Source organism: Carcharhinus amblyrhynchos, chromosome 1 (assembly GCF_965287045.1).
Source record: "Carcharhinus amblyrhynchos chromosome 1, sCarAmb.v2.hapA, whole genome shotgun sequence".
Classification (NCBI taxonomy): domain Eukaryota; kingdom Metazoa; phylum Chordata; class Chondrichthyes; order Carcharhiniformes; family Carcharhinidae; genus Carcharhinus; species Carcharhinus amblyrhynchos.
This window is the reverse complement of record NC_137324.1, coordinates 123,955,177-124,077,072: the sequence shown is the minus strand read 5'-3', so window position 1 is coordinate 124,077,072 and position 121,896 is coordinate 123,955,177. Positions and strand designations below refer to the sequence as shown.

The window sequence follows — 121,896 nt, the reverse complement described above, 5'->3', positions numbered from 1 at the left end:
ACGCACAAGTTGTTGTTACACTATATTGTAAACCATTTGAGGGTTTTAATGTGTTGAGATCATATACAGCAATTCCATCCCTTAGTATTTCAGGCGATTGGTTTATAGGGTCTTCATTTTTCTATGCAGAATTTTTACTGGTATTCAGGTAACTGAATCATGAATAGTCTTGCTAATCTATCATTGTTGTGGTTTCTTCTGACTATTCCACTTTACATATTGATTTCCTCTAGATTTTACATCCTCTGTGTTCTCAAGACTCCGATTTTAAGTCCCTTTCACAAGGTCTCAAAAATGTGGCATGCTGGCCCCAATCAACCTCTTTTAAACCATTGTTTTCCTCATTGATTCTGCATCTAATTCCCGTCATTGTTAATTGTTGTTTGAACTATTAATCTTCACCTGTTTATTTTTTTCCCCAAAATATAGGCCTATACATTTATATTGAGCCATTATTTTGATCATCCAGTATCACAGTAAGATTAAAATATTAAGTGAAAATGGCACAATGATAAAAGACGAAATGCATTTCCCATCTGCAATACAATCTCCATGGTACACTTATCACAAATTCCCCAAAAGAGAACCACTAAATCCAACCAACCAGCTGATATTCTGCTTCCAGGTCACTGCACGGGCAAACTGATAGCCCAACAGTGTGAAAGTTGTACACATCAATGCTCAGTGCTTGTCTTTTAAGCTTCATAGAATAAATGGGGGAGGCGATAGCCAAGAAACCCAGAAACTCAGCTGATGTTCTGGGGACCTGGGTTTGAATCCCTTCATGCAGATGGTGAAATTTGAATTTGATGTAAAATATTTGGAATTAAGAATCTACTGCTGACTATGAAACCAGTCGATGGTCAGAAAAACCTATATGGTTCACTAATGTCCTATAGGGAAGGAAATCTGTCCTTACCTGGTATGGATACATGTGACTCCAGATCCACAGCAATGTGGTTGACTCTCAACTGCCCTCTGAAATGGCCTGGCCAACTATTCAGTTTGAGGGCAATTAGCAATGGGCGATAAATGCTGTGCAGCCAGTGACATCCATGTCCCCCGAATGAAAAAAATGCAAACAGTAAAAATACTCTAATTCAGAAATATATTGCTCAAGAGCACCAGTTACCTGGAAATTCTTTTTGAGCAGGATCACCTGTTCCCTCAACATGGTCAGCCTCACTTCGGAAGCAGAAACGTGGAAGATACAGCATTTGGATAAGCAAAACGTATTTTTTGCTTCTTTGTTTCATCACTTTTCAATGTATCACATGCATATTTTTATCTATGGGGTTTTACGGTTCACATTCTTGGGATGGTCAAACATTCTAATGTCATTCTAGGAAACAAAAAATTCCAAAATGCAGAAAGATTTGGTCTCAAGCATCCCAGACTGGCGAGGTTGCAGACTACACGCATTCACATCTATTATTGATTCCACAGCTTGGAAAATTTAAATTATTTCTCCAGTTTTCCATATCGATTTCTTACTTTCACTTCAACACTTGACAACTCTTTTTTCCACTTCAGAGAATATGTGTCATTCCATAAATGCAAATTGTGTTCATGGAATAAATCAAAAAATAGCATTGTTCCACTTTTTTTTGTAACTAAATGTGAATATAACTGAAATGTTTCACATACAATCTCAGCACATAACACGATGTGGATATGTACAGCTATTTTGACACCTTGGTATCAGCACCATTTTTTACTCTTTCGTGGAATGTGAGCATCACATTTGTTGTCTGTGAGATGGTGGGGGTGGTGAAGAGTGGTCTTCTGGTGTAGGTACACTTTCAGTGCTGTTAGCAAGGGAGTTTCAGGTTTTTGACTTCTGCTACTGGTGACATACATTCTCAGGGTTTTGGTCAGCTATTCCAATCAGCCTTTTTGCCCCCATACAAGAACAGCAATTAGATCTCTTGCGCATATCGCAGGCTAGTGAACATAAACTGGGCTAAACTGAAATGGGATCATCATAAATCCAGTCAGCACCACCCATACTGTAATATCGAATGGTATCAGGTTAAACTCATATTGGAGTCAGGGGACAATTAGTGGGTGCATCTCATTTATTAGCAACTTTTAATAAGTTTGTTTGCAATAAGCAGACAAAAGAGTTACAATTAAGCAAATATATCAAGACTTTTTAAAACATCTTTATTTGAGCAAAATATTGTTTAAAAAAAGATGCTTTGTTTTTTTTAAAAAGCTAAAGATCTTTTGCAATTCTCCATCCTTACCATTTAAATCACTTTAAAATATTAAAAACAAATATCAGAAACTTAAAATGATAACAAGGTGTAAAATCCCTTAAAAGAATGGTTTTGACATTTTTTTGTTCTCCTAATGGAAGCAGCCGCCAACTCCACCTAATGTTTCTGCCCATAAAGAACACAAATGTAAGATCTGATTATTTGAGACTTGACAGGTTTCAGCCACTGTTGCTCTCGTTCCAGCTATTAGGAGGTATGTTGAGAGTAGTTAAAATCCATTTGCTTTCAGGTTTTTAAAAAATGTCTGTGTTGGGAAGGACTTTCAAGCACTAATCCATCACCCACATCATGGAAACTGTAGAATTCCAAGTGTAGAGAATTACAAGGATAAAACACAATTGTGCGTGTCAGTATACAAGACTGCCTTATTACATACCGAGATTTGATGAAGAGGAAACACGCTTGTTGTTACTGAAACTGATCAATGGAAGATGGTCCAAGGATCTCCAATCATCCTTCCCTGTGAGAACTGATTGGTTTATGTTCAGGTCAGGAATTCTACATGTGGGAAACCTTGGGTGCAAGCTCAAGTCACATCACATTGTGGCAGAGTATACTGGCACTTCCATGTGATACCAAGCAGTGCCCAAATTTCCTAGACGTTTCAGCTGGCAACATGATTGGTACCTCCTGTAAAGCAGCACTGCTTTAACCAAACAACTCGTTAGAGAATGGTCGTAAATGTTATAATTAATTCCACTGCAGAGGTTGCATGAAGTTCTGCATTAAAAGTTTTCCCTATAATGTTGGCCATACTTAATAGTTTGTACATAGTGCAATTAAAGTTCAACACAATACATTAAATAATCTACTTTAAATTTTATTTTTGACATCATGGGGCTATACGTTTTCTAAAATTTTCATATGCCCTTCACAACTTGTTTTTGTCATGTATTTACTCTCCTACATTCAGGAGCAAGAATCCACAAAACATTTGTGGATGACAGTTTATTTTAATTGCATTGATATTAACTTTTAATCTTTTCGAATTTTTGATAAAATGTATCTCTCAGTTGTTCGAAAGCCAAAACAACGACATCTTCCTTGTTGTCACAGAGTTCTTTGAGAGAGGTGCTAGGAAAAGAAAGGAAAAAGTAATTTGAAAACAGCAGTGTAGCTAATGTTATATATTATTCTGTTTTCTCAAGAATCCAAAACAATGGGAGTGGACAGATGATGAAAATTAAGAGTTTTATATTTTACATGAACCTTAGTAAATGGAATTTAAACAGAGTTACACACAGCTTCTACATAAAATCAAAATGTTTGTACCAAGCTCCATTGCTGTTGATTTTGAAAGAATTTATTTCAACAAACTTACAAGAACGATGATTATATTGATGCCCTCTCTTGCCCTGAACTGGAACATTAATTCAATTTTGCTTCTAATTTCTACACTTCCCTGACCTTCACATCGTTCACCTCTGATAGTTCTTTCCCCTTCCTCAACTTCTCTGCTGGCATTCACTCCAAGCCCACTGATTCTTGCAGTTTATGTTTCTTTACACCCTCCTTCCTTTAAGGACTCTATTGCAATTTTCAGGTTTACCATTGCACATTGCATCTGTCCTGATAATACAATCTTCTACAACAGCACTCATGATTTGTCCTTCTTTTGCTTCAGTTAAGGATTCCCCCTTTCAGTGGTCAACAGAATCCTCAATTTTACCCTTAGTATTTACACATCTACTCTCACCCCTTACCTACTCCCTCCCAGAACCATGATAGGTTCCCATTGTTCTCACCTTCCACCCCATCAGTCTCTATATTCAACAGACCATCCATCATAAATTCTGCCATATCCACCCACTCCTTTAAGCATTCCAAAGGGACAGTTCCCTTCTTGTCTCTCCCAAAAACCCCATTCCCATCTCATGACATCTTTCCATTCAAACGCAGGAAATGCAACACCTGTCCATTTACCTCCTCATTGTCCAATGCGCCAAATACTTCTTCCAGGTGAAAGTGGTTTGCAATGTATTTCTTTTAACATAACATATTCACAGTTCCCAATGTGCTCGCTCTGCTTTACAATTGGGAGACAAAACAGATTTGCTAATTGCACTGCAGAACAGTCTGTAAGCATGACCCTGGGCTTCATTTTAATTTCTCATCTTGTGGTCATGCTGACCTTTGTATCTTCAGCCTCCTTCAGTGTTCCAATGAAGCTCGACGCAAGCTTGACCAACATCACTTTGTCTCTCAATTAGGCACTTTACTCAACACCGAGTTCAACAATTTCAGAATGTAATCACTGCCCCCTTTTGTTCCTTTTTTTGATTTCAAGCTTTGGTTTTACTCATTCTTCTCTCATTTCAAACAACAGTTATTCATCACACTGCCTTGCGGACCTCCTCATATTTTACTTCCTGTACCATGAGCATTCCCTTTGGCCCTGCCCTCACCAATTCTTGTCATTTAATCTCTTCTGTCTACTGTCCTTTCACAAACCTTCGCTTTTGTTCTTTTTGTATCCTACGCCCTTTTGCCTGCTTAAAATCTACTGGGCACAATTTTACCGGCTGCTCACACCCTGCTTCTGCTGCAAGTGAGGGCAGTGAATTTGGCACTCGGCTAAATCTCCGTTCACGGCAGCAGGACCAGAAAATCCTGATGGTGTGAATGGCCAGAAGATTCCGCCCATTACATTTTTAACATTTCCAGTTCTGATGGCAGTCATAAAAAGATAGGAAACAGGAATAAGCCATTCTCCCTTCAAGCCTGCTCCACCATTCAACATTATCATGATGGATCGTCTAGCTCAACACCTTATTTCCATGCTCCCCCATACCCCTTGTCGTCTTTAGAGTCCAGAAATCTATTTTTTTCTTAAATATGTTCAACGACTCGGCCTCCACAGACATCTGTGGTAGACAATTCTGCAGGTTCACCACACTGAGTGAAGACTTTTCTCCCCATCTCAGTTCTAAAGGACCTACCCATATCCTCAGACTGTGATGCCTTGTTCGAGAACACAAGAAACATCCCTGCATCCAGTCACTCCAGCCATCTCTGAATTTTATACATTGCAATTAGATTCCCCCTCATTCTTCTAAATTCCAGTGAATTAACTCTATCTCTCCGCATATGACAGTTCTGCCACCCCAGGAATCAGTCAGGTAAACAGTCACTGCACTTCTACAGCAAGCATATCCTTTCTTAAACGAAAGGAGACCAAACCTGCACACAATTCTCCAGCTGTGGTCTCACCAAGGCTGTGTGCAGCTGCAGTAAGCCATCCTTGCTCCTTTATTTAAGGGGTGGCACAGTAGCACAGTGGTTAGCACTGCTGCTTCACAGCTCCAGGGACTCAGGTTCAATTTCCAGCTTGGGTCACCATCTGTGTGGAGTTTACACATTCTCCCCGTGTCTGCGTGGGTTTCCCCCAGATGCTCCGGTTTCCTCCCACAGTCCAAAGATGTGCGGGTTAGGTTGATTTGCTATGCTAAATTGCCGCTCAGTATCCTGAGATGCACAGAGGGATTAGTGGATAAATATGTAGGGATACAGGGTAGGGCTTGGGTGGGATTGTGGTCGGTGCAGATTTGATGGGCCGAATGGCCTCCTTCTGCACTGTAGGGATTCAATGATTCTATGAAGGCCACTTGCAATGCAGTCCAACGTACTGTTTGGCTTCCTAATTGCTGTAATACCTGCATATTTGCTTTCAACAACTAGTGTATTAGGACCCCAGGTCCCTTCATATGTCAACATTTCCCAATCTATCACCATTAAAATAATGATCTGCCATTCAATATCCCCTTTTCAAAGTGCATAATTTCATATTTAACTATATTATGCATCTGCCATGTTTTTTCCACTCACTCAATTTGTCTAAATCACCTTGAAACCTTTTAAGATCCTCCTCACAAGTCACATTCACAACAAGTTTTGTGTCATCAGCACATCTGGAGATATTACTTTTGGTTCCCTCATTGATTTATGAGGGAATCAGTAAATCCCAAATCACTGATTTATGTTGTGAATGCCTGCAGGTGAGACACTGATCCAAGCTGGACCCCCACTAGTTACTTTAAAAAAGACCCATTTATTCCTACTCTTGTTTTCTATCTGCTAATCAATTCTCAATCAATGCCAAGACATTATCCCTAAATCTCTTACGCATTTTAATTTTGCATAATAACCTCTTACATGGGACTTTATCAGAAGTCTGAAAATCCACTAGCCCTTATCTATTCTACTAGTTACATCCTCAAAAAAAACTGTCAAACATGATTTTCCTTTTATAAATCCACATTTGCTTGGTCAAATCCCATGAATATTTTCTAAGTGTCCTGCTTTTGCATCCTTTATGTGAGGCTCTAGCATTTTCCCTACTACTGACATTATGCTAACTGGTGAAATTCTTGACCAGAACCAAACAAACATTCTTCACTGCCTCGTCCTTAATAATAAGGAAAATAAGTTGTTTATCACAAAAAATTATTCTGAAGCCAAAAAAATGCTTTTTGATTGCATCACATTTCTTCTCCAAGATAAATATAACAAAACATGTACAAGTTCCAAAAAGCCTGGAAATCGTGCAATAAGAGGATTCACAAGAAAGTCTATCCAATGTGTTATTTTACAGAATTTCCAGCTATGAACAGTCAGAAAACTGGAAGCACCATTAATCAAGGGAATGAACATGTTCCTTAGTCATATCAAACAAAGTTTCCAGGATTGTTTTATATACAAGAATCATTTTCTAAGATGCCCAATGGCCCATCTCAAAATTAATTCTGGATTATTGTGCAGAGCAGCAGTTCAATCTCTTAAAACATTAAAATTATTCATTAGAAATCAACATACAATGTGACTGCACGAATTGCCAATCTGGCAACATGGACTTAATACTGTCCTGGTAATCTATCAAAACATCATACAAGAAATTAAGTGTAGATTTTCCTTCATACCTGATTGAACTAAGAGTTATTTGGAACTCATTAAGGACGTTATAAGCTTCTCCCAAGTGCAACCTAAGCAGAGAAAAATTAAGAATGAAACATTCAGTTGCTTCAATTATTTTTTCCATGTTGGTATCACATGTTTCCAGTTGTACTGCAGCTCAACTTACATGTTGTCATTTAACAAAGCCTTCAAAGAACCATGTCTGTAGAAGTCCAACGCATAAGCATTCAGCGGCATTCTCCTGCCTTGCTGGTCATACTTTATCAAATTTAATACAGGAATGTTGCTTGAGCTAAGTTCAAGAGTGCGTAAAGCAATCTGCAATGATAAATTTCAACAGATTATGAGATATTAGTTGCTTTCTAAATGATAACTGGATATTTGGGCTCAATTTTTTCAAAAGTAGAACTGAAAGACAGAATATTCACAAAAGACAAAAATGTTTTCCAGCACAAATATCCTCTCCAAGCCCATGAAACAAAAATGCTAAATAACAGTTACGCGTCTGATCAATTCTCTTTTAGTATTTTATTAATCTGATTCTGGATTTTTAAAATTTGTCAACATTTCAACCTCAATTCTCAGTTTCCAGACTGTAGCTTTTCCCACAAATTACTGAAATTGACATTTCCTTTAAATTTGCGCTGTCTTCAGTAGTTGTCCACAACACATGGAAATCATTGACAATAATGCAAAATTGGATCAATAAGTCCATGTGTTATTATCCCAACCAAATCAAGTATGGTATCGATGTGCATACGATTTACTGCTCACATTTGAGCCCTCCTGGGGATCTGCTGGAAAGTTCCTTTGAACCAGTGCAAAAATTCCCGAACTAAGAGTTGTTTTAGCGAATCAGGTACATTCATTTTCACCAGCACCTAGACGCTCGTGTTCAAAATTTTTGCAGCGCAGGAACCTTTATCTGAACGGTAGAAGTGTGCACTAAACTGGACAATGCCAACTATAAAAGGGAAGCTGTTATTTACTCAGAACCCTGCAGCCAGCAAACATTCCAGAGCTGAAAACAACGTGCTCTCCAATCCATACTTAAAGAATCTTTAATAAATCAACTCAATGACAATAAATAATGCATATCAACAGCTCAATAAACAAGCTCACCCTATCTTTGCCCCAGCAGGAACAAACATTCTGTTCCTCAACTGCCCATCATACACAAATTTGAGCTCATCCAAAACTACTGCTCATAGCCTAATCTGCATCATATTTCCAACAGTTGGTACTGTTTGTTGTCCAATACTCCCGGGGAACGGAGAAACTACAGCATCTTCTTTGGAGCCTTCAACATGTCATCAATGAAGACAAACATTTTGCCAAGGCCATCCCCACACCCCCACAACTTGCCTTCAAACAACCACGCAACCTCAAACAGACTATTGCTCGCAGCAAACTACCCAGCTTTCAGGAGAACAGCGACCACAATACCTTACAACCCTGCCACGGCAACCTCTGCAAGATGTGCCGGATCATCACACGCGAGAACACCACGCACCAGGTACACGAGACAAACTCATGCGACTCGGCCAATGCTGACTACCTCATACGCTGCATGGTACGTCAACGAGACCATGCAGACGCTACAACAATGGACAAATGGATACCGCATGACAATCTCCAGACAGGAGTTTCTCCCTTGCAGTCGGAGAATACTTCAGCAGTAAAGGGCATTCAGCCTCCAATCGTCATGTAAGTGTTCTCCAAGACACACAACAATGCAGAATCAGCGAGCAGAAAGTGATAGCCAAGATCCACATGCATGAGGATGGCCTGAATTAGAATCTTGGGTTCATGTCACACTTTGTGTAACCCCACCATTTGACCTGGGCTTACACAGTTACTAACTGCCCTGGCTTGAGACAATTCACACCTCTATAACCTGTGATTATTCCTCTCTACAATTGCACTCTGTACTCGTGAAGATTTGATTACCTGTGAATATTCGGATTCTAACCATTATCTTGCAATTGTGTCTTTGTCTATGTATGCCCTGTTTGTGCTTCAATATAAATCGAGTATTGAGAGACTTCTTACTGTGCAAATTTATTTCACCCAAAGCTGCCCTATGCTGCCGGACGACACAAGCTACCAATCTCATAACATCTCCAATTTAGAATTCTTTCTCTCACATTTAAAACCCTCCACAGCCTATCCTTATCTACATCTGTAATGCCTTTCGGTCCTAAACCCCTCAGAATTACGTGCTGAACTTTTTATAGTCCGGGAACACAAGTCCTGTTACGTAATCTCTTCATACTTTAGCCATTGGAACCCTGGTAACTTTCTGGTGAAACTGTGCTGCATTCACTCCAAGGCCAATATATCCCATGGTGATGCAAACAGAACTGTGTATACACTATTCCAAATAGAGTCCAACTAGGATTTTATCTAGCTGTAACAAAACTTCCTCAACTTATTTTCCAACCATTCAGATATAAAGACTAACATGGAAGTTTCACAGAATCATTAAAGCACAGGAGATGGCCATTCAGCCCACTGTGTCCGTGCAAGCTTTCTAGAACAATCCAGTCGTTTCCATTCCCCCACTCAATGTCCATAGCCCTGCAAGTTTACTTCCCTCAAACCTCATGCATTGTCTGTTTGCAATTGTTGACCATTTTCACTTCCATCACTTTCGCTGAGAGTGAATTCAACCTCATTACCACTTATTGCATAAAAAAGGCTTCTCCAATGCACTTCTACTCTGGCAAACTTGGTGCAGCTTTTGCCGCAGTCTACTGACCCCTAGTGGAAACTTACTTATTCAATAGCAAATATACTTTTAAACTTATGAGAAAAAAACAAGTGATAGCTGGTTTTCTTGCTGTAAGGCTTCACCCACTATGGGAAATTGCTTCACTGTAGTCACTGTAGAAATCACAGCAATTTGAAGTGTCAGCCTGTCTCACTTCCACAGCATGTTTTTGTTTCAACATTTCACTCAACTTTTTGTAGTTGACTAAGTTTTGCTCATATGTGCCCGGATCCCTAATTCCATTTGTGCCTGTGCCTTTGAGTATTTCACCATTTAATTGATCATTTCTCACCTGGATGAAAATGGATAACCTCATACTAATCAACACTGAAATTCTTTTGCTAGTTTATCTTTTCAACCTATCAATATCTCAGTAATTTTATTTTTCCATCTAGACTACTTATCCTTCAACCAATACTCGTCATCAGTAAACTTGATAATGGTTCTCCATTATTAACCAAGTCATTAATAAATATAGTAATTAGTTGAAGACACAGTACAGATCCTTGTGAGACACAGCTAGTCACCTCCTTTCAGCTCTGACGAAGGGTCACTCTGACTCAAAACGTTGGCTTTGTTCTCTCTCCTAGTGACAGATGCTGTCAGACTAGCTGCGTTTTTTTCAGCGTTTTCTGTTTTTGGTTCAGATTCCTTTATCCTTTCAATTAGTCTCAGTCTTATTCAAACTTTGGGAATATTTCCACAAACTCTCCACTTCTCTATTGTTCTTTAAGTCCCTCCTTAAACTTCTCCTCTTTGATTAAGTTTCTTTGGCTCAGTGTCAATGAACTTTTGGAGTAATTTTACTACGTACAACATAAAACCAAGTTAGTGCAATTGTTCCATATGTAACAAAGGGAGAACTTACATTGTCCACATTATATGTCTTGAACAGATCCAGATTGGTAATTCCAGATAAGCATGTAAATGGAGATACGGCTGTTGTTGGATGATTTTCAGTTGCAGTCAATTCAGTTACAAATTTAGTACAAGTTTGAAGAGGTTGAGCACTTTCAAAAGCTGTGGAGGAGGAAAGCCAAAGATTATTAGTACTGCTCAAGGGTTACATTTTCATGTTGTTTATAAATTGCACAATATTAATTTTGGAAGTTAAATAATTGAGTTTAGAGCCCTAGTATGCTGTATTTACAACCAGCGTCTATTTTTCAAACAATCAGACTAAGAAGTGTTTATGAAGTTTTGTTTGAAAAGACGAGTGTAGAAAGTAAATTTTAAAAATATAATTCCACCTAACTCCTCTAAAATGAATCACAAATACATTCATTGGATGTATTTTTGAAGAATGAAAAGTGACAATATAAACTCACATAAAAATCTTTGAAGTTGATAAGGCTGTTAAGAAAAATATATAGAATTTTGGCTATCTCAACAGAAGATGTCAAAAAGGAAATTATTCTAAACTGTTATAAATTACTAGTCAGGCCCCAGCTGGAGGACTGCATCCAATTCTGAATATTACAGTTCATGAAAGATGGCAAGAAAGGGAGAGACGGTGCAGAAGATATTTGCCAAAATGGCAGCAGGGATGAGGAATTTCTGTTACACTGAAGACTGAAGAAACTGGGATTATTCTCTCCTTAGTGCAGGTAGTAAATAGAAAATTTAGCAGGAGTTTTCAAAGTTATGAAAGGTTTCATAGTGGCAAAATAGTCAAGTAACCAAAAGAGACTGATTTAAGCTAATGAGGAAAGGAACTAAGCTGAGGATTTTTCTTCAACTCAGCTAGTTATAATTGGGAATGTAATGCCTGAAAGGATGCTGAAAGCAGAGTCAATGTTAATTTTGAAAAGGAAAATGGGTATATAATTGAAAAGGAAACATCTGTAGGAAAGAGCAGGAGAGTAGAGTTCAAGTATCTCTTTCAAACAGCTGGCTCAGACAGTGAAGCAAATGGCTTCTTTCTGTACTGTATAATTGTGAAGGCAAATCTACTGTTGACACCCAGTCAGATAAATTTGAGTTTAACCATTAACTAATTCAGCCACCTATTTTAATACTCATCCAATTTTTAAAAAAGTTTCAGGAGAGATAAGCTACTGAATTGATAACGCCAGCATTACTATCAACCTAAAGTCAAAATTATCCTCACTTATTATCCACACAAATTTAAGATAGTTTTTCTTCCTTTCAAAACCATGCTTCAGCCAAGAGGCTAACAGAGCTTCTTGCTCCCAGATATTTGCTGCTGTTTATCCTTGATCCATTTATTCAATTGTGGGGAGAAGGAGTTGAGAAGTACTCAAGTGGTTTCACATGAGTTTTTTTTTTAAAAATTATCCTTGGAATGGGGACAATGGTGACATTTATTGTTCATCATTAGAACTAAACAAAGCGTTTGCTAGGTTACTTGAAAGTGCATAAAGACTGAACCTCATAGTATCATGTGCAAGCCAGACAAGTGAAGGAGAGAAAGTTCCAGTCCTCGAAGCACTGGAGACCCTACTCAAATTTTTTGTGGTTTTGGTTACTATCTTTCCTGGCATTGTCCCATAATTTATCAAACTTCTGATGGCATTTAAACTTCCAAACTCTAGATTGCTAATCCAGTACACTATAGCCACTAGACTAAATTCAACTGTAGTTAATCCTAATTTCTTTTATAACATATATAAAAAAAAGCTAAATTGTTTCTTTACATATTCTTGAAAGAGGAAGATGGCATTCTTCCACCATATCAGCTTGATTTGAAGCAGAAATAAGAAAGCATCCGAAGATCTCTTGAATAGTTCTGTTATATTCATTGACTGCGTCTGCAAATTCTCCTGGAAGTTCCTCCAAGAACACCTACAATATAAAAAGTTTGCTGTTACATGTTTTCAATAATAATCAAAGCTGCTTTTGCATTTGGTGTTTCTGTACCGTGGCAGATCTGTGTACATTGTTGATATTCAATGCAATGGGGGTCTGCAAAGCAAAAGGGTTGAAACAGGTTGTTGGATCAAGTTCCAAGAGTTTTAATTTTTTACTTATCGAATCCTTTGTTCAGAGAAATAAGCTTTATCAAATGTATTTTCCAGAACACAATTATCTTGCCTATTTGCATTTAGTTGACACCAGTTTGCAAATAGAGTTCATTAATGCCAGATGGAAAAGTTGTAAGGCAACTTCAAAACATCTAATATGCAAAGGGAATCTTAAACTTTCATTTACCATATGCTTCCTTTTACGCAACTGATTTTTTTTTTGCATTTAGAATTATGTAAGCAGAATCTGTGGCACTGTAATAAAGAGCATTGTTGCAAAAATGTTATCACAGTCTGCAATTTGTTTTTAAAAGTGACAATGGTGCACTTGCCATTTTGACCTACCAGACACTATCAAGTACTCTGAAATCAAGAACAGTGCAGTTAAATGTTGTGCAAGGATTCCCCATTCTCACTGACCAATAACATCCCTTTATCCAAATTCAGCAGAATACACCTTTGAGTGCCAGTCCCATATCAATGTCACATTAAGTCGGAAAACCTGCCATCTGATGAATTGCCATTTGAACAGCAAATCAGAGCAGCCTAGCATTTTCATATTATGTCTACTAGGAGCTGAATTTAATCAGGGCAGAATGCGCCCCAAGGCTGGGGCAAACCAGCCTTGGCCTTCTGCAGGATCCCCAAGCCACTTTTTTATCCCATGTTGCCAGCAGGACTCCAATCCCTTTAAAAGATGGGAGCTCGCAGCCAGGTAGTAGCCACTGCTGGGGCTGCACACAACCGCGGTCATGTAAGGATGGACAGTGCATCTTGTCAACAAGGTGAGTGGGATCGGGGATTATCAGGGCCAGGCAGGCAGGTCTCATTACGGGGGCTGGATATTTGCCGCTCTTTGCATCACTGATGCCTCATTATTAGGACCTACCACATCCCAACCCAGAGCACACAGGAAAAGCACTGGGGCTGACAAGGTGAGCTCATCAAAAGGAGAACGACCCATTCACCGTTTATAAATATCCGAGCCAATAGATAAGCATAGGCACTTCAACCTCCCACCCTCCAAATTTCTCCCCTCCCCCAACCACACTCCCTCCACACCCCTCTAACTGCTCCTCTGCTCATGCCCTCCTCCCTTACCCCTCTACCACCTTTCCTCCCATCCCTTTCCTCTCTACCTCCTCCACCACTTCCCCCCTCCTTCTCCCCCCATTCTCCTTCCCTTTCCCTCCATCCATCTTCCCCCATTCCACCACCACCCCACCTCCAAATGTGCCTAAGTGCCATCTACTAACAAATGCTGGGACAGCCAATGGGAATACACAGAATTTTGGAAAAGGATGGCCACAGATACCAGACTGAAAGATTTGTGAAAATGCAAACCATTTCATTCCATTCATAAATTGAGTCTTGTGTCTTTCGTATTTAGTTTTAAAATCATAATCCCATAAAACCCAAACTATTTCACTTTTGCATACCTTTGACTGGTGGAGTGTAGCCCAGTCTTTTTCAGTGGAACATGCTGGAAGATACATTCTTCCAAAGAGGTTTGATAACACCAGAAGTAAAGACTCCATAGTTTCATCAGAAAAGCGATCTGAACCTGTAGTAATATTAAACGTATACACATAAATTATTGATAGTCTGACAGGTTAACACCCGTTAGTCTCTCCTGATACCATGCATTACCAAATCCTGCTAAACTAACCATAAACATTTAGACATTAATAATACACAAGCCAATATAGCAACAATTATTTCTAATAACTCTGTGAAATAGCAAACCCCACTGTCACTACTGTCCTCTCAGGACATGACCAATTTTGCACAAAAGGAGTGATGAGGGACCCATTCCCAGGTTGTTCGCAATGGTGGTCTGCACTGACCAGCTGGAAGCATGCAACTCAACTTCTAATTTTCGCTTCATCTCATTGTAAGGTGCTTCACAGCATAACACTCTTATGAAAGACTGCCCACGTATTCCTATTGCTCCAGTGCAGTACATTGTTGATAATATTTTCTCTATCACTAAATTTCAAAACTTAAATCATTGCAAAAGCATTGCTCAAAAAAGCAGAATGAGATAAGGAATCTTCTTAAATTTGAGGTTATCCAGCATAAGACATGATCAAATTTATTAGTATTGCAATCACATGTTTCATTCTCTGCTGTCTTAAAGCTAAGATTTTACCTTTTCCTGCCGGTTTCTCAAACTGAGAGCAAATCTTGTGGAATAGACCTTTCATCAGGAAACTGACAAAGACAAAATTGGCCGGTTCGTGATAATGCAACTGGGCCACCAGCTCTGCAAATCCTTGTGGTGTGCCATCTACATCCACAAAACCCTGCAAAAATCAATTAATTGTGCATTTTAATTACAATTATGCATTCAACTTAAATTACTCTCAAGTATAACATAATAATTGATAAAGAGTAATAATAGTCTCATCTGGAATCAATGGAAAAATTGGATGGCCTTCTAATATATTTCAGATTCTTCATTTTAGATATGAGGTCAATTTTAAAAGTTGCAGCTTTTAGAATTATTCATTAGCTTTTAATGACTTTAATCAGAACTAACATGCATACAACTCTGACATTCTGCTGCTTTAAGTCTCAGAAGACTTGATCAATATGGCAACATGAAGATGGAGTCCAGCATGGTCTGCAGTCTTTTTCCTAGCTGCCTTTGCATTAAACAACAAAACTTGACACCGGCCATAAGATTCTATTTCAGCAGATGTTCAAAGGTTTGGTCAGAGATGGGCTTTAAGAAACATCTTAAAGAGAGAGAAATTAAAGGTTTAAGGAAGGAATTTCAGACTTTAGGGTCTAAGCAGCTGAAGACATGGTGATCAGGTTATTTCAGATATTTCACAGGATATAGACATCACTGGCTAAAGCCAGGCATGTAGACCCACTCTCAGCTACCGTAGAGAAGGTGGTGGCGAACTGCCTTCTTGAACTGCTGCAGTCCTTGAGGTTTAGGTATACCCACAGTGCTGTTGGGATTTTGGGGGCTGGAGAGGATTGCTGAAGTAGGGAAGATTAAGGTCATGTAGGGACTTAAAAACAAAAAAAAAGTGCATTTCACGATCTCTTGAACAAGGTAATTTCCTTTACAGTTAGTGAAGTATTTTTGAACTGTAGTCTCTGTTGCAAGGATGAGAATTTTAAAAGTGAAGTGTTGCTTAACTGGGACGTGTGGTGATCCCGATACAAGGACATGGGCAGCAGAACTTTAGAAGTGGTAAGTTTACGGAAGATGGAATTTGGCAGAGGCCAGGAGTGCACAGGAAGAGTCAAGTCTAGAGGTAACAAAGACATGGATGAGGGTTTCAGCAATATCCGATTTGAGGCATTGGCAAGCCAAGCGATGATTCAAAGGTGGGAAAGGTGATTTTAATGATGGTATGGATATGTGGCATAAACTCAGCTTGGGATCAAATCTGACATCAAGGTCATGATCAACTTGGTTCATCTCTAGTTGCCAAGGAGGGGAACTGAGTCAATTGTGAAGCAACCAAGTTTGTAATGGATTTGGAGAAAATTAGTACTGGATGTGGGACAAGCAATCTGATAATCTAACAATAGAGAAGTTAAATAAGATTGTGGAGAGATTGTGGGTATTGTTATAAACTGTTTAAATGTCAAAATAATTTCTACAGCTTAGGCAAGAACAAGAAAACAGAACTGAGCCTAAAACAATGTTGAATAACGGCTACAAACTTGTAATGATAAACCTTCCTCTTTTTTAAGAGTGTAAGGCATGTACCTGAGGTTTTTAAAGAATGCAGAATGATTAACAAATTAGATGCTGGTTCATACAATTAGACATGCTTTCAGTGAAAGGAGGAATCAAAGGATATGGTGAAAAGGCCACTACTGTAGTCTTCTCCTACAATTAAATTTTATTTTCTGAAAAAATTTAACTAGTTATACAAATTGACCAAGAGTTTTTAAATATTTTTATCTCAGTAATTTCACCTCCCGCTTTCATCCGAACCGATCACAGATAAAGGATGTTTGATATTCTCCTCCTCATTCTGACCGTTGCTTTTACCATTGCTCCAATGAAGTTCCATGTGAGCTTAAGGAAAAGCAGCTCAACTTGGCACTTAAAAGCCTTCCCAGTCTCAATATGGAGTTCAGCAATTTTAGATGCTAATTTCTGCCACAATGTTTTTTTATGACAGTTGCTGAAGATGATTCTGCTATTTCCCATTTATGCCTTCTTTAGATTTTTCTTCAATTTACTTATCTGCTTTTTACTATCAAATTTTACTTCCATCATTACTTTTGTCTTTAAATTTCTCATACCCTCCACCCTTTTACAAACTTTCCCAGTTGTTCTTTCACCTGTGTACTTTCCTTACCTCTGCACTTGCTTAAAACCTTTTACATGTCTAACTTTGCCCATTTCTGACAAAAGTTCTTAATCTGGAGCATTAATCCTGTTTCTCTCTACACAAGTGTTGCCCGACCTGCTGAGTATTTCCAGCTTTTCTGTGAACCAGGATGTCATGGACAGAATGGTTCCTTTAGAATACTGAACGGGGAGAGGAAGTGGTGTCCAGTGATGACAAGTGTTGGAGGTAGCAGGAAACATGTAAGATAATCAGTTGATGGTGGAGGCTGTTGGTGTCAAAGGCAAGGGTAAATTTACTCAAATGTTAAGCTTTCTGGCATGATTGGCTTTACAACAGATGGAAGCATTTTATCATTGCATTACTGGTGCGACTGGGAAATTCACAGGCCATTAACCCAGGTTTTTTTAAAATACACACAAGGTTTTTTTTATTTATAAATGTTCTGAAAACACTTAATTCATTTCTTACTTTAAAGTTAAAATTTGGTGAAAAATTTAGGAGTGATTAGAAAGATACCTCAACAATGAGTTCCTCTAAAATGAGATGATAAGCCAGATAAACAAGGTTTTTGCTTCAATCTTTGGCCTCTTGTGGGTTTGGTTAATGTCAAATGCAGAAATCTCATCTATAAACATTTTTGACAAGACAGTTATAAATCTCACCCCCTTGAGAAGAAACTGCAAACAGGACAGGAAGTACAGCTTCAATACCAATTGCTTCTTCTTGTTATCATAACACAACATAGAATGCTGCAGCAACGACAAAGCCTAAGGGAAGAAATACATTTTTCAGTTGTCAAAGTATATTCACTACAAATTTAACAAATATATTTAACAGGTTTAGATGAGCTAAAAGCTGTTCTGTGCCATTCTACTGCAAGTGCATTGCAGACATGGCAAAATACTTTTGAATAAAAGTTTTATTTTAGCAGCTCTGCTGATAAATAGTCCAAGACTCATTTAAATTAGTAACTGAATGCCAAAATTACAGGGAAGGGGAGAATCAAGGAACTGCACAAATAGTGCAGATAAAGTTTTCCTTCTAATGAAATTTAATAGAACACTGCAGTAGTTTCTGTCACTTTGAATGTGACAGCAGCAGGAGCAGCAACATGCTGAATTTTAGTTACTTAATCATTTTTATCTTGCTTTATTCCCCTTTAAGTCTGTAACAAGTCATGCCCACAAGGGAAAACATTCCTTCTGCATCCACTCTTAAAACCATTCATAATTTTAAAGCTTTGGTTTTTCTTTAAGGCCTTGCTAACCTTTGGTACAAGTTATAGTAATTGACGTATTTGTACCAAGATTCCTTCGTTCCTCTATCCCACCTAGACTTGCACCTTCCAAGTAAAAGGTGATCATCCTAGACTTCCTGCCTGAACGTACTATCGCACAATTATCTCTATTGAAACCCATTTGCTAGTATTTGCTCATTCTGCAAGTTTACTTAATATCCCTCCTCTAATTTGTTGCAGTTCTCATTATGTGATTCCCCACCCACCCACTCTTCCCAATTTCGTGGGATCCACAAAGTTTAAAATTGGAATCAAAAATACAATTTCTAACAGCATATATCTAAAACGAGTAAACAAAAGAAAAGTTAAAATAGAATTTCATATTTTCAAATAATAACGCTGTAACAAAGTTTCCCCAATAATTAAATACCTTGGCTTTGGCATCCATTGTGTCCTCAGCTTTCGCAACCAGCAGCAGAAGACGAAGCACAAGAGAGACAGATAGAGGAAACTGGCCACTAAGTAGGGGAACACTTGCTTTGAGAAGTCTCTGTACTTTGGGCATTGGGACACTGTAAAAGACCACATTACCAATCAAATCGAAACCTCGTCTTCCAGCTCGTCCAGACATCTGGAGAGAGAATTTAGGCAAGATTAGCTGCTACAAGTTTAGATTCTTTTCATACGGCTATCATACTGTAACAATAATTTGTGGAAAATTTATACTTTGTTACATAGATTGTTTCAACAGACTAAACGCAGGAGGTTTCTGGTTTAGTCTTTTTAATGTGATCAGGAATAGGAACTTAACTAGTTTGGGTGGAGGCTGAGGACTCCATTTCCCAGCAGTCCGGAGATCTCAGGGCACGCTTGGAGAACAACAGGGTGATGGGTTGTGCATGTTTGGTTTTAGATTGTTTAAATTAACTTGGCCATGCAGAAAATCTGGAGTGCACCTGTGTGGTGTGGAAAACAAGGATCGCAAGACCCAGGTTTGTCGCCACATCTAGGACCAAGAGAGAGAATTCAGAGGGAGAACACGCAGAGAGGGGTCCCAGAGAGAAAGAGCACCCAGGGAGACAGATGACTGGTAGGCACCAGCACAAAGGTGAATCCATAGAGTAATTGTCTTTGGAGGAAGAAGAAAAGGCACCAGGCTGCAAAACTGCTGCTGTTGGCATGCTCCAAGTAGTATGGGCTCAGAGAAGCCTTGAAGAGCTGGGAAAACAGGGAAAGATCAGTGACACGCTGCTTCATGAAAAAGTACTCTTTTGGAGCAGTGGTGTTCAGCTCAGCAAGTTCGAAGAACTGGAGTTGTGCTAATGAGTAGGTGCTCGAGTGCAGCCTCAGTAAGCTAGTGGAATCTTGTCTCAGGAGATATACTTCATGTTAATTCTGAACGTTAGAGTATAAAATAGATACTGTAAATTGTTTTACTTCAATTGTTCAACACTTATTTTAGTTTGCTTAAACCTATGGAACCTTGTGGCTTTATTCTCTAAGTATCTTGGATCCCAACTTGTCTACTTTAAGCAGAATGTTATCAGTTCCTAACTAGATAGTACAAAACACTGGGCATCTGGAAATGGCTAATAAAAAGTGATACAGTTCTGAATTTACTGATCTTTCCCCTCTTTCTTGAGATTATTTCCAACCTCTCTTGTAATAATCCTACAACATGACCATGAATAATACTTGGTCCAAATGAAGGATAAACAGCTAACTTCAAAGCCTCTGACAAATTCACTCCCATATCTAGGCTTCAAGAACTGCCTCAGAATGAACAAGATTGAATTTATTTCTGGCTTTCCATCTCTTCATGAAAGATAGACCCATGGCATCAGTAGCACCTCTAATCCAGATCGATCACAAAGTCAGTTAGCACTCCTCACAAGCAAAAAATATTCAGGTTTTCCTGATACATAGAGTCATAGAGGTTTACAGCATGGAAACAGGCCCTTCAGCCCAACTTGTCCATGCCACCCTTCTTTTAAATCACTAAGCCAATCTCAATTGCCCGCAATTGGCCCAGACCCCATCTTATTCATGTAATATCAAAATGCTTTTTAAAAGACTAAATTGTACCTGACTCTACCGCCACCTCTGGCAGCCTGATCCAGACACTCGCCACACTCTGAAAAAACTTCCCCTCTGGACATGTTTGTCTCTCTCCCCTCCCACCTTAAACCTATGCTCTCTAGTTTTAGACTCCCCTAACTTTGGGAAAAGATATCGACTATCTACCTTATCAATGCCCCTCACTATTTCACAGACCTCTACCAGGTCACCCCTCAGCCTCCTACGTTCCAGAGAAAAAAGTCTCAGTCTTTTCAGCCTAGCCTTATAACTCAAACCATCAAGTCCCAGTAGCATCCTAGGAAATATTTTCTGCACTCTTTCTAGTTTAATAATATTCTTTCCATATTAGGGTGACCAGAACTGCACACAGTATTCCAAGTGTGACTTTACCAACGTCTTGTACAACTTCAACAAGATGTCCCAACTCCTGTATTTAGTATTCTGATCGATGAAACCAAGCACACTGAATGCCTTCTTCACCAGTCTGTCCACCTGTGACTCCACTTTCAAGGAGCTATAAACATGAACCCTTAGATCTCTTATCTGTAACTCATGAGATACTTCAAATGTGGCATTTACAGGGGAGTCCGCTTCAATTATTTAATAAGTAAACACCTTGTATGAGTGATAAATCTTTTCCTAAAAAAGTGAAAGGTCAAAACTAAATCTATTTGCCTCAAAAATTTTTTTTTTTTAAGAGATTTAAGAAAGGAAATTTACCAAGACCCATACAAACATACCAAATAGGAGAATAAGATAATGGCGAAACTGAATGCAACCTCCCACCTAACCACACACACACACTCACCCACCCACCCCCAAGGCACCTTTCACCTCTTGTTTACCAAAAATCTATCTACCTCTGCCCTGAAAACAAAGACTGTGCTTCAACTGTGTCGAGAGGAAGAAGTTCCAAACGTTCTCACCCTCGGACAAAAACTCTTCTCACCTCTCTCTTCAGTGGATGACATTTTTAAAATAATGATTTCTATATTCTCCCACAAGTGGAAACATCTTCTCTGGATTTATCTTCTCATCACCTCTCCAGACCTCATGTTTCAATCAAGTTACCTCTTCTCCAGCAGACACAAGATCCATCTAAACTTCTCTCATAAAATAATCTACCCATTCCTGGCATTAATTTAGTAAATCTTCAAATGCATTTATACCCTTCCTTAAACAAGATGACCAATAATGTACCTTCCACAGTCCTAAAGACATGCTGGTTAGATGCACTGGCCATACTAAATTCTCCCTCGGTATATCCAAACAGGTGCCAATGTTTGGTGACTAGGGGATTTTCACAGTGACTTCATTGCAGTGTTAATGTAAGCCTACTTGTGACACTAATAAACAAACTTAAACGGTACTCCAAATGTGGTCTCACCAGTGTTCTGTACAACTGAAACATCGCCTCCCTGCTTTTGTATTCAATCTTCCTTGCGGAAAAAAAATCCTAATAGATTTCCTACTTACTTGATGTACCCTCATACTCGCCTATTGTGATTCATGCACTAGGACACCCGGATCCCTCTGAACCTCAGAGCTCTGCAATCTTTCACCATTTAATGCACATGGCTCCTGTCATAATCCACAGATTACCATCTTTGAGGTTCTGCCTTTTAATTTAGTGTCTAGCTATTCAAACTGACACTAGAGAACTACTTCCCTACTTCAACCAATGTAGTTGGCACCTACATGGACTATGACACGTGGATCCTCCCACCTCCCGATGCAAGTTTGAGCAAAGTCCTGAACCCCAGCAACAGACAGGTAACACAGCCTTCCAGACTCTCACTTCACTGCAATGACAATCCCCCTTAGTATACTGTTCCCTATTGCAGCTACATTCATTTTTTCTCCCCTACTTCAACGCTACAGTGCCATGGTCAGTTTACTCTTCCATCCTGCAATCCCCACTCTCATGAAAACAAGTGGTTATAATCTTAAACATGCTGGCCATATAAACTGGGGAGAGCAAGTCTGGCAAGGCAGACTGCATAAATAAGGGAAACCCCCAGACAGATGATGATTGTAGTTCAGAGCAGTCATACTTTCCCAAGTAAAAAGCATCCAGCAAAGGCTTGAGTTCCTTCAATGAGCAAAAAAAATTAAAGGAGTCTTTAAAAAAAATGACAAATCCAGAGCTAATAATACAAAAGAAAATATTTTCCCAAATAAAGAGTAAATTTAAAAGAAATAGGTGAAAGGGGAAAATGGAATGGATTTTAAAACAAAAGTAAAACAAAAGTTGACTGAGGGGATGGATTAATGATGAAAATGGAAGAATTACAGATATTATTTGAGTATTTAACTTGGTTTGACAGAAGACTTAAGGGCAAACTTAACTGGACAGACAAGTAGTTAGTGTTTAAAAAAACCCATGCAACTCAATGAAAAATGCACTGGGTACTGATTGGCATTCTAAGATCAATGTAAAGGAAATTCACAAAGCAAACAGGACAGAGTCTGACTACAATCTTTCAAATACCCTTGGATTTGAAAATTGTACCAAAGCACTGAAGGGCTGACAACATAACACCACTGTTCAAGGAAGAAGAGTGTTAAATCAGGTAGGCTAACATTAATAATAATCCAGTTCCTAGATATAATAACATGGAATAAAATTAAATCTATCTAGAAAGATAAGGGTTAAAGGACAGCCAACATGTATCAATACTTTGTTGGTCAGTCAAAAAAAGGCAAAATGTTGCCTATGCTGGAAATCTGAAATAAAAGCAGAAAATGTTAGACACACCCAGCAGGCATCTGTGGAGAAAAGATGAAATGTTAACTTGCATTCTCCACAGATGTTGTCAGGCCTGAGTGTGATCATCATTTTCAATCTTTATTATGGATTTGTAAACGCCCAGACACGCAAGATAAATTTAGTTAGACTCCAAGAAAATAATTGGCTATACTGGTAAAGGTAAAGTGTGTGGATATTCAAAATATATCTGACAAATAGACTGTCAAATAGAGTACCTGACAACTGAAAATTTCAAGACCAATATCAGTGGATTTTTGTCAGGCAAGAATATTAAGGGATGCGGACCAAAACTGTGTAAATATATTTGATGTTTAGCCAATCTAATTCAATGGCAGAGATTGATCAAAAGATTGAATTGTTCTTCTTTTAAAAGACTAAAAATTGCTGCATTAGATTTTGAATAATCTGACCTTGTTCACAGTTGAAATTACTTTTATTAGGAAATGCGAAGTTAGTTTAGAAAGAAAAGCCCAAAAACATAAACATGCTTTATTTACAAATGATGGCAAACTCCACAACATTGTTAAAAATAGGATCCCAATAAAGAGTGGAATGTTGGTACCTGTCGGTATTGTAAGGCATCCAAAAATACTGAATCATCAAGAAAGACAACAGTTTTGCATGGCATGTTAATTCCCAAAGCGAGGGTTCCAGTAGCAGTCACAACCTACAGAAAGACAACAACATTCTTAAATTAAATATAATATCAAAAACAAAATTCAATTTGAAGTTGAACTTCAAATACATATACTGGAATATGTATCTGCGAGCTTCATTCAACTGATGAATTTTTGGACTAAAATCAATCAATTCCATGAACAGGCACTCCCAATATTAACTTTTTTTTAAACAATTTATTTACTTCAACTTTTCATAGCAGAACATAGGTATTAGCTGTAAAATGAGGAAGGAGTATTCATTCCAAGTGTTCCTCAAAAATAATTCTCACTTATAATTTTTCATCACAGACGAATTAGTCAGCACAAGGATAAAAACAGAAAACAAGTTTTTCTAATTGATTATTTTCCTCTAATACCAAACTTTCATTAAAGAACCTGAAAGATGCATGAGATTTGTGTTACAAAAGAAAATGGGATCATCTGTGAGAATAAAGGTCTACTGATCAGCTCAATATTGGTAACCTAATGAAAATTGTCACCAAGTAGGTTCATAAAAGAGAAAGCAGCAACTTTAACCACAATTCTAAATGTCTATGACTGCCAACCAACTGTAAATGGAAAATGCAGAATGTCCACGTTGATAAGAATGCAGCTGAGATACCAATGTCAAAACGCCTTGCATGATCTGCTGGTTCTGATCCCAGTCAATAGTCAGGGACTAGAATACAATATTTCAGCAGACCTCAAATAGAAATCATGGATTTTCACCTTCATTAGCAGCAATATCAGTACTCTTAGGAAGCACATAGGTTCCCATCTTGGTTTCTAAACCAGGCTGCTGATCTAGGCCTTCCCTGCATGCTCTGAGGTCTATAGCACATGCACAAGGGTTGCAAATTAAGCCAAGATCCATATATGACAAGTCCCATCCTTACGATGGGGCTTAGATACAGCTTCATAATGGACAGTCTCTACTTGCTCCAAACAGGTTAGTGGAAAATAAGTAGCAGAAGCCGGGTTCCTAAATCCCCACTTGTTTTCATATTCCCCTGGTGAACTACCCCTTCATTAGGCTACTCATCTATAAACATTAACACTTACCCTAGCAAATCCAAGTCTGAACAGCATCTCCACAGCTTGTCTTCCTTTACTGTTCAGTGAAGCATGATGAAATCCAATGCCTCTTTCCAAATATAAGCGCAGTTGATTTGCAGTTTTCACTGCTTGCAATCGCTGAAAGATTGTATCCAGAATCTAGTGAAATTTAAAGAGCTGGTTAAGCATCATTAAGGAATATGAATTCTTTACCCTAGCACACAATGATTTTTATTCCAATTTAAAATAAAGTTATTAAGCTTGGTGTTTGTTTAACCAAGTTTTAGTGAAGAGGGTTTATGCATCTCCCCGCTCTCCCCCACATGGCATTCAGTGCTTGAAACCCACATTCTTGGATTTGTTTCTTGCAGCTTATTATTCTATGTTAAAAATCCTATTATTTTAAACTGGAAATGCTATTTTCAAGCTGATCCAAACATCTACAATTTCTCTTTAGACTCTAAAATACGAAGTAAAGAATATGACTCAAATACATTTGCCTTCTACATCGACACTACTGTAAACAGAGCGCTGATGGTAAGAGAAACATGTTGCTGAAGCTTTTCCCCAAGGCAAATGCAAGAACTCTAAATTTTAAATGGCTACATCAATTTATACTAAATGAGAAAAAGGTACACATAGGTTGGCAAGTTGACATTGATGACTGAGATATTGCCATGGAGGAAGCATTTGGCTCCCCAAGCTCCAAACTAATTCGAAACCAGCACAAGATTTAAATACATTTCATTTGTTTGCAGAGAATAGGCTTCTCTGTATCATGTATGTAGATCTAGCAAGTGTAAATGAGCCACATTACAAGCGTGACTAATTGATTGTTATTGTAACTCGCAGTACATGCTTCCCAATCTCAGAATCACACTGAACAGCAAAAGTTTTGTTTTAGGTTTTGCAAACTGATGTTGAGTCGACTGGAAATCACTTGGCCAATCAGTGCCAATTTAGCAATCAATAAGCTACTTTTTCTCTTGTACTGTAAATTGCGATCATTTTGGTGAGAGTAAGGCTGAAAGCTTTGGCAACCTGTTTCTTTTCCCAGCAATATTCAAGTTCTGTACTACAAAGATACAGATCAATCACATAACATATTCCTTTTCCATCCAACTTTCAAACATTTGTACATTGTAACGTACAATCACAGAAACAGTTAACCCATCACTTAATATTTATCTTGCTACTCTTTAGAGAATCCTGCTGTATGCAAATTATGTCTTGTTTGTCAATATTACAGATTTACACAAAAGCAATTTTGCTTTGGGACATATCTGAGGGCGGCATGGTGGCTCAATGGTCAGCACTGCTGCCTCATAGTTCCAGGGACCCAGGTTCAATTCCAGCCTTAGGTGACTATGTGGAGTTTGCATTCTCCGTGTCTGTGTTTTCCCCTTCCGGGTGCTCCTGTTTTTTCCCACAGTTCAAAGTTGTGCAGGATAGGTGGATTGGCCATGCTAAATTGCCCCTTCATGTCCCAAAATGTGCAAGTTAGCTGAATGAGTCATGGGTTATGATGATGGGCCCTCAGTGAGATGTTCTGTCAGAGTCAGTGCAGATCCGATGGATCAAATGACCTCTTCTGTACTGTAGAGATTCTATGATTCTATATATTGAAATGCTACAAATTTTTCTTTGAAGCCACCATCAATAACAATATAGTGAGGAAGCAAATTAAGAGTGACTGAACCATAACCAATATTTAGTTAATACAAAAATACAACAACCTGTAGACAATTACATCAAATTAAATATCAGTTGCCATCACAAAAGAAACCTTGCTCTGTACCTTACGATCTGCAGCAGTTTCCACTGCATAGGTGCAATCCGGAGGAATCTTTCTCATTTCCTGAAGTTTCTGGTATAGCATTTCCTGCTCAGTTTCTTTCATTACCATGTTGTCAGACACATGAGACTCCTTCGGATCACTGCAACCAGGAAAAATATTTTTTGCAACAACAATGCCATGATTGAAACATAAGCCAGTGACTGAAAAGTACTTTGGAAAACTATATGAACAGAATAGTGGAGGCAAAAAAATTGAATCATTTATTAGGCAAATAGATGCTGTTAAGAATAGGTACATTAAGAATACAGTTTGGAAATGAGCCAAGATGAGCAAAATAACCTGTTTCTATAACTGTCTTCTGATCTAAACAAATAGAATGGTGAATACACTTTGATTAGTTTATTGCAGATAGCTAGGGAAGGGCAAGTAAGTCAAAGGTTTTGCTCATGGTATATTTTTAGTTACCCTTGCTGGAAACTGATTGGATATCTTCTCTTTTAATTCTTGGGATATGGGTGTCAATAGCAAGGTAGCATTTTCTTACCATTCCTAATTGTGCAAACTACAACTCTCTCCAATTTTTACAGATGCATCCACAGAAAGCATTCTATCTGGTTGTATCACAGCTTGATATGGCTCCTGCTCTGACCTCAAGACCGCAAAAAAACTACAAAAGGTTTTGAACGTGGCCCAGTCCATCACACAATCCAGCCTCCCATGCACTGACTCCGTCTACGCTTCCCGTTGTCTCGGAAAAGCAGCCAGCATAATCAAGGACCCCGTGTACCCCGTACATACTGCCTTCCATCGGGAAAAAAATACAAAAAGTCTTGGATCATGTATCAACCAACTCAAGAACAGCTTCTTCCCTACTACCATCAGATGTTTGAATGGATCTACTTTGTATTAAGTTGATCGTTCTCAACACTCTAGCTATGACTTTAACACATTCTGCACCCTCTTCTTTCCTGCTCCCCCATGTACTATATGAATTGCATAGCTCAAGAAACAATACTTTTCACTGTATACCAGCACATGTGACAATAATGAATAAAATCCAACATCTTGGGGCCACTCAAAATTGAATATTATCTCCTGTGAGTTGCCTGAGAATCAACAGCAGGCATCTGCTGCTCACCAGTCTCACGTAAGTTGCCAGCCCAAATATTCCCCCCATACTTTATGGCACAAGGATCATTTCTCACACTAAGTTCCCATCAACGTGCCAGTTTTCACATCCTACATAATTTACTCTGCCTGGAGTTCAAAGTTATACAAGACACTAAACCAAACACTGTATCAATAAGTTACTCCTCAGAATGTTCTTTACTAATTCAGCAGACTCAAGTGCTGAGTTTCTGCAGTACAGCATCTCTCATTCTCATTTGTACTGAGATGTCTCCTCCAAATTAATAAGATTAAATTTACCAGATTAAATTGGAAAATACTAATACAAAGTGAGCAATGATACTTACGACGGTTGCTTTTTTCCAGCACGCTTTGATAATTTTCGAAGCTTGTTTTCGAATTCAATTCTTTTCTTTGCATCATCTGATCCTCTTTTCATTTGTTCCTTGTTGGTGATATGTACAAAGGTCTCTTTGGCTAACCGTTCTACTACAGAAACACTAAATCTATAATTGAAAGGAAGTACAACTATATCAAATGAAACAAGATGCAGGTTTTTCATTTGTGTGGCCTTAAACAGGGAAAATGCAATAATTGTCTCACAATGAATGACAAGTGGTTAGCACTGTTGCCTCATCACACCAGGGACCCGGGTTCAATTCTGGCCTCGGGTCACTGAGTGGAGTTTGCACATTCTTCCTGTATCTGCAGGGGTTTCCTCCAAGTGCTCCAGTTTCCTCCCACAGTTGAAAGATTTGCAGATTAGGTGGATTGACCATGCTAAACTGCGCCTTATGTTCAAAGGTGTGCAGGTTGAGTGGATTAGCCACAGGAAACATGCAGTGTTTGCTGATTTTTTTTGACGGCGGCAGCGGTGGAGGAGGAGGAGATAGTACAGGGCTAAGGTGCTCTTTTGAACAACCTGTGCAGACCTTGTGGGCTGAATAGCCTCCTTCTGCCCTGTAGGGATTCTATGGAATACTGGCACATAACAATTTTTGGGCAGCGGGCCGCAATTAAATTTGCCTTTTCACTTCAGCCAGCACATTTATTCTACCAAAATTTTTTGCACTTGAAATTCTCACTCCAAAATTGAGCCTCGATTCTCAACATTCTCGATTCTTTAACCAGGGCATCATCTCCATTCCCACTGCAGTAAAAAACACTGCCTTTCCCCCAAACCATCTGCGTCAATCCCATCTTTCACTGTTTGCCTATTCTTGGTATGAAAATCACCCAGCTGTTACCCATTTCCTCTAATGCACTGAGTTTCCTAGCCTTCCACTTAAAATTCCCTGGAAAAACATCAGCTATCGATCTGCTCAGCATCAATTTGTAAAATGTGAAATCACATATGAAGTTTCCCTCCACTACAGCTTCACCACAGATGATAAAGGCTTGGCTCACAGATAGTGACTCATCCCCTCACCTGGGCTGCATCATAATATATACTTCCCATTATCTGAACTCCTGTGCCATACCCTAATGTTGCTCGCTTTACAGATCAGAGTGTAATCACTTTTCTTAAGATTGCTGCAGGTTCCTTACTTCTTTTAGCATTTTTTTTAAAGGCATAATGTTTTAGGCCTTTGCCCCTCTGCCTGAAATCTTGCTTCTGAAACCATATTCTCTTCTCACTATTCTATTTGCCTTCAAAGAATAGAAATTTACTTTTGCTAAAAACTGTTTTGTCATCCAAATTCCTTTATATGCTACTCATGGCCATCTTTTACCCCTTTAAAACATGCAGGCAAAGTGATATATATGAAAGTTTATTCATTAATGATCATCAAACAGCAGTCACTTATTGCTGTTCCCATGAAGCTATTTGCAGGGTTAAGAATTCAATCACTTAAGGCCTCGTGATTAGCCAACAAGCCTGCTTAACGTAGAGTACAATTAGTGTTGTTAGTTTTACTTTATATTGGTTTGAAAAAAAATGCATGGATTATATTAGTGTAAAGTTTAACTGAATTATAAACATCTAATTATGAATGTAGCAATAATGCACACAACAGATCATGTTCATGTACAAGTGAATCCGTCATCAAGGAGGAAATAGCGAGGCATCTTGAGGGGAATTGCTTGATAGAGCAGACGCAGCACGGTTTCGTTAAGGGGAAGTCGTGTCTGACAAATTTATTGGAGTTCTATGAGCATGTGTCTAGGGTGGTGGATAGAGGAGAGCTGGTGGATGTGGTCTTGATTTTCAGAAGGCGTTTGACAAGGTACCTCACAAGAGGTTATTGCAGAAGGTAAGGGGGCATGGAGTTGGGGGGTAGGGTGTTAGCGTGGATAGAGGATTGGTTGTCAAATAGGAGGCAGAGAGTGGGGGTTAATGGGTGCTATTCGGATTGGCGGTTGGTGAGTAGTGGAGTGCCCCAGGGGTCGGTGCTGGGGCCTCAGCTATTTACCATTTATATAGATGATCTGGAGGAGGGAACCGAGTGTATGGTGTCGAAATTTGCTGATGACACCAAGATTGGTGGAACGGCAAATTGCGCGGAGGGTGTAGAGAGTCTGCAGAAGGATCTAGATAGGCTGGGCAAATGGGCCAGGAAATGGCAAATGGAATTTAATGTTGGCAAGTGCGAGGTGGTCCACTTTGGCAGGAATAATGGTAGGAAGGATTATTACTTACGGAGCGAAAAACTGCAGCAGGCGACAGTGCAGAGGGACTTCGGGGTCCTTGTGCATGAGTCGCAAAAACCCAGCCTGCAGGTGCAGCAGGTGGTCAGGAAGGCGAATGGGATGCTGGCCTTCATAGCGAAGGGGATTGAATATAAAAGTAGGGAGGTCTTGCTGCAGCTGTATAGGGCATTGGTGAGGCCGCAGCTGGAGTACTGCGTGCAGTTTTGGTCGCCGTACTTACGCAAGGATATTTTGGCCTTGGAGGGAGTGCAAGGAGGTTTACTAAGCTGATACCGGAGTTGCGGGGGTTGAGCTATGAGGAGAGGCTGAATAAACTAGGCTTGTACTCTTTAGAGTTTAGAAGAATGAGGGGAGATCTCATTGAGACGTATAAGATGATGAATGGGAAGGATAGGATAGAGGTGGAGAGGCTCTTCCCGCTCAGAAAGGACAGTAGGACTAGAGGGCACAGCCTCAAGATAAAGGGGGGGCGCGGTTTAGAACGGAGTTGAGGAGGAACTTCTTCACTCAAAGGGTGGTGAATCTCTGGAATTCTCTGCCTGTTGAGGTGGTGGAGGCTGCCTCGCTAAATATTTTTAAGACGCGGGTTGATGGGTTTTTGATAAGCGAGGGGATTAAGGGTTATGGGGAGAGGGCGGGAATGTGGAACTGAGACACGACAGATCAGCCATGATCTTATTGAATGGCGGGGCAGGCTCGAAGGACTGGATGGCCTACTCCTGCTCCTATTTCTTATGTTCTTATGAATTACATACAATGGATAATGTTCACACAACATTGAGTGAACTACAGTTAGTGCTTATGCTCAGTTATAACTGTGTTACACATGTGAGCAATGTCCAAATTTGTGTGCAGATTACATAAATGGATATAATGAAGGTTCTGAAGAAGCCATTTTCAACTCGAAACATAGACTGTTTCTTTCTTCACAGGTGCTACCAGACCTGAGGGGCGCAGATCAGCTAGATAGTCAATATCTTTTCCCAAAGGTAGTGGAGTCTAAAACTAGAGAGCATAGGTTTAAGGTGAGAGGGGAGAGATAGAAAAGTATCCACAGGAGCAATTTTTTCCATAGAGGGTGGTGAGTGTCTGGAATAAGCTGCCAAAGGTAGTAGTAGAGATGGGTACAATTTTGTCTTTTAAAAAGCATTTAGATAGTTACATGGGTACGATGGATATAGAGGGATAGGGGCCAAATGCGGGCAATTGGGATTAGCTTAGGGGTTTTAAAAAAGAGCGGCATGGACAAGTTGGGCCAAAGGGCCTGTTTCCACGCTGCAAACCTCTCTGACTATGCTCAGTATTTCCAGCACATTGTTATCATTTTTTATAAATAGATATAGTCCATGTGCAGATGTGACAGATTAAACAATATGGACAATGTCTATATATCAATGTGTAGTTACAGGTAAGAAAGTTTACTGTACACAACGAATGATGACTATGTATACAATTCACTCAAATCATACAGCAGAAGACTCAATTGTAATCAATGGAACAGCTCAGAATGAGAACCAATGACATGCTCCATTTTTATATTTGCCAATTATAAAGGGTCTTTTCATACATTTCTGGTTACACAACCAACTCACTTTTTAAAAAAAATCCATTACATCAACTTGATGTAGAAACAAACAGCCTGGCCTTTCCAAAATGATTTCTACCCAGATAATAGCAGAAGAGGGGTGTAATGTAATCACAGAATCCCTACAGTGCAAATGGAGGCCATTTGGCCTGCACCAACAATCCACCTAGGTCCTATTCCTGTAATCCCACATATTTACCCTTGCACCCACGCAAACACAGGGAGAACATGCAAACTCCACACAGTCATCTGAGACTGGGACGGAACACAGGTCCCTGGCACTGTCCCAGTGCTAACCACTGTGTCACTGCTGGAAATGTTTCTGAAGATCAAGAAAGTTTAAACATAACTGAATTGTGCCTATAATGAATTTGCAATCTTTTACCCCGATTTAGAAGGCAGCACAGTGGCACCGTGGTTAGCACTGCTGCCTTACAGCACGAGACACCCGGGTTCAATTCCCGATTTGGGCCACTGTCTGAGAGGAGTTTGCGTATTTCTCCCCACGTCTGTGTAGGTTTGCTCCGGTTTCCTCTCAAAGGTGTGCAGGTCAAGTGGATTGGTTATGCTAAATTGCCCCTTAGTGTCAGGGGGACTAGTTATGGTAAATGCATCGGGTTAGTGGTGGGATTGTTGTGGGTGCAGACTCGATGGGCCGAATGGCTTCCTTCTGCACTGTAGGATTCTATGATGATCTACGATGACCATTGCTCCAAAACAATCCTGCTTATAAAGCTGACCACACCTAAGACTAAATGGCAATTTTCTGCCCATGGGGATTACATTTTCAGCCTTTTGACACCATGGCACCATATTCACATGAACTCCGGGTAAATAAGCTGACTTGCAGTGCTGAGCAATCAATTAAAGCTCGACCAAAGCATGTTTCATCTACTGCAATCAATTTAAATTCAGTTAATTGATCTGCAAATGATCAGCATTCACAGAGGTATGTTCTGCTATGCTGCAAAATTTCTGGCATCTTAGATGATGTTGCAGGGTGTCTTGCTTCTATCACAAATTGATTAGACTGCTGACTGCACTGAAGCTTATGTTTATGAGTAATTTGGAAGTTTCAGTGTAATGTTACAGTGGCAAAAACCCACGTAGCATTCAGCACATTCTAACTCCCAATGAAATCTCCACACCTCAGAAGTTTTATAAAAGCACAGAGTAGGATAAGTTTCTCATTCAATAACAAGTTTTGAAAAAACTTACGAGAAAAACAAAGCCGGCAGCTGGTTTTCTTTCTGTAAGGCTTCAACCAGCATGGGAAATTGCTTCACCATGGTTGCTGTAGAATTCACAACACTTGTTGGTTTCAGTTTCTCCAACACTTCCATAGCCTTAAGGTGGTGTTGACAAATTATTAAAATGAGATATATATTGTATAGGCACAAATACATCATAAATAGCACTCAAGTAAGTCACATTTTTATTTAATTATTTTGTAAAAATAAATTTGAGTGAATTGAACATTAACTGACATGATTAAAATGATAGTTTTATATCCAGGCAGTAATGGGGAGGGAGTTGGAACTAATCTGTTCAAATGATTTCATTAATCTTATGATGGCAGAAGCACCCCTAAAGAACTCTGTGTGGGGCAAATGTTTGTAGAGGAATTAATAAAATTGCTTTAACAGGAGTCAGGACTCTAACTAGGCCTCCAGGAATTAAGAAATTAACAGCTCTAAAGAACCACAAAAATTGGCAAGACCAGGTGAGAACATAAGACATCGGAACAGAATTAGGCCACTCGGTCCATCGAGTCTGCTCCGCCATTCAATCATAACTGATATTTTTCGCATCCCACTCTCCTGCCTTTTCCCCATAATCCCTGATCCCCTTATTAATTAAGAACCTATTTATCTCAACAGATGATTTCCATTTGAGGATTTTAAATGTAGATGAGAACATTGCAGTTGGTATAGTTCTAATGGTCACAGGTTTGGAAGATGTGGTTAAAAAAAATGGTTTTGTTGAGTTGTTGCAATGCACCTCAAAAATGGTACACAATTCAGCCACAGCACAATGGTGCTGGAGAGGATGCCAATGAACAAGGCATTTTCCTGGATGGAATCTTCTAATATTGTTGGAGCTGTGCTCATCTGCAGGCAAGAAAATAGTACTCCATCATGCTCCTGATCTCTGTCTTGTAGAATATGGGGAGTTATGAGGTGAATCAATTCAACACAGAAGCCCTCTACTGATTCCTATTATCATTATGATATGTAAAATCAAACTTCCAAGGGCACTTTATATTTTATTCAACCGAATTATAATTTGGTCAAGACACCCTGAACATTTAATCAATTTTATCACTATTATACAAGAATTTTTTTATTTTTCTCTCACTCTTCAATACTAATTAAACACAACTGTGTTACTGACTTAATACCTGCTCCTTATGTCCTGAAGTTATCCATTTTTCCAATTCTTGTTTCAGTTCAGCTTCATATTTCCTCACATCATTCTTTTTAATAACAATTTTATCCTTGAAGCATTTGTATTCTTCTGGATTAAATTCCTTTCAGAAAAAAACAAAAAAAATCAGAAGTGTGAAGCACATGATAGTGTTTTTATATTTTGTAACCTAAACCCCTGGCACTTATGAAAAGTAGTAAGCCACAGCACTCTGCTAAGATCAGATAATTTTACTATAAAAATATCAAAGATCATAAATACAAATAACTATGCTAAATCTTAAATAGTCAATTATATAAAGTATATTCAAATTGCAGTTGCTATAGTTACTTATAGGCTCAACTGAAACTTCGCAATTTCCTTCTACACCCATTGGACTTGCTCCCCAAAAAACTCCAACCAGAGAAATTAGAAGATTATTCACTTGATCGGAATACTGTTCCAGAAATTAACACAGGGTGGAGAACTCTTGCAACTTCCTACTTCCGGCAATATTTGCCCTTCAGAGCCTCTCCAAGCATGGAACAATTATACATTCCTAACTCAACACAGGCATCATTACAGTCTTAGGAATAGCCACCATAGTAAGAACTCTCTGGTTCTTCAACTTTGGAATCCTGCTTACAGGAACTCTTGCTCACTTCTCAGTTGGCTGAAAAGCCAAACTCACTCTTCAGAGTTCTTCAGTTATCAAAAGTTTTAAACCCTTTTGGCCAACACATCAAATTTTAGCTGAATTCTGCCAAAAGAAATATCCTGCAGCCAGGAGACGTTCCAGGAAATAAAATTCTTGTTTACACTCTGTTTTTCTATTGCTTATTTCCCAAGTAGCTTGGTCACAAGATCAATTTTGCTTTTTACAAAAAAATTCCAGAAAAACTTAGGCCTGAATTTTGCCCTTGGGGTCTGCCCCAAGTCAGAATAGTGGCTGTCCAGCATGAAGCACGTCCGGTGAAAGACTGAGCATGATTGGGGAATGAGACGATGGTAGGCACTGAGAAAACAGAGCATGTGGCTGGCTGTTCCCCAGGGAAATAGCTGCTGTGGGGCTGTCTGAAGAAGCTACTGAGTTGCAAAAAGATAAGTATCAGTGGAAAAACTATGCCACGACTGTCTGAGCAGCACAATCACATACAGATTTCAGTCCCCAAACATGTTTGTTAATGTTATTTCAGTCCTGACTTTAATTGAATCCTGGATCAAGGCGCAGCTGAAATATAAACAATCGGCTTGCCCACCAAGAGGCAGATTGGCAATGTAAAATCCCAATCATCATTGTATAATTAATTTTTAAAAAGCTTCTTGATTGGCAGAGGATGCAATTCCGACTCATGCCCATCGACTGAAACATCATGCAAGAGTGCAATGACATCAGGACAAATACTTGATGTCTTCACACACAATTTTACCTGCTTCTGGGTCGGGCACGTGCCTGCCCAAACAATGTAAAAATCTAACCCTAGTTCTTAAATGGAAAATAATCCAACATAAAATATAGCTTTATCCCAGAAGCATGTGGGCAATCGCAATATGTCAAGTGCTTCAGTGAAAGTACCTGTGCCCGAGGCCATGACGTCCATGTTTCAGCCATTGTGTCATATAATCGGAGGCATTCTGGAGGAGACAGACTGAGGTCTGAAGGAAAACCATACGTCTCAATCTAATAACCAAATACAACATTTATTATACTTATTGGTTAAGTAACAGCTGAAATTATTTTTGAATCTAAAAGGACGAGACTGGTTCTTCAGCTTGGCCATTAAGATGATAATTAAGTTAGTTTAGTAGTTATTTCCATCCCATTCAATTGCCACACCTCAATAACTAAACTAATTGTTTCACTAATCCAACAAAATGCATATTCAACCTCTACCTCAGTTGCAACTGGTACCTTGTGCATGCTACACAAATTACCTTTATATTTCAATTGGTTCAGTGCCAGAATTAGATAGAAGCCATATACAAGCATTTCCTCAAGAGGCATCGCAATTTAACTTAAAGGACACAAAAATGCAAATTTTTCAAAAGTTCTTCATGCAGATCAAATTCAGAAAAGGGACAAAATGAGAGATTTACATCGGGGGAAAAAATCCTCAAATCTGATCTCATTAACCAGATGATCCATTTGGGTGATTTTACTGTTACACAAGTCAAGTGTTCAGAGTGCTGAATATTAATAATACCCTGAATCTCCAACATTATCAACAGTGTGATTGTTGACTTTGCTGATGGCATGAAAAGGGCAATAGTGAATTTGCAGCCCATTTTTTACCCACCCAATTTCCTTTTTCTTCGGAAGGAGAAATTGACAGATCAGAGTAGTTCCGAACAGAAAGAAAATTGTTGATTGGCTACCAACAACAATCATCTTTCCAAGTAGTCAGTCAGTGGAGTGTTTTCCCCGATTTACACTGTATTCTTTTTGCTAGGAATCCTTGATGCGACACTTGCTCAAATGCCAATTTGATGCCAATGGCAGTCTCTCTCACCTCACCTCTGGGATACAGCTCTTGTCCAGTGTGAACCAAGGCTATAATGATCACTGGAGCTTCCAGCACCAGGCTGAGCAGATTATCGATAAGTAAATGCTTCTTGATAATACTGAAGACACCTTCCATTTCTTGTAGATGATTAAAAATAGTATGATAGAGCCATAATTTGTTGGATCAGATTTGTCTTGTTTTCTGTAGACAGATTATACCCAAGTAATTTCCACTTAGTCATGGAATTAAGGCGGGTGCTGTGTAAGCCATGAGTCTGTATTTTTAATTGCTCATTGCATTCTGGGATGGCTTCTCCAGACTGGAAGAAGACCATTATACTTCACATCTTTAAAATAAGATGGACTCAGGTAAATATAGACATATTAATCTGACATCAATAATAGGAATGGGGCTTGAGAGATGCAATATGAGGCACTTGTAAAGAGAGGGATTTATTAGATACACAATAAAAGTTACTAAATTAGTGGATTAAGGAAGACAAGTCGACATTGTTTACTAGGACTTCCAAAATGTTTTTGATAAGTCATCACATAAAATACAGCTTTACAAGACTGAAGCCTCTCACATCGTTGGCAATACATTGAGTTAGACTGAGAACCAGCTGGCAAGTAATCGTCAGCAGATTTGGACGTTTGTATAGCCGTGATCAGCATCGGAAAAAATGCTCTTTTTTATTCAAGATCTAGATGTAATTGTGGAAGCATGATTAATGCATTGTGGGATAAGGCTGTTTATAAGATGGATGCAGATTTGCTGAAATCCTTCAAGCAAGAAAAGATTTCACCTCATACAAAGTTGGATAAACATGGAATTTTAGCTGCCATGTATGGAAGCAGGAGAAGAATGTAAATACTGATGCCCAGTATCACTGATTGCAGGACTGGCTGGATAGACCATAGCACTTTTTCCTGTCTTGTTATCATTCCTGCGTATCCTGAAAACGTGAAAGTTGCTTCATGCAACTTCTTCCTTTTTATGGAATTTCCACTTAAATGGTTGAAATACTTACATGGTCCACAGTTAAAGCTGCACAGGGATGATAGGAAACAAAGTCAAGCCCCAATTCATTTGAGCTGCACACGTACTTTTCTAGGTCATTGTATCGTTCTCCATAGACAACTAAAACAAAACGTTGAAAATAAGTAAACTCACTATCCACTACTGTGGCACTCAAACAGAAACCCAACTGATTCAATTAATTATGAAATTTAATTCCCACTTATAAGTCCAGTTTTCCAAATCAGGATCAAGCAGACCAACTGAAGAATGATCTCACTGATTTGTCAATGTGGATATATGCATTTATTTACTATAAAGCAGTACCCAAATTCTGTGACCTTATCATGTAATAACAATCATGAGATCCTAATGTGTTTCCCAAATGTCTCATTATGGGGTACCAAACCTGCAGACCAAGAGGGAAAGGTTTCATCTCTAGTCTCTGCAACGTTAGGCTTGATTAGGCTCTGTTGTAACGTCATACATGTTTACCAAACATAATAGCACTTGTCCATATATGCATGAAGATTTGCTATTGGGTACTGAGCAGGCCCAACATCCTTGGAATCAATGCCCAATAAAAACAGCCATCTTCAAATAGGAAGGGCGTGAAGAAAAAAAAGCTCCAATGATTCCCATCAACTGTAAGAAAATCACAGATAAAACTGGTCTAAAGAAATATGCATTAAGAGTCAGGTAATCACCCTTCACTCAGTTTCTATGCTCATCTAAGACCCTCAAAACGTTACTGCAACCTGCAATTTATCCTACAGATAATACCACCAGATGAGTATCCCAATGTTCATGACATACAACTTGATCTGAATTATATTCAGGCAGCATTAAAAATAAATGGTGAATGATCAGGGTGGCTCAGTGGTTAGCACTGCCATCTCACAGCACCAGGGACTCGGGTTTGATTCCCAGCTTGGGTCACTGTCTGTGTGGAGTCTGCAAGTTCTCCCCACATACGTGTGGATTTCCTCCGAAAGACATGCTGGCCATGCTAAATTCTCCCTCAGTGTACCTAAATAGGTGCTGGAGTGTGGTGATTAGGGGATTTTCACAGTAACTTCATTGCAGTGTTAATGTATGCCTACTTGTGACACTAATAAACAAACTTTAAAAAAAATTGTGAATTGATAACATCCAAACTCCTTTTCCTCATTCATGGAAGATACAAGATTGAGAAAATTGAGAGAATTTACACACTCTGATCAACCACAGGATATGGAGGCTAACAGCTGTGCCCTTTTGCTTAACATCCTGGATCAACTGGCCAATACGATGAAGATTGGGCTGGGTGGGTTATCTTACAGCTGCAATTCTCCTGGCCCAATTTCCCTCTATTTCAGGTGTCCTGAAGATCCAGATGCAGGAACAGGAAAATATGTCCTATTTCAAGCAACTAACCAATTAGAGATCAGCAAACAAAATACTGGTCTTGTCAGGATACCCACATCCCATTAACAAAAAGAAAACAATGCAGTCAATGAAGTGTATCTCAGAATGGAAGGTGCTTAAATAAGAGCTGTCAGCCATATTTGTGGCATAAAAAGCCATAACGAAACAGCTATCCATACCTAGTCTGACTTTGTAGGATCTTTGGTCTCTTGGCACTTTCATTTGCTGCTTTTTTTTCCCACCAGTAACTTTTACGGGGTTCTCCAATGTCTTATCTGCTCGTTGCCAGTAATTCTTTACTGCCTGAAGCCACCTATTTAAAAAATGGTCAAATAGTAATTAAGTTTAAATGAGAATATTACTACATTTCTTCCTCTCAGTTATAAGGTTCAACGCCCCTTGCTGCAATCACAAATGGTGCTCATACCTGAAACGGCACTTAGACAGAAGACAATACTGGCAATAGGGTCAGTACTTATTTAGGAAGAGTAATGTAAAATATTGTAAGTTTCTTCTGTCTATCCCATTCACCTTTCCCTACCTCATGTTTCTGCTGCTAACCTATTCACTGTTTGTCGATTATAGGAGGACCACAGTTTTTCCTCTCTCATCCCACTGGTCCTGGTCTTCCAATAAAGCACAAATACTGAAGTTGCTGTTAAAAGAACTACCCAATTTTGGCTGGGTTCCGAAATGAGTCTGCTATTAATTTAATTAAGAAACCTCTCAACAGAAAACAGCCAATTACTTGCTGAACATAAACGAGCAGCAAGTATCCACACACAAGATGAGGGGGTCAAACTGAGAAACCAGGGAGAGTTGGAATTAAGACATGGCATCCTCATAGCTCAAATGATTAGCCTCATTTCCAACAATTAGTGATACAAATTAAAATATGCAGCAGTGCTGTCAGATTTAATTTGATCAGTTGTTCTCCAAATGAATCCTAACCCAAGATGATGACGCCAATTTTTTAAAAAGTAGGTAATGAAGAGGATTAGAAAGGTGGCTGACTATCTGCAGATTGCACTCTAACCCTTCAACATACTGGCATGATCAGGCCAGCAGGAAATTGGAGATCCAACCTGTGATAGCAGAGAGTTTGTAGGACTTAAAACTCTCAGCTGATCTCAGGTGTCACTGCATCACTTGTGGCCCAAAACCAAAACATATAAAATAAAATCTGTCTTTCCCTTTTCAGATTTATATTATATTCAAACTGGTCAAAAGTACAACTCACCAGTGAGTGTGGGGCAACAACACGGGTTAAGAAAAAGCTTGTTCCTCTAAATTGTAGACAGAGGTCAGATTTTGGGAACAGAATAGGAAATACATTCCACTAAATTTAAGAATTATGCAGAAGGAAGCCACTTGGTCCAAAAGTCCTGACCTTGCTCTTGGAAAAATCTATTCAATTATTCGTACTTGAATAAGTAGGAATATGATAAGTATTTGAGAGGAAATAACTCTTTCCTCAAGTATTCATCATATTCCTACTTATTCAAATTCAATTTTGAAAGTTACTGTTGAAATGACTTCAACCACTCTTTCCAGGTCATCATAATCTGCTTTGCAAAATAAATTCTCTGCCCCCTCTCTGTTTTTTGCCAATTATCTTTCAATTTACACTCTAAATCTCTAAACAGTACAACTGTTTAACTGTAATTATTCAAGCAAAACCCCTTAGTTTTGTAAATCTCCCCAGAGCCTTCTCTACTCAACCAATAATGATCCCAGATTCTGAAGTAGTCTAAAAAAATCATAATTCCTCAAAAAACAGTCCCTGTGATTTATTTCAACATCCCCTGCCAAACAAGTTTTAGAAACACACAACTTAAAAGCAACAGAATTTCACTATTTTTTGGTTCATAGGATATAAGAAAACTTTTGGCAACTTAAGAGAAGAATTCAACCTGACAAATGAACAGTTATAGATGAAGAAGTACCAGCAAGTCCACAGATAGCTTATGTTTGAGACTGCATGATACAGTTTTACAGTAAGAAACAAAACATTGTTGCATAAAACATCCAAGCAAAAATTATTTTTAAAAGTTACTGGGCAAGAGCTTCTGGTTTGCTGATTGTTGCTGATAGAGCCAGGAATGGACAACGAATCATCACCAACAGATGCTCCCAGACTTCTGCTCCAATCTCTCCACCAAGACAATGGACCTACAAACACATAATAGAGTAATTAACCTACGTTAAAATCATTGAACTACAAAAAAAAGAACATGGCAAATTTATTTCATTACAAAACGATGTCATTGCAAAGCATCAGACTGGCTGAATTTCCAAAGATGGTCAAATAGGAAAGATCCTGGGAACAGTCATAAGCAAACATTTTAATAATTAACCTTGGATGGATGCTCGCATTTAGAAAGCCAAATATCTCAAGTCAGCTTTTCAAAAATTAATAATGTACATTTCAGGAAATATTATTTCTTTGGACAGTTGATAATTACGTATTTCTAAATTTCTCACGGGCTTCTGTTATTTCCAATTCGAACTGTATTATTGGAGTTCTAAAGGCAATATTTTTCTTAAGATTTCTGGTTTTGTCATCTTGCCTATTCCTCCAGCATCATTATGGCATTTCATTTAATAAAACATCAAATATTGGCAAATGTGACTTCCTGATTTCGTTACCAGAACATATAAATAATCCATTAGCATCATATTGTATAAAGAAAGTGACTGACAACAGAAAACAAAATTAATTAATTATATTCAGCTCTGTAGTTTAGAATGACAGAGACCCTAGATGAACTTACGTTTTGAGATCATTTCAGACAACAGCAATTGTATTTCAAAGTGAATCACTACATAATTCAAAGTTGTAATTACATGAAATGACCATGGATTCACTTAACGATTTTAATTTTACCAGCAGGATGTAAAATTAATAAATGGTATTATTATCCGTATGAAATTCTTTCTTGCAGAATTTATTTCAGTAAAAAATACTCAGGCAATACTATTAGGTGATTGTCTTTTCCAAGGCTGTTCTCTAGAACAGAATGTTGTTTACTTTCTCTCCTCAAAATGGTAAATAATCCAACACAGGAGTTCTAATAATAATGATGCTTCTTTGCTTGTTTGTCATTCATACATAACTGACTGATAATTAATAAATGACTGAAGCTAAATTTGATCCAGTCATCAATTAACAAGGATGGTCCAGCAACATTTATTGGATGCAATCTGCACTGGGAACATAGCCCAGGGACAAGGACCAAGCCATATCTCCTAACTGACCATCACCCTGGCTGAGACCAGTTAACTCAAGAACCAGGAGAAGTATTCATGACATTCCAAGATCACTGGGTTACTGGACACAATTCAATACGCTCTCCATAATAAGGGAAGTAATATTTAACGATTTAAGGGAATTATGATTTTTCAGCTGTTGAGCTTCTTTTAGAGCAGTTCTTTCCTGGAGTGAGTTAATGTGCTCTTTGCTTTATTTCTCCCTTCTCACATTACTCTCAATGATAAGTCAAAAGGGACACACACAGGGTTGTGTTTCAAAAGCACTTGTGATTTTAACATTTTTCTTCCTAAACAAATGTCATTTCAGTCTTCAAAGCACCACATTTGCATCTTACCTCATCAAAAATTACGTATTTAAGCTTCTTCACCCAGGCTTGTCGTTGAGCATTAAGAATGAGATTTTCTAAACACTGAGGAATTGTGATGAGAATCTGAAACAAACATTGGGATTGGACACGTTTAGATTTGATCCAACATAAATATATTCCTGGTCAATTTCAAATACGAGGATAATTTTGAGCAACTATGGCACGCAAATCAGGCGAGTTCGATCACGGACAGGCAATCCACTCTACCAGGTTATCACTCAGACAGCATACGAATTTCAATTCAGACATTTCTAGAATTTTCAATCGTGGAAGTTGAATTTGCTTAGCTATCTTTTCCTGCGCTGAGTTTTGCAAATGGAAAGTTGCTTTGCTTCAAAGGAGTTTTGGCTACTTATGAAAATTATGCTGTTTCAAAGTGGCAACATGTGCTCTCCTGTTTCTTTTATGAACTTAGATCAGGAAGCGACAACTCCTTCTGTTTGGTTCCTGCGACATCTTTTAAACTCAGATGGCTAGTATACAAACAAATGCCTCCCAATTGCTCTGATTGTTTACTTAATGAGTAGCTGAGAAATACAGATGAGGTGCAGTTCTAGATTTGATCCCTGCTTTATGCAAAATAACTGATTTCAGACAGGACAGAAGCATTTTTAGGATTAACTTAATTAACTCAACCTATGATTCCCTAACATTGGTTAGGGAACAAAAATAATCCAGATCTCCAGCAGCTGGTTAATCTCTACTCTTGGATTTGTTTAAACCAGCTTCTCTTTCGCCTGCTCCTGTACATATCCATCGACATGCACCAACTGGACTCTGCTTCCTCCTATTTCTGTCCCAGTCCGGATCTTTCCCTGCTCAAATAGTGAGGTTACACTTCCTCTGCCCGCAAAAGATCCAGGCAATATACTCAACCAAAGAACCACCAGGTACACAGGCACATTTCTTCTGTGGTTGGAAATACACTTCAATGAAACAAAATCAGTGTTTTGTGAGGCAGTAGTAACAATTCTTCCTTGGCGATTTCAGGCAGCTGAAAGTTAACAATTTACTGTGACTGTAAATGCCAGTTTCAAGTTCTTTAGGGCAAGTGAAAAAAGCTGTTTATTTAAGCCCTAATGTAGTTATATAAAATTTATTAAAATAACCCTGCTATATTGCATCAAAAGTTATCTACCATTTTGCCAGTGCAAAGTCATTTTGACAACATTTGGATACTAAAAGTTAGAAATCAATGATATCACTGCAGTGATTAAATTCTTCATTTTACAAGAGGCATTAACCCCAACAGTAATTTCCAGATCTTTGTGGCTGACCATACAACACCTCTTGTCAGGTCAAAGCTAGCTCTGAAATACCTTCTTTCATGCAAAGCTATTAAAAGCATAATATACTGTGAATGAAGTAACACAATTGGCATTCTCATCACTGAATTTGCTGCTCCAGTTTCTTTTGGGAACAGTGACCTCCATCTGTACTGATGCGCTAAGGAGATTTTTAAACTTCTCTCTAAAATTGTGGATGCAAAGATCCCTTTTGTGTAACCTGCCTCATATCCCTCCCTTCAACTGAGTCGATTAATGAAGAGAATGGTGATAGTAGAAATAATTTGAACAACTGACACAAAGGTCCATGACAACAAGTACCAAGGGGAGAGAAAAATCACAGTAAAATAAAGACATTGCTGAAACATGAATACACACCCACACATGTTGCATGACATCTGGATGACAACTTTAATTCATCTTAAAAAATACATTAAGCTACAAATCTGGCACATAGAGGCAGAAGAATTTGTAATGATTTTCGTCCTCCGTCCAGAGAATTGTAGGAACAAGTGAGGGAAAAAAAGGTACCAATATCTGCCAAAGAACCAGAATACAAGTGCGGATGAATCGTAAGCTAAAGACTTGGAATACAACTTTAGAGCCGGAAATAAATTATAAAATAATTCCACTCGGAATTCTAGCTTATTTATAAGTAGAAAACAAAATACCTGACAGTTTAAAGCATCTTGCCGATAGTCTCGCGTGTAAACCCCACACACCACCATTCCATCTGGTAAAGTCTTGCTGAATCGGTTGTAAACAGTTGCTACCACTTGGTTCACAAGAGCCTAGTCATTAAAATATTAAATACATGGCACTTAAAGCATCAAAACAACAAAAACAATTTCAGATAAGCCGTTGCACGGACTTTTGGGAGAACTACATTTACTAGCAGCAGAATGACAAACTTGATTTGCTGATAACCAGAAAACAGAACCATCAGTCCTTAGAGCAACACAGTTTAACGAACATTTCTTGAGAAACGAGGCAATGCATTGGGTGTAGATATTTTATTTTCTCTGCCGTGCACATAAATTATTAACTGCCCAGATACATCCCAGACATTTTTCCTTGCATTCAATTAAATTTATTCCCATGTTTTAGCTGCTCTGGGCGTTGGTTCGGCGTTTTCTGGACAGAATTAATTATTGTATGTTTATTGAAATTGGGTATCCTCACCCAAGACAAATTGAAATCAAGGATGAAATCCTTTTGGGATACACATTCTTAATGCTAATTATTTGATTCCAGATAGGGTGCTAGCATATTTCTGGAGCATACTAAAATTTAAAAGTTAATAACTTTGAAAGTTAAAGTTAATTGAATTTTAATGCTCTTTAAAAAAAACTTGCTTAAATATATCAAAGTTAATATTAAAACAATAAACTTTGTGGCATTGGCCACATGACTCATCTGCCACAAGGAGGAACTTCTACTGCTGATTTGTGGTGAGAATTGTCCTTGAAATGTATTCCATTTATATCATAGACAAATCTCTATTTCTGTAAAGGAAAGATTCTATAAAACTGAGCTTGCACAAATGAGAGGACACAGGAAGAGGCAAACACTACTGATTAAATGCTTTTTGATTTTCAAAATATATTCACGAAGTAAACGAGACTGAATTACTTCAAACCAAGTTGTTTTATTTACAGAAATAAATGTCAAAAAATAAATGTTAATGGCCAAGACACTTTATCAAGAGGAACTGAACACATCTGTCTGAACTTAGCTGATCCTAATCAAGATATGGTGACAAAAGGTGGCAGGGAAAGCAACTGGCCTTGGTGGCGCTGGATTCATAGGGGGAAGATTTTATAATTCAGCAAAGGATGAAGACAACTTGACGGAAAAAGAAGAATGAAAGTAAACTAGAAAGAAATGCAAGAGCTTCTACAGATGCTTACGAATGAAGAGCTAAGCAAAAGTAAACATGGGCCCATTACAAGCAGAGACAGGAGAAATTATAATGGGGAATAAAGAAATGGCAGATAAAGTAAACGAATATTTGTTTTCAAGATAGAAGGAACACAAATATTCTGAAAACTGTGGGTATCAAAGTCCAGTGAGAGCATGGAACTTAAGTAAATAAACATTAGTAAATAAGCACCTTCAAAAAATTAATGGGACTAAAGATGACAAATCTCCCAAAACAATGATCTCCATCCTGGAGCTTTGAGAGAGATACCTACAAAGACAGTGATTGAGGCCAGAAATTCCCACCCAAGGTCAACAGACGTTTCTGTTGACTGCACCTCACCCGCTCCAATTCCGTGGCGGGCAGGGCAGGAGAATTCCGGCGAGTGAATGTATTCATTGTGATCTTGCAGAATCACCTACATTTCAGAGATAGCAAACACAACATTGCTATTCAAGAAAGGAGGGACAAAGAAAACAAGGACCTAAGTCATCAATTGCTAGGGCAGCACTTCCTGTACATGTAAAGATGCAGTGCCCGTTGTCAGACTGCTTAAAGTAAAAGATGCGTTTAAATGCAGATCTGCTTTCTGTTGCTGAACTATGGATTTTTTGCAAGCTTGTGTATTATAACTGTCTTCTACATAGCAAAATCAGCTAATGGAAAAACAAACTGCAACTACTGAGAGCAACTGTTTTTACAGTCAAGTTCTTGTAATGGCAAAAATAGACATTCTTTCCCCAGCAATCCATTAGCTTGGGCGAGAGCCAGTCTTGGAAATGTTGGGTCTTAACTGTGGAATTGTGCCATTGGTTTAAAAACAAAATCAATGAAACATACTTAAGAAAAAGATCATCAGCTAATATGAGGCTTAAAATCATGACCCTTGAATTAAGAGTCTCATCTACCAGGCTGTTTGTGGTGCATTGGTCTGAGGTTTCCTCAATGAAATGCAAGCTCTTAATCAGTGATTTTTTTTTCCAACTTTAAGTTACAGAGCATCAACTAAGTAGGGGAAAGTCAAGGAACAGCTGTGTAATTGTAATAATTTTGAACTAACACTGCATGAGGGAGGTATACACTCTATAGAGTGCCCCCTTCACTTGTTCCACTTAAGTGTTCTCTGCAGGTCTCCCAGATATCCTTCATGGGACAGACACAAGAAACACTGAAAACTTCTTTGTACTTGAAGAATTTGGTTTGGACAGATTCCCAGTGCTGCTTCTAAACTCCTTTGTACTCTCTCAATGGCAAACATGTATAGAATCATACACGTTTACAGCATGAAAACAGGCCCTTTAGACCAACCTATCCACGCCATCCTTTTTAACCCGTAAACTAATCCTAATTGCCCACATTTGGCCCATGCCCCTCTATACCCATTGTACCCATCTAACTGTCTAGATGCTTTTTAAAAGACAATTGTACCTGCCTCTAGTACTACCTCTGGCAGCTTGTTCCAGACACTCACCACCTTATGAAAAAACTGCCCTTCTGGACACTTTTGTATGTCTCCCCTCTCACCTTAAACCTATGCCCTCTAGTTTTAGACTCCCCTACCTTTGGGAAAAGATATTGACTATTTAACTGATTTGTGCCACTCATTATTTTATAGACCTCTATAAGGTCACCCCTCAGTCTCCTACACTCCAGAGAAAGAAATCCCTGTCTATCCAGCCTCTCCTTATAACTCAAACCATCAAGTCCCGGTAGCATCCTAGTAAATCTTTTCTGCACTCTTTAATAATATCCTTTCTATAATAGGGTAACCAGAATTGCACACAGTATTCCAAGTGTAGCCTTATCAATGTCTTGTACAACTTCAACAAGACATTCCAACTCCAGTATTCAATGTTCTGACTGACCAAACAAAGCATGCTGAATGCCTTCATCACCACTCTGTCCACCTGTGACTCCACTTTCAAGGAGCTACAAACACGTACCCCTAGATCTCTTTGTTCTGTAACTCTCCCCAATACCCTACCATTAATTAAGTCCTGCCCTGGTTCAAACTACCAAAATGCATCATCTCGCATTTGTCTAAATTAAACTCCATCTGCCATTCGCCCGCCCACTGGCCCAACTGATCAAGATCCCGTTAAAATTGGAGATAACTTTCTTCACTGTCCACTATACCATCAATCTTAGTGTCATCTGCAAACTTACCAACCATGCCTCCTTTATTCTCATCCAAATCGTTAATATAAATGACAAGTAACAACGAACCCAGCACTGATCCCTGAGGTACAGCGCTGGTCACAGGCCTCTGGTTTGAAAAACAGCTCTCTAAACCACCCTCTGGCTTCTGTCCAACGCCGGCACATCCACATTCTGTCAAGAAGCCAGTTTTGTATCCACCTGGATCCCGTGAGATTTTACCTCATGCGGTACCTTGTCAAAAGCCTTGCTAACGTCCATGTAGACAACATCAACTGCACTACCCTCATCTACCTCCTTGGTCACCTCTTCAAAAAACTCAATCAAATTTGCGAAACATGATTTTCCACTCACAAAACTCAGTCTCACATAGGATGGGGAAGACTGTTGCTGCTTGGAAGTTAAACCTCAAAGTAATGAGGAATATTAGCCTGGTTCTGAATATTAGCTTGGTTCTGATCTTTGCAGTAATACTGGAAGCATACATCCTTGGGTCCGCAAAATTCACACAGCAGTAGCAGAACAATCGTGCTGTTTTCTCAAACTCCTGGTCTCACTTATTTTGTACCGACGAAACAGGAGATCAGAATGACATTGGGATGAGCAGCATAAGAGGTTACATGGTAACTGTTACTGAATCAGGCTTAAAGGCAGGCTGATAGTTTATCTGTAATAAGTGCAGATAAGCCTGAGAGAATGGGTGATCAGTCAAGGAGAATGAAACTAGGCCAGGGGTCAAGGTTTAATAATCGATTTAGTACATCTCTTGGGCTGCTGTATTTTAAGAGACCATTTTCCACATATATTCATATTAAAACAGTGAACATTATTTCTCATGGTCTTGAAATTTCAGAACTTTGCCCTTTCTTCTACAATTTACAGGGCTTTAAATGGATCAAATCCAAGCCAGAGATCACCAAAAGAACATTTTCCACTTGTCACATAAGAGAAGATGCTGTAAAATCTCAGCAGGTCTGGCAACATTTGTAAGGAGAGAAAAGAGCTGATGTTTCGAGTCCAGGTGACCTTTGTGAAAGCTAAAAGGCACGGAAAGTGGGAGATATTTATACTGTAGAGTGAGGGAATGAAAGATAAGTCTTAGCCACAAAAACAAGGAGAAAGGCTGCTAATGGTAGTCTTTAGAGAGAATAGGTGTGAATGGCCAAACGGCAGAGGGTAAAGCTGTCAAATGGAGATATGGGGGGCAAGGGGGAGATGGGTGGGAGAGGGGTAAAATTGAGAAAAAAAAGGGGGTAAGGGGAAGCAAAGGGGGAGAAAAGATCAGGAAAGGGAGAATAAACAGGGGGGAGATGGGGGGGGGGGTTAATAAAGAAAGACAACAAAGCCTTTTAGCTTTCACAAAGGGTCATCTGGACTCAAAACGTCAGCTCTTTTCTCTCCTTACAGATGCTGTCAGACCTGCTGAAATTTTCCAGCATTTTCTCTTGGTTGCAAATTACAGCATTCGCAGCAATTTGCTTTTATTTTCCACTCTGAGCAATCTGATTCTGCCGTCTAGGGTTTGCAAGAATCACGAGTCGCTTAAACAAAGCTTTTCTCTAGGGAATCACAAATTTCCTCGTCCTGTACCATCAACTTTGATCCTTCATATAGATTTTATATTTAAAAGCAGACTTACTTATTAAACATATGTAAATGAATTGTACCTTTGTGGGTGCAATATATACCAATACGCCATCATCGCTATCTCGCAGAACTTTCTCCATACAGTAATAGGAGGCATAAGTTTTTCCTGAGGACGTTGGAGCAACTATCACTGCAGATTCATTGTTGTCTACTGCATCTAGAAGTTCTCGCTGCAATTAATTTAGATACAAAAGTAACTCTAACAGGATGTATAAAATCAGCTCCAAATCATGAATGATACACATATGGGGCCTGTGTTCTTAAAAAGGGGATATCAACATCAACATACATTTCTTTCACCCAACCTTTGATAGCACTGGAGGGGGAAGCAATGGTCAATTTTCCTTTCTTCCTTCTGGAATAGGACCAATCTCAGGTGAGTATCAGTGGAGGAGTGGCAGGAGATAAATGCTAGGGCAGCAAATGAATGGCCTTGAAGACTGGAGAGGTAATTAGGGGCTAGTCTTCCCTCCCAAATAACAGCACCAATGAAGAACAGCTCATTCAGTGATTTGCAAAATTAATCTGAAAACTCTTTGAGCATTTCCATCCATTCTTGTGGTGCCTCCCCCACCTCACGACACTGCATGAAGTTCCCTATTTTCATGCCACTGAACCTAGAGTACAACTGTAAATCTAGTCAATTGCAACACTGAAAAATGACTCAGCAATGTTCAGAATCCTGCCCCAAACCTTCTCAGACAATGAATTAATTTGGAGGGATATCAAGCTGCAACAGCCCAATCCAATTCCTGAAAAGAAAGTAATAAAAGATGGCAAGCTCTTATTTCTGATACAACACTTATTTCCAATTATTCTCTCATCTTCTGCACTACCAAAAAAACTGAGCTGGTGTGACTTAAGTTTTGAATGTTCCATGTAGATTTTTCTACTTCACTCCCCTCAGCTCATGCTAATCCTCTACAAAGGTTGTGAATTTGAACAACTGACAATAAGACTTCAAGTATTGAAATAAACTGAAATGTGTACACAGTTGAATTTGACTTAGCTACTCCCCGCAGTCTATAGCTTAAATTAGTTCTTGTATCATCAGTATTGATTTAGGCTACAACATGAATTTTAATTGCAACTTGCTAGAGGTCGAATTGTGGCTGGATTAAAACAACGGCCAGCAATGCTGTTTATATTTGAAAAGTTTATAGATAATGAATAAGACATTTGCAAATTTATATATTTTATAGTTACCTGCCATGTGTCTGGTATGAAATGACTAACTCTTGGGTCCGGATCATTCCTTTCATCACGCAACAAGTAAGGACCCATATATTTCAGCTGGAAACGTGCAGGTTCAACACCAACTGCAAGCATGTTCTCTTTCTTAGCATTTTTAGGACGGGCCAATTTCTGTTTTAAATAACAGAAAATTATGGTGTAATTATTATTAAGCTAGGTAATTAAGAAGCAACTTGTTTAAATCATGATCTATCACACTGAATCTTTAGCTAAGGAAGGGCATACTTGCCAAAAAGGAGTGCAATGAAGGTTTCTGGTTGAGGTGAGTTTGAGTTAAAGTTTGTTTTATTAGTCACAATTAGCTTGCATTAACATGGCAATGAAGTTACTGTGAAATTTCCCTAGTTGCCATAATCCAGCACCTGTTTGGGTCAATGTGCCTGAACAACACATCTTTCTAACCAACTGTGGGAGGAAACCGGAGCATCTGGAGGAAACCCACGAAACATGGGGGCAACGTGCAAACTCCAGACAGACAGAGACCCAACCAGGAATTGAACCCAGGTCCCCGGTGCTGTGAGACAGCAGTGCTAACCACTGTGCCACTCTCCAGCAGACTCAGTATATATTTCCTGGAGTTAAGAATGTGATCAAATTAAAAGTTTTTTTTAAAAAAGCTTGACGCAGTAGATGTTGAGGAAATATTTCTCCTGACTGGGGAACACAGGTTGCAGTCCAAGAATAAGGGATCAGTCATTTGGGACTGAAGAAAAGAAATTTCTTCACTCAAAGGATTGAGAGTCATTTGTAATTCTTTACTCCAGAGAACTGTGAATGTTTGGTCAGGGTACATTCAAGACAGGAGGTAAATAAGATTTTTGGGTACTAAAGGATATGGGGATAGTGTGGAATTGTGGAAAATCAGCCTGGCTCTTAATGAATGGCAAGTGGTTTTCTCCTTCTCACATTGCCTATGCTATGAAATTCAGAGGAAAAATCACTCATCCTTTCAGTACACCTCTGCTGGGATGTAATTTTAAACCTCAACAGCCTCGGGTAATTCACTCAAGTTCTGAGAGAAATAAGTTTTAACGAGGAGCTAAAGGAAATCAGCATTAGTAAACAAATTGATGGGACTAAAGGTGGATATATCTTCAGGGCCTGATAATCTTCAACTCAGAATACTTAAGGAAGTGATCCTGGAAATAGTAGATCCATTGGTGGTTATTTTCCAAAATTCTTTGGACTTTGGGCTGATTCCCACAAATTGAAAGGTAGCTAATGTGTAAGCCTACATTTCAAAAAGGAAGGTAGAGAGAAAGCAGGGAACTATAGACCAGTGAGCCTGATGTCAGTGCTGGAGATGTTGTAAGAGTTCATTATCAAGGATTTCATAACTCAGCATTTGGAAAACAATGGTATAATCAAAGTCAGCACTGATTTACAATGGGGAAATAATGCTTGATGAATTGGAATTCTTTGAGGATGTAACTAATAAAGTTGACCAAGGAGAACCAGTTTTATTTAAACTTTCAGAAGGGTTTCAATAGGGTCTCACATAACATATTATGATGTCAAATTTAAGTGCATGTGATTGCAGGTAATGTTTTGAGATGGATAGAGAGCTGGTTAGCAGAGAGGAAGCAGAGTTGGCATAAACGGGCCTTTTTCTGATTAGCAGGCAGTAACTAGTGGGGTGCTGCAGAGATCTTTGCTAGAACTCCAACTGTTCACATTATATATTAATGACTTGGAAGAGGAAAGTAAACGTATAATCTCCAAATCTGCAGATGATACAAAGTGGGTCTGTACTCGTTGGAGTTTAGAAGGATGAGGGGGGATCTTATAGAGACGTTTAAGATAATGAAAGGGATGGATAGGGTAGAGGAAGAAAGGTTTTTCCTGCTTAGAAAGGATAGCAGGACTAGAGGGCACAGCATCAGGATTGGGGGGGGGGGGGCAGTTTAGATTGGAGTTGAGGAGGAACTTCTTCACTCAAAGGGTGGTGAATCTCTGGAATTCTCTGCCCGTTGAAGTGGTGGAGGCTACCTTGCTAAATATATTTAACTCACGGGTGGATAGGTTTTTGACAGACAAGGGAATTAAGGGTTATGGGGAGAAAGCAGGAAAGTAGAACTGATCCACTTCAGATCAGCCATGATCTTGTTGAATGACAGAGCAGGCTCGAGGGGCTAGATGGCCTGCTCCTGCTCCTATTTTTTATGTTCTTATGGGTGAGAGGGTGAGCTAACAGGAGGATGCAGAATTACTTCAGCCTGATTTGGACAGGCTGAGCGTGTGGGCATATGCATGGCAAATGCAGTATAATATGGATAAATGTGAGGTTATCCACTTTGGTAGCAACAATAGGAAGACATTATTACTTGAATGGATGTAAAGTGAGAGAGGTGGATGCTCAACAAGATCTTGGTGTCCTTGTACATCAGTCAGTAAAAGCGTGCAGGTACAGCAGGCAGTCAAGGCAGCAAATGGTATGTCGGCCTTCATACCAAGAGGATGAGTGTACGGGAATAGAAGTGCTTAACTGCATTTTTACTGGGCGTTGGTGAGGTCACACTTGAGTATCATGTGCAATTTTGGTGTACTTACCCGAGGAAGGATGTCCTTGCTATAGAGGAATAGAGCGAAGGTTTACCAGGCTGATTCCTGGGTTGGCATATGAGGTCTGTCATACGAGAAGAGACTAAGTTGGTTAGGCTTATATTCTTTGGAGTTTAGAAGAGTGAGAGGGGAGCTCATAGAAACTTATAAAATTCAAAGAGGATTAGACAGGGTAGATTCAGAAAGAAAGAATGTTCCCAATGATGGAGGAGTCCAGAAGTAGGGGTCATAGTTTGAGGATAAGGGGTAAACCTTTCAGAACGGAGGTGAGGAGAAATTTCTTCACCCAGAGAGTGCTGAATGTGTGGAATTCACTGCTGCAGAAAGTAGTTGAGGCCAAAAATGTTGTGCGATTTCAAGAAATTATACATAGCTCTTGGGGCTAACGGCATATTCGGGGGGGGGGGGGGCGGGGCAGCAGCACAAAATAGCCTGCTCTTGCTTTTCGTTTTTATGATTCAAGTGGTCATTCCTGAACCTAGACAGAGGCATCACAGATCCTGAGGTGACACACACATTGGACAAAAGTCACTGAAAACTCAAAAGGCGCAGGAAATCCAATTTTGTCACTCCCGAGCATCTCAGCTGCTGCAGCCACCAGACTCAACATGCATCAACTAAAATCTGGGAATTGCTGGTCTGAATGGCTCACCAATCTGAATTATAGCCCATCATGGATTTTATCAACTAGGTCATCCAGTCAGCTTTAACAAGTACCAAAATACGTACTTCTTTAGCCAGCTGTTAAAATCATCTGCAGATTGCAAGCCATGATTTTAATGCTGTTTCTTAATACACAAAGCACAATATAACTTATTTCTGTAGTTCTTGATCTGAAGGTGCTTCAAATTTTGACTAAAGCTTTAGTAACTACAAGTTGTTGCATTCTATTCTACTACTTTTTTTAAAGTGTAAACCATTTATACAAAGTTTACCCCAGTAGTGCCAGTAAACATTTGCCACCATCTCCATCATTACATGAATAATTTCTCTATTTTAAACTTTATGTTTCTTTGCAAATTAAGCTTTTATGATAAAAGAAAATAACAGGTCAGCATTTAACTTCCTGGCACTGTCATCATTACTGTTAATTCATGGCTTGAACAAAACATGAAAAATGTAATGGAACTGCAAAGGAAGTGGTTCCAAGTTAATTGATTCAAGAAAATGTAAAATCATTTCATTTTACCTGATCAATGTCTGGGATACACTGCGCTAATTTATGAAATCCAAACTCTTTGAGATAACTAGCTATCAGTTTCAATTGGCTTTTCTCCATCATCTTCTCATATTTATCCAGAATATTGTGAATTCTTTTCATCACTCGGCCTGCTATAAGATTGTTTCTCTTTGCACTTTCTAAAAAACAAAAATAAAATGAGCAATCATTTGACTTTTATCTGCTAAGTACTTCTTCTCCACTTATGGTCTTAAAACTTCTTTACACAAAGTGTAAAACTTCTTTACACTTTACGGTCCTAGCACAGTTCTTATTAACAGAAACGCAAATCAAAAATTGACATGGAAATTGCACAACTTACCTCATTCCTACATTCGTAGCTGCTGGAATGCTTTGGTATAGAATAGTTTATAATGATGCATTTATTCAAGAACCTTTATTACATTCATTAGACATCCAAGAGGCTGCATAGCTAATGTTTAGGGGAGTAAGAAGGATGGTCCCAAAGCACAAAATTAGATACATCTGTTTTCACAACATTAGAACAAGGAAACTTAACAGAGACCACCACGCCTCTGACACTTTCTTTCCCTTCAAAGGTCTCACCTTATTCAAACCTCTCAGCTTTCCTTTAAATTCTTTATTTTCCAACACTCCTCAGGAAGTCATTCCTCCTTTGCTCCTTTCCTCTTGGCTTCTGTCTGAGCAACTCATTAATTTCAATTCCCATCACAGCTCCTCTAATTTCTCAACCACTCCCTCCATTTCAACTCTTTAACCCATATTCATAACCACTCCCTCAACCATACCACCTCATTACATGGGTCATCTCAGATGGTTTTAAATAAGGGGCAAGGTTACAGACAAGGTCATCCTGATAAATGGTTATAAGGAAGTTATCTGTTCTAACACCATATCCTTCTATATCCAACTCATCAAGTCACTTAGAGCTACACTTGCTCATGCCTATCTGTCAAATTTTTAAATGGTCCAGTCACAACACTTCGGCCATTGCCAATCTGATCACTCTCCTCATTCTGATTTTAATGCTCATGTCCAGCAAAACTCTTACTCTTTCTAACCCTGCACTTTCCTCTGGTACAAGCCCATCTTCATCCCTTCAAATCTGAGAGACATAAATTTGAAAGTATCTGGCGCATAATTGACTCAGTTACCAGATTCTGACTGGACTACACCACTTTCAGTTCTCGATCACCTTCACAAACCAATTCACTATTCCAGAATCAGCCTAAAATACAAAGTAACGCACTGCTGCATTGCAAGCCATTTTGTTAAACCCATTTACCCTGCCCCTTTAGGCCTCAAAAGTGGGAGAAACTATTGGATTGAATTTGAACCTATCTGATCAATCTTCTGTGCCACATCATCCTCTTTCCTTTGTCCATCAAGTCAAACCTTCCCCCAGCTTTACCATCCTACCCACCTGAGTCCACATCATTTTCTAGTTTCCTTCCTTCTATTTTCTCTTCTATTGACCTATCCAAGTCATCTAGAGAATGGTACTGACCATCCAATCTCTTCCTGGCACCCACTGTGGCTGATGGGTAGTGCTCAAGGATCACTATAGCGCCACCCTTGCAAAGCCAAAACAAAACCCAATCGCCACTATAACCGTACAAGTTACCACCCAATTTCCAACATCCCTTCTCTCCTCAAGGTTTTCGAATGAGTTACAGCTTCACCGGACAATGCTTTTAAATCATCTTGACCGCTTTGCAACCTTTCACATATTTAGCTTCCCACTTTCCTCCAAAGGTTCTGCTTCATTGACTGGAATTCTGCACCCGTTTGGTTTCTATTTCACATAGTAATAACATCTCAGGTCTTTTCTTATGTAGTCATTTCTGAAGTCTGTCAAAGATCCATCCTCAATCCTCTCCCTATTCATGCTATCCCTTTAAGGTTTAATGAGGACACTAAAAAAAATTACAAACGATAATAACAGTTGAGTTACCATCTTTCCAAATTAGAAAGTAGAGATATATATCAAGTACTTGCCCTGGCTAACCTCAAATGCCCACAACTGCAATAAGCCATTATCAATCCCACAGAGCTAAATGGAAACTGGCACTAATAGCTGAGGATTGGAAGTAGAATAATAATCAAATCACATTCCTGAAACATCTGTATCGGCAGGGAGAAAAATGCACATTTCATTAAAATCAAATTTTTTTTAAACTTAATTTGTCCTTTAACTATGAAGGCAATAAACTTGTTCAGACCTGTCATCTGGCAATGTTCTACCCAGATTTTAAAGCAATTTTCAAGCACGTCCATCTCTGCAATCAGCTTCACAGAGTCACCTGAACATTTCTTCAGAAACTCTTCAAGTTTTTTAATTCCATGGTCAAAGTTCTCCTGAATCATTTTCATGATACTTTTGGATATTAAAGTCCATTGTTCCCTTTGTTTCTGATCTTCCTTCTCTTTCTTTTTCCTTATGTTTTCTTCAGCAATCAGGTCAGCTTTCTTCTTAGGCTTTTAAGGGAGCGTTAAGTATATATTAGATAATGAAACACTCTAACAAACCGAACATTAACACACCTCACCTCCTAAGTTCTATAGATATGTTAAAAACAGAAGATTGGTTAGGGCAAGATTAGGGCCAGTTAGAGACAGCAGTGGGGAGTTATGTGTGGAACTAGAAGAGATTGGAGAGGCATTGAACCAATATTTCTCTTCGGTATTCACGCAGGGAGACATAAATGTAGCGGTGGAGAACACTGGGTTACAGGGTTGTAAACTGGATAGTATTGCAGTTGATAAAGAGGATGTGCTAGATATTCTTGAGGGTTTGAAAATAGATAAGTCCCCTGGGCCGGACGGGATTTACCCTAGGATTCTCTGGGAGGCAAGACAGGCGATTGCAGAGCCTCTGGCTCTGATCTTCAGGTCGTCGTTGGTCACAGGTATAGTGCCAGAGGATTGGAGGTTAGCGAATGTTGTCCCATTGTTTAAGAAGGGGAGCAGAGACTTTCCCGGGAATTATAGACCGATGAGTCTTACTTCTGTTGTGGGCAAAGTTTTAGAAAAAATTATTAGGGATAGGATTTATAGTTATTTAGAGAGTAATGTATTGATTGGAGATAGTCAGCATGGTTTTGTGAAGGGTAGGTCGTGCCTTACTAACCTGATTGAGTTTTTTGAGAAAGTGACCAAAGAGGTGGATGGGGGTAAGGCAGTTGATGTGGTATATATGGACTTTAGTAAGGCGTTTGATAAGGTTCACCATGGAAGGCTTCTGCAGAAAATGCAGTTGTACGGGATTGGGGGTGATTTAGTTAATTGGATCAGGAATTGGCTAACAGATAGGAGACAGAGGGTGGTGGTTGATGGAAAGTATTCGTCATGGAGTTCGGTTACAAGTGGTGTGCCTCAGGGATCTGTTTTGGGGCCACTGCTGTTTGTAATTTTTATAAATGATCTGGATGAGGGTATAGTTGGGTGGATCAGTAAATTTGCTGATGACACCAAAGTCGGAGGAGTGGTAGATCGTGAAGAGGGGTGTCATAGTTTACAGAGAGACCTGGGCAAGTTGCAGAGCTGGGCCAAGAGGTGGGAGATGGAGTTTAATGCGGAAAAGTGTGAGGTAATTCACTTTGGTAGGAATAACAGATGTGTAGAGTATAGGGCTAACGGTAGGACTCTGAATAGTGTTGATGAACAGAGGGATCTAGGTGTATGTGTACATAGATCCCTGAACGTTGGGAATCAAGTAGATAAGGTAGTTAGGAAGGCATATGGTGTCTTGGCGTTTATTGGTAGGGGGACTGAATTTAGGAGCCGCAACGTCACGTTGCAACTGTACAAAACTCTGGTGCGTCCGCACTTGGAGTATTGTGTGCAGTTCTGGTCCCCACATTATAGGAAGGATGTGGAGGCTTTGGAGAGGGTGCAGAGGAGGTTTACCAGGATGTTGCCTGGTTTGGAGGGAAGGTCCTATGAGGAGAGACTGAGGGATTTGGGGTTGTTTTCGTTAGAAAGAAGGCGGTTAAGAGGGGACCTTATTGAAACATATAAGATGATTAGAGGTTTAGATAGGGTGGACAGTGATAGCCTTTTTCCTCGGATGGAGGAAGCTAGCACGAGGTGGCATAGCTTTAAATTAAGGTAGATATAGGACGGATGTCAGAGGTAGGTTCTTTACCCAAAGGGTGGTGAGGGATTGGAATGCCCTGCCTGCTGCAGTTGTAGATGCGCCTAGTTTGGGGGCGTTTAAGAGATCCGTGGGTAGGTTTATGGATGGAAAGGGATTGGTTTAGGTTAGAGGGTCATTGCTTTTTTAATCGGTCGGCGTAACATCGTGGGCCGAAGGGCCTGTTCTGCGCTGTAATGTTCTATGTTCACCATGAGTTATCATCATATTACAGTTAGAAGGCAGCCATGAGTGGCCACTGGAAAAATTAGGTTCACTGTTAGGGAAATCTGAAGAACGGTGCCTTGTACCTCAATAGCATATCAGAAAAAAATAAGCAATTCACTGCTTCCAGCAGAACAGTGCACAACTGAAATTTATTAACAGAGATCAGAGCACCTGGTTCTTCCCTTAGAGTTTAGTGGCCAAAAATGTTGCTGCAACTGTACAGGGTACTGGTGAGGCCGCAGCTGGAGTACTATGTGCAGTTTTGGTCGCCGCACTTGCGCAAGGATACTTTGGCCTTGGAGCAAGTGCAAAGGAGGTTCAGTAGGCTGATACCGGAGATGAGGGGGTTGAACTATGAAGAGAGACTAAATAGATTGGGTCTGTACTCAGAGTTTAGAAGGATAAGGGGGGGATCTTATAGAGATATATAAGATAATGAAAGGGATGGATAGGGTAGAGGTAGAGAGATTTTTCCTGATTAGAAAGGATAGCAGGACTAGAGGGCACAGCGTCAAGATGGGGGGCGGGGGGGGCAGTTTAGATCAGAGTTGAGGAGGAACTTCTTCACTCAAAGGATGGCGAATCTCTGGAATTCTCTGCCCGTTGAAGTGGTGGAGGCTACCTCGCTAAATATATTTAAGTCACGGGTGGATAGGTTTTTGACAGCCAAGGGAATTAAGGGTTATGGGGAGAAAGCGGGAAAGTGGAACTGATCCACTTCAGATAAGCCATGATCTTATTGAATGGCGGAGCAGGCTCAAAGGGCTAGATGGCCTACTCCTGCTCCTATTTCTTATGTTCTTATAAATCACACAAATCATGAATCAAATACACAAAACACTTGCCAAACATCTAAACAAATTTCTGTGCTCCAAGTAACAAAAAAAGGCAATGCTGGAAAAGGTCAGGCAACATCTGTGGAGACAGAAAAAGATTTAACACTGAGCATATAACACTTCTTCAGAGCTAATGCCCCCAGGACTTGATGAAGTGTATCCTAGGACATTGTGGGAGGCTAGGGAGGAAATTGCGGGTCCCCTAGCCAAGATATCTGAATCATCAATAATCATGGGCGAGGTGCCTGAAGATTGGAGAGTGGCAGATGTTGTGCCTTTGTTAAGGAGGGCTGCAGGGAAAAGCCTGGGAACTAGAGGCCAGTAAGCCTCACATCTGTGGTGGGTAAATTGTTGGAACGTATTTTGACAGACAGGATCTACATTTAGAGATGCAAGGACTGATTAGGAACAGTCAGCATGGCTTTGTAAATGAAAATTCATCTCATAAATTTGATTGAGTTTTTTGAAGGGGTAATCAAGAAGGTAGATGACAGTAGTGCAGTTGATACTGTCTACATGGGCTTTAGCAAGGTACCCACAATAGGTTGTTGCATAAAGTTAAATCTCACGTGATCCAGGGCGAGGTTCTAAACGGATACAAAATTGGGTTCTGTGGTTGTACAGGGTTGCTTTTCAAACTGGAGGCCTGTGACCAGCGGTGTGCCTCAGGGATCAGTGCTGGGTCCACTGTTATTTGTCATATATATTAATGATTTGGATGAGAATATAGGAGGCATGGTTAGTAAGTTTGCAGATGACACCAAGATTGGTGGCATACTGGACAGTGAATAAGTTATGTCCGATCGCAACAGGATCTTGATCTATTGGGCCAGTGGGCTGACAAATGGCAGATGGAGTTTAATTTAGATAAACGCGAGGTGATGCATTTTGGTAGTTTGAACCAGGGCAGGACTTACTCAGTTACTGGTAGGCATTGGGGAGAGTTACAAAAAAGAGATCTAGGGGTACAGGTTCACAGCTCCTTGAAAGTGGAGTCAGGGGTGGACAGAGTGGTGAAGAAGGCATTTGGCATGCTTGGTTTCATTGGTCAGAACATTGAATACAGAAGTTGGGACATCTTGTTGAAGTTCCACAAGACATTGTTAAGGCCACACTTGGAATACTGTGTGCAGTTCTGGTCGCCCTATTATAGAAAGGATATTATTAAACTAGAAAGAGTGCAGAAAAGATTTACTAGGATGCTACTGGGACTTGATAGTTTGAGTTATAAGGAGAGGCTGGATAGACTGGAACATTTTTCTCTCGAGCAGAGGAGACTGAGAGGTGACCTTATAGAGGTCGATAAAATGAGGGGCATTGAGCAGCTAGATAGTCAATATCTTTTCCCAAAGGTAGGGAAGTCTAAAAGTAGAGGTCATAGGTTTAAGGTGAGAGGAGAGATATACAAAAGTGTCCAGAGGGGCACTTTTTTCACACAGAGGCTGCTGAGTGTATGGAACAAGATGCCAGAGGTAGTAGTAGATGTGGGTACAATTTTGTCTTTTAAAAAACATTTAGATAATTACATGGATAAGATAGGTGTAGAGGGATATGGACAATTGGGGTTAGCTTAGGGGTTTTAAAAAAAAATGCAGCATGGACAAGTTGAGCCAAAGGGCCTGTTTTCACGTTATAAACCTCTAAGACTATAAAACTCTAAAACTACTTCCAACATTTTGTTTTTATTTCTGATTCCAGCATCTGCAGTGTTTTATTTTTCCTCTTGCACTCAAAGTACTGAACTTGACAATCTATTTCTCACACCTAAAATAGAATGCTTGATGCTCAGGCACAATGCTTCATAAAATTAAGAAGAAAAATCAATTTGGGATAAAATAATTAAGAACTATTAAATTTGGAACAATTTGAACAAAATATTGCTAAAGCAATTCCTTCAGCTACGAAAAAAGCACAGAAAATAGGAAAAGGAGTATGCCATTCGGCCCTTCAAGCCCACTCCACCATCCATGACAAGGGCTGGTCATCCAATTCAATAGCCTGATCCCACCATGCCCCTCTGTCCTTTGATCTTCTTTGTCCCAATAGCTATATAGAAACCGTAGAAGCGATACAGCGTTGACGGGATCATTTGGCCCATCCTGTCCATGTTGACCCAAAGACACCCTTGCTAACCTGCACATAGCCCTGCAACTTACAGCAGTTTTGGCCTCAACTACTTTGTGGTAGCAAATTCCACAGTCTTACCACAAAAAAAATACAAATTGAAATAAAAATGATAAGGAACATTAAAAACTCACAGGTAACTTTTTGCCTTTTCCACTTATGATATTGGATTGTTTTGGTGCTGCTATTGTACATCCTTGCACATTAGTGATAATGTTCTTTGTGATATTGCCCTCTAATGTTGATCCATAGAACCTGTGAAATCGAACAAGCTTCTGATAGCTTCTAAGCATGCGTTTTCTTATCAAGGGATCATTTGTTTTTTCTCCTGTGCAGAGATTAATCAATAGGAATAAAGAGAACATTTAAGTTTGTTAGGTTAGGATCAATAGCCCAAAAACTGCTGTCATCGTAACAAATAAAACACGATTAAGGGACACGAGACATCAAATGAAGAAAGGCCATATGTTGCTGCACCACAGTACTCAACAGAATATGGCTTGACATTTAAAATTGAAAATTAAAAGAACCAGATGACCATGGCAAGTGATGTTTTGTTAGTGGATTTTATATGATGAAGGAAACAAGATTACTTTGCACTAACCCATTATTAAATCTTACCAAATGTTGACGCTTTGGTCCTTTCGTAATCATCACTGAGTGGCTTATCCAAAGACCAATCCGAAAGAATATCAAATGTCTTGTTTTCAGAAAGTGATGTAACCACAGAACTGTCTCTGCATTGAAAAAAATTATATTGCATCTGTTCCAAAATAAATGGACATACAACACAAACCCAAATTAGAGACTTTGTAACTTGTGTAAATATCTCTAATGGTCAAACATGCACGTTTTGGCTCCAGGATCAATTCATATTCCCATTTAGATTATACACTATTTTAATCTAAACTTTGTGACTCCTCAGCTTATACCCTCAAAAGGGAACTAAAATCACCAGAAGCCTATAATATGCATATTCGAATTGCAGAAACCAAAAGCCAGGATCCAGTCTTTAATAAAGATGCCAGCTGAAACAAGGATGTTTCATAATATAACTAGCATAGATCCACAAACCTTTGTAGCCAAATTAGTATGCTTAACCCAGTTCTATCATCTTACTGCTTCAATGCCATCCCCATCACTTGCTGCGTCATCCTTGCCAAGTCACCAACCCACGTAATTGAATGTTTTCCAAGCCATCCTTCTTATGCTACACTCATCCCATCTTGTATCAATCCCATTCTTCCACGCAGTCCACACACCCCACGCCATCCACTAGATGCTGCCCTCATGCATGTCCTATTGCTCCCCTGACATAACATCTCCTTCCAGTCAGGCTTACTTTGCTCTTTTTTTCCCCTCTACCAAGCCCAGTGTCACAAGCCATCTCTCCCATGGCAATTCTCTCCCCAACCCCAGTACCTTTTTTGTGGGCTCCCCTTGTCATCTGCTGATCTTTTTCTCTACCAACGCCTGCCTCCAACTCCCCCCCACCCCCAAAAAACACACTGGTCTCATACGCCAGTCTTTACCGGCCTCGTACACCTGCATGCACAAAGCTCCACCCACAAAATGAGCCCTCAGACCAATTACAGTGGACAAAAACTATGCATTATTATTATACATTTAAATAGCTCTCACCTGCTTAACATAGGGAAGTCCTTTAAAGCATCGCCAACATATTCCTCAACCAAGGGGATGTTTACTGGGATGAAACTTTCATCAGGAATAACCTCCAACAGACCTTTGGAGTAAAATGAAATGAACAGAATAGTGATACTATCCCAATGTTAGAACTACTTTTAATTTGCCAAAAGCACTTTTAAAGATGCTAATTTTTTAATATATTAAAGGATTTTGTGCAAGTCTTGTTGAGCAACATTTTATTATTTGCATCAAGCATTCCAAATTTCGCAATAGGAATTAAGTCTTCTTAACAATAAGTCCACCAAATTTGGTTTCCAGGATAGGAGGCACTGTTACTCCCATAACTTTCCAGTTGCATCACCAAGCCAGGCTCAAGGCTAATGTGCCCAAGGTTATAGTGTAAAACACCTCGGATATACCACAGTTCAGCCTACTGTTTGCTCCCTTCCCACTGTTGCCTCTCACACTTCACCCAGCTCAAAGTTCTGCTGTAGTCGTTCTTGGTCCATCACAACCTGATGTGAATTCAAAGCCACCAAACCATTCCCTCTCACCAAATGCTAGAAGTCCAATAAAATCTGCTCCAAGTTGTTCAGCACTGTTAATTATTTTAAAGAAGTGAAAGCATGCCAGAGCCTGCAACCCATCTGCAATCTATTTCCAACCATGGCTAGGAGTTTCCTTTTCCATTTTCAAGGAGCACCACAATAGGATCATTGCATCAAATTCAGAAAAACTACGTGTGAAAGCTGAAGTAAAATGCTTGGCAGAGAAGTTTGAAAAATATAACATTGTTGTTTTTACTGTTTAGTGAAACCATTTACTTCAAAGACTTAATATCAACAAACTGCTGCAAGAACGTGATATGACTTCATTGAATGCTACACAATTGTTAGCCTCAGTTAAAAGCTTTTGTCATGGAAGTTCGAAAACCATAGCTTGTTGGAAGCACAGGTACTTAAAAAAAGGTTCCTCTGATTATGAGAAGCGTACAAAATAAAGAATGCTGTTTTGAAGGAACTAAAAGCATTTTAAAAGTGGAAAGAGAAGATCATCGCTGAGACTATCAATGTTATTTCTGCACGATAATGGTAGTGAAACTCTGGAGAAAGCTTGATTTATTTTGCATGCTTTTCAACAGAAGTCTGGGTGAAAATGCTAAAAGCCAATGCTAAGAAATTAAATGAATTCCACCTGGAGGACATTGACACAATTTTTTTTGAAGATTAAGTGAAACAATTCATTCACTTCATCAAGAATAGTGAGTTCTCTGCTTCAAGGTCAACAGCTGATTTGTACAGACTTGTACGTGGTGGTTTGCAGGCCACCTTTCCAAATGTGGAAACCATTTTGAAAATATTTTTAACAATACTTGTCATAGATGCTCCTGATGAATGTTCCTTTTAGGAAAAAGGTTATTAGCAAGTACAAAGAGTCAGGAACATTTGACATTCAGCATTATTGATAATTGAAAATGCGTCTACAAAATTTTACCAACAAGATATAATTGATGATTTTGTGAAAAAAATGTAGAAAAAACCTATCCAAATAATAAGGGATGAAATAAGAAAATCTTAAAAAAAATGTCCCTCTTCCATATTCTCTATTTTAAATTCTGTTTTTCAAAATGGACGACTGCTGGTCTGATTTTTTTTTTGGCTGCTGCTGGTCACGTGCTGATAGTTATAATCCCTATCTCTCTCAAGACCAGCCTTCAAAAAGCTTCATCTAGGACAAAGGACAGAATCTGACAGACAAAGCCACTGATATTGGACTTGGACTCACTGGACACTCCACTCACATCAATTTGCGGCAATTACTTTGATTTTGTGAGGGGAAATTAACTTTAATTTTTGAAATTGAATGAGACTGTGAATTGTACTGAAAGGCAGCGTATGTATCTTATTGATTGGAATATTGCTCCTGCACTGGATTGGTTCATTCTGCCCTGAACTGTTCTGTACTGCAGTGATGTCATCAGCTGATTTTTTTTTTCCCCCCCCCCATCTTGCTGTTCATCAGCAAGTTTCATGTTTGCTCGCCTTAACAGTCGCACATTGCAATACTGATCACATTTACTGTCATTCTGATGACAGGTAAGCTTGGATTTCAATTCAGCAGTTATTCATATAGGCATATTTTTATCAGTTAAAAAGCACTGAAGCAGTGATCAATTTGTGCATTTTTGTGGTTCTCATCTTTGTGTTCTGTGAAGTAAGGGTTGAGAGTTGAGAGGGGCTGGAGGGACAGAAATTAACTGACAATAGAACTATAAGATTTTAGTTGTAGTGAGGGAAGAAACCTGTCTGAAGACATTGCCTTATGCTCAAAATCTGTTTCACTGCAATGACAGACTATTTCATACTAAATAAACCATAACCCTCAGGTAATATGGAAAATTTGGGAAAAGGGTTTGAGGTTGAAAGCCAAAAGCAGGCTAGAAGTCTTCATGAGTCTCATTTTCTGAAAGCGAAGGTAAATGGGATGATGGAAATTAGATAGTGGTTGATTTTTTTCAGAAATCGGCAAGTGCAAGTCATCAGATAATTCACCATACTTGTTGCTGATGAGGATGAATGTGCAGCTTGTGCACCATTCAATACTTGGAACGTTTTTAAAAAGTGAAATGACAATCTGTGCTGTCCTGTTAGCTTGCCATCAATTTTCTGCATTTTTGACTGTCAGATTGATGCTGTCGCTTTATATTGCTAAAGAAATTAGTCTAGATTTGAATGAAATGTCCAAATGAGCAGGCAGTCAATCCCACATTTTTATCAGCTCCAATTCAAATTCTGCAAAAATTAGAGATTATCTTTTAACTTTGAAGCTGTGATTCTGGATTTGAAACACAATTCACTACTCTTCTGCTGCCCATGTCCCCAAACAAATTCTCCTTCCACACACTTACCCCACATCCCCTGACACTCTCCCTTTCACTCGCCTGGGGTCAAGATAGCCTCCAGCCTCACTCGTCATGGTTAAGGTTTGACTCAGGGCAGCGCACATCATTGTTGCTGGCCTACCCTGGTAAAGTCATAAAATTGCTTGCCTCGCCTGTTCCCCTTGCCCAGCAGCTGAGCTCACCTTGTGGTGATTTTTGGCACTTTGGGCTGGATAAAACCGATTGCTCACCCTGCCTGCTCCCTTCATTCGGCAGCTGACCTCAGTTCAGAGTGGCTTTCGGCACCTATGACTGGCCTGTCTTCAGCCCTGGATTTAGTCGCCTGCTGTTCCTCTTGGTGATTGCCCTCAACATTCCACAGATGATAGTTAACCATTCATATAATTCAGACCAGCGTTTTTCACTCCTGCAAACTCACCAGAGTCTGATTTTGCTCTGCATTGCTTGCTGATAGGGTCAAAGTCATAAGGTTCTGATTGAATGCCCATTGCATCCCCCCACCTCCAAACTGGTTGGAACCCTGGTGTTTCATTTTAAAATCCGCTTGAGTCATGTTGAATAATTGAATAATATTTATTGATTTGTTCAAAGAATTCCCCAACACTGATGAAATATGTATTAACTATAATCTATCAAGTAAATATGAAAAATCTTCAGCTTCTACTGAGGGAAAAAATATCACATTTTCTTTTCACTGTCTCAACTTTCTCCATTATAAATTTCCTGAATTCATATGAATGTAACTTGGCCATATTCTAAATACACGTTCCCTGCTGGGGTGATATTGCAACATCTCGGTTTGCCTCTCCCACTTTCTCTGACCATCCTACAGAAAAATTCCTATGTTCCAACCATTTCTACCTCTTCACTCCCCAAAATGTCTTAAGATTGGTCACTTGATTATAGAAAATATTAAATCAAAGTTTTGTATAAAAAAGAGACGTTACTGCATGACTTTAAAAAGGAAAATGAATTAATTCTGTGCGGCTTGTTCCGATTAGCTCCGCTATTCCAATCACACTTTGTTCAGCAATTAAGCCCAATATTAACTGCAAATGGAACCTATTGGAAATCAACCCGCATTTGAGACGAACATGCTCTGTGATGTTTCAGTATACATATTTCTAAGAGAAAAAGGGGCAAACAAAAAACTCACTCACTGTACCTTTCAGCAGTCAGGGCAGAAAACAATTCACAACCAATTTGGTATTTTTGATGTGCAATCACGATAATAACACAAGGAAACATGACAGCCAGAAAATAGTGAAATAAATCATTCCTTTAAATTTAAATTTTTTTTGTTCACCTGCGAAAGCCAGAAGCAATCAAGTGGAAAAAGACCCATGGAAATTCATTTCTATTGAATGCAATCAGTCCATAAAAATGGTAAGTGGTATCAAATTTAACATGTAAGGATACCAAATTTACTGAAGCTCTCCAAGATATGAACTTAGAGTACTGCTTGCAGTTCTATGTACTCTATCATACAAAAGGAATTACATTCATGGAAAGGAAACAATCAAGCTTGACTAAAACAATACCAAGAAAAAACATTTATTTTGAAGAAAGGTTTGAAGAGTTGGTTCATTTTCACAGGAACAGAGAAAATTAATGAGATCCAAATAAAAAGTATTTTAAATTAGAAATTCTTGAGAGCGAATAGCAAAATATTTTTCGTATGACTGCAAAACAAATAACAAAAGAGCTGTTACAGAATTATCACTGGACGAGTACTAAGAATGGAAGACAACCTCTCTTTTCTTTCTGCCATTGGAACTTGGGATGCTTTTCCATGATGTAGCCATTAAAGCAGAGACGGTACTATTTAAAAAGGTAATTAAACGTTTGAAAAGAACTACTCTAATTGTCTCCTTCACGGCCTCATCCTTCACTCTCCAGCTTATCTAAAATCCTAGTACGTTTTTCCCATCCTGTACCAAATCTCATTAGCCTCCCATCGTGAACAGAACTGCTTGGTTCCACAACCACCGAGGTCCCTTGTTCTTATCCAGGAATCAGTTATGGCCTTATTAACTCCAACTGCCATGTCCTCCAGCCCTATACTCAAGTACTCAAAACGTCACATCTATGTAATTCCACCAGCCCCAATTCACTCTTGCTGACTGAGCATTTAGCTGTCTCAGCCCTACATGAGGAGCTACCTCACTAAAAATCTAGTTTCCAAGAACCTCCTTAATTCGCTGTTCATTATTCTAATCTTGGGTGATCGCTCCTGCTTTCTTCTTTCCTGATGCAATGAAAGGAGTACATACCTTCTACAATAAAGTTTAATAAAGTGCACAATTTTATTTTTGAAATATTTTCTAGAACAAAAATCTTTACTGGAATCAAACCTACTTGCAAATAAATGACAAAACATGGGTTTAGACTCAATTACCTTCTTTCTGCAGATTGTCATCCTCTTCCACCATCATCTTTGGTGTAGCTTGCAAAGGAAATGCATTCCCAATGTCGCAATCAGACATTAAGCTGGACACAGCGTCCCACATTTGCTTGTATTCATTTTCAAATACCTCTCCCAGAAAACTGGAATCTGTTTAATAAAACAGGGAATGCTCAACAAGATAAAATAGTGCTATCTAGGTGGTATGAAATGTGTGTTATTGGTTTAATTCAGTGCACATAATGTAACAGAAGTTCTTTTACTGATGATATGCCAACGGGTATTTGGATAAGAACGTGAAAATATTTCCCATTACAGGTAAATCCCACTTTTACAAAATGGGTCAGGACCAAGTTCATTCCCTAAAAAGGAATTTTCATTAAATCCAGTGATGGAATTTTTGTAAAATAAAGAAATTAATAACATTTAAAAATAAAGCATGTAGGCTTGTGCTTTTCCTTCATTAACAAATAGGTAGCCTATTCTATACGATTGTGCAATCACAGTAATCTATTTTATATATTGTAGCAAGCTGGAGAATCAGAGAACAGCAATATAGTCAAACATACTGGATTTATTTCACAAAACCTAATCATTTTCATTCTGTAAAACCAGCAGTTCCAATAAAATAGTATAACATAAAATAGGAATTACCTGTATTACATTTATCTAAATATTTATGGTTTTATTTTATTCAGAATGTTTTCAATATATTGGTCAGGTTGGTACATGTGGATTTTGTTAAAAATTTATTCTTACACAAGACTCGCTGGGTCAGCATTTGTTGCCTACCCATAATTGCTCTCGAGAAGGTGCTGATGAACTGCCATCTTGAATGCTCACGTGGTGTTGGTACACCCACAGTGCTGCTAGAAAGGGAATTCAGGAAACATGTGATGTAAACGCGGGAGCAACTGTGTTCACAATCTCTGGCACTATTATTTTTTTTAATCCATTTTTTAACCTGATGCAGAACCCATAATTATCCAGTCCTGGCATGTATAACCTGTGCTACGATCCTGGATAAGTCTGGCGAAGGAGAGCTGAGTTAGGTTAAAAAAATCCTTGGTTAACTGAGGTGGCGGGAGCTGGCTAGAGTGACAATTTCACTCATAAGTGGGACTTCGCTTTGGTGATGCTGTTGGTTTCGAAACGATGCCGCCATTATGAGTGAAGGTTTGGATGATGGTCTCAGCTCCCCGCTCACAGATTTTTGATGCTCATATTGATGGAACTGTAATATAGCCTAAAGAGAGAAGCATGGACAAGAGTCCTGAAATAGAGGGGGCAATTTCGTCAACGAAGATTCACCTTCAGTTTTTGAAAATTCCGCTGCATGGTGTTGTACATCCTGGCTGACCCAGGTAGATTGACCTGAGGAGGAGTATCCGCACGCCTGGTCTTCCGAAGAGCACTGGGGATAGAATTCCCGATTGAATTTGAGACTTGGCTGCCATGCTTTCACAACCTCAATTTGAAGGCTGGGCTTCTCAAGTTTCATGAAGCACACTGTATCCAATATTCGAGGATTGGGGGTCAATTGGAGAATCCAATTACGATCCTAAGTTGCCTTATTCTTGCCGTTCACTGGGCAGGCCTTGCCAACCGCTGGGGCCAAGGCTTGTCTTTGCCGGGGTCTCAGGACAATGACGTGGGGGAAGTGCAGGGGTTTTGATGAAACTCCAGGTGAATCCTGGACGATCCTGTCATGTTTTGGCCTTTTCAAGCTCCACGGATGGTTATATTAACCTGCAGTTTATCATCTGTCCTGAACTTTGTTCCCTTAAGATTACAACCCCAATTTTGTGATTGTCTTTTATCCTGACATGGGTGTTTGATATATGAGCACAAAAGGTGAGTGTCAGCTTTATCCAGTTACATTGCAAATTTTTGACTGATTCATTGGCGAGCTCTGACAGCGGAATGAGGGAGGCTACAGTTTAATTGTTTGTGGGTTTCCTCCTTTCTATTGGGGCATAAACTGAGTTGGTCGTATAACATGAGGATTGTGCGGTATTTATCTGGTTTGTTTTTTCTTTTGTGTGCTGTAATCACCACATTCACACCGAACGTACAGCTTTTAGTGCTCTTCACTTTTTTTTTAAGACAAGTAGCGCCACGACCAAGGTGACTGGTGCGTGGCTTGGTTGAGAGATGGGTGGTGTGGCTTTGTTGTGGGTGAGGAAAATTCCTCATTCGGACTTTTGGGGTTAGTTTACTTTTGTTTTTGTTATGTTAGGGTACCAGATCAGAAATCCCAAAGTACATTATGAAATTCGACTAGATCCCAACAATTTTCTATTCTGGCATTAAGGTGAGGATTGGGTGCTTCATGCTAGGCATGGTTCTACTTATAAACTAGGAAGCTTTCATCAAAACAAAACCTTATTTAACAACATAATTTAACTATGGCAACTGAATTAGCTTAACCTTTAACAGAACAATATTTACACATGACAATTTATAATTCTTAACTGCTAAGCTATCACTAATAGTTCTGATCAAGCAATATTTCTCTTATAGACTTAAAATCTCTAAAATTAGTTAGCAGAATGCAGGCAAACTTAAAATCACAGAATGTTGAGTGAACAGTCTTGGAACTTTCAAAAAGCCTCGAGAGAGAGAGAGAGAGAGAGAGAGGGACTTCTTTCTTCCGCCAACTTCAGGCAGCAACTGCTCTTGGTTTAAAAAGTGAAAATTAAACTTTTTTTCCCTGCAAGCTTAGCTCCTCCCACTAACCACATGACTCTGTCCCTGTCAATCAACCTAATCAAAGCTCACATGACTCTACACACGTGGTCTAAAATCCTAGAACTTAAACACAAAGTCCATTAACATTACAAAGTAACACATTCCTTGCCAAAATCAATTATCATGCATTCTTAACATCTGCTACGCGTTTTTCCAGACAAACTGACCCTTATCGCAAAACATTGCATCCTAAAGCAACCCCACCTTAAATGTAAAATATATCAAAATTGCAGATCATCATCAGTTATCTCAGGATTAGGGAACCCTTGCTTGTCTCCTGAGAAAGTACAGATTGTGTATACTGGGAAAAGACGGCTTTTTTTGTTGTTTGCACTTCCAGTAGTAGTGGCGGAATTATATTCTGCTGCACGTCTGGCTGTAGTTAATTATGTTGTGGGTATGCCGGCGTTGGACTGGCGTAAACACAGTAAAAAGTCTGACAACACCAGGTTTTAGTCCAACCTATTTATTTGATAATATACTCACAAGCTTTCGGGGTTAGCCCCTTCGTCACCTGACGAAGGGGCTAACCCCGAAAGCTTGTGAGTATATTATCAAATAAATAGGTTGGACTAAAACCTGGTGTTGTCAGACTTTTTACTGTGTAGCTAATTATCCATAGATAACAAACCTTGTTAGATTGATCTTCCACACAAAAACAGAAAGTGCTGAAAAATCCCAGCAGGTCTGACAGCATCTGTGGATTGTCAGAGCTTAGACAAGGGGTCATCCAGACTCAACATTGACTGTATTCTCTCTCCATAGATGCTGTCAGGCCTGCTGAGATTTTCCAGCATTTCTTGTTTTTATTTTAGATTCCAGCATTTCTCTTAGGTTGATCTTCTATTTTGGTTTTGACGTGCAGGTACTGGCAGTAGTGATTTGATTACTTGGGTCATGAAATGGATGGTGGGCGTATTATCCAGTTGTTAGGGTTTCTCAGATGAGGAGAAATGGTTTGAATCTCATTGACAGTGGAGCCTAAGTGGTGTTATTGGCGTACCTAGAGAAAGGCATAGTTTGCTTTCTTCAGATTTTTTTCAGCTTTTAAATAACTTTTAAGTCGTATCATTAGTTTTAGACCATTCTGTTGAAAACAAATGCACAAGGAGCAGGCACTTCAAATAGAAAAGGAGGAAAGCAATAAATTATAGAACAGTTCTGGTTCAGGCACAGAAAATAAATTATGTAGCGCACAACACTGAAGACCAAAAAAGTCTAAAGTTCCAAAAATAATTAAGGTAAGCGATAAGTTCTTGAAAAATGTTACCTGTATAATCTGCCATTTTACTGCAAAGAGCCACTCTTGTTAAAAGTAGTTTATCATTCAAGTCACACAAATGCACCAGATCATTTTGCCAGTTCTTTGTGATATCGAGGTTCTTTAGGACAAAATATTCATTCAAATATAGCTGCAAATTAAATATTAAAAAACATGGTTTAAAATTTACATCTCAATTGTTCCCAACTGTAGACAAAGCCACCTTCTTGACGTGAATACTTCTCTTCAAGGTGCTCTGTTGGAAAATGGAACTTAACATTTCAGATGCTGTTTCTACATATTCCCATTGCTCATCAGATAGTGTGCAGATTCTGAGGAAGATTGTTAAATTAGGTGCAGCTTTCAGAAGAAACCGGGTTGACTCTCCCAAACTTACAGTCTTTACAACAAGAAACCCAAGGTAACATTCATCCATTAGTCTGACTGGATTTAAACCTAAATCCTACAGGTGCACCAATACCAATATCTTAAAAGAACCTCATCACCTTACACTGCTTACCCTCTAATTTTAACTTAGAAGATGGTGCCTTAGACATCAATGATAAACAAAGCTGATTTTACCATACTGTTCACAAAATATTGAAATGCATTTGTATGACTTACGTCTATTTTCCTGACACAAACTGGACACAAACCGTACTAACTACCTACACTCAATCAGGACAAACTATCCCACAGAATACCTTAATAAGGTTTCAAAAGCCCACTGAAGGACCCTGTTTCAAAATCAAAGCCACTCACATAATAACTCTGGAAACGTTTACATTTTTTGGCATTGTCAAAGTAAGCAGGGTCCTGTCACATAGCTTTCAATGGGGACACATTGATTTCCTAGCCCTGCCATACAGCAAGGCTGTTGCACATCAGGGGCATGTAAATCAGGCCAGATCTTAAAGTGGCAAGAATAGGTAGAGGCCATTTTTAGCCAATGGTGAACATTTTAAATTGAACTTGGTGCAACTACTAACAAACTGATCTTGGCTGATGACCTACGAAAAGATCAGCAGACACATTTGTACCGACATTTACATTTTGCACTGACGATTTTTTTACAAGCAGAATTTGGGTAAAACATGCAAGGCCAATAAATACAACTGAAAGTGAATCCGCTGCTAGCAAGATTGTTAAAAATAGTATACACCTGCGGCTTTAATTAGCATCATTGTGTATGCCTCGAATCTAACGCCAATAGATGATAGTCATAAAAATTTGATTTTCAGTAACATGTATCATTTAAAGAGCATTTAGTGCAAATAGATCATCGTTAAACAATGCTTGACTAATTTATGCTGACAGCAAAAAGGAAGAGAAGAGAACTTACGTTTGTATGCTTCACGTCACAACAAAATATTTCATAGCCAATAAAGAAATGTACCACTCAATTTTCTAACTTCAAATCTATCAAATACATTTTTGTACTTACCAACTGCAGAAAATCTGAAGCTGGTTTTATCCATTTTAAACTGACTTTCTTCTGGGCCCGTTTAGCCAATGGTAAGTGAAGCATTAAGGCTACATGTGCACAATACATTCGGCATACGTCTGCTGCCTCTTGAAATGTTAAACTCTTGTCCTTTGACTGTAACGTTCAAAGTACAAACACAAGATAATTAACACATTAGCTCAGCCCAATGAATATTATGCATTTGAATATTAAAAATGTGCTTGGAACAGTATGTCGCGCCTTTCAGATTGCAAACTTGCATCACAGCAAACGAATGCCACCAAAACTAATTCACAAAAATGAGAAATCACAATCTAAATCAGTGCTGTCCAATACATTACTGATTGCATTTTTGATTGATCATATTGATTATTTACTACTTGAACATGCAATTGCAATACTTACTTGAATCGTGCACGTGTACTTTAATCTTGCTGTGTTACTATTTCATGGTCATTGAGAGCTTTGGTTACTAAATGTTGGTAAATATTTGCTAAGTAAATATACACAAGTGTACGTGAGCTATTATCTATCGGAATTAGTGCCCATGGTGAAAAGATTTTTCAGTCACACCTGTGGCCAATCAGCAATTTATATTGGGCAACACTGATCAAATAAATGACAAAGTTTGGAAAATTTAACCTTAATTACTTAAATAAAACTGTTGATCAAAGAATATGAAAATAATAGCACCAAGGAGGCCATCATCATTCAATATTCAGACTCTTAATACTGCCACTGAAAGCTACCATTTGTTCAATAATTATCTCAACTGAAGCTGAAGCAAATAAAGGAAACAACTCAAAATTTCAATTTTTATTTTTAGAATTATTAGAATTCTGATTGTGGTGATTAGAAGTAAAAATTCAAGGTTAAGACTATACATATGCAAGTTTGAAGTACTTCTATGAAAACAACCACATCATCTTTTTGTGTAAATGTTATTTCCTGTCTAAATGCACTCAGCCAAGTCAACAGTGAAACGCACTATAATTAAACTTGGCATTTGTGGGTTAAAAGGGGGAAATAAACCAATCAGCATTCATTCTAATATCTGGCCAGCACATCTGTACATCAGGCCAAAAGAGGCAGCCATCACCCTATGGTTGAATAACCTCCCAACACTTAAGTGGTCAAAGCTTACACACAGGTTGATTGTGTCTTCAAGGAGATAACTTCATTGGGGAAGAAAATTGGCAAGAAAAAAAAAGTAATACAATTCATTAAGTACTTGCAAAAATAGGTAACTGGCAAAGCTGAATGTGAAACATTTGAACATTATAATGAAGGAAAACTGATATGTTTGTTTACAGTTTTCTTCTTGATTTTCCAACAGCTACTGCAATCAGAGATCTACTGAATCTGGTCAGAAGCTCGGGAACATTGTTCACTTACAGAACATCTGCTAATGCAATGCGGAATACCATTCTATTACACTTCTGCCAAATGATTGCTTTTTAAAAACCCATACTGACAGTGGCACCAAGTCACAGAAATAAATTTAGATGAAGGCTGACTGAAGTATCTGACTAGATTTGAGATACTAACTGATGCAGAATGAGAGACTGAACAGAACTAGTCCAAGGTCATTATATGTGACTGAACAAATGTTGTTTACACAACAGAATAAATGAAATAATCTAAGTAAATGATTCAGATGACAACTACTGACATTTAAGTAGATAGTGATCGAAACTGCAACCACCTCCAAAACTGCTAAGAGCCCTGTGCTCCCTGATGAGAAAACCATAAGATGGCTGGACAAAGTGTGCTAGTTTATGCACACTCTCATTAGCAGCACCCGCTCCCCCACTAATCATTATGCTCATTAACCAGCTCTGACTGGACCACCAACTTAAGGTTTAAAATATTTACTCTCATCATTAAACTCTTCTGCTGCCACCATCTTCTCTAACTCCAAAATCTCAATTCTGTAACATCCCCATCCTGAAGTCTCCAATCCACTGATGTGCTGCTGTAACACCCAGTCCTCTTCTCCATCATTGGAAGATGTCTCTTCTAGCTCACTAATTTTTCCAACTCTCTTCTGCTTGAAGAACTTCCTCTAAATCCACCTCTTCAGCCCAGGTTTTAACCATCTCTCCTCATGTCTCTTTTTTTCAGTCTGGCATCAATTATCCTTGCACATCTGAAGGATCTCGGGACTTTTTTTGATGTTAAAGATGACTTAAATATAAAATGGTTGACCAGAGTTCCATAATAAATGTTATCTACCAGTGCTTCATGTAATCTTCTTGAACAACTGCACATGCTGAGTAGCAGTTGCACCACTGCTTGCAAATATAGTTTTCTTGCTTGAAATATAACAATTATTAATTATCTGCCTAGCCACATTACTCTGATGCTGGACAGAATAGGCTATGCTCATTAAATGGTCAATAATCTACATGGTTTTGCTTTGCACTGGATTCAGTTTTTCTTCACCTCACTGTAGTTTATCTCAGCACTGAAAAAGTGCAAATCTTGAAGTAACTAAAACTGCTGGCAGGTGAGGCTTGTTAAGGGTTCTCATTCTTTGACCAACTTTTAAAGCTGGATTCAAACCTTTCAGTCTGCATGGAACCTATTCGACTAAGACAACTGATTGCATTTTTGCAGAAAAAGTTAAGTTTATAGTGTGATTTTAAAATGCTGGTTAGTTTTAAAGCTGCGTTCATGTTGTGTCAAGGCCTTAGATTTTCAGTGCTTGCCCATTGTGTAGGTAAAATTGTTAACCAGAATAAATTCATTTAAAAAAGCCATTTGCACTACTTACTTTCCTCAGCAAAGACTAAATGTGATATCCACATCAAAATCATGAATGCTTTCAGGGAAGAGTGCTTGTTGGCATCGTTGATACAAAGTGAAGGACAAACTTCACTGACACAGTTTTTTTAATGTTTAGATAGAACACAATTATAATTAAGCTAACAAGATATTTTGTTAATCCTTTTATTTATTCAATTCAGGTTTGACCTAGAACATAAGAAATAGGAGCAGGAGTAGGCCATCTAGCCCTTCGAGCCTGCCCCGCCATTCAATAAGATCATGGCTGATCTGTCGCTGCTTAGTTCCACTTTCCCGCCCTCTCCCCATAACCCTTAATCCCCTCTCTTATCAAAAACCCATCAACCCGCGTCTCAAAAATATTTAGCGAGGCAGCCTCCACCACTTCAACGGGCAGAGAATTCCAGAGATTCACCACCCTTTGAGTGAAGAAGTTCCTCCTCAACTCCGTTCTAAACAGCCCCCCTTTTATCTTGAGGCTGTGCACCCCAGTCCTACTGTCTTTTTTGAGCGGGAAGAGTCTTTCCACCTCTATCCTATCCATCCCATTCATCATCTTATACGTCTCAATGAGATCTCCCCTCATTCTTCTAAACTCTAACGAGTACAAGCCGTTTATTCAGCCTCTCCTCATAGCTCAACCCCCTCAACTCCAGCATCAGCTTAGTAAACCTCCTCTGCACTCCCTCCAAGGCCAAAATATCTTTGCGCAGGTGCGGCGCCCAAAACTGCACACAGTACTCCAGCTGCGGCCTCACCAATGCCCTATACAGCTGCAGCAAGACCTCCCTACTTTTATATTCAATCCCCCTCGCTATGAAGGCCAGCATCCCATTTGCCTTCCTGACCACCTGCTGCACCTGCAAGCTGGGTTTTTGCGACTCATGCACAAGGACCCCGAGGTCCCTCTGCACCGTCGCCTGCTGCAGTTTTTCGCCCCGTAAGTAATAGTTCTTCCTACCATTCTTCCTACCAAAGTGGACCACCTCACACTTGCCAACATTAAATTCCATTTGCCATTTCCTGGCCCATTCACCCAGCCTATCTAGATCCTTCTGTAGACTCGCACCACCCTCCGCACAATTTGCTGTTCCCCCAATCTTGGTGTCATCAGCAAATTTCGACACCCTACACTCGGTTCCCTCCTCCAGATCATCTATATAAATGGTAAAAAGCTGAGGCCCCAGCACCGACCCCTGGGGCACTCCACTAGTCACCATCCGCCAATCCGAATAGCACCCATTGACCCCCACTCTCTGCCTCCTATTTGACAACCAATCCTCTATCCACGCTAACACCCTACCCCCAACTCCATGTCCCTCGACCTTCTGCAATAACCTCTTGTGAGGCACTTTGTCAAACGCCTTCTGAAAATCTAGAAAGACCACATCCACCAGCTCTCCTCTATCCACCTTCCTAGACACATCCTCATAGAACTCCAGTAAATTTGTCAGACACGACTTCCCTTTAATGAAACCGTGCTGCGTCTGCTCTATCAAGCAATTCCCTTCAAGATGCCTCGCAATTTCCTCCTTAATGACAGATTCTAACATTTTACCTACCACAGACGTTAAACTAACCGGCCTATAATTCCCCGCCTTTTGCCTGGCACCCTTCTTAAACAACGGCGTAACATTAGCCGTTTTCCAATCATCCGGCACTTCCCCGGAATCCAGCGATGTCTGGAAAATAACCACCAAGGCATCCACTATCACCTCCGCCATTTCTTTCAGAACCCTCGGATGCATTCCATCCGGTCCTGGGGACTTGTCCACAATCAGCCCCTCCAGTCTATCGAGCACCGCCTCTCTAGTAACAGTAATGTCATTAAGACCCTCCAGTCCTACCACCTGTCCACGGTTTCATTCTGGAGGTCCAAGCACATGTACTGCATCAGAAATTCAGTCACTATTCAAGACTATAGACAAGCAATTTGCCATCTGCAATAACAGAAGGAAATAGAAGATTACAAAATATACTTGAATAGTCTTAAATTACCTTATTGCAAGCAGGTTCAGTTCCTTTATGGTTTTCTCCATTTTTCAACATGCGCATGTAACATTTGAGGGCCACTGAGCAAGAAACAACACAGACAGACCTCCTTATGTCTGATCCATTTGGCCACAAACACTGTAGCTGAGCAAAGTCCTGCTGCACCTGACAAATGTACAATAGCCAGAGGTTTAGACATTTACAAACTAAACATGTTGCTGCAAAACTTTCATATTTGATATGGCACAGGTTTAATTTGATAAATTGAAGGAATTTTTAAACTTATTTTATTTTACAATAGTTTCTACTAAACAATTGTCAAAAATTTTAATATTAGTCAGTACCTCTTCTGAGACACTCTTGCTATTTTGGCCATCTCCAAGTAACAGCTTAGTAGCGTGATTTTGATACAAAAATGACACAACAGCCCGGTAAGCAGGTTCCATAGCTTTCTGGTTCTAAAAAATGGAAAAAAGGATTAGGCAATTTTACCTTGTTAAATCATTTAAATGTACTGGGGAAACAGGAGATTGAGAGGTAGGTAGGAGGATAATGGTCCAGCAGTGGGGCGAGGTAGTCAGTACCAGTTAGCAAGGAATCAGACGTGATTTTAAACCTAACTTTTCCTGGATAACTATGCTGTTAAGAGTCGAATCATCTGAATTCTCCTACTTAATTCTAGGTACAGGGTAACTGGGAAACATGCCAGGCAATTCCATGCAGTCCTTGCACAGGAATGTCTGGGAAGTCCCCAGCACATCTTCTGGGGTACCTTTGGGGTGGGAAATGGAAGTTCTTAGCACGAGGGTAGATGACCAAAGGTTTGGACAAAGAGGCAGGTTTTAATGTGCATCTTAAATAAGGAAACAGGAGGGGTTTCAAGTTCAATTCCAACCTTAGGGCACAACCAGCTGATGGCAAGTCAACTAATAAAAACACAATACTCAGGTCAGAATTAGAATGCAGATATACTAAAGAGTGTTGCGGAGCTTGAGGAAATCACAGAGATAGTCTTTCTCTTCCCTATCAATGGTTTTGGAAAAAAGGATGGGAATTTTAAGATTGAGCTGAGAGGCAATGTAGGCCAGTCATATTGGGTGAATAGGACTGAGAGTGTTATGGCACAGATAGGAGAGTTTTGATAAATTTAAGTTCAGAGGGCAGTTGGCCAGTGTCAGGTGCACTGAAACTGGGCTGGGATCAGGCAATATCTAAAGGAAAATGGGAGATCTTAGTGATTGGATGGATACGTGATCGAAAGTTCATTTATGAATCAAATATGACACTATCTTCTGGCTCAGCCTCAACCTGTTGCCAGGGGGAGAGAGAGAGAGATGGGATCAGTAGCCAAGATACAGAATTCATAATGGGGGACTATAGAAATGGCTTTAGTCTTTGGAATATTAATTGGAGCAATTTTCTGCTGATCCAGTATTGCTGGACAACCAGTGTGACAAATTAAAGAGAACGAGGGGTCAAGGGAGGTGGTGGTGTGATCGTGTAGAATGTCATCATTAGCAGACAATTTGGTACTGTGGTAGCATGGAAACCTGATCGGAGGGATTCAAACATGGAATTCAGGAAAGTTGGACATGGATTTGGAAACTGACAAGGATAAACTGTGGACACCAACCTTGCCAACAACACTTCTATTCCCCTATTCCGAGAGGAAAGGAAGGTTGAAGATTGGCAATTAGTTTGCAAGGACAAAGTGGTCAAGAGTCGATTATTTTTGAGGGATGAGACAGATTTGAAGGAGAAGCAGGCAGTACCTGAGAGAAAGAGCTGTTAACAATGGGCAACTAACCTGGCAGTCAAAAAAGGAAGTTGGGTGGTTAACAATGTGGTGGGTATCAGGTTAAGGGTGCAGATAGGTGTTCATGGACAAGGTGAAGACAATTTGTTGGGAGATAGCGAAGCTAGACAGATGCAAGTTCAGGGCTCAGGCAGGGAGTTAGAAGAAGCGTGACTTAATTCCTAAGGAAAGAGAAGCTGCTGATTAAAAGATCTCAATTTTACTGATGAAATAAAAGTAGTCTGACTGCCAATCAGATACCTGAAGAGTTATGAAGAGAATATCACCTTTTTACATCTTGTAGCAGCAGCTTTACTGTTAACGTAGTATCCATAAAGTCTGCGAACATCGGAATGCATGCCAGATGTCATTGCAACATTTATTTCATTTCCCAGTGTTTGAAAAACAAAGAGTTTCAATAGGTAGCTGGACATGCCTTTATTGCCTGTTAAAGCAAACGCTTTGTCACTGATCATTATGAAATATGGGTACTTTTCCTTCACAAATTCTTGCCATTTTGAAGAAAAACTGTTGAAGAATTCAGTGTAAACTGGAATTTCTGTGTTGTTCTTAAGGTGAAGAATTAATGCAGTCCGCAATGAAAGGTGGTAGGAACTCCTAGCCCACATACACTCAGCATCCTACAAATAAAAGGAAAAAGAGGCTACATTTACCAACTATATCTTTGTTATAGTTTGGCCACAAGTTTTGGACTTCAAAAATTCATTAAATGCATGTTCTCAGAGTTTAAAAATAGTTGTTTATGACTGGTGCAAGTTTCATATTTTACGTAAGCAGTTAGCTGCTTTTCTTTTGTTGACATCAGTTTTACCACAAACCACAGGCTTAGAGAAAAACAAAGTGAAAGAAACGAATAACTTGCACTCATGAGGCACCTTTCACTTCTTGTGGACATCACAACGTTTTGCAGCTAAATTAAGTAATCTTGAAGTGTAATCAGGCAAAGATCTTCACCAATAAAAACTAATATCCCATAATGACATTTCATGACTAGCACTGAATCCCCTTTACCATCAATATCCTTGGTGTTATCAATGAGCAGAAACCAAATCAAACTAGCCACATAAATACTCTGACCGCAAAAGCAGCTCAGAGGCTGGGAATCCTACAGTGAGTAACTCACTTGATGACTCCCCCAAGCCTGTCTATTATCTACAAGGCATAAGTCAGGGTGTAATGAAATATACTCCCACTTGCCTGGGTGAATGAGGCTCCAACAACATTAGTGAAGCTCAACAACATACAGGGCAAACCAGCACACTTGATTGGCACCCATCCACCAACTCCAACATCCACTCCCTCCACCAACAGTGCCAGTAGTGCTTCCTACATACCAGAGCACTGCAACAACTCACCAAGTCTCCTCTGACAGCAGCCTCCAAACGTCTGACCTCTACCAATCTAGAGTCAGAAGTGTAGAGTCACCTGGGAACATCACCACTACACGTTCCCTGCCAAGCCATACACCATCCTGACCTGGAACTATATTAATGTTCTTTGACTGTCGCTGGGTCAAAGTCCCAAAACTCCCTAACAGCAAAATGGGTGCACGACATGGACTGCAGCAGTGCATTGCAGCAGCTCATCACCATCTTCTCAAGTAAATTTAAGAAACGGCAATAGATGCTGGCCTTGCTAGTGGTATTTGCATCTGAAGAACAGAAGTGTAGACAAGTACGTCAGCAGTTAATTTAACACTGCAAATTCCCAAAAAGAAAATGAAATAAGCTACCAAATAAACGACTTTAGTAAGTTTGCAGATGACACTAAGATTGGTGGCACAGTGGACAGTGAAGAAAGTTATTTCCGAATGCAACAGAATCTTGATCAATTGGGCCAGTGGTCTGACGAATGGCAGATAGAGTTTAATTTAGACAAATGAAAGATGATGCATTTTGGTAGTTTGAACTAGGGCAGGAGTTACTCAGTTAATGGTAAGGCATTGGGGAGAGTTACAGAACAAAGAGATCTAGGGGTTCAAGTTCACAGCTCCTTGAAAATGGAGTTAGAGGTGGACACAGTGGTGAAGGCGGCATTCAGCACGCTTGGTTTCATCGGTCAGAACACTGAATACAGGAGTTGGGACGTCTTGTTGAAGTTGTACAAGACATTGGTAAGGCCACACTTGGAATATTGTGTGCAGTTCTGGTCACCCTATTATAGGAAGGATATTAGTAAACTAGAAAGAGTGCAGAAAAGAATTACTAGGATGCTACTGGGACTTGATGGATTATGTTCTAAGGAGAGGCTGGATAGACAGGTACTCTTTTTTTCTGGAGTGTAGGAGGCTGAGGGCTGATCTTACTGAGGTCTATAAAATGATGAGGGGCACAAATCAGCTAGATAGTCAATATCATTTCCCAGAGGTAGGGAAGTCTAAAACTAGAGGGCATAGGTTTAAGGTGAGAGGGGAGGTATACAAAATTGTCCAGAGGGACAATTTTTTCACACAGAGTGGGGAGTGTCTGGAACAAGCTGCCAGAGGTAGTAGTTGAGGCAGGTACAATTTTGTTTTTTAAAAAGCATTTAGATAGAAGCGTACAATGAGCATAGAGGGTTGCGGCCAAAAGTCGGCAATTGGGATTAGCTTAGGGATTCAAAAAAAGGGCACCATGGACAAGCTGAGCCAAAGGGCCTGTTTCCATGCTGTAAATCTCTATGACCAGACATTGTTTTTGGCAGCACATTGATCTTTTTGCAAAATTGTCTTCATCAGTGGTGAAGATACAAGTGGCTAATCCTTTGTAACCCTTACATATTGTAATGTTTTAATCTAAAGAAGCACAAGACAAATAAACTCAATAATCAGCACAGCTGGATGCATATAAATAAAACTTGAGAGACTGTTTCTGTCCTCTGGCACAAGTTGTAATATACAATCGCTCAGTGTGACATCTCTACAAATATAAAACATAGAACATGAGTGTAATATCTGCAGTACTATTTTGAGACTGGCACCCATTCAGAGTGACAGCCTTGACTCAGTGGTAGCACTCTCACCTTTAAATCAGAAGGTTATAAGTGCAAGCCCAATTCAGAGACTTGAGCACACAATCCAGGCCGGCACTTTAGTGCAGTACCGCAATGTCATTTAACAGAATCTCTCTCAGGTAGACATAACAGATCCCAGCTATATTTGGAGAAGAGTTCTCACCAATGCATTGGTCAACATTCATTTTTCAGGCAACATCACAGAGTTTATTTAGCAATTATTTCATCAAATTAACTGCCATGTTTCTTATAACAGTAACAGCACATCAAAAGTACTTGCCAGAGGCTGTGTAAGACACTGTGCATGTTCTTTCTCAGACCCAAATGACACTTATCCTGTCTCACCTCACTTCTGACCACAGAAATCAAATTTGCAAATCTCTAAAGGTTGATTCTGTTTTACCAGTGAACTAAATAAATACACAACTGCTGCCTGAGATTAAAACGATTTAAAATTGAACTTTTAAAATTTCCAAACAGCACAATTTTTAAGTTTGTTTTGCAAAGCTGTAAATATACTTCCTCAAGGCAGTCTTGCACAACTTGATCAAACTCAATTTGGATAATTTTACAAAGCAAATTTTGTTTCAATACAAACAAATCCTGAGTGACTTGAAGATTCGTACAAAAGCTATGATAGCGTGAGCAACCAGTGGTAGATTATCAGCACGCAATGAAATAAACTTTTATAGTAGCAAAATAATTTTCAGCTCTTCCATCAACATAAATGTAAGGCAAATGACAGAGGAAGAATTTCATGTTCAACAAATCATTACCGACAAGGAAAAGATGAAAATCTCTTTTAAAATGTTGTTGGTTGAAGGCAAGACGGTGGTCAAAACACTAGGAGGAATTCCTGCTATTCAACTCATGCCAGGAGACTTTCTCATGCATCTGAACCATTAGAGTGAGGTGGCTAGCAAGCCAGCATCCACATCCAAAGAAAATGGACACCCTATACAGGAACAGAATACTTTTCCCTCCCTATGCAATAGCATTACCAGCTGGTCTGAAAGTCACCTTTGCAATATTGAGATCAATCACTTATGCAGACAACCATAGCTATCGATCCATATAAAACGAGAGACTTTGATCATATAAACTATGTTATCTACTCAAACCTACAAAAAAAAGTGCATCAGTAATAGGGAACAATGTCTACAGGAAGCAATCAAGTATAATGCAATGGTCAGAAACACCCCAAGACCCGGAGTCAGATACATTCAAAGAAGTGAGGGAATCACTAAAAGTGGAGTGAGATGAAATGCTTAATGACACTTCAGTAGAGCTCCAATGAAAACATCTTTAAAAAGGATAATACTGAGGGGTAAGATTAATAGATTTCTAAAACCAAACAAACACGTTCAGACTAAACAAATGTAACATTAAACACGTTAACAAATGTGAACTGAAATGTGGGGGGAAAATGATCTCTACAAATCCTACAGGATGAAAAGTGGAGGAAACATCAGGATGTGTATGAGAAAAGGGAAACATGTTGCAGAGTAATCAAATTGGCCCAATGGCCCCAAGGGTAAGGCAATACATTGCTGGAGAAGTTAAACATAAGAGCAAAGATTCACCAAGAACTACAATAGTAAGGTGGCACTAAAAATATTAGAGCCATAAAAATGTAAACTAGCTTGGAACAGAGAATGAATACAAAATGATAAACATTCTTTGAGGGATTACATCTCAGACCTATTCACTAAGGAAAACATGAGCAATGAGCCCCCCCTTAAGTTGGAGTTAACACGAATAAAATAAATAGATCACATTATTGGTGTGCAACACCTTCTCCTGCATTCCACAGCTATCAGAAAGATGGTTGTTTATTCCAGAATGTTGAGGAGTTAGGCTGAATTGTGACACACGCTCATGGGCAAAAATTCAACTGCAGTCCCATCAGTCTTGTTAACGGAATAAATTAAGAACAAACTTAAAGACTTGTTTTGAAGTTACTTCAGCAGTATTGCACTTGAGAGGCTTAAGCGGATAATCTAGGTTGACACTTCAGTATAGCATTGAATAATTGTTATGTTGATGGAGATGCTATTGTTTGGATGAGATGTCAAATTCCCAGGTACTATTTGAAGTGCAGGAGAATTCAACTGGCGTCCTGACCAACTCCATGACAACTGACTGCTGCTTATGGGTTCTGGCTGTGTACAAATAGGTTGTTGCATTTCCCACTATACTGTCAATGACTGTATTTCAGAATTTGGTTTATCTTAAAAGTTATGAAAGGATCTATATAAATGAAAGTTATTCCTTTAATTGGAGGATACCAAGTTTCAGTTGACCTTTCCATAGCCCTTTGCACCACCGTAGCGTGCTTTTCAACTTGTATTCTAATTCAGTTATGAAATTTATTTCAGTAAATACTGACAAATATGACAAATTGCACAACACATTGCAATCGTTTTCCTTCTGATTAGAAGAAACATTGTTACATACCTTGAAGAACACAATCACATATTTTGCTCCTTTCTGAGTGATGTCAAATAAAAACCTCTCCACCAGATAGAAAAAGTGCAAATTTTGCCCCTCACAAAAGCTGCTGTCTAGTACGTGTTCAATCATTAATGAATCACCATCAATCACAAAAAATTCAGACTCCACTGAGTCGTGTAGCAAACTGGTACATCTGAAAGAAAAGTCAATGAATAACTTTATAAACATAACATAAAATAATTTAAGTCTAGTTAACTCTAGGAACTAACCTAGTTGAATTTTTTGAGCAGGAAATCAATGTGGCAACTGAAAGAAGAATGTCTGCATTGTTTCCTAGAAGTCCAAATATGTAATTCAATAAAGTTCCACAAAAGAGGCAATTAGCAAAAGCAAAAGTGCATGGAATAGAATACACCTTATTAACATATGTAGCACATTGTTTGGAGATAGGAGTCAGGCAGTAGCAACAATGGGAACATGTTCAAATTGACAAGATGCAACAGTGGTGTCCCTCAGAAATCTGTAGGTGTGGATGAAAACAGAAGATTTAACAGTGTAAGATCATAATCACTGAAGCCAAGAAAAATAAATCAAACTATTTTCTAAATGACTAGAATCCAGCAGGAAACTGGAGTAACAGGGATTATAGGTTCCAACTATAGAATTCTGTAAAAGCTAATGGACAGGTACAAGAAAAATAAGGTTAATGGAATGTTGGCCTTTATCTCAGGGCTTCTAGGACAAAAAAGGAGTGAATACCTTAGGGGATTTGGGACACAAAGGAGTGAAAACTAATGTTAGTTAAAGAGAGCTCTAGTTAGATCTACCCCACCTTCCCATCCCCATTTAGAGTACTAAATTCAATTCTGGAAAAGTCATTCAGGCAGGATTCAGTGGCATTGAAAAGGGTGCATTACAGATTAGTCCAAGCACTACAAGCTTAAAAAGTTAAATTATGAGGACAGATTGCATAGCAGAGATGCATGTCCTTATACACAGAATATTACAGGATGATCTAATTGCTGTGTTCAAAATGATTAAATGATTTGGTAGGACAGATAATGAAAATTACTTCCTCTGCTGCGAAGGTACAGAACAAAGCAATGCAACCTTAAATTTAGAGCAAGATCATACAAGGGTAGTATCAAGAAGTAATTCTTCACAGTAGTGGAAATCAGAATTCTTGCTCCTTGAAAGCTATTGAAACTACATCAATTGAAAATTATTCTTATTCTTAGACAAGATGAAAAGTTACTGAACAAAAGCAAGTATTTGAAGTTAAAACACAGATCCATTGAATACCACATGCTCAAGGTAGACCTGGTCTATTCACCTTCTGCTGCATTTAATATCAAAATACTAAGGCACTTTAATAAAAGATTGGAAATTAATACCAAATAGCTTAAAATGAATTTAAAATCTGTTCTATGATTCTAGGATTTATTTATTCTAATAAAAATACTTCATGTACAAATCCCATTTTTAAGTAAACCCACTACATCTTAATCAAATACACTGGATTTGCATCATTGTCCAATGCTTTATTCTTTTGGTTGAATGGCTGGTTGAGATTAATACCTAACCTCTGCTTTGCGGGAAAACAAGTATTTAAATGGGGGGGGCGGGGGGAAGGAAAAAAAGTTTTGCACCTCAGGCACCACGCTATCGTAGGATCCTCCACATTCACAACGTAAAAACTCTAAAGCAGCTCTCTAAAAATGAAAGAGGAAAAAAAGATTGAGGAAGCAGGGATTGAGAATTTGGAACTGTTGCAAGGCTGCTCCCTCCTCCGCAAAGGGTCAATATTACCAAGAATCCCTGCTGGAGTAGAGTGAGTTGGATTGCTACCAGTCACAAGCTTCCTCTGATTTGATCTAACACTTCCGCAAATAGCTGTTTTAACAAAGCAAAGCAGCGTTTGTAAATGTGGTGAAACATGTGGCCGCCTGTAATCTGTGACTTGCCCCGAAAAGAAAAAGCTCCCCGCCCAAGAAGAAGCTTCACCTCAGGGCTAGATCTGCGAGGGGGATTTTGGAGAGATACCATTTTGAGTTAGTCTCATTAGAATAATCTTAATTTTTGTTTTAAAAAGAAGCATCTGCAGAAGGAGCGTGTCAGATAAAGCCTCAATGAAAAGATTACTCACTCGGCCTTGGAAAGTTTGCTCAGCACGATGTTGGAAATGGTATTGAGAAATTTCACCTGTCTCTGCAGATCTGCGCCCAGAAAAACAGAAATCACAATAAAGACATTGTCATCAACACTGAGGCCAACCCGGGTCCATCTCCCCTCCTCAGGCCCTGTCCTTACCCGCCGGAAGCTCTGTGTCTACCCCCGGCCCGGGGCCTGACTCCAGCTCGGCCTCAGCCTCCTCCAGCACCAGGCTGGCCTCCTCTTCCTCCGACAACTCGGAGAAGGCCTCCTCCTCCTCCTCATCCTCCTCCAAACCTTCCGAGCCGCTCAGGCTCTCGGCCTCCGACTCCGAGTCGCTGCTGAAGCCGCTGCTTCCCTCCATCAGGTCGGCGTCTCCCGAAGCCATTGTCGGTGCTGCACAGCCCGGTCCTCAACAATCTGATCGGCGCGGCCCAATCTGAACACTGAGCCGCTCCGCTATCAGCCGCTCCCAGCACACTCACTGCGCCTGCGCCCCACACACGGCTCTGCAGCGTCAGAGAGACCAGCCCTCATCCTCCCACACTCACCCCATCCCCACACTCATCCCCCCACACTCACCCCATCCCCACACTCATCCCCCCACACTCACCCCATCCCCACACTCATCCCCCCACACTCACCCCGTCCCCACATTCACCCCGTCCCCACACTCATCCCCCCACACTCACCCCACCCCCACACTCATCCTCCCACACTCACCCCACCCCCACACTCATCCTCCCACACTCACCCCATCCCCACACTCATCCCCCCACACTCACCCCGTCCCCACACTCATCCCCCCACACTCACCCCGTCCCCACATTCACCCCGTCCCCACACTCATCCCCCCACATTCACCCCGTCCCCACACTCATCCCCCCACATTCACCCCGTCCCCACACTCATCCCCCCACACTCACCCCGTCCCCACATTCACCCCGTCCCCACACTCATCCCCCCACACTCACCCCACCCCCACACTCATCCCCCCACACTCACCCCACCTCCACACTCATCCTCCCACACTCACCCCACCCCCACACTCATCCTCCCACACTCACCCCATCCCCACACTCATCCTCCCACACTCACCCCATCCCCACACTCATCCCCCCACACTCACCCCGTCCCCACACTCATCCTCCCACACTCACCCCGTCCCCACACTCATCCTCCCACACTCACCCCGTCCCCACACTCATCCCCCCACACTCACCCCATCCCCACACTCATCCTCCCACACTCACCCCACCCCCACACTCATCCCCCCACACTCACCCCATCCCCACACTCATCCTCCCACACTCACCCCATCCCCACACTCACCCCATCCCCACACTCATCCTCCCACACTCACCCCACCCCCACACTCACCCCGTCCTCACACTCATCCCCCCACACTCACCCCACCCCCACACTCATCCCCCCACACTCACCCCGTCCCCACACTCATCCTCCCACACTCACCCCATCCCCATACTCACCCCATCCCCACACTCATCCTCCCACACTCACCCCACCCCCACACTCACCCCGTCCTCACACTCATCCCCCCACACTCACCCCCCACACCTCCCCCACCCCATCCCCACACTCATCCCCCCACACTCACCCCTTCCCACTCCCCACACTCATCCTCCCACACTCACCCCATCCCCACACTCACCCCATCCCCACACTCATCCTCCACACCACACCATCCCACACTCACCCCATCCCCACACTCATCCTCCCACACTCACCCCACCCCACACTCATCCCCCCACACTCACCCCACCCCACCTCACTCCCTCCCCACACTCACCCATCCCCACACTCATCCTCCCACACTCACCCCATCCCCACACTCATCCTCCCCACCACCTCACCCCACACTCACCCCGTCCCCACACTCATCCTCCCACACTCACCCCATCCCCACATCACCATCCTCCCACACTCACCCCATCCCCACACTCATCCTCCCACCACCCCATCCCCACACCACCCATCCCCACACTCATCCCCCCACACTCACCCCATCCCCACACTCATCCTCCCACACACACCCCATCCCCACACTCATCCTCCCACCACACACCCATCCCCCACACATTCCTCCCACACTCACCCCATCCCACACTCATCCTCCACACTCACCCCCATCCCCACACTCATCCTCCCACACTCACCCCATCCCCCCCCACACTCACCCCATCCCCACACTCATCCTCCCACACACACCCCATCCCCACACTCATCCTCCCACACTCACCCCATCCCCACACTCATCCTCCCACACTCACCCCATCCCCACACTCATCCTCCCACACTCACCCCATCCCCACACTCATCCTCCCACACTCACCCCATCCCCACATTCACCCTACCCCCACATTCATCCTCCCACATTCACCCCAGCCCCACAGTCATGCTGGCCAGCCAGCGATGTCCATGTCTCACAAATAAATAAAAAAAGCCTGCCCCACACTCACGCCATCCACACACATCCTTCTCTACACTCACTATAATCCAACCCTTCCTCTATCCCCTCACTCATCCCTACCCACTCACTCCATCCCCACACTCAGCCCGAGCCACACTAGCTCCATCCCCACACTCACACCATCCCCATACTCATTCCTCCCTACACTAATTCCATTTACAGTTATCCCTATCTTCATTCACTGCATCCACACACATCCCTCAATGAACTCATTGCCTCCTCATATATATCCACATTCACTCAACCCACACTCATTCCTGCACTTTCTTACTATGTAAACAACCATCCCTGCCCTCACTCAATCCCCACATATGTTCTCCTATACTCACTATGATTCTATGACTCCATATCCACATGTAGAATCCCTATAATGCAGAAGGAGGCCATTCAGCCCATCAAGGCTGCATCGACTGCAATCCCACCTAGGCCCTATTCCCATAAGTCGATATATTTACCCTGCTAATACCTTGACACTAGGGTCAATTTAGCATGGCCAATCAACTTAACCTGCACATCCCTGGACACATCCTCCTACTTTCATTTCTTCCATACACATTTCCATACCTACTCCATCTACATATTTTCCTGCACTTACTCCATCTGCACAGTTCCTCTCACTCACTCCTTCCATTCACATTCCCTTACTCACTCCATCCATACACAAGTCTGGACACAATCTCCTCTATCTTGTATCTGACTCAAATAATACCAACTCCATCAGTTACATTTTTAAATCTTCCCAGACGATATGAACCTGAAAAGAGATTAGAGACAGCATTGAAAATAAGCCATTGTGCCAACTCATCATCCCTTAGTATCATCTTTGATGAAGCGAACGCATGCCTATTATGTTGAATTGAAATTGAATTGCAGAGCCTTCCTTTGGCTCAGGGTGGCATCAGGAAACTCACAAGCTGTCCCCTCATTTTAGGAAGGCACCACTAAAGAAAAATAAATCATGCCCACTCCAACAAATTTGCATCAAAGGAGCGTTGTTTTGTCATAATCATAACAATGTCTGTCCTGATGAATCAATTAATTTCTGCAGTGTCTCCCAGTCATGTAAAGCATTGAGTGGATTAGCAGATACTGAAAGTTGATATTCTATGGTCGCCAAGATGCATACCAGAGACCTAAACAAACATGGACCCATCTCAGCGATAGTACATCCTTGGCAACAACACTTATATTTACCTCTATCCTTTAAATGTCCCAAGGGGTTTCACAGGAATATTATCAAAAGACATTTGATACCAAGTTACTTATTATGATATTAGGATAGGTAACCAAAAGCTTGATGTAAGATTTAAGTGTCAAAGCTTGATGTGAAAGGTGTTAAGAGAGGGAGATAGTGTTTTAGTCTGCTGCTATCAGACTTTTGAATGGACCTACCTCTTATTAAGTTGATCTTTCTCTACACCCTAGCTATGATTGTAACATTACATTCTGCACTCTTTCCTTCTCTAAGAATGGTATGTTTTGTCTATAACGCACACGAAAAATACTTTTCATTGTATGTCAATACATGTGACAATAATAAATCAGATTAAATCGGGGGAATTCCAAATATTGGAATCATGGCAGCTGAATCATGGCTGACAGTTATGGAGTGCTGAAAATAACATGTTCTTTAGTTACTCTGAACTTCCCATATTCTGTGATGAAAGATTTAAAGATTGCCATTAAAGTGCAACAACAAATTGAGAAAGACATTCTTTAAATGATGAAAAGGTCCAGATCATGTTGCATCTTGTAGCATTTGCTGTTGGTTAGACTTTCTCCTGCAACATTAACTCAAAATTCTAATGTGGTATATCGTTACAACCTGTCCCCAAGTGAGATCCCCTAATTTGTTATGATTTCGGATGAGATATTCCCAAATTGTTATGAGCTGGCTGAGGTGGGATGAACTGGCCCTCCTTCTTTATTCAAGACCCTCGGCTCGTCGCAACAAGGTTAATTTAGAAAGGTTTCCTTCTCTCATGAACACCTTTTCACAGTCCAAATGTATTTATGCTTTAAAAGGAACCAATTTAACCAGGCTCTCTTGAGTTACAGTGAGTTTATTAATTACTAAGATGCAAGAAGAAAATAATAAAACACAACACAAAAACACACACATTAGAAATGAGAAGTGAGTCCAAAATAAAAGTTAACAAAAAAAATTAATCAGCCTTAGTTTGCTGAGGAGTTGATGGTGAAATATTGCAGCCATTAAGTTGGGTGATTTTGGTAGCATTGATGTTGTCCTTTGAGCAGTTGTTTTGGAGATTCCTGATGCTGCAGATCAGCTGAAAAGGGTTGTCTTGTTTCTTTTTCGACTGTGACTTTGCTGACTTGCCACTTGCTTCCAGCAATCAGAAAAAAAAGACTTTTTTTTACCTACAAGCGATGAGATGCCAAGTGAATGTTCTTCAGCTGTGACCTTCACAGCACACACTGGCACAGCAGAACTACAATATCAACAAGCACACAGAAAGCAAGGTTTTTAACCCCTTTTCTTGTCTATTAATGGCAGGGAAAAACACAAACATAGCATTCACCCAGAACTTCTTTCTTTCAATCCACATCATGTCCACAGTCTTGGATATAATTTACAGAAGATGTTTCCCCACTTATTTACCCTGCTAATCCCCTGACAGCAAGGTTCAATTTAGCATGGCTAATCAACCTAACCCACACATTTTTGGGCTGTGGGAGGAAACTGGAGCACCCAGAGGAAACCCACGCAGACACGGGGAGAATGTGCAAAGTCTAAACAGACAGTGACCCAAGGCCAGAATTGAACTCCCTTATCTCCACAGGAGATTAGTTTTTGCATTGCATTCTTGCTTTGAAGGGCCCTGTCTGGAAAAAGGTGTGACATTCCATTCTCTCTGGATTAGTTGGTCAAATGTAATCCACATATGAATGCCAGCAAGTGAAAATATAAGTATAAGAAATAGGAGCAGGACTAGGCCAACTAGCCCTTCGAGCCTGCCTGGAGCAGACGAGTGAAGGAGCAGAGAGAGAGATAAGATTTTACCCGTTAAAAACCTGTTTAAATAAGTTTAAAGCACTTTGTTTTTTGTAGAACTGTTTAAAGCATTTATTTTATTGTATTTACTGCTTTAAGAATTCTGAGGGAGTGGTTAGAAGGAGTTGTGGGCCAGCCAGCTTTAAATCAGCGCCAGGTTTAAAAGGAGGCCTGGTGTAGACAGCGGGCAGCGTCTGAGCGGGCAGCGGAGTGAGAGGGAAGTAGAGTGAGCTATTAGGGCTTAATATCAAAAGGGCTGGAGAGAAAAAGGGCCAGGTGAGTTCGTCTGGAAATTTTCAACATTACTACAGTGAATAATGGAGGGGCATGTGATGTGTGGTTTCTGTATGATGTGGGAACTGGTGGACCCCAGGGTCCTCCCCGGTGACCATGTCTGCAGTAAGTGCAGGTTGCTGGAGGAGCTCCAGCTCAAGGTAGATGAGCTGGCCTCTGAGCTGCGGACACTGAGGCTCATCAGGGGGAGAAAGGGTGCCATTGTCAATGGGGTGCAAGAGACATCCACCCCCCCTAGACTGGCTAACTCTAAGGGTCAGGAACAAGAGGGGGCTGCTGAGAAGAGGAAGGAGGGTGGGGAGAGGAGGCCTCAGACTCTCAAGCTGCATAACAGGTTTGAGGTTCTTGCTTCCAGTCTGGACGAGGACAAGGGAGGTGAGGTCGGTGAGCAGACTGCACACGGTACAGTGATGCAGCAGGACATAGGCAAAGAGAAGGGGAAAAGGAACGTAGTTGTAATTGGGGATAGTGGGGTTAAGGGTATTGACACTGTCCTTTGTCACAATGACAAAGTCCACAGAAGGGTGTGTTGTCTGCCTGGTGCTCGGGTCCGGGATGTCACATCTGGGCTGCAGCGGAACCTGGAGTGGGAGGGTGAGAATCCGGTCGTTGTGGTTCATGTGGGTGCCGACGACGTAGGCAAAATGCAAAATGAGGATCTGGGGAGGGAGTATGAAAAGCTGGGAATGGAATTAAAAAGTAGAACCGACAAGGTGGTCATCTCTGGGCTACTGCCTGAACCGAGTGCAGACGGGCGTAGGGTTGATAGGATTAAGGAAGTGAATGGGCGGCTCAGGGATTGGTGTGGGAGGAATGGTTTTAAATTTATGGGGCATTGGCACCAGTATTGGGGTAGGTGGGACCTGTTCGGGCGGGATGGGGTTGGTCTGAACCGTGCTGGGACCAGAGTGCTGGCGAATCGTGTAAAGAGGACTGTAGACAGGGCTTTAAACTAATTGGCGGGGGGAGGGTGTGAGGGTAGGTGACATTACGGGGTCTAAAGTTAAGGAGACGGTACAGGTAAGGATAGAGGCCGAGGATGTCCCAATAATAGAGGGAGTAAGGGGCGTGAGTATGGTTGGCGGCATTCCGGCAAATAAGGTCCAGGTGAAGGCTGGGATGAAGGCGCTTTATCTGAATGCGCAAAGCATTAGGAATAAAGTGGATGAGTTGGTGGCGCAGATCGACACAAATGGATATGATCTGGTGGCCATTACAGAGACGTGGCTGCAAGGTGACAGGGACTGGGAGCTGAATGTCCAGGGGTATCAAGTGTTTAGGAAGGATAGGCGGGAGGGAAAAGGGGGGTGCGTAGCTCTGCTGATTAAGGATAGCATCAGGGTGGTAGCAAGGGATGATATTGGAGCCAAGGAGCAGAACGTGGAATCGTTGTGGGTAGAGATTAGGAACAGCAAAGGAAGGAAAACGCTGGTGGGTGTCGTCTATAGGCCCCCAAATAATGATCTGGAGGTGGGGCGGGCTGTTAACGCGCAAATAAGTGCAGCGTGCAGGAATGGGACGGCCGTAGTTATGGGGGATTTCAATCTGCATAAGTGGTTACTTTACAGTCTCAACCAGTTTTTGTTTGTATGTTCATTTTTGAAAAATATGTCTTATTTACAAGTTCAATATGTAAGTAATTGGGGGCTATGTTTCATTGTCATGACAACATCTAGTTGATAGCAATGTGATGAGTGCAATGGTGGGTGATGGTGGTTTTGACAGGCAAGGGGTGATAGGATTGGCTGTGTGCGGGGAGTTAAATACCATAAAAATGAGGTCAGGTCAGGATCTAGACATCATTCAGGATTTAATCCAGGTGAGTTTGAAGGTAAGCAGGAAACCATTTTGGACCTGTTGGGTAAGATATTTAAAAATCATAGAGTAATTATGTACTGTTTTAACCATGAATTTTATTTAACAACCACCAAATCTATTTCCCTGAACTGATAGCAACTCAGCAGGGTCACCAAAGTAAAGAAGTAGTGGGGAATGATTAAATAAAGGCAAAATACCGTGAATGCTGGAACTTGAAACAAGACAGAAAATTCTGGAAAATGTCAGCAAGTCTGGAGGCTCTGATGAGGGATCATCCAGACTCAAAACATTGGCTCTATTCTTTCTCCACAGGTGCTGTCAAACCTGCAGAGTTTTCCAGCATTTTCTGTTTTTCTGTGAGTGGGGACATTGGTAGGGTGTTAAACTTATACTTCACATCTGTCCTCACTCAGGAGAAGGAAGATGTCAGTCCAGACTTTGGGAGAGGGACTGTGAAGTTCTTGAACAGTTTGATATAGGGAGCGGGAAGATATTGGAGGTTTTGGTAAGCTTAAAAGTGGACAAGTGCCCAGGTCCGAATGTGTTGTATCCCAGGCAGCTGTGGGAGGCAAGGGAGGAAAATTGCAGGGGGCCTAATCCAAATTTTTAATTCTTCCCTGCCCACAGGAGAGGTGCCAGAGGATTGGATGACAGCATTTTTGATTTGATTGGTTTTGATTTACTATTATTAATTGTATCAGTATATAGCAAAAAGTATTGTATTTTGCACGCTATATAGACAAAGCATTCCGTTCATAGAGAAGGAAACGAGTAACTGCAGAATATAATGTTACAGTCATAGTTAAGGTGTAGAGAAAGATCAACTTAATGTGGTTTCACTCTTCAAGAAGATGGTACAGATAAACCAGCGAATTACAAATCAGTGAGACTTACATCAGAGGTAGTGAAACTATTGAAGAGAATTCTGGAAGAGCAGATGGCACGGTGGCGCAGTGATTATCACTCCTGCCTCACCGAGGCCAACAGTGAACACAATGGGACAGTCAATGAACTGGAACAGCCGACAGAGACATCCACAGTGCAGCAACCGAAGAGGAAAGAATCCAATTGGACTCCTCTGAAAGGCCACTGTCCTCGACTGGACATGTATGCCCAAGCCATCAGGAGGTGAGTCAACACCAGATTCATCAACCGCACTCACAAGACAGCCCCAAACATCACCCAAGCACAACGCAATGCCATCCGTGCTCTCAAGACCAACCGCAACATTGTCATCAAATCAGCAGACAAAGGAGGGGCCATCATCATACTGAACGGATTACTGATTAAAGAAGTGTACCAACAACTGAACAACAAGGAACACAACAGACAGTTACCCACATATCCGACCAAAGAACGCACCCGTCAACTCAACACTCTGATCAAGACCTTTGATCTGGACCTTCAGAACACTCTCCACGCTCTCATTCCATGTACTCCCTGCGTTGGAGATCTCTACTGCCTCCCAAAGATACACAAGGCAAACACACCCGGCCGCCACACTGTATCGGGCAATGAGACCCTGTGCGAGAACCTCTTCAGCTACATCGAGGGCATCCTGAAACGCATTGTACAAAGAACCCCCAACATTCGATGTGACACTACGGATTTCCTACAGAAACTCAGCACAAATGGAGCAGTTGAACCAGGAGCACTCCTTGTCACATGAATGTCTCGGCACTCTACACCAGCATCCCCCATGACAATGGCATTGCTGCAACTGCCTCAGTACTCAACACCGACAACTGCCAGTTTCCAGGTGCAATTTTACAACTCATCTGCTTCATCCTGGACCACAATGTTTTCACCTTCAACAACCAGTTCTTCATCCAGACACACAGGACAGCCAACATTTTCATGCACAGGCTCGAATAAGACTTTTTCACCGCACGGGACCTTTAACCGATGCTATACACTAGATACATCAATGACATTTTCTTCCTTTGGACTCATGGTGAACAATCACTGAAACAACTGTATGATAATATCAACAAGTCCCATCAGACTCACCATGGACTACTCTCTGGAACCGGTTGCCTTCTTGGACACGTGCATCTCCATCAAGGTCAGTCACCTCAGCACCTCACTGTACTGCAAGCCCACAGATAACCTCACAATGCTCCACTTCTCCAGCTTCCACCCTAAACACATTAGAGAAGCCATCTTCTATGGACAAGCCCTCCGCATACACAGGATCTCCTCAGATGAGAAGGACCACAACAGACATCTCCAGACACTGAAAGATGCCTTCATAAGAACAGGATATGGCACTCGACTCATCGATCAACAGTTCCAATGCGCCACAGTGAGAAACCACACCTACCTCCTCAGAAGACAAACACAGGACACAGTGGACTGAGTATCCTTCATCGTCCAGTAATTCCCTGGAGTGGAGAAGCTACAACATCTTCTCCGGAGACTTCAACAGGACATTGATAAAGACGAACATCTCGCCAAGGCCACCCCCACACCCCCACTTCTTGCCTTCAAACAACTGCCCAACCTCAAACAGACCATTGTCCACAGCAAACTACCCAGCCTTCAGGAGAACAGTGACCACGATACCACACAATCCTGCCACAGCAACTCTGCAAGACATGCTGGATCATCGACATGGATGCCATCATCTCACGTGAGAACACCATCCACCAGGTACATGGTACATACTCTTGCAATTCGGCCAACGTTGCCTGCCTGATACACTGCAGGAAAGGATGTCCTGAGGCATGGTACATTGGGGAGACCATGCAGACGCTGTGATAACGGATGAATGAACACCACTAGACAATCAACAGGCAAGGTTGTTCTCTTTCTGTCGGCAAACACTTCAGTGGTCACGGGCACTCAGCCTCTGATCTGCGGGTAAGTGTTCTCCAAGCTTCACGACACACGACAGTGCAGAGTCAATGAGCAGAGACTGACAGCCAAGTTCCACACACATGAGGACGTCCTCCAATGGGATCTTGGGTTCATGTCGCACTATTTGTAACCCCCATGACTTGCCTGGCCTTGCAACATCTCACTTACTGTCCTGTCTGGAGACAATACACATATCTTTAACCTATGCTTAATGCTATCTCCACTCACATTGTCTGTACCTGAGCTGTAAAGACTCACATTCTAATCAGTATTCTGTAAACTGAGTGTGCGTCTTTATATGCCCTGTTTGTGATCAGAACTCCCTACTCACCTGATGAAGGGGAAAGCCAGTGGCATTTGCTACCAAATAAACCTGTTGGACTTTAACCTGGTGTTGTGAGATTTCTTACTTAGTAGTAGGAGACAGAGAGTGGTGTAGAGGCTGTGTGACTGGGGGGGTGGTGTCCAGTGGTGTATCACAGGAATCAGTGCTAGGTCCCATATTGCTCATGACATATATAAACAATATAGGTAAGAATGTGGGAGGGATGGTAAATAAGTTTGTGAATGACACAAAGATTGGCAGTGAGGTAATAGTGAGGAAGAATGTCTTAGTTTGCAGAATGATATACACAGGTTGGTCAGAAGGGCAGAGCAGTGGCAGATGGAATTTAATCCTGAAAAGTGTGAGGTGATGCACTTTGGAAGGAGTAGCAAGATGGGAGTATTCAATGAGTGGCATGACACTAGGAACGCAGAGGAACAGTGGGATTGTGCGGTGCTTGCCCACAGATAGGTGAAGGCAGCAGGATAGGGGAGTTAAGAAGGCATATGGGAAACTTGCCTTTATCACTCGTGGCACAGACTGTAAGAGCAGGACGGTTGTGTTGGAGCTGTTCAAAACTTTGCTTCGGCCACAGCTGGAGTACTGTGTACAGTTCCGATTGCCTCACTATAGGAAGGATGTGATTGCATTGGAGAGGATGCAGAGGAGATTCACCCGGATGTTGCCTGGAATGGAGTATTTGAGCTATAAAGAGAGGCTGGATAGGCTCAGGTTGTTCCCTTTGGAGCAGAGAAGGATGAGGGGGGACCTGATTGAAGTGTATAAAATTATGAGGGTCTAGGCAGAGTGAAAGGGAGCATAATTTTAAGGTGAGGAGCAGAGGTTTAAAGGGAATCTGAGGAAAACATCTTTCACTCAGAGTGTGGTGATAGTCTAGAGGGTAGTAGAAATGCCACAACCTCTAAAAAGTACAGGAACAAGGATTTGAAATGTCAAAACATTCAAGGCTATGGGTCAAGTCCTGGAAACTGTAAATTTAGTGTTGGTTTGTCAGTGCAGATTTGATGGTCCAAAGGACTGCTTCTGAACTGTATGACTCTGACTCTTATCCCTCCTTGGGAAACATCACCAATAGCAACCTCTCAGGTCTTGCAGCAGGACTTCCAGTTAAGTGCTTGACCTTGACCAGGGGAGCAGGCTCCCCAGGTCTCCTCCATATTGCAGCAGTTAAAATCCATGTCCAGTTGATCCATTCACTTCCATGCTGTGGTCCCTTCCATTAGGAATTCTTCTTTTTGCAGACCCAGCATGCTATCCCACCCTCCCTGATTATGTGGAGAACCCGGAGACTGTGCACTAATGCTTAGTTAAAAAGCCACAGCAGGGGCCACTGAAGCTGTAAATGTGTTCCTGACCCACTGGTATTTTCGTGAATGGTGGGATCAACGTTGTATCCATTTAACCAATGAAATTTAAGGATTGTGAAAGAAGCAGGGAATGATGGAGAAGAAGGTTCATTCAAAATGTTTGAATTACAGCCAATCAGTTACAGAAATAGAAATAAAGAGGAAAGGAAGGTGGAATTAAAAAAGACGAAAGGAATTGGAGATTGAAAATTTTAAATGTAAGATAAATGATAACACCTGATTTGAAAGGCTGGTAAGCAAATAATTGCAAATGAAAGGGTGGCCCGCGTTTCTTTTCTAAGGCCAGAGTCAGAAGTGTGAAAACACTAACCAATGAATTTGTAGCTGCTTAATGAGAGATTTGCATAAAAGGATGGTTCAAATTTTGATTGGGGTCATTACAGAGGAGGCAGATTGCAAGGAGGGTTTTCTTAGGTTTACCTGTTTGGGATCTCGCAGAAACAGGCAGTTAAAGTCAGCTTCAGTACAACTTTGAAGCAGGCAGAGAGAGAGAATGTGCCAGGACCTATAAAGCAGTTGGTGGCAGTAGCTGATGATTATCAGAAACCAAGAGTACTTTTAGGTCTGGAACAATGAAGCAAGAATACATTGAGGCCCGAGCTTGTGCTGGGGAGTCCGAAATGATTGGTTGTGAAGGAGGATTTGAAGATCACCTAGCTGGCTGCTAGTGGAAGAACCCCCTAAGAATCTCACACCTTGGGAGAACAGCGAGAACACTGAGTGAAACCAAGGTGAATTTTTGAGAGCTGTGAAACACCATGGCTTTGTGGCAGGAGAAGTGACAAAACCCTCAAAATCATGTAAAATAAAGGGAAACTCTTTGATAGAAATGATAGTGGAATGAGAAGGATGCTGTTGAGATTTTTGAGTTTAAACGATGTATTTACAATATTTTAATAAGTTGTGCAGTACTACCCGTTAGTTTAACTCTTGTGCACCAGAAGTTTCTGTTTAACTTGTGAAATCTTGTAGAGTAATTATTTTAATTAATCACTGGGAGTTCAAATTTCCTTATAATAACTAGAGGTATCCATCAGCTGATTGGCTGAGATCAAGGGCCCTATTTTACCATTTTGATTCTAAGTACTGGGTGGACTTGAAACTAGGAGTGTTTCAGATCCAACTTTTAGACCCATTCTAAGGTGCCCCATACGCAGTCTGCCTGAAAAAGTATCAGCGATTCTGAATCGCGCTGCGCAAGCCTGTGGGTGGGGCTTATCACACCTGAAATCCTGTAGCTCCGATCAGCGCCTCCAACTGTGCATCCACAGAAAAAAAAATTATAGAATGCTGCTTCCCTGCCACATCCCTCCTGGGCCAGGTAATGCCTCCCCCTGGCCCGCACAGACATTGCCTGACCCCCACAATATGATTGACTGTCTTATTCCCTGCACCCTCTGTGGTACCCTGAATGATCGCAAACCTCTCCCCTCCCTTCCTCCCCCACTGATCTCAGGCAGAGTGGCAGCAGACCCCCCCTCCATCTCCCCCATCAATCTCAGGCAGAATGACCCTCCTCTCCCCCACCCGGACCCTTCTGCACAAGGTCCCCATCTCCTCCGGACCCTGATGGCTGTGTGACACGTCCCTCTCTCTTCCCTGTCCCCAATCATTGACGTACTGATCCCTCCCCCTGACTTCATCCCCCCCTCACCCCCCCCCCACCCACAACAACCCCCCACCCCCTCCACATCACCACATCTGCAAGTGCTTACTTGCCTTCCCCTCAATGCTAACAAGCAAACTGCATGGAACTTGCTGGAATGCTCTGCCAAACTGCCTACATCTGATCTGCCCTAATGAGGGCAGCTCCATAAAAACCCCCAAGGATGGACAGGCAGTGCAGGACAAAGGGGGCACACTTTGATTTATTATTGTCACATGTATTAGCAGCATACAGTAAAAAGTATTGTTTATTGTGCACTTGACAGACAGAGCATACTATTCATAGAGAAGAAAATAAGAGGGTGCAGAATGCAGTGTCACAGTCATAGCTAGGGTGTAGAGAAAGATCAACTTAATGCAAGGTAGGTTCATTCAAAAGTTTGACAGCAGCAGGGAAGAAACTGTTCTTGAGTCAGTTGGAACGTGACCTCTGACTTTTGTATCTTTTTTCCAATGGAAGAAGGTGGAAGAGAGAATGTCCAAGGTGCGCAGAGTCCTTAATTATGCTGGCTGCTTTGCCAAGTCAGCAGGAAGTGTAGATTGAGTCAATGGTTGGGAGGCTGGTTTGTGTGATGGATTGGGCTACATTCATAACCTTTTGTAGTTTCTTGTGGCCTTGGCAGAGCAGGAGCCATACCAAGCTGTGATATATCCAAAAAGAATGCTTTCTATGGTGCATCTGTAAAAGTTGGTGAGAGTTGTAGCTGACAAACCAAATTCCCTTAGTCTTCTGAGAAAATAGAGGCGTTGGTGGGCTTTCTTAACTATAGTGTCGGCATGGGGGTCCAGAACAGATTTTGGTGATCTGGACACCTAAAAACTTGAAGCTCTTGACCCTTTTTACTTCGTCCCCATTGACGTAGACAGGGGCATGTTCTCCTTTATGCTTCCTGAAGTCAATGACAATTGCCTTTGTTTTCTTGAAATTGAGGGAGAGATTATTGTTGCCATACCGGTTCACCAGATTCTCTATCTCGTTCCTGTGCTCTGTCTCATTGTTTACGATCCGACCCACTATGGTGGTGTTGTCAACAATCTTGAAAATTGAGTTGGAGGGGAATTTGGCCACACGACCAGCCGCTCAATTTACTGAGGGCCACCTTGGGAAGCTGCTGAATGCGACAGAGGTGAGGTGGGACATTCTCCTCCCCCCCAGGAAGATGCAGGCCCAGGAGTTCTGATGGTAATGTGGCCTCGGAGGCAGTTGCTGCCTCAGTTAGTGCCATGGCACTGGCCCAAAACAGGGAAGTAGTGCCACAAGAAGGTCAATGACCTCATCTGGGCAGCAAGGGTGAGTGCTTAACTCCATCTAGCATCTTCCCCCAAATCTCTCCCAGATTCTCCCATCCCCAGCACCCTGCATGCTTCCAGCCCCTGACCCCCAAGTACCTTCTTCCTGCCCCTCCCCCAAGAGTAGCACTGTGCTTGCCCACTAAGGACCACCACCTGATACACTGCAGTAGTCATGCCATCATTTCTTTCATGGCTCCTTCTGTCTCCTCAGGAGAAGACTGACCATAACACCAGAGAGAGGGTGGAGACAGGGTGTGATGATTCAGACCTCCGGTTCCTCCCTCCTTTGAAAAGCCGGCGCTGGATCTGTCTTTGGAAGGGGAGACGTGGGCTGTAAGCAACAGCATGGTCGGATTGGAGCCAAGAAGTGAGCACCTGTCGATCCTGCACTCAGTTTGAGGCAACTTCTAGGGGGCATAAGTTTTGGTTGCAAGGAGCAAGATTTAAAGGAAATGTACGAGGCATACTTAATGGCACAGAGAGGGTAGTGGCTGCCTGGAACTTGCTGCCAGGGAAGGTTGTGCAGGCAGATATGAGAGTGATCTTTAAGGGGCGTCTTTACAGCTATGTGAATGGGTTGGGAATAGAGGCATACGGTCACTGGAAGGTTAGGGGGTTACAATTCAGATGGGCAGCCTGGTTGCTACAGGCTTGGAGGGCTGAAGGGCCTGTTGTTGTGATGTAATCTTCATTGTGTTTTGTTCAATGTTCAATGGAAAAATGTGAATCACGTGTTTTGCATCACCGATTCCTCTCCCCTTGCATTTAACCTTTTGTCCATTGTTGCAGGATAAGATCTCGATGCCCCAGGGCCATCTGGTTTCATGGCCCCCACTGCGGCTCCTGCCCATCCTGCTCCTGACAGCTTGGACAAGTCCTTGGAGTACATGAGTGAAGGGACCTCCAATTATGGCATCATTTTGGCATCAGCTTCCACCTCGCAGTTCACCATTCCAGATACTGACACGTTGATGGCTCCAGTTAGGTGAGGTTTCTGGGTCACTCGCTGGTGAGCACAACACATCTGCTGATGTACATTGAGTGGAGGAGGGAACGTCTGAGGCCTCTGGCACACGGGGGCCTGCTAGAGGTGAGGACTGATTGGCCCTAGGCTATATGCTGGCTCTCTGAGATCACATCTCCCTCAGCTGCTGGAAATACAGCAACAGAACCAGGGAATGCAGGAGAGGCTGATGGCCACACTGGACCAACTGCGAGGCTGTTGGGAGGAGTCCCAAAGCTTTCAGCTGGACCAGCTACTGGCTGTCTTGCATGATTTCCCAAGCCAACTCTGCAAAGGTGGAGTCCACAGTGGAAAGCCTGGGGCAGAGGATCCTCACCATGAGTGGCAGGCTGTAACTGATGGGCTGAGTCACGGCAGGCCACAGCTGAAAGATTGAACAGACTTCTCGAGATTCTGTGGCCCATGGGTGAGAGGCTCGAGAGCTTGCAGGAGGCCCAAACGGCACAGTGCTGAGACACAGCGGGCTATGGCAGCAGCCCTTGAGAATGTGGCCCACTCAGAGGGTCATGGCTGAGCAGCTGCAGAGCATGGTCCAGTCTCAGAGGGCACTGGCTGTGGCCATTGACAGGTGGCCCCCAAATCGGTGACCATCACAGAGGGCTTGACCCCCATGGGTAAGACGCAGGTGATCCTGCAGGATTGGCGGGGCTGGAGCTTCTGGAGCTCACTGCAGAAGAACTGCCATCCCATGGAGGGATCCAGGGGCCCACAGGAACCCCAAGGGAGGAGGAAGGGCTCAAGCCCACGCAGGGACCTTCCAGCCAGGAGTCTGTGGCTGTGGCTACACCTTCTCACACTCTCCTTCCTGACACGGGGGCATCTCAGGGACAGCAGGGTGAAGAGTGTCATGGAAACGACCCAGACACCTGGAAGCAGGCCAGGGCTCTCAAAGTCCAAGCCCTCCAGAGGACGCCCGCCATGCGCATCACAGGCAAGAGGCAAGGTAGGCAGTTGGCCCCCTCCACCTCTGATGTACAGTTTGGGGAGACAATGAGATATAATGGTAGGCCACGTAAAGTTAGGAAGTTGACGTTGCACTAAGATAGCATAGATGAAGGGCTGCACTAGTTAGATAGATCTTTAAGCACCTTAATGTTTCCCATTCACAAGTTTTTTACATTGGAATTTATTATTTAGGCACCTTTATTGTAATCATTAGATGCTTTTTCACCACCCACCTGTGACTAATTTCTCTCAGATTTGTCTCGAATAGGAATCCTCTTCCATTGATGATCGCCACAGGGATGCTTCATGTTGATGTCAGCTGGGGAGGCCCCTCAATGCTGAGTCACTGAGAAAAGGAAGCCATTGGAAGGAAGCCACAAGTGATTCCCTCCTGTTCCCCACCCCACTCATTCCGAGGCTCTGTTTGGGGGGGGTTTCAGATCCCTACACAGACGTGGGGCCCAGGTACCAGCGTGCATGCAGAGCTCAAGTAGGAGTCAGGCTAGTTTGCACCAGGGCATCATCATCATGATGCATAATGATTGTCATCACCCTCCTGCCTGCCAAAGGAGCTCACTAACACAACATACCCAGGCCCACCACTCTGATGTGATGATGTTGCAGGACATAGAATAACTTTAGGGTGGTGGGAATGGAATCCATGTGCACAAACACTGGCCCCTATCGACTGAACCACCTGGTGATCAGGGCCTCCCTAGCCACCCTCGCATGCCTCATTCAAACTGCCAGTCCTCCAGCGCCGGATGCTGTTGCTTGGTGTGCTCTTAGTCTTCTTTCTCCTCCTCTCCCTCCTACCCAGCAATGCCCTGCTGCTCAGCCTCCATGTCCTCCGCCTCCTCCAATAGATCACCTCTCTACTGTGCCAGGTTGTGCAGAGCACTGCATACCACCACAATATGGGAAGAGATCGGGGGACTGTATTGTAGGGCCTTGCCAGAGTGGTCCAGGCATTGGAATCGCATTTTGAGGAACCCAATTCACCCTTTCGCTACTGTGCGGGTGGCTACATGGGGCTCATTATCATGAATCTCCGCCTCAGTCACAGGCCTCCACACAGGCATCATCAGCCATGTCCGAAGCAGGTAACCCGTATCACCCAGGAGCCACTCCTGCAGCCTGGGCTCCTCCTTGAATGCCTCCAGGATGTTCGAACTCTTGACAATGAAGCTGTCATGCACACTTGTGCAGACGTGCATAATGTTCAAATTGTGGTCAAATACCAATTGGATATTCAGGGAGTGGAACCCCTTTCTGTTGATGAATCTCCGTGGATTCTGTAGGGGGGCCTTGAGGGTGATATGGGTGCAGTCGATAGCCCCCTGTAGGTTAGGCATCCTCGCGATGGCTGCGAAACCTGCAGCCTCGGCTTCCTGCTGGGCCTGGTCCAGGTTAAATTTGATGTACTGTCCAGCCCAGGTTTACGGGGCTCGACACAGGCATGCACAGCTGACTGGGAAATGCCACATACACCTCCGCTAGGGGTCTGGAAGGAGCAAGTTGCATTAAAGTTCAGAACGGCCATCAATTTGAAATCCACCGAGATTGGGTGCCTCTTCCCCCCTCACCCCAAGGTGCCAGGTCCTGCAACAGGTTGCACAGGTGTTTCACTATCTCCTTTCGGAGGCGGAGCCGTTGGCAGCACACAGTATCCGACATCTGTTCAAATGGCACTCGTGCACAGAACTGCCGAGGTCTCTGCTCCCCCCTTCTCCTAAACCCCTCCCTCTGTGAATGGTGACTACTCTTGCCTCTGGTGGTTGTCTCCCTCTACTCCTGTAAGTGGTAAGGCCTGGGCCCCTGTACAATTCTTCCTCCTGCTCTTCCTTTTCAGCTCCAGCAGCAACCAAAAGGACAGCAAGAATGACCTGTTGCATTGCAAAAGCCATCTTGCCACCCTGAAAAGAGGGGGGAGGGGTGACAGGGAGCGGGGGTAGGAGAAGGAGAGGAACACATGTAGAGGTTAAGGAACACTGCTTGCCCCTAGCCCATCAATGGTCACTGTTCATATTGCCCATTCTCCCAGCCATAGTCCACAAAATCACAGCCCTCCCTAACTTCCCCAGCTATGTGGTCCCCAGAACCACAGCTCCTTGAAAAGTTGAGAGGCTGCAGCAGTGCAATTTACAAGGGCTTTCTACATATCCTTCAGCTGGAAGTGAACTGAGTGCACCAGGACCCAGCAACATCCGGAAGACTCAAGGTCAATGCTGAGACCCAGGTCCATGCTACAAATCAGACATGGGATACCCTGCCAAGCTCCCCATCCCTCCACACACACTTGCAGAGCCACCACTGACCTGAGAAAGAAAATGGCGGCAACAAATGGACCCCCATAAGCAGCAAAGAGCCTTTGGATGCTATGCACTTACCTCCTCATTAACTCTCACTGATGGAGTGTACAAATCAGACTTATATGGAGCATATGTGCTTCATGTCAATTCTGGATGGGCGAACACAGTGGTAAAGGGGGAAGTGCTGCTAAAGTTTGGGTGTGCAGCCCATTAAGTTAATCTAAATGGTTGTTGCGCCTGTTTTGGGCTTATCCCAATCATGGCCATTTTTGAGTCTTGATAAGCGGGGAACCGGTGCAAAGGTGAGTGCGGATTATGCTACTTGCCTCATGCCCTACTTTACGAAGTCTTCACGTCGATAAACAGGCACAGTGCCAATTATAAAATTGGGCCCCAAGTGTCAGATCAAGCGCAGGATGGGAAGCAATGCCTCACCTTGTCAGCTTGGATCTGGCTTATCTCTCTTGTGGGGGCAATGAATTGGATTCAATTGGAATTTGAATTTTTTTTTGGAACAAGCAAGGAGATGGATTTGGGTCTGTGCAGTCTATTCTGAGCATTGGCTTTGTAACTTTAAGGATGGAGTAAAAGTCTAAAAAAAACACTCCCCTCAAAAAGGAGATTGAACAGTTGAAATTGTTCTCTTTCTGCACCATTGGTATGGCATTAATAATTTTCACATCATTAAAAAACTTAATACTGGCGGCCCCAACTTGCCAAATCAAACTGAATGAACAATTTGCATGTAAATCTCGCAAACTAATTTAAAAAAAAATCAGGAGACTTAGGGTGAAATCTCACTTGTTGCAAAAAAGCAGTAGAACACCTGAATTAACCAACAATTCTGGAGACTCACAGCTCACACCATACATCTTAATCTTTTGAACTTGCTGACAGATCTGCACAGTTCTGAAAGTATGAGTTGCTAACACTTCATTAATCTTCCATTGGGCCTTTTGGCAGCAATCACAGTGCGTAGGTTGCAGGAGGAAACAACAGCCAGAATACTCATGAAGTCTGTCAAGTAACTAACTCAAACCAGTGTACTGAGACACTTGACTGCAAAATTTGACTGGTGCCATACAGGATCAATGTAAGATCTAGATATTGTATGAACTTAATTTCTAACTGTGATCATTTGAGACTTTAACTATTTAGGCAATAGGAGACAGTTTGGTGAAGTAACCCAGGGAATTTTAATAAGCTGTAGATACCTGTTAAAGACTTAATTAAAGTTGGGTATTTGATTAGCATACTATGGCTTTTGCATTTTGGTTCAGCCTCGGGGCACATGTTGTCACTTGATCGCCATTCTCTCTCTGTAACTTCTGCTTCCCTCTGGACAGCAATCATTTACTGCACAACCTACCCAGTGAAAGTTTCTGCTTATTAACTCATTCTTAGCCACAATCCACTGCATGATCAATGATGTTATTGGATTCTGAAAGGTCTAAATGAGACCAATCTAATTTTTTATTGGTTAAGAGGTGCATGATCAATCTGTGGTTTGTCTAGGTGGGCATGATCAGTTTCTAATTGGTTTCTCAAGGTTAATGATTATCTATTGATATCATTTCCCACAGCCCCCTGACTGGTCCTCCAATGTGTCAATTATATGTGGGACCATCCCTCTCATTAAAGTTTGTTCCTGTTACTTCTTGCTAAGATAAAATAATGTTTTGATATCTTCTTTGCCTGTTTGTTCAGGATGACGGAAATATGCCATCATGCCCCCATGGTTGATGTCTTGAGCTCATCACGTCAAAACCAGATTTAATTGATATTAAATCAAATCCCTATTAATGACTCTGTCGCTGGACAATGGAAATGTCCATTGACCTCGGGTGGGATTTTCTGGTCTTGGGTCGAGTGCAGCTGTAAAACCTCGCCCTATGTTTTGGACAGATTATTTGCAGGTTGCTGTCACTTCTCTCTGTTGTGACTTGAAATTAGTCATTTTATTTTTAAAACAAAGAATAGAATGGCAGAGTTGTTTACAATCTTAAAACTAAGAAAGAAATTTACAAAGTGCGAATATGAAATGTATAATGTCATGTATAAAATGCAACTGAGAATAGTTTTCATGTCTGCGTTTACTTGAGATAAGACAGCATGCAATGTATAAGATCATGGATTCATGAGATGTCTAATTGATCTATAGGACTCATTAAAACAGGCATTTACCAATGTGTTTTGCTGAGACAGCTGCTTTGCTATCGTTTGTTTTTGTTGCATCTGATAGTTGTTTGGAAAGTCAACCAAATTTATAGAGTAGTTCTGTAAACTTACAAAGTTATAGAACATACACAAAGTCTATATAAAATACATATGAATGTTTGAAAGTGATTGGTCTGTTAAATATAGCACAGTTCATATAGCTAACAGATATTAAAATTTAATAGAATACAAAGTTACAATAGCTAATTACAGAAGTTAATTCTAAGATTACAAAATCAAATGATGACAAAGAGTTGGCGTTCAGTGTCCATTGATTCAAGGTGGGTTCACCAAACAATAATAGCACCACCCTTATCAGCAGATTTGATGACAATGTTACATACCTGAGAGAATGAAATGTGGCAAGTTCAAAGGGCAATGGGTAGAATAAGTGAGAAAAACTAAAATGGCCAATCTCATGACTGCAGTTCTCAATGAAAAGGGACAGAGAGGTTAAGAGGTCAGAGGAAAATGTCTCAGAGCAATAAGAGTTCTGAAGACAATTTTCTCAGCTATGTTAATGTTGCCTGGTAATTGAGGTTTCTGTATCCTGAAAAATAATAGTCAAATGCCTTTACAGTTTGCTACTGAAAGATTATTGTGAGTTAAGGATTTCCTAATTTTCAAAATCTAAAGCTGTTCCTTTGAAGATTGTCCTTAATAAACAGAATGTAAACAATAACATCTTACTGAAGAAAGTGTCCATGGCCTGCAATTTTCACTGATTTCCTCCAGATTATTTTGATATATCGCTACCCGTGGGAATAACATGTTACTGACATCATACTGGAATGACTGCAATGGCAGTCATCAAAATGTTATAAATTCCTTATATTCTAATCATTAGTTGTGATATGATTCAAACTTTCACACTGCTGATGGCAAACCATTACCTTTCAATGAGAAATAATGCAGAAAACATTAGAATCACATTAAATAAGTTAGAATCTTCACAGAGGAAGAGACCAGACTTAGTGAAGATGCCCTGTTATTCACCAGCTTGAATTACAATGTTGCAACATCATTTAAAAAAGGTTGCATGCAACTAATTTATATGAAAAAGTGTTTGATCTTAAGGTGCTTTGTCAAAACAGAGGCACAATGGAGTGCAGCTATGAGGATTGCTATATATTGGGTATGGTCTATACATTGCTATATATTGGGTATGGTGATACCAACTGCTAACCTGTTTTGGACCAAACTTTGCTTTGGTTTGCACAGTGTAAGTAAATATTCCACCCTGTCAAAAACCCATTCTGATTGCAATAGGCAGTTTTCTGAAACAACTGACTAAGGAACAGGAATTCCTGGTGGGGCAGTGTTGAAATATGCAGGTGTGGCTCCTTAAAGTAACACCAGTGCTTTTTGTCTACTGGAAAATGCTTCACTTTATTTCTGCTGCTGGCTATTATGCACCAAGTCAAGAGTTTGCCATTTTCCAGGAGATATTGAGGATTCTTCCCTTTTATCAGAAAGGATACTGATTGATATCTTATCGCTTAACATTTCTCTCAACTCACACCTCACACTTCCGGATATCCACAAACTGATTTGCTCAACTGCTCCACAAGACAACCCACATTCAAACATGACACATCCACCATTTCCCCTGAAAACCTCTGACTGCTGCTTTCACCAATGGAGGTTGAGTCGGTGACAAGCTCCTTTAATACCCACTTACATGTTACATGTTACTGCATTGCTGCTCTGGGAAGCAGAGTGGCAGGGCTCAAAGCCAGTCAGATTTTATCAGCCTCTTCAAAACCCACAGCAGAAGCAAGAGGCTATAAATTGAAGAGGCACACTGTGGGAAACCAGCCACTTTATGAAAAAGTGAACAGCTCTGTCCTGTTGAGGTTCGATATCTATAGGGAAAACAGTCACTGGAATGTCTTACTTTCTGAATGTAGCAACACACAGCACTGAGGCTGATCCAGCATATGTCACCCATGTCAATCTGAAACAAAGACAGTCACCATAGACACAGCCATGCCAATTATTACAGGGTTCAGGAGGTCTTATTCTGTTGACTGCAAAGGTGTTCTACTGCCTCCCTGGTGAATCTTGAGTAACAATGACAAAACTCTGATGATGGGTGGTGATGTTACATTTTCAAACACATTAGCTTTAAAGGCTTGAAAACAAATCATTTTGATCCAATGGTGAAAGTGTTGGCGTCACTGTGAATATGCATTGTTGCATAAGTATGCTTTATGGTCAGATAATGATTTTTAATCCACTGTCTGGAAATCCAAAGGAACTTTTAAAATAGAATTTTTTAAAGAAGCTATTAAGATTAAAATTTTCTGGCTCCACCTTGGCGAGGGGTGTGGGGAACCAACCAAAGTCCATTGACTTTTGGCTGGGCCAAAAAATTTCTGCCTACGTGTGAATTGAGCTCACAAGAGGTGGCTGCTCAATTTACATCATTGTACCCCTCACATTTCAACTGATTGAAACATATCTGCAAAGACCCATCAGGGATAATGATCTCAGGAGAATGTGAACGAACCACATATCCTGTCAATTTTAATAACGCATCAAAGCAATCACCTGGGATATTTAACAGGGGATTCCCAGATGTAAACCAATGAGATTACATTGGGGATACATCAATAACAATCATTGGATGATATTCATGTGATAGGCCCAGCCTTTATGTGTTTAAACACCTGCTTTCTCTGCAATAAGACAACAAGAAGTGAGATGCTGATGAGAGAAGGTCAAAGTGGCGTCCTGTCTTCCTCCTTTCTCTCTCCAACCCAATTTCCAAGCTTTTGAACCTTGTCTGCTGACCATGACAACTCAGGGATGCCCCTGAGAGACTCCTCAGAGGAAGTCAACTCTGCACTACGCTCTCCAGGAGGCCAAATCAGCCATCTACATCCTTAAGTTGCCACAATGCTGGAAGCACCAGAGCACTGAGGGAAAATCCAAGATCATCAAATTCAGTCTGATGTCAGCTGAGTCATCAACCTTCACAGGTCATATAACCTTCCCAAAGATGTGCTATTAGGCTGATTGGAGGTAATAAATTGTCCCTAAATTAGTTTTCCCTCAATGTGGAATGCCATAAGCATAGGTAAGGGTCATGGGTGGAGGGGGGACTGGTAATGTTAAAATGGCGGCGCGGGCTCGTTGGGCCAAAGGGCCTGTTTCCCGGGCTGTTTTTGTTCTTTGTTCTTTGTCCCCCACGCTAATGTTGTGTGCGCATGTATGTGTGGTTAAACTCAAGAAAATGAACACAGTGTGTAAGTAGTTAAGCACTCACTGAATTGGCAAGTATATTGTTTGCTGCAAAAAAAAGTGTTGCAATTAAGCAATGAGAGAGAACGTAGGGGAGCCATTTGGCCTCTCCTCACTTGAACAGAACAGTGTGTAAATACATAAATAGGAATTAATAGGATTGGTTACAAAAGTTCAAAGTTTAAAATTTGGATCTGATGTTAAAGGTAAATAAACATTTTTCATTCCTGGAGAATGGGGAAATCTGGCCCACCACTCAGTAAAAATTAAAACACTAGCTGAACCTTATTAAGAGTCACACAAATTAGTTAAAACAAAGTATACATGAATTAAGTATGTTTTGAAAGACACTGCTTCAACTACATTGAAATTTTTTACTTAGTGCCTGGCTGTAATATTGTGGCTGCGAACAGATTTCCAAATATAGAAGCCACTCAATCTTTATTTCCATTGGAATACTCAGACAATGGCTGGGGGATCCACCACAGGAAGTTGCCTTTGATGGACCAGAAGATCCTGCCGTCTGGAGGGTCTGGATAACCCTGTTCAATGATTCCTCTGCCTCAATAGGTCTGGTGACTTTTTGAGGATGTTGAAGATGCCACTGATGAGATAGAGAATGATGAGGAAGTGGAAATGTTCAACATCCACTTGCAGGGGGGATGATGGCCTAGTGGTATTATCGGCTGGACTATTAATCCAGAAACTCAACTAATGCTCTCGTGATCCAGATTTGAATCCTGCCTCGGCAGGTGGTGGAATTTGAATTCAAGGAAAAATATCTGGAATTAAGAATCTACTGATGACCATGAAACTATTGTCGATTGTCAGAAAATCCATCTGTTCATTAATGTCCCTTAGGGAAGGAAATATGCCATCCATTCCTGGTCTGACCTACATGTGACTCTAGAGCCACAGCAATGTGGTTGACTCTTAACTGCCTTCCAAGGGCAACTAAGAATGGGCAATAAATACTGGCCAGCCAGTAGCGAATAAAAAAAAGCTACAAAAAGCTATTTGAGAGTTGCCCATTGAAAATATCTTCACCTGAACCAATCCTGTTCTGCTGCTTAAAAAATAAATATTGCAGCTACAGGAGCAGGTCCAAGGCTAGAAATCCTACAGAGAGTAACTCCTGTCCTGACTCCCCAAAGCTGGTCCACAGTCTATAAAGTACAAGTCTGGAGTTTAATAGAATGCTTTTTACTTTCCTGGATGAATGCAGCTCCAACAACACTCAAGAAACTCGATAACATCAAGGACAAAGCAGCCTGATTGACTGGTGTCCCGTCTACAAACACTCACTCCCTCCACTATGGACACACAGTGGCAGCCGTGTGTATCATCTTCAAGATGCAATGCAGGAAATCACCAAATTACCTTTGGCAGCAATTTCCAAACCGATGACTATTACCAACTAAAAGGTCAAGAGCAGCAGACACCTGGGAACAGCACCATTTGGAAGTTCCCCTCCAAACCACTCACCACCCTGACTTGGAAATTTAACGCCATTCCTTCAATGTTGCTGGGTCAAGATTGTGGTACTCCCTTCCTAACAACACTATGGGTGTACCTATACCTCAGGCACTGCAGTGGTTCAAGAAGACAGTTCACCACCATCTTTTCAGGGGTAATTAAGGATGAGTAATAAATGTTGGTCTAGTCAGTGATGCACAAATCTTGTAAATAATAAATTGAAAAAAATCCATGTCCAGCATCTCACCCAATCGTTTTCATAGAATCATAGAATCTTATAGTGCAGAAGGAGGCCATTTGGCCCATTGAATCTGCACCAACCACAATCCCATGCAGGCCCTATCCCCATTAACCCATGCATTTACCCTAGCTAGACCCCCTGACACTAAGGGGCAATTTAGCACGGCCAATTCACCTAACCTCACATCTTTGGACTGTGGGAGGAAACCCACACAGACACAGGGAGAATGTGCAAATTCCACGTAGACAGTGACCCAAGCCAGGAATTAAACCCATGTCCCTGTTGCTGTTAGATTCAAATAAACTACATGTTTTTAAAACAAGCACGAATATTTGTGCTAGTAAGTACTGAGGTTATCAGCTAACACCAGGACACGAGGCAGTGCCTTAGTGGTATTATCATTAGACTATTAATCCAGAAACTCAGCTGATATTCTGGGAACCTCAAAACCATTGTCGATTGTTGGAAAACCCATCTGATTCACTGATGTCCTATAGGGAATGATATCTGCCGTCCTGACCTGGTTTGGCCTACATGTGACTCCAGAGCCACAGCAATGTGGTTGACTCTCAATTGCCCTCAGGCAACTAGCCCTGGAAGATATTCTATTCATTTTCTTGACTGAATGAGAAGCTGCTTGGGCCAGATGTAGCTGAACAGTACAGCCAGCGACACCCTTGTCCCACGAATGAATGGAAAAAAACATAAAATTTGAAAAAGGATGATCAATCCACCAGTTGCTACGAAAGCCTCACAGTAATTATAACCCCACTGAATTCTTCGTTCTTGTCTTAAATGATCCCATACCTACTTCACCAGTGGTTTCAGTATGTGAGGTTCAGTTCATGATTCTGCAGGTTGCAGGATTAACAGCAGCTTGGAAGAGTTTTTTGCTGCATGTTCTGTACTTCTCAGTTGTACAGCTCCTTTAAGTTTTTTTTGTCAGGTTTCCATCCATAGGCAGCCCGATTGACAGGCCTGTGGCCTTTCAGGTGGGTAACCGGCTATACAAAACTTCACCCTCCGAGAGCAGGTTGGTACAATAGGGAAGTGAGAGAGATCATGGTGCTCTCATTGTGGGACAACCCTATCAAGACAGGGGAATTTCAATCAGGGAGCAGAGGGGATGGCTCTGTTACACGTAGGGATTTCCTAGTTGTATGGGAGCACCTGTTATTAGGGACAGGGGTTCGACAGCAAGTTGGGAATGAGGAAGGGATAGTGGGGAGTCCGGTGACATTTGATACCAGCCAGACTGGGGAACTGGGGTTCCAATCATGTTTGGGAGGTCTAATTGTTGTTCAGTGGGGGTGCAGGGAGGAGAAGGTGTGTGTGTGTTGGGGGGGGAGGGTCAATATTTTTTGGATAGCTTGTTAGGCATGGGGGAGGTCAGTCCACAAGCGGTGCTGTAAATACACCCATCTTAGATGTTCAGTTTTCTCAAACCCTTTGCACTTGTCAGGTTCCTCAAGGTCTGGAAAACTGTACTGTGGGTTCAAAATGGAAGGTCAGTTAAAATGAAGACAAGAGCCTCATTATAATACTTAAATAGTCAACCACTCCAGCATGTTTGTTAAAACTGGCAATGAGCAGGCACAAGGCAGGGTAGGTTTTCTGCATCTGATATGACTCCACTCCACCATTTCTGGGAACTAAGATTCAGCCTTGTATAGTCCTGAGAGATGTTCTACTCATTTTCTTGATGAATGAGAAGTTACTTGGGCCAGATGTAGCTGAACAGTACACCTAATTTCTTCAATTCACTCAGATTAATCATTCTTCTACCTTACTGCACCCTTTACTCCACTGATCTATGAATCTTCTTCTCTCAGATCCATAATTTGTGGCACAGTCTTCTGCCAGGATTAAAATCCTGTCCCTAAACTCGGCTGTCTTTATGCATCTCATCTCACCTTAACTCTTATGGTAGCATGGTCCCTTTAAGGAGTTATTCCTTGAGGACCACACATTCGGGCTGGACATCGAGTGAGAGGTCTGGTATCCCGGATCGGGAAGGATCCGCAGTTGGAGTCAGGAAGGAATAGTGGACAGTTGCAATTATTCTGACTGACCCTGTTTATAAATAGCATTATTCATTGCTTTAGCAATAAATCCTTTGTGATCTGAAGCCTCATCGAGTTGCCCTTTGATTTATTATGATTCTTAAAATCCACCTCTTTGATTATAGATATGACCACTCCCCGTAACTCTTCACCCAATTCCTATTTAGAGTTCATTTTCCTTTCTTTTGTAAAGCCCCTGGAATCACTTCACAACATTAGAGGTATTATACATTGTTATCATTAGACGGTGCCATGAACAAAAGGGCAAAGATCTTCTAATGAGTCTGTCTTTACTAAAATGTAAGGTACATTCCCAGCTCAGGTTGAAAATCCTGTGTTTACGAACCTTGACCAGCAATCTAGGTCAAGCTCAAAGGAACAATAAATTTGTGGCTCTTGTATTTCCTAATGCCTGCCATTAGAGGGAATTAGAGCGTTTACTTGGTTCATGGCAAGACTTCATTGCTATGGGGAGGCTGTCGGTCCCAGCTAGATTCCCCTCTAGTGGCCAAAACTGCAAATTGCAATGCTACAACTTCACAACTTTATTGGCCAGAATTCTCCCAAAAAAATTCTGAATGCCAAATTCACATTAAAATTGGAGTAACTCCCTCTGATTTGTTTCAGTGGGATTTTTAAAATGAATCTCCCACACTCTGTGTCACAGCGTGCCTCAGGGAGTTTCACGCTGAAAATTGGGGGGCCGGGGTCTATTCCCGCTGGAAAGTCAGCAGCATAGCACTGAGTGGGCCACTGTGCATGCGTCGATCGTCAGACCGGAGATTGGCACATTAGCAATGGCCCTGCATTGCTGGCCTCCCGATCACTGGCTAGCTCGATTGCTGGCCAGCACAGCAACTCTGCATCACTGCCACACCGACCCTACCCCCACCGTTTGCCTTCCTGACATGTCCAGGCAAGCCCCAACCCCATCCACTGCCCGCCTCAATTTCCCCCTATCCAAAGTACTGACCCCCGTCCCCCATAGTCTGGCCACTGCTGGCAGCCCTCCCCACCCTGCGCCCCCCTTAATGCCCAGACCCAATCAGCCCTTCCATTCCTCTGCCACTGATCCCTATGCAGGATGGCAGTGGACCCCCAGCCCCACTGATCTCTCTCCCCATAGCCCCCTCTCCAATAGGCCCCCTCTGATCCTGCTCCTTGGCATTGCCCGATGACTGGTGGGAGGTGCCAAGATGCCCCTAGGGCATTGCCACTGGAGGAGGGAAATAAAACGAGTCGGGCCTTGAAGACTGTGTCGAACTTCAAGAAAAGTTTTTGTTCCACATGCATGAAGAAAAGCTGGATTCCAGCCTGAAATCTCAGCTTGCCTGTGAGTCCTCTCTGACCTTGTTAGATTGGTACAGGTTATTATGTTTTTTTTGAGTCACAAAGGTTTATATTAGCATATTAATTCCTTGATTTGAATACAAGATGGTTCTTCTAATCTCATTATACAGACTGCATTGTTCAGTGCAACTTTGTTAATCATTTCTTATGAGTTTCGTTTACCCAATTATAATGTCATAGCATTGTATTTGTCCAATCGAGTTACAACGATGTGTTAATTGTCTCCCCCCGCCCCCCATGCTAGGTGATCATGTTCTACAGAAGACGATGCCCCCCCTAGACTGCATGGAGCCTAGCTGTCTCAATGCCAGTTCTCCCATTGTTGTGATAATTCAGAATGATTTCCTGTACATCAGAAGTTGATAGTATGTGTTAATCATTATCTGTCAGCAGAGCAAGCCTCTAGCCATCTGCATTAACCCTTTCCTTCCCTCTGGTGAGGCTACCTTCCTGCTCTGGGCTTGCTCTATGTAGCCCGGCATGTATTACACTGAAATTAAATAAAATATGAATGGACATATAAATTAAAATATAAAAGACCCAATCCCTGATATTGCCCTTCAACAATTCCCAAGAGAGACACTAACAGACATCTATTAGTGTCCGTAGACTCTTTCATATTCTAAACTATATCTTGTGGATATTATTGCTTGTCCTCATGGAAGCTCTCTTGCCTTGGTCATTCTTGAGGATATGGTACTGGATCCTTTGGGTGGTCAGCCCTCCAGATCATGGAAAGTGTCCATTCACTAGCATCTCCTTTCCAAAATGCTGAGGGCTGCTAGTGGGGTGTGTTGAAGGACAGCCTGAATTTTACCCATTTTCCATTGTAGACAGCACATAACTGTTGCCCAGACCAACATTATGCCCATACTATCGATCATCCCTATTCTAGTTATGTCCCACCCCTCTGTTAATTGATTACGCGTTGACCCTGGAACAAATATATCCCACCATATTGTGTCCCGGAGACTCCCACCCAGGTGGAGGTCTGGATAGCTAAGTCTACCCGTATCCTTCCCTTGCTAATCTGATTTGTTGATTGTCTGATGTACTCCTGAGCGAGCTCTGTTGCTTGGTGCGTGGCCTGTTAGATTATTCTGCCCGGTATTTTGTCAATGTACAGTGAGCCATCCCACCTGGCCCCAAATAAGTAGCCTGATGTTCGTCTGGGGACGTGAAATTCCTCCACTGTTAAAGAGCCTATTACTTGCAGACAGAAGCTGTGGCTGCTGCCACATAAGAGGCCTCCACGTGATTATCTCTGGTGTGATGAAACACTACTGTGTCAGGCTGACCTGTATGGCTTTGAAAGCTTCTTTTCACAGAACATTAACTGTTATCTTGCTGTTATTTGACAAGGGTTCAAAAGTCCAACAGGCACACGATATGTCATGTGCTGAGTCCGAACGGCACTCCACAGTGGTCATGTATGCCAGGTCACTTTGATGTGCAATATATCTCCTGGATCGAGTCCAGCAAACCCAGCCCTTCTGCACTGTTCCCAATGACTCAAACCGATAGCTGTCCCTAAAGGTTCCTTTGGGTGGGTTCTGCCATAATAAATTTTATCCCTCCCTCTACTGGCCCCACCACCTGGTCTTAAGAACATAAGAACATAAGAAATAGGAGCAGGAGTAGGCCATCTAGCCCTTCGAGCCTGCCCCACCATTCAATAAGATCATGGCTGATCTGTCGTGGCTCAGTTCCACTTTCCCGCCCTCTCCCCATTACCCTTAATCCCCTCTCTCTTGTGACCACCAGTTCGTGTCTGTCCCTGTGTATGTTAAGGAGGTTTACTTTGAAAAGGGAGGTGATTAGGTGCTGTGGGATAGTCCCGAATCTCAAGTTCTCAATGTCAGACTGGATACTATCAATCTCTAGCAAGAGTATCACAGGCTCTCCCCTCTGCTTGTACTTGGGTGTGTTAATTATATCCACAGATACCTTGTCCAAGGCCTGCAGGAGCCCTTCTCCTTGTAGGTCTATGGCAGTCAATTCAAACTCAGTCCCTTTTCCGACTTCCACGGTTACCCAGGAGACATAACTGTTTGTCTCAGCTGCCTGCACCGGATTCATGACTGAGTTTGTGCTGCCAAATAGCCCTCCAATGTCTCCTAAAGTGCACTTTTACCTATGCCTGCATATCCTAGGTTCTGGGATTATTCTATAAATATAGTCATCAATGGTCTCCCGTAGTCTAATTTTTGCCCATTTAATGGCACTAGGATGATTGTGGAACTTGGAGTGTGAAACTTCCAACAACCTGGAGACGTTATGTGTTATTTCTAAGGATACCATCGTGACACTGTGTAGTAAGGTTTAAGGTTTCCCTATCCTAACTAACCTGTCTGAGAGGAGGTCAACCAATTGAGGCCATCAGGCAGACTTTTGATATCCACACGTACTAAGGTTGTAACATCTAATCTCCCTACATCTGAGTCTATCTATTACATGGGTACAGTATTTCTGACAGTACTGACCTTCAAGGCCAGGTTCCCATACAAAGGGAGGGAGATCGGCCCAGCCTGCCGTTAAATTTAAATACGGACCAAATATCCACATCCCCCATCCTGATCCCGTAATGTTACATGTAAAAACCCACATACCTGACCCCTTGTGTGCATCATATATCCCTTTAATAACAAAGTGACCCTCTGAGTCCATTTCTGTTTTTAGTC

General features: G+C 41.2%; 1 protein-coding gene across 1 annotated transcript; it reads right to left on the bottom strand.

Moving 5' to 3' along the window:
- Positions 1-2,064: 2,064 nt before the first annotated feature.
- LOC145344799 (putative ATP-dependent RNA helicase DDX60) lies at positions 2,065-89,684 on the bottom strand. Its single transcript, XM_080191947.1, has 37 exons — positions 89,352-89,684; positions 89,188-89,257; positions 87,045-87,234; positions 81,863-82,216; positions 80,125-80,238; positions 79,787-79,945; positions 74,981-75,136; positions 73,546-73,687; positions 69,519-69,674; positions 64,213-64,315; positions 63,193-63,308; positions 62,706-62,899; positions 57,471-57,726; positions 55,237-55,406; positions 51,438-51,596; positions 50,252-50,401; positions 45,178-45,297; positions 43,188-43,283; positions 41,636-41,751; positions 39,759-39,892; positions 38,186-38,295; positions 36,228-36,332; positions 34,647-34,775; positions 33,464-33,591; positions 28,356-28,514; positions 26,881-27,019; positions 25,089-25,241; positions 23,930-24,034; positions 18,949-19,149; positions 17,944-18,048; positions 15,103-15,256; positions 14,390-14,514; positions 12,624-12,771; positions 10,835-10,986; positions 7,360-7,511; positions 7,199-7,261; positions 2,065-3,356 (listed from the first exon to the last, which is right to left on the bottom strand). The coding sequence occupies exons 1-37, from the start codon at positions 89,578-89,580 to the stop codon at positions 3,251-3,253; spliced, it is 5,418 nt and encodes a 1,805-aa protein (XP_080048073.1). The 5' UTR covers positions 89,581-89,684; the 3' UTR covers positions 2,065-3,250.
- Positions 89,685-121,896: the final 32,212 nt, after the last annotated feature.

Coding starts and splice junctions, on each gene's coding strand:
- LOC145344799 (XM_080191947.1), bottom strand. CDS start 89,580: ATGGCTTCGGGAGACGCCGACCTGATGGAGGGAAGCAGCGGCTTCAGC. Junction 80,239..81,862: donor CTGCTACAAGATGTAAAAAG/GTGATATTCTCT, acceptor TCCATTTTTTAG/AACCAGAAAGCTATGGAACC. Junction 25,242..26,880: donor AAACTGCTGCAGATCGTAAG/GTACAGAGCAAG, acceptor AAATTTCACTAG/ATTCTGGATACAATCTTTCA.